At 34.2% G+C, this 144,179-nt stretch overlaps 4 protein-coding genes and 1 non-coding gene across 12 annotated transcripts; all 5 read left to right on the forward strand.

Annotated features, from left to right (window-relative positions):
* Positions 1-11,529: 11,529 nt before the first annotated feature.
* LOC143234851 (luc7-like protein 3) lies at positions 11,530-70,191 on the forward strand. Of its 6 annotated transcripts, none has more exons than XM_076472526.1 (12): positions 11,530-11,686; positions 20,916-21,022; positions 23,028-23,166; positions 37,802-37,882; positions 38,909-38,983; positions 39,793-39,915; positions 45,085-45,285; positions 49,390-49,697; positions 53,747-53,949; positions 55,819-64,672; positions 65,049-65,170; positions 69,813-70,191. In XM_076472526.1, exons 1-10 carry the CDS (start codon positions 11,564-11,566, stop codon positions 55,926-55,928), a joined length of 1,470 nt encoding a protein of 489 aa, XP_076328641.1. In that variant the 5' UTR covers positions 11,530-11,563; the 3' UTR covers positions 55,929-64,672; positions 65,049-65,170; positions 69,813-70,191. The 6 variants fall into 6 exon arrangements, with proteins under 6 accessions (XP_076328641.1, XP_076328642.1, XP_076328640.1 ...); XM_076472527.1 differs by having other exon boundaries at positions 55,819-55,955; positions 69,813-70,162; XM_076472525.1 differs by having other exon boundaries at positions 55,819-65,170; positions 69,813-70,190.
* Positions 70,192-73,224: 3,033 nt separating this feature from the next.
* Positions 73,225-73,331, forward strand: LOC143235869 (U6 spliceosomal RNA). The gene has a single exon (XR_013019407.1). It is a non-coding gene; the product is annotated as a U6 spliceosomal RNA (small nuclear RNA).
* On the forward strand, positions 73,226-85,651 carry LOC143234853 (cyclin-dependent kinase 2-associated protein 2-like). The gene is made up of 3 exons (XM_076472531.1): positions 73,226-73,351; positions 74,325-74,385; positions 82,432-85,651. The coding sequence occupies exons 2-3, from the start codon at positions 74,353-74,355 to the stop codon at positions 82,765-82,767; spliced, it is 369 nt and encodes a 122-aa protein (XP_076328646.1). The 5' UTR covers positions 73,226-73,351; positions 74,325-74,352; the 3' UTR covers positions 82,768-85,651.
* Positions 85,652-101,133: 15,482 nt separating this feature from the next.
* LOC143234881 (small ribosomal subunit protein uS5) lies at positions 101,134-123,222 on the forward strand. Of its 3 annotated transcripts, none has more exons than XM_076472573.1 (6): positions 101,134-101,162; positions 116,521-116,752; positions 117,134-117,241; positions 120,182-120,355; positions 122,195-122,354; positions 122,935-123,222. In XM_076472573.1, exons 1-6 carry the CDS (start codon positions 101,149-101,151, stop codon positions 123,096-123,098), a joined length of 852 nt encoding a protein of 283 aa, XP_076328688.1. In that variant the 5' UTR covers positions 101,134-101,148; the 3' UTR covers positions 123,099-123,222. The 3 variants fall into 3 exon arrangements, with proteins under 3 accessions (XP_076328688.1, XP_076328689.1, XP_076328690.1); XM_076472574.1 differs by lacking the exon at positions 101,134-101,162 and adding an exon at positions 112,022-112,315; XM_076472575.1 differs by lacking the exon at positions 101,134-101,162 and adding an exon at positions 112,529-112,550.
* Positions 123,223-123,767: 545 nt separating this feature from the next.
* LOC143234880 (uncharacterized) lies at positions 123,768-141,274 on the forward strand. Its single transcript, XM_076472572.1, has 2 exons — positions 123,768-138,661; positions 141,012-141,274. The coding sequence occupies exons 1-2, from the start codon at positions 137,517-137,519 to the stop codon at positions 141,103-141,105; spliced, it is 1,239 nt and encodes a 412-aa protein (XP_076328687.1). The 5' UTR covers positions 123,768-137,516; the 3' UTR covers positions 141,106-141,274.
* Positions 141,275-144,179: the final 2,905 nt, after the last annotated feature.

Raw genomic sequence — 144,179 nt, forward strand, 5'->3', positions numbered from 1 at the left:
CCTGCTTGAAATTTTTCAGAAGAAAAATCTAAATTTTCCTTTGCTGTAGTTTTGAACATTGGCAGAGTGATTTGTTTTGTACTGCACAAAGAGAAATATGATTGTTGCCAAAGGCTCTCCTTTAGGTTTTCTCTGCCATTATTTGAGTGAAATATTCTTAAAAACATTGTCACAGTATTTTAATAGTGTGTTGAAATCATAACACTTTGTAAATTTGTAGACACCTATTCTAGGATGGCAGAATAATGAAATGCACTTGGAACTTCTTCCCTGATCCTCTGTGCTTCATGACTGTCTTGGTAGCATACCTCCTGATCTGAGGATGTCCATCACTACCCCATGATTAAATCATGTTTCTAATAAATGCATTTTGTTCCAGCTACTGTTGAAAGAGATCTGATTAGTAAGCATCACACACCAATGTAACCTCCAGCTCCTCTCCAATGTTCTTGGTTGGCTTTCACCAGAATTGGGGTTGTGTTACATACTGTCATTTGTCTTTTCTTCACACTGAGTTCGATCTTCAATGGAAGAGCATGAACAGCCATTTTTGGTGCACTACATATCAATGACTCTTCTTTTCTGAACCATTACTTGTAATGAGATAAAAGTCATGGACCATTTCAGCATCAGAAAAAGTCCAATGTCCAGAAGAAAATTTCTCCTAGACTAGAAACTCTCTCGACCATTGCTGACTCTTTTTATAAATTGTAAGTCCTTCTTATCCACTCTATGGTATATCTAGCTAAGGCTGAATTAACTTGAGAATAGTGGGGTAGGCCCTCTTAACAAAAGGAGATTCATCAACTTACTGATTACAATTATTTAGGCACAATGAAATGTAAACTTTTTTATTATTAGTTACAGTTAACTAGTTCGAGAAGCACAGCTGTCATCATCAGGGCTACATTAAATAATAATAAAAAATTCCTATGGTTAATTTCGGTCTCGAAATATTTTTTCACTGATTTTTTTTCGCTTGGATAGTTAATATTTATTACTAAGCTAGAATAGTATTATCTTTTCGTGTTTTTCTTACGAAATATCTCCAGTGATTCAGCAGGTAGTCTGAAGGGCTATGAACACGATATACATGGTAAGCACAGTATAGATAGCTCAATGCGCAGCATTTTTAGTAAGTAATTGTAAGTTTGTTATAGAATTCTATAATTTGGCCTTTGTACTTATCATAACGTTGTGTAGTGACCATACGCATGATTGATACATTAGTAACGAGGTAAACAAAAGTAAGCCTAACTTATATCTTGAGTCTTCGAAATGTTATCTGGAGTGTTTTGTGAGACGTATTCAAAGTTCATGGCTGCTAAAACGTATAATGTACGAGTAACTTTGCAAAAAATTAAACAACTAATAACATTGTTCAATGATATTTCAACTATACTTCTTCTCTTGTACAACACTGACGATGAAATTTGTTAGCGATTTTATCTTCTTTGTATTTTTAACCGACTATTATGTGCTCTATAAATCAAAGATAATTTATTTCTGAAAACTATTATACCAAATTGATATTATCTATTAATAATGCTTGTTTTTGTATGTTTGTTTTCGACTGCAAATATACTTTGTATATCTCCTAGGAAGCCAAACTACCCAATACCCCCCCCCAGTGGCTCAGCGGTATGTCTGCGGACTTACAACGCCAGAAAACGGGTTTCGATACCCGTGGTGGGCAGAGCACAGATAGCCCATTATGCAGCTTTGTGTTTAATTCAAAACAACACAAACAACAACTACCCAATAACCCCTTTTGTTTATAGGTTGGGATCTGGAAGGCAAATCAGTGAGCAAAGATATTTACTATATGGCTGCAAACTTAAGACCAAGTTTAATGAACTTAAATGAAATTCAATCCAATAATCCACATATGCAAACCACAGACGACCTCGATGAGAAATGGTATCACATATATACAAGTTTAATTATATTTTACTGCGATGTTCACAATAGAAATGCTTCCATTCTTAAGATGGTCATACATATTTTCTCGTGCAAGTATAGCCATTTCACGTTTCCAGATGAATTATAATAATTGTGAGTAGACCGCAAGATAAGGAATAAAATTCCGTAACTACTGAATACGTGAAATGACAGATCTCGATATTTCCACAACCGGATAACATTACTAAAACTAATGGAGATGAGATTCCAATGAAAGTTATATACATTTGTGTTATTAAACGTAATATCAAAAAATTAAAATCACCCACAACTTATAAGATATACAAGGCCGGATTAAGGGATTTATTGGCCCTAAGCTTTTCAACTTACAGAGGCCCCCTCGAGACGGAACCTCTACGTGCAATATATTTATAGTCATAGCTTCAGTGCCTCTAATTAGTGTGAGGCTTTGGGCTTCAGCCCGGTAAGCCAATACCTTTGTCCGGGGTTGAGGATATATATTATCATCAGGCCAGTGAAAAGTAACACCACTTGTCTTTGTCTCATTGACAATTTCAGGATGTTACCCAACATAAAAAAAAAAATATTTTCTTAATGAGAACAACAGCAAACAAACAAACGATGAATAGTAAATTTGCTAAAAAAACAATAAAAAAGCATGCACATCATCAGTAATTTTGTTTGAGCATGGAAATCACCTGAGACTGGTGTCTTAGTATGTATTCATCATTGTATGTTTAATTAAAAACTAATTCAATAACAAGAACAAATAGACTCAACAGATACTTTGATGTGGCTTTGCTATAAAAAAAAATGCACGCACACGCAAGAATAAATGACAGTGTTGATAAACAGACTAGTTATATAACAGTACTAACAAATATATCCTTACCATACTGAAAATTCGACACGAAATATAACAGTAAAAGGAAAAAACAAAATAAAAACCATTAATCAAATCACAACTTTTATTATTTTTATTAAGCAGCTTCATCCAACTAATAAATAACACTTCACCAACGTTTTATCCAGGTATAATTCAGTAAATGTTTTGAATATACGATTAAAATTACGTTCTTCGTCAACTTTAACCAGTACAATAAACCATTATTCTTCCTCTATGCCTATCTTTGTCATATCAAATATGCTTGCCCTTTTAGACATGGGGACGTTATAAATTGCGGTCAATTTCACTATTCGTTGGTAAAAGAGTAGCCGAAGAGTTGGCTGTAGGTGGTGATGCTTTCCCTCTAGTCTTATACTGCTAAATTAGGGTTGGTTAGCGCAGATAGCCCTCGTGTAGCTTTTCGCGAAATTCAAAACAAACAATCAAATCTATGTACATAATCAAGAACATTTCCCAAAAGATTTATGTTATCAGAAGTACTTTTACCTTTGACAGAAAGCGTTTCATCTATTGTTGTAATATTTGACACACATTTCTGCAAGCCTAATAAGAAAACTTTCGATAGGATCTTATAATCCCCATTTTGGCTTTCAATTCTGATTTGGAATCGAATTATAAAACGGGTTCGTTAATATCACCACTAATTACATAGTACTGCTATGGTTTTATTGTCTTAAAATATTTACATCTACAGTAATTCCTGTACGCTGAATACTAAAATGATATCCATTTTCTTCACGTACAAAGTATTCACAAAACGTCATATATACTCTACATTAGGTGACATTTTCATTAAATTAAGGTCACATTTCGTTATGCTTAAAATGTTTACAACCATTGGTTGCGTTTTGAAACGTTGTTCTCTGCTTTATTTTAGTAATAGTGTTAATACCCATACCAGCCGTCCTGAGATACACTTTTACTTTAAGTGGGTTTTTCGTCGTCACGAAATACTAATTTGATCTAAGTAAGAGCTGTTGGTTTTTCTTCCAGATTTGTATATAACTCCTTACGTAGTAGAAAAAAAGGAACATTACTTTTCAAATCTGTATAGCTTAATTATGAAAAATTCATTATTAAAACCAATACAACTTTTATAAAGTTTAAATTCACAGGCCTGTGTTATTTAACTACAATATTTCATGAATTATTCGCTGTTCATATGCTCAGTCTCACCAATATATACAATTCGACACAAGTCACAGATTACGCAATATATAAATGATCTGATATTCAGGTGAAAGGTCGTTTAATACAACATTTACTCTGATGCCCAACAATCCGAGTACGGTTATAATCATGAGCACAAGTTGCACAAAGATAACGGCCACATGAAGAGCATCCAGGATTAGTGTTATCATCAGCAAATAAGCCAGCATGTATAAATACATTATGAAGGCATGGATTATGTAGGCAACACCTAGGAAGAACACCCTCAGTCACAGGGTCGCTCTGCAAAACAAAAGTTGTCAAAGATGATTTCATTAATTTGTTGAGAAATTCTAGTATGACAAGGTGCTATAAGTGGGATGTAGGAGCATCAACAAAGTTTCTGGTTGGAAGATGAATTCAGCTTTGTCACAGGCGTTAATAATTATAGAGGAAAATAACACTGTTTAAAAAGAAGAAACACGTAGTTTATTACATTTGTCTTTGGAATTACTGCTCAGACAACTGAGACAAAGAAACTGCTACTACTGCCCAGATAACTGAGACAAAGAAACTGGAAAGAAGGCACACAACATACATATATATAATACTGGTGTTTTTTAGATCAAATATTTGTAGAAGCGTTTTAGGTCCGAACTTTCAACAACATTACTATTTAAATATCTTTTAAATATCTCAAGGAATTTTGTGTTAGTCTAAATTATTTTGCATTATAGCCGAGTTTTTCAGTCAATAATCAAGTCCAAGTGATTTATTAATATTCACATCTTCAATGATAGCAGACCATTCATCATTTGTGAGAGACTCTAATTATCAACAGCAGATAAGTGACATAGATTATTAAAAATAACCACATGACAAGTTATGAATTTCAAGGTATTTGTAAAACAGAAAATAATTGGTAATGCAGAATAGAGTTTTGTTACTGTCGTGACGTAGAACATTATCAATATGAAGTTCTGAAAAAGTTTCTAGTCACTCTTCTCCTGTTGTTATTTCAAAAATATCTCATAGATTATTCAGTGTTATGAAACTTTTGAATACGAAAACGAATCTTTGCATTTTCTAAATGTTTGAGTAAAAACTGTTAATTTCTTCTTACAGAGCTGCTTTCTTTATCAGCTGAGAAGGAAATTTATGTGACATCTCTGTATGACGATGTTTTCTGTGCAGCACTGAATGTTTGATGACAGCCATTAACATAATGGGTAACAGTTTATACTATACATAAAAGAAAAAAAATATGTACCACTATGCAGAATTTCAAAGTCAGTATGACAATTGGAAGTAGGTACAATAAAAATAGGGAATTCATAATGTTGTTTAAACAGTTTCTTGTTATCAAGCGCCACAACTTCTTGGCCATCTTTATTTTTACTTCTAGTTCCTGAGCTTAGAATTTTTTAATTCTTTTTTCTGACTGATAATTGGTTGTACCACATTGGATTAATGACAACACGCACAACCTGAAGAGAACCTTGTGACTTTCTATAATTCTGAGAATTAAAAATTTCAATAGATCAAGTTTCTCTTCATATTTAGCTGTAACAGAAATAGCCATATCTTGAGGTAATGGATCATCAAAATCCCAAATTGTAGGGCAATTGAACGACGAATAACTATGATTCTAACACTGATCGGTAGAATATCCAAATGATTTATCTACATGAAAAGACTCACCACTAAATATCTCCTGATACGACCCATTTCTTTACAACAGAAATATAATGGGGTTCATTTTCTAAGAACAACTGGTATATGGATTTCTCTAACCTCTGTTACATAAGAATTAGCAGCGATATGCAGATAGTCATGCAGTTCAAGAACAAAGGAACAAGTGTTTGTGAGAGCATTCTCAAAATCCTCATATGAACTAGCATCATAACTTAAAGATTTAATTATATCATAATTATCAAGACTTTTAAAAATTTAAGAAATAGCACTTGACAGACAACTAATGAATTTTTCCATTGACAATAAGTGCTTTGACATTGAATACTACAGATACAATTATTAACAGTTAATTGTCGACCTCAGTAACTTGAACTTAGTAATTAACTTAAAATAGTAATATTGAAGAGTTCCTATAGATACAAAGTTAGAAAGATTTACAGAATATTGAAGTATCTGGCGAAAATCTTGCCAAAAATACGAATGACTACTAGATCACATCATAGAAGCAGTAAGTCTATACACTTATTAAATTAGAAACCTTGTTTCAATACTCATGTTGGACACAGCACAGATAGCCCATTATGTGGTTAGCGTTAATAAATACCTAACTGTAAATCTGTAATAGACGTCTATGATTTCTTTTTTCTAATGTGATATGGTGTTTATACTCGTACTGTATACGTTGAGGATATTGTTTGTACTGACAGTTAGTTAAAGGGCACAGATTTTAATCTCAGATCTGAAATCTCTTTAAACTTATGCGTTTTTCAATGAAACATTTAATATTAATTATTATGATTTATAGTAGGTTTTTAATATAAACTATGCTTTATAAAAGTCATTTACATGATTTAGGACTAGTTTTTATAAAGCTATAAAGAGAAAGTTCATCATTCTTCTGTGTACTGAACTGGACTGAGCACCGACTCTTTCACGTGAAGTCCGTGGAAGTTTTTAATTGGTCAGAGTTAATACTTGCCACATACTATGACTTATTCAAAATACTTTGAAGTATTAGAAGTCCTTAAAAAGGGGATATAGAGAATATGTTCATAGCAATTCATTACTAATTGGCTCGGGCGCTCGACTTGTAATATGAGGGTTGCGGGTTCTAATCCCTTTCGCACCTAATATGCTCACCCTTACAGCCATGGGGGTATTATAACGCGACAGACAATCCCACTATTTGTTGGTAAAATAGTAGCCCAAGAGTTGGCGGTAGGTGGTAATGACTAGCTATCTTCCCTCTAGTTTTACACTGTTAAATTAGGGACGGCTAGCGCAGATAGCCCTCGAGTAACGTTACTCGAAATTAAGAAAAACGAGCATTACCAATGCTCATTATTTGCAAGAAAACACTTACACAAGACGTGCGAGTAATTAACATGCCGTTATGGGAACAAAAGGGTGACGTCATAGTAACTAATATGCAAATAATATGGTAATTGACTATTAATGATTTGTAAATTATATATTTATATCATATGGACTACAAATTAATGTTTAACTAATACTTTATTAATTGCACGTGGAATAATTAAAGTACATATGAAATTAATTAGATAATTAATATACAAATTGAAAGTAACTATAATCTAATTAACTTTTATTAAATAAAGTTAATTTGTTTGTTTGTTTTTGAAATTCGCACAAAGCTACTCGAGGGCTATCTGTGCTAGCCGTCCCTAATTTAGAAGTGTAGAGGGAAGGCAGCTAGTCATCACCACCCACCGCCAACTCTTGGGCTAATCTTTTACCGCAACATTATAACGCCCCCACGGCTGGGAGGGCGAGGATGTTTGGCGCGACTCGGGCGCGAACCCGCGATCCTCAGATTACGAAGCGCAAGCCTTAACGCGCTAGGCCATGCCAGGCCCAATAAAGTTAATAGATTAGATAATTAATATATTTCTAATAATCAAATTTAATATCAATTATTAATTTTCAAGTCATTGACGTTAGCAGATGCTTTTCCAAGAAATGGGAGTTTCTTTTGCTGATAAATATAGTTTATCATACTATATATATAGACTTATTCAGCATGTGGATCCATTTATAATTAATTTGTTATTGTCTTAACAGGCTATTATACTATCTGTATTTCAAGATTGTTTATTTGTTTGTTTTGAATTTTGCGCAAAGCTACACGAGGGCTATCTGCGCCAGCCGTCCCTAATTTAGCAGTGTAAGGCTAGAGGAAAGGCAGCTAGTCATCACCACCCACCGCCAACTCTTGGGCTACTCTTTTATCAACGAATAGTGCGATTGATTGTCACATTATAATGCTCCACGGCTGAAAGGGCGAGCATGTTTGGTGTGACGGGGATTCAAACCCGCGACCCACGGATTACGAGTCGAGTGCCTTAACCGCCTGGCCCTCTTCAAGATAGAGCTAGTAAATTAAACTTACGAAAACTTATCAATAGGATTGTTTGGGAAGAAAAGATGAATTTATTGAAGAGATTTCATATTTTTCTCTGTAAATCTTCTACATATGATGAGGTCAAAATGTGTTAGAAAAACGTAAAATTTTTTTACGTATTATGTGCATATATGTCATTATCCTGAACAAAAAGAAGACGAAAAGATCTTGTATGTGTATATTTATATTTCTTTACAACATCAATCTAGCTATTTAGACTACAATTGATAGGAAGTCCAGGGAAAAAACATTCACATGAAAATTTATGAACAATATCATATATATTCTTCTCAGTTAAATTTCTCCAGCGGTTTGAATTTTGATCCATATCGACACTGACAGTAACCATAACATATGCAATATTGTTCACGCACAGACAAAACGTCCATACAGTACTTTGTTACAGGTGGATAGTGTTATTATTACATTTAACATATTCTATCATATGATTACATATTATCACTTCAAGATTTAATTTACAGTGCACACTTTTGCATATTAAGGCATTTTATATGTAAAACACTTATTACAAATTCTGTACTTTTCATTGCTACAATCAATGTATTGTATAATATCTATTTGCCTTGATAAAAACACACTTATCTAAGCCTCTAAATAATATATAATAATTTAATTGTGAAACATATGTGTCAATAATTATGTTTAACCGTTACTCTTAGTCTAGAAAATAATATCCCTACCTTTCACAAATCTTTATCAACATTTTGTTTCTTGCTTATTTGTGACTTTATGAATAATGCTGACTAATACAGATTACATATGTATTCACTTCTCAGTTTGTGTTGTTGCTAAAATACAGTGCCTTGAAAAAGTATTCACGCCGCTACAAAATTCCAAACTTTGTTGCTGTCTGAGTTTGCAATCAAGAAGCTTTGAAATGGGACTCGTGTTTAGAATCTTCGCAATCCATTCCGAACTAAGAAAGCTAAAAAATGCTAATATTATGCAAGAAAGCTAGATTTTAGAGGAAAATTAGAAAGTCTCAATTGCTGTAACAATCCTAAATCAGTGCTGGTACAAAATATTAGTATGAAATGTCACAAATTAGTGTAATGGTCTTTGTCTGTATGTAATCAAAGTGGTTCAATTTGACATTAGAGTAAATGGATCTGTTCAAACCACAATTCACACAGTGATACGATAAAAACAATCGTGAAGACCAAGGACCTTTCAAAGAAGTCAGGAATAAAGTGGTAGAGAATCAAAGAAGAGGAGAAAGTTTAAAAAATTCGAAGTAGCTGATTATCCCTTTGAGTACAGTGAAGTCCATCATTAAGAAATGGAATGTGTTTCATACAGATCAGACCACCATTTCAAACAAAGTAGATGAGCAAGCAAGGAACTAGTTAGGGATGCCACTGTGAAGCTGACGGTAACATTTAAAGATTTGCAAAGTTTCATTTGCCTTCTCTGTAGTCTTACACTGGTAAATTAGAAACGGATACCGCAGATAGCCCTTGAGTAGCTTTGCGCGAAATTAAAAACAAACAAACAATATATCAAGTGAGTGTTGAAGATCAAATAATATATTAGATTTGAAAATCTTTTCAAAGAAAGGAAGGAAATGTAGGGATGGCTTATATCAATCCTTAAAAACAATGCAAACTAGATAGTAGGGATTATATTTATATTATCCCTACATCGTAGCACAAGTACACAGTTCAGTAGAATGTTAAATTCAAAAAAATTGCAAAAAAATAAACTTAATTGTGATCGAATAGTTATATATTTTGCTATATTTTAATTCTTACCTGTGTTATTATGTAAATGTTGTTGATTTGAATTAAGCACAAAGCTACACAATGGGCTATCTGTGCTCTGTCCACCACGGGTATCAAAAGCCGGTTTTTAGCGTTGTAAGTCCGCAGACATACCGCTGAGCCACTGGGGGGCTATTATGCAAATATCATTCCAGATATTTTTGCACTGTTTCTGAAGAACTGATATTGGTCATCCCTGGCTCAGCATGGCTAGGTGACTAGAGCTCTCAACTCGTAATCTGAGGGTCGCGGGTTTAAATCGTTATCCCTCCAGTTATATACGCCCTTACAGCCATGGGGGCATTATAACGTAGCGGTAAACTCCATTATTCGTTGGCAAGAGTTGGTAATGGGTGGTTATGGCTAGTTGCCTCTTTTCTTTCAGTTCTAAATTAGAGAAGGCTAGCTTTACTCGAAATTCAATAACAAACAAAATTGCACTTGCTTCCTTTTTAAAGCAGTGTTTCAGTAGATATAGAAAGGTTGTATTTGTAACCAAGTTCTAAATACAATGAGGTTCCAACTGTAATGTTTATTTATTATTGGCTGGTAATATTTGTTTCCCCTGTACTTACGTATTTTAAATGAAACACAAAATTTCTCTAGAAAGCTAACTTCATGGGGGTAATGATAACATCGTTTACATTAGAATAATATTTTTGTAATTATTACTAGCTGTTAATAATACTTATAAAAAATGGATACCTTTTTCAAACTATGCCATCTGAGAAAACGGTTGAAACCATTATTTTTGTTTCTGAGTTATCAAGTACTGAAATAAGCCGAAGAAAGAAGAGGATGGAATTTAAACCGTTTCCTATGATATTCACAGATATTTCCAGAACTTGTGACTCAGCTATTACTTAGATACTGGTGTAAAGGGAAATACTATATAGTATTATAAAGTTCTGATGACCTATTGAGGAGATATTTAAAACACCATCTTGATTAACACTTTGTTTTTGAATTTCGCGCTAGCCTTTACTAATTTAGGAGTGTAAGACTGGAGGGAAGGCAGTTAGTAATCACCACCTACCGCCAATTCTAATGCTACCTTTTTACCAATGAATGGGGGATTAACCCTCATATTATAATACCACCATGACTGAAAAGACGAGTGTGTTTGGTGTGACGGTTTTCGAACCCGCGTCCTTCAAATTACGAGACGAGCATCCTAACCACCGGGCTATGCCAGGCCTTTGATGAATATTCCAAGTCATTACTACAAAGGCAGTACTGCCTGACGATCATTTTTTACCTTTAAAAGTGTAGATAACTATAATGTAATAATTGAAGTCCAGATTAAAACACAAATACAAATATAGCTGGTCAGATTATTTTTTACATTTTTCATATAACTCTAATAACTCTTAAATCTAAACATCATTAAGTTGATGAAATGCCTGTAAAATTGAAATAATTTATTTTTATTACATGAAAGTACTGACGTTAGTTTATCACTAATAATACTGCGTTCAAAAGCTATACTGTTGGAGAGTAATTACATTAAACTTCATCATTCCGTCTATGTAAATTAGCGCATGACATAAATATTTATAATTTCTATCACTGTTGTTATTATAGACATTTAAATTTTATGGGAAAAAAATTGTTCCAATTTCTTTAAACGCGTTCCTCGTGCGGCCTAGTGGTGTTTTTGGATTTGTGGAACAATCTAATTCCAAAATGGCGTTGGCTTCAGCTAAAGCTTTGTTAGATGAATTAATGGGGAGAGACCGCAATTTACCTCCTACAGAATCTAAAAGAGATTCGCAATGGAATAAAGATGCAAGTTGGAATAATCCAGAGGTAATTATTTTGTTATATCATAGGCTTATTATTAATTATTGATAATATTTATCACGCCATGGTCTCTTGCTCAATTTTGGTCATTCTTCAAATGTCAAACTATTTCGTGGCACAACCCTTTGCCTAGAAAACTAAATTTAGGAAAAAAAACACTATCGTGGCTACAAACTATAAATTAAAAAAATTGCGAGAAATTGTAATGTCAATATGAATGCTTTACTAAACTCTTAATTTTCAAGATGGATTGGAATAGAGTACATAATCAAAATTCACATTGCAAGTAAGCAGAAACGTTTGGAAGGAGACAGGCATTTTGCTCTTTTGGTGCAAGTTGTATGTTAGTTTTACGAAAACTTTTTCTTGGAGCGTGATTTTAAGACTTGTTACTAGACTTATTCTTGCAGCCATAACTTAGTTTCCACATATTTCAATAATAATAAGGAAAATTCTGATTTCCAGAAGTATTTGCATGTATTGATTTTCAAAAATGTTAGTTTCATTTATTTTTATCACGTAAAATGTAATAAAATATTGCCATTCATGAGATTGGCATGATGTCACTCTAATGATTTTGCTTTGTAACATGATTACTATCTTGACAAAAGAGTAAACAGTGGAGCAACTTGCTTAGTTACGGCTTCCAGATTCACGTCATAGATTTCCTTGAGAAAATTTAAGCAAAATCTTCATTTTGATTTATTCAGCCATACAAAACAGCTTTAGGATTTTGCATGGCTGAATAAATAAAAATAAAGTTTTTGCTTGAATTTTTTTTCAAGAAAATCTATGATATGAACTGGAAAAAGTTCTTTTTTTCTGGGTGAGTTGATATGGGATGACCCATAGGTCAACTTTCCTCTCATTTCCTGTGTTCCTTGGTTGTTAGTTGTTTATCAAATAGAAGGAAACTTCAAGCCTTTTTCACTTGTTGGTTGGTTTGGTGTTTTATGGTGCAAAACTACTAGGCTATCTATGTCAAACATCCAGTAAAAAGTTAAAATTAAAGTAAAATTATTAAAATTCATAAAAGGAAAGTAAGGTTAAAGAAGGCCAAGTTTAATTTTTGAATTAAAAACAACATTAAATCCAGTTTTTACATCTAGTCTACAGCAGTAAGAGAAAACTACAGTAATACAACTTTTGAAGAACTTTCTGTAGTCTAACTGTAATTATTATAACTCTGTAGGAAGACGAACAGGTAAATTCAATAACCACCGTTAGTCGCCTGAAGTTGGCCTTTCAAGTCCTGTTTTTGAGTTATTTGACATTACGGCCATTTTTTAATTTCAAATTGAACTAGATGGTCTTTGATTCTTAAAAGGGAATCACATTCAAAAAGGTCAATTCTATAAATTAAAAACTTAAATAGCATTAAAATGATTAATGGATTTAAAAAACTAAAAGCATTGAGAATTGTAACGACGGCGAGAAAGTAAAATGTGGCTTATTGTGACCTGAGTGTTACAAACAATGCATTGGTGTATCAGTTCCAGATAAACGATGGGGGAAAGAACTGTGACCAACATGTAGTCTAGTCAGAAGAACTATCTCTTTCAAATTCTAACGGAAGCAATAAGGAAAAAGTCCAGTAGAGGGTTTTATTTGGAAAAGCTTGTTTTCATGTTAATCACTCCATGTTGACTGCCAACTGGCATGCAGCTGAGTATTGAATATAGGACCGTAGTCCATGTATGGAACAGGTACAGTGGTGTTAATGCCAAAGGAGACAGATTTAGCTGTGGTGTCGACAAGCCCATTCCCACAAATATCAACATGGCCTAGTATCCAGAAAGACTGGATAGGAGTAGGTTTTGAAGAGAAATGGGCTAGTTGGTTTTGAATATCAGTGAGAACTAATGTGAAGTGATTCTAGGGCTAGTTGAGGATTAAGGGAGTCTGTATAAATAGTGCAGTTTAAGTACTGCTTAGCTTTTATGTGATCCAGGGCAAGATAAATGGCATACAGTTCAGCAGTGAACACAGAAACTGTAGAGGGGATTCTGTGAGCAACCACCAAACCACAAGAAATGATGGCAGAGCCTGCAGAGTCACCTGATTTCAAATCTTCTGTATAAACAGGAATGGAAGGACAGTTAAAAAGATGTTTAACAAATGATGGTATTTCCAATCGTGAGTGTCTGCTTTTCTCAGATGACTTAGAGAAAGGTTACATTTGGGGATGGTAATAAACCATGGTGGGATAGGCTGGCTAGTGGATACAGCAGTGTTTTATAAGGACAGATCCAATTCATCCAATTGCATCTGGATACAAAGGCCAAAAGAAACAATGGCAGATTGTCTGTCTTATATAAAGCATGGCGCACTTTGGAAGGAAAACTCATCTACAGGTGGGATGCTTTGGTAAGGAACGAAGTTCCGAAGCATACAGTAAAGACAGTTGCAAATGGTGGAGGTGCAAAGGAGGTTCATGAGACTATGTTCTGAACTGGGGAAGTGCAGAAAGACTCAATGCAGAGCGGAGGTCCCTGATGATGAATGGGGTCCAGTATCTTTATGGCTGAGGTGCTTTCAGAGCCATAGACCAGTGATCCATAGTCAAATTTTGATTGAATAAAAGCATGACATATCGTTAGCATAGAACATTTATCTGCTCCTCAAGTGGTGGAAGAGAGGACATGGAGGATGTTCAGTGCTCTTGTACATTTGACTTGTAGCTGCTTGATGTGTGGTATAAAGGTCAGCTTAAGTCAAAGATAAGCCCCACGAACTTAGTGACCACTGGCAACACAACTTCACAGATACGGAGTTCAGGATCAGGGTGAATACCCCGTTGGCAGCAAAAGTGCATGAAAACGGTTTTAGAGAAGAAGTTAAAACCATTTGTTGTGGTCTACTTCAGTAAACAATTGAGGGCAGTCTGTAGCTGCCACTCAGTATATCTCATGTTTGACTACTGATGTGAGATATGAAAGTCATCGATATAGAGTTCGTTTGCAACAGTGAGAGGAAGTTGTTCAGTGATGGCACTAATCTTCATACCAAAAAGTGTGATAATCGAAACACAGCCCTGAGGGATTTCAAGTTCCTGTAGAAAAGAACGGGAAAGTGTTGAACCCACAAAAACTTGGAATTGCTTGTTTATTAAAAAAAATTTAATAAAAATGGCCACATAACCCATATAAATAGAGGTCTTGCAAAATGCCATACCTCCATGTTGTATCATAAACCTTTTCAATGTCAAAGAATATTAATACGAGATGTTGTCATTTGGGAAAGGCTTCTTGGATATTTGAAGTCAAATCAAGTGGTCCATGATGGAGTGAGCGAGAGGATGTTGTTTGATTCAAGAAACCAAACAAGATGAGCATTAACCATCCTCTCTAAGGTCTTTACAGAGCTGCTCATCAAAGTAATTGGACGGTAGTTTGAAGGAATCTTGGGATTTTCCCCAGGCTTAGAGAAAGGTAGGAGAATAAATAGCCTGGCACCAGACATCAGGAAAACATTCTCCTGACAGATATGGTTAAAAACAATTAGAAGAATAGCAAGAGAAGCAGGAAATAGATGGTGCAGCATTTCATAGCGTACATCATCAGGTCCAACCAATGTACTGCCAGACTGATGAAGGGCCAGTTTGAGTTCCACCAGTGTAAAGGGATGGTTATTGTCAAAGATACAGTCAACTCAAAAGGAAAGAGGTGATCACTCTGCCCGAGTCTTGATGGCTAAGAAGGTGGAGGAAGAAGAAAAAGTTCTAGATACCTGGCAAAAGCTTTTACCTGGAGTATTGGCAATGATCCAGGTATCAGTTACTTTCTGGCCATCAGAGAGCAAGATTGAAAGGGGTACAGAGTTATATTGCCCACTGACATTTGAATGTCATATGACTTTCGAACTGGTGGTAAAAGATATGCTGATTGTGAACTTAATCCTTAGTCCTTCCAGCTTTGACATTTTACCCACTGACATTTGAATGTCATATGACTTTCAAACTGGTGGTAAAAGATATGCTGATTGTGAACTTAATCCTTAGTCCTTGCAGCTTTGACATTTTACCCACTGAGCACGTGCAAGGGCCTGCTGGAAAGCGATGTTGTGTGGGATACCTATAAAAAGTATCCCGGGACCATTTTTGAGCCTTCTGTGCCACGTGGCAGGCAGAATTCCACCATGGATGAGGATATTGTGGAAAATCTGTTGAGGTTTTATGAATACACTGATCAGCTGCTTGTATAATACAGTCGGTTACTACTACCATACAGTCGTCTATTGATGACTTACAGACAATGGTAGGTTCAAGTTCTGCAAAAGCAGTGAAAGAGGGTTAGTTGCTTGATCTAGCTTCCACTGAGGCAAGTGGGTTAGGTGGTATCGACCATGGCCAGTCTCTCTCAAATTATAGGAAAATGATCACTGCCTTGGGGGTTATTGTTAACCTTCCATGAAAAGTGGGAGAATAGTGAAGAGGAGCAAATTGAGAGATCAATAGCAGTGAAGGACTAGGTGCATGAAAATAAGTATAAGAACCACTATTGAAAAGAGAGAGGTTGTGATCAGAGATCATACGCTCTACAGAGCGACCCCTCTTATCAACATCAGTACTTCCCGAGAGGGGATAATGTCCATTAAAGTCCCCTAGGATTGAAAAGGTAGATAGCAACTTTTCAATGGGAGCGTTAAGGTCTGATTGATCATAGGTCTCTCCAGGCAACAGGTGGAGAGAACAAACAATGATGGTATGACCCAAGGAAACATGGATGGTTACCATCTCCAAAGGTGTGTTGAGTCGCAAAGAGAGGGTGGGCACATGCTGATCAACCAACATTGTCACCATGCGCTCATTCATCACACAGTCTATCATTCCTGTACAAAGAAAACTGCCAAAAGGTGACTGTATCAGCAGGTTTCAGAAATGTTTTCTGTAAGGAAAGGCACACAGGATGGTAGGAAGCAATCAGCCAGCGCTTTGTCATCCAGATTAGAACGTAAACCTCAACAGTTCTATTGTATCAAGGTGGCCGTTTTTTTTTATGTGTAGGCAAATTTGGTGGAGAGCTCTTCTGTTTGGCATTTTTTTCCTTTACTGTCTTTATTAGAGAGAGGTCTATTGACCTCCATGAATCCTGCCCTAGGTTAATTGGGCAGATTTTTGCTGTTGGAAGAGGATTTAAGCAACTGAGGATGTGAAGAAATGATTGTTTTGCATCATGGGGTGGGGGAAGATGTACCTGAGGAAATGCCCATACCTGGAACCAAAGGAAATGGATCTTGGGGCTTGCTGGAAGGTATGTTAGGGAGAGAGATGGGTGTTGACATTGATTCATCAGTTTTTTTAACCATGGAGGTCAAAAGATTTTTCATTTGGTCTGAGGACAATTCTTTTGGAGGCACAGAGAGATCCGTCTGCATTCCCACTGTAGTAGTGGAATGAAGTGCAGCAGCATATGTCAGAGATGAAGTGGTGTAGAGCATCTTTTGAGCTTCAGGGTAAGTAATGTTTTGAATTGTTTTCAAATGCTGCACCTCTTTTTGTTCCAACCATTTAGGGCTAAGAACAAAAGGAGAAAACCATTGCAATTAATGCAATGATGGTCCATTTCACACTCTTAAGCATCATGGTCCTTGCCATTGCAATGAGCACACATCAAGGAACCACGACATGACATCTTTGAGTGACTGCACCGTTAATACTGGTAACTTCGGAGAGGGCTTGGAATGTGTGGCTGTACTTTGCAATTAAGATAACCTGCCTTGATGGTGGTATGTGGACATGGTGATGTGAATGTTAGAATGAGGACACTGGTCAGCATTGTAATTCCATCTTTACAGGTGGAGATATGCCTCACTGCAGAAACTCCTTGGGTGGAGAAACCAGTGAGAATTTCTGATTCAGGGATGTTCTTCAAATCCCTCTCAACAATAACTCCTCGTGATGAATTCAAAGTAGCATGAGGTGTAACCTCAATAGGTGTATCCCCAATTGCCTTTGAATGCAAGAGGAGTTTATTGTGTTGAGATGTGGATGTTTCCACCAATATGTCACCAGATTACAGCTTCTTTACTGACTTTGGAGAGCCAGCAAGACCCTCTAGTCCAGGGATTCCCAACCTTTTTGCACTTGCGACATGAAAATGTAATTGATGAAATAAAATTAATGTTATCCCAAGCTACTTCTAACAAGGCTACGCGACTCCCCTGCCAAGGCTTTGCAACCCCCCAGAGGGGTCGCAACCCACCGGTTGGGAACCCCTGCTCTAGTCCCTTATGAAGGAAAAAAGGGAGACATTTGCCCTAAAGGTTTGTCTGAAAGTAATGCAGTATATAAGAAAATGAGGTACAACAGGTGGTACAGATGTTGAAGATTGCTGCTCAGAATCTTCGAAATGTGGTCGCTTACCTATGGACTGTTTTTGCACTATTTTATTTAAGTTTTTATTTGGAGGATCCATAATGAAAAAAACTCAATATTTCTGTACTCACTGACCCCACCCACCATGGAGCCCTATGAGAGGACACACTACAATGTCAAACAAGGACACTGCAGCAATGCCAGTGTTTTGTGAGCACTATACCCAAACATCAGCATCGGATAAAATGTCCACAACACCTGTTGAGAGTATCTAACACTGGTAATTGGTTGACCCTAGCCCAAGTGGACCAGTTGATTGACGCTAGGGGGCTACCCCAATGCTGCCCATCTACAGGAATTGAAGGCCAAAGTGATGTGTTAGGGTTGGACCCCTCAGTCACCAGGATCCTTTTCTCCCCTACATGGGTCACCAAACATGGCAAACATGTGAGTGGATGTTTAGATCTCAGAGGAGGTAAACTGAAAGAACAGAACCTTCCCTTGAAGGTCTCCTCACCAAGTAGAGGGAACCACTCCAAAGGGTTTTAACTTGTTATTGGTGCAATTGGGTACACAACTACTGCACCATATATGCAGATATGTAAGAACAAAAGATCACACAAATGGTCTGTGTATGTGGATATTGCATTGTGGGAAGGCAAAGTTCCTGGATGCCTGACTTTGAGAATTCTATGAATTTTTTGAGTTACAAAATATTGTCCTCAGTGCTTTGAACTACACATTTTTCATGATCTAATTGGTTGTGAACAACACTTGGAGAAATCCTGCCCTAATACGACTCTTACTATTAGTAGAAGGTAGTGTCTATGAAATTTACCATGACATGTTTGTTACGTTTGCAAGTTATATCACACGTCAAGGTTGAAGTTAAAATGAATTTTAAACACATGCCCTTTTATGCCAATGACATTTTTTTATAAAATCTGTATTAAAATATTAAGCCTTTTATTTTATAATTGCTTAGTTTATCTCAAAAATGTTTTTGTATTTTTATTACTATTTACCTTATAAATGCAACATAAAATACTAAGTATTGTTCAACATTGCTCTTTTATTATCTTTAAACCAAATGCAACAGTAGGAAAGAATTGGTAATGTGTACTTGTTTAAGATTGCAATCGATTGATTAAGAACTATTCATAATACTTTTACCCCATTTGCTACCATGTTTCATACTAGTGGGTTACAACTGACTTTCAGTTATGGACCATGTGACATACCAGTGGGTCACAGACAGTTATGTTTGAAACACAAATTTATCTTGTGGTGTATAAGTTTAAGACTCTTTGGCACTTCTTGAATGTTTAATTTTTTTAAATTTAAATTTTGCAGCAACAAACATGTTAATGATAGGTTTCATAATGTGAAATGTACTGTTAAGGAGGTATGAATGATTTGTTTTCTATTGGAATTTGTGTTACTAATGGTTTATAAATTGCACAAATATACTGATACTGAATGCTGTATATCCAGGCTTTATTATTTTGAACAGTCTTGTAATCACCACATAATCACAAAGCTATACATACATGTACAGTGAATTGTGGTATCTTCATGAAATTTCACAAGCTTTTAATAAATGTTAAGTCTGTCATACACACAAAATATCAAATTTTTAAGTATATTTTACCAGCAATTTGTTTTTGATTTTTGAACCTTTACTGATTCTAGTCTGAATGCAAAGTGATTTTCATGTTAAGAATAAAAATGGTGATTTTATCTTAGTTATCATAAAACCTCTTAAATGACTATAAAAATTTTAAGGTAAAAGCATATTCTGTCTGTTATTTTCACTGCCTTAACACTAAATGTAGCTTAATCATCAATGTATAGTGATGATAAGTTGTGAAATTTTTAAATAAAATGAATATATATTTTTCCATTTTTGAATTAATTATTTGTCATCATATCGTAAATTTCTTTTATTCCATTTTAATTTTTAATGTTACTGCCTTTTTAACATGTCTTTTTATGCCTGAAAAAGGGACACATTATGTTAGCAGTTTTCCATATATTTCCACACTTGTGCATATAGTTGTGGTTTATAGTTCTCATAATTACCTAATATTAATGCATTTTCTTAAGTTTTTGTCAATTGAAAAATGAATTTATCCTTTCCAATATGCATTTCAAAATAAAAATAGTACATGTATATCTCTAAAGTAAAATATCCAAAAACTATATATGTAAAAACAGCTGGTATGGGTTGAGATAATTTTTTTTGTAGAGGGGTGAACAATGTTTTGACCTTCTTCAGTCATCGCCAGGTTCACAACAAAAGGAGGAGGTAACTGACCAATAGCTGACCACATGTTGGAAGGGGGTTGTGTAATTGGGTGTAGGAATGTACAGGGCATGCTTAGATATTTGATTATATTTATTAATATAAGTATAAAGGTGCTCCATTGTATTGGTTTATTTTGGGCTTGAGTTGCTGTATAAGTAAGGCTTTCTTAATTTTGCATTTTTTTATGTTTATTTATTTAGTATTTGGGTGTTTTCTGTGGTTATGTTGTGTTTGTTTGATTTGCAGTGTTTGAAAACGTGTGAAGGTGACACAGAACACAAAAAGTCACCTTCAGTCAAGAGTGGTCATTACCTTTATGCTTACCTTCCTTATATGACTTCTCCCAAAAGTTCCATTCCTCATCCAACCACTGTGTCTTGTATTCCTGGTGTATTTATATTGATCGGAACAGCCATGGTTCCCACTACTCCAACTTTTACTTGTATAATTTCTACTACCTATCAGTGTTACCGTCCTTCATTTTTACTGCAGTTTTACTGTAGCTAGAACTTTAATTCTTACTTATGAACAAATAATTGTCTGTTCATTGTAATTGTGTGTATACATTTGTTTTTTTAACAGTTAACTCCCTCTTTTTTTGTGTGGTGTAGGTGTGCAAGTATTTTCTTGTGAAGTTTTGCCCTAATGAGCTGTTTGTTAATACCAAAGCAGATCTAGGAATTTGTAGCAAAATTCATGATGAGAGGATAAGGAAAGAGTAAGTTTTGGTTTTATTTGATTTAAATGTGTGTGTTTGTTGTATATTTGGTACAATATTTATCTTTGATACCACAAAATTTACAATACAGTAGCTACATTAATTAAAATATAGTTATTTTGCTGATAAAATTCCTTCAGGACTGAAAAAAAGAATTGTCAGTTGCAAGGACTGAAATATTTTTTTGGCTTGTACTCGTATAGTATGCATATTTTCTTTTTAACAATAAGAAGTGATTTAAAAATGGAGATTTTGTAACCTGCTGTATAAGTGCTTTGTCATTTTGACCAGTCTTTCAACAACTATATAACCATAAAAATATACATTATAATTTTTAACATATCAAATTTATCTTCATGAAAGTTTGCATGCTTTCAGTAAAGATTACACAACTTTTGTACAAAACAAAATCATTTCTTTAATTAAGTATTTTTAGTAAAGAGTAGTTTGTCAATTTATGTAGTCCATCTGATTCAGTCTGACTATTCTGAGTGAAAGGTGATTTTTATGTTGAGATTGAAAATACTTTTTTCATCCTTATGTTTTTCAGACTTATCAGCACAATCATTAGAATGTTTTAAATGAATGTTAGAAGTTTTGGTTTTTTAATAGGACTTTGTTTTATCTGTTTTCTTTACTCTAACACTGTGGGCTTCTTAACTTTGAACCAGAACAGAAAGATACCAAATAAGTCTTAATTCCATGTATTTTTTATTTGTAGAGTTGACTGTTGATCATAACAAATAATTAAAACTATTTATATTGAACAGCCTCAGGCTCATAACGGTATAAATTTGTTTTATTGCTCTGTAAACCGTGTCCAGCTACTACACTTGCATAACAAACTAGAAATCACTTGACAAATGCATAGCTGAAGTTACAGTATAATATTTCATAGCACACAAGATTCTCACATATATACATATATATTGGGCACAATTTCTTCATTCGTGATGACTGTTACTTTATTATGAACAGTTAAAAGGATGTATTTTTAGATATGTTTTTGGAAAGCTTACTAAATTACAATAGTTTTGGGACTTTTTGTTCTAGTGATTGATATATATACACATTTGAAAGCTACATGAATTTTATTTGAACAACTAACTTAGTGAGAAAAAGTGACATCTAGCACAGTTAGACCAGTGAGTATTAGAGAGAGAGAGAGAGAGAGAGAGATAAAAAGGGGATTAACTTCAGAAGTTGTAGCAATTATATGAATGTAATATAAATAATTTAAGATGAAGATGGCCTCAATAGCTTTTCCATAACTCCAATGAACTTGTTCTGTTTTTGATACATGTCAAATTAACTCTTAGTTCAATATTATGTATTCATTCTGCTTGTACACAGCTTAGGAGTATGGGAGCTCAACTCGCATAATGCAGTAGTTAGTACTATTTGCCCTGGTTCATTATTATGTATTCATTCTGCTTGCATGCAGATTAATATGGAAGTGGGGTTTAATAGCCTTTAGTAAATAATTAATTACAGTGGTGCCTATTTGTTTTTACTTTGTTTAGACTAAATAGCAGTTTATCTGTAACTTAATATATTGCTTACTTAATGGACTGCAACTCCTTGAAACAAGAGGATGATGTTTTGGCTTCTATATTGAGGCCTTCAAGTTACTGTAGATACTTTTATGTGTGCTGTGAAGGTAAGTGCAGCTGTGTAGGTTGAGAGGATTTGGTGACTGACAACAGGCAATCATTATAATACAGTATTTGCTGTAACCTTGTAGGCAGTAATCAATTTTTAAATATTCAATAAATGCATGTGGGCACGAGCGCACCCACACACGTTTCATATACGCTAATTGGTTTTAAATGTAACAGATATACTATGAAATGCAAATATATGTTTGGAAGCTGTGAAAATTAACATTTTTCTTTTTATTATCATTCATTGGATATTAATGCAGTAATGAATTTTTGGTTGTAATTACAATACTGGTATTGTGGACCAGTTTATAAAACACTTTTAATGTATAATTTTTCATTAGATACGAGCAGAGTGATCGTTTCCAAAAGATGGGATATGAAGATGATTTTATCAAATTTTGCCAAGGAATGCTTTCTGATGTGGAACGAAGGATCCAGCGAGCAAGAAAACGGTTAGCTTTGGGACACCAGGAAAGTGGGGTGAGCCACATCAATAAGTCTTTTTGTACTGAGAAAATTTATTTTAACCCTTAAACAGTGGGAATGTTGTAGCTCACCAAATACATAAAAAAAATTGTGAAAAAAAAATCATAAACATATTCGTTAGCATTTCTATTATGAATTTTAAACAAAATATGAAAGAAAATGAAAAAAAAAAGGGGTCGGTGGGCACAATAATATTTTTTCTTTTATTATAGATCCTTCAAATAAAAATTTAAATAAAATATTGGAATAACAATCCCTAGGTAAATGACCATGTCTTAAAGATTCTGAGCAGCAATCTTCAATATCTGTAACACCTGTAACTGATTTTCTTTCAGACAAACCTTTAGGGCAAATATCTCCCTTTTTTATTCAGAAGGGACTAGAGGGACTTGCTGACTCTCCTAAGTCAGTCAAAAAGTGGCAATACACACTCTTGGAGGCCGTAACTGTCCGTATTTTCTTGAGTTGTACCATTATTGTTTGTTCTCTACCTGTCTTCTGAAGAGATCTATGATCAATCAGACCTTGAAGCTTTTGTTGAACACTTGCTATCTCCCTTTTTAATCCTTTGGGACTGTAATGGACATAATCCCCTCTGTGGAGGTGCTGATATTGATTTGAGGGGTCACTCCGTGGAGCATATGCTCTCAGATCACAACTTTTTTCTCTTCAGTAGTGGTTTTCACACTTATTTTCGTGCACCTAGTCAGTCTTTTACTGCTGTTGATTTCTCAGTTTGCTCCCCTTCACTATTTTCCCACTTTTCATTGAGGGTTGACAATAGCCCACGAGGCAGTGGTCATTTTTCCTATAATTTTGAGAGAGACAGACCATGGTAGATGCTACCTAACCTGCATGCCTTGGTAGAAACTGGATCAAGCCAACTGGCATCTTTCACTGTTCTCGTGGAACTTGATCCTGCCCTTGATAAACAACTGCGTGGCAGCAATATTTGACAGTATTATGTAGGCAGCTGCTCAGTGTATTCCTAAAACCTCAAGTTTTTCCACAATATCCTTGTTTGTGGTGGAATCCTGCCTGCCAGATGTCACAGAAATCTAAAAAAATTGGCCTGTGATACCTATCATGTGTATTCCACACTCTCAGATTGCATTGCTTTCCAGCAGGCAAGACATCGAAGCCAAAAGGAATCTTGGATTAAGTTCACAACCAGCATTTCTTCTAACACCAGTTCCAAATTCATGTGGAACAATATTTGAAAGGTAGGTGGGCAGTATAATTCTGTCCCCCTTTCAATCTTGCTCTCTGATGCCTAGGAAATAGCTGATGCCTAGAACATTGCTGATACTTTCAGTGAAAGCTTCTGCCAGGTATCTAGCACTTCTGCTTCATTCTTCATCTTCTTAGCTATCAAGACTGGCAGAGCAGTCACCTATTTCCTTTCAGACTGATCGTCTCTTTGACTATAATCACCCCTTTACACTAGTGTACCTCAAACTGGCCCTTCATCGGTCTGGCAGTACATCAGTCGGACTTGATGATATACACTACGAGATGTTGTGCCAACTATCTCATGCTCTTCTTGCTATTCTTTTGGTTGTTTTTAACCAGATCTGGCAGGAGAATATTTTTGCTAATGCATGGTGCCAGGCTGTTGTTCTACCTTCTCTAAAGCTGGGAGGGATTCTGAGATTTCTTCAAATGACCTTCCAATTGCTTTGACGAGCTGTGTCTGTAAGACCTTAGAGAGAATGGTTAATGTTCATCTTGTTTGGTTCTTTGAATGAAGCAACCTCTTCTCGCCCACCCAGTGTGGGTTCTGACAACAGCACTCCATCATGAACCACCTGATTTGACATGAAACGTCAATCAGAGAAGCCTTTCTCAAATGACAACATCTTGTATCAATATTCTTTGACATTGAGAAGGCTTATGATACTATGTGAAGGTATGGCATTTTGCGAGGTCACTTATATGGGTTTGTGGCTATTTGCCCATTTTTTATAAAAAAATTTTTAATGGACAGGAGATTCCAAGTTTGTGTGGGTTTAACACTTTCCCGTTCTTTTCTACAGGAACTTGCAGTCCCTCAGGGCTGTGTTTTGAGTGTCACACTTTTCAGTATAAAGAGTAATGCCATCATTGAACAACTCCCTCTCACAGTCAACGACTTTTACATCTCATGTCAGTCGTCAAATGTGAGGTATATTGAGCAGCAGCTACAGACTGCCCTCAATTGTTTACTGAAGTGGACCACAGCGAACGGCTTTTAACTTTTCTCTCTCTGGAATCATTTGCATGCACTTTTGCAGCCAATGGGGTGTTTACCCCAATCCTTAACTCTGTGTCGGTAAATTTGTGCTTTCTGTGGTCCTTGAAAGAAAATTCTTGTGGGTTATCTTTGACCATAAGCTGACCTTTATACCACATATCAGGCAGCTAGGGGACAAACATACAAGAGCACTGAACATTCTCCTTCATATCTCTTCCATGTGGGGAGCAGATTGATGTTCTTTGCTAAAGACACATTGTCCTCTTATTCAATCAAAACTAGACTATGGCTCTGCCAGGACCTTGGCCTTAAAGATGCTGGACGCTGTTCATCATCAGGGACTTTGGCTCTGCACCGGGGCTTTCTGCACTTTCTCAATCCAGAGCTTGTACGTAGTCTCATGAGCATCTTCTACATCTCCGCTGTTTGTGACTGTATTTACTGTATGCTTTGAAACTTCAATTTTTCTACAGCATCCAACCTGGGAATGTGTTTTCCTTCCCAAGCAGGCCATGCTTTATTTAGAATGGACGATCTGCCATTGTTTCTTTTGGCCTTTGCTTCCAGGTGCAATTGGATGAATTGGGTCTGTCCTTGAAAAATATTGCTGTATCCACTGGTCAGCCTATCCCACCATGGCTTTTTACAGTCCCCAAATGTGACCTATCTTTAAGCCATCTGAGAAAAGCAGACACTTCTGATTGGAAAGACTGTTATTTGCTGAACATCTTTTGAACCATCCTTCCATTCCTTTTTATACGGATGATTCAAAATCAGGTGTCTCTGTGGGCTCTGCCATGATTTGTTGTGGTTCAGTGGTTGCTCATTGAATCCCCTCTTCAGCTTCTGTGTTCACTGCTGAACTGTTCACCATTTCTCTTGTCCTGGATCATGTAGAAGCTAAGCAGTACTCAAATTGCACTATTTCTATTGGCCGTGGAATCACTTCATGTTCTTGCTGATATACAAAACCGATGGGCCCATTTCTCTTTAATATTTTTTTCCTTCCAGTTTTTCTAGATACCAGGCCACGTTGGTATTTGCAGGAAAGAGCTTGCCAACACTGCAGCTAAGTCTGTCTGCTCTGGTGCTATCACTGCTGTGCTTGTTCCATACATGAACTGTGGTCCTGTATTCAAGACTAAGCTTCGTGTCAGTTGGCAAGCAACTTGATTTGAGCAACATGAAAACAAGCTTTTCCAGATAAATCCCTCTATTGGACTTTGGCGATCTTCTTTCCATAAGGATTGGAAAGGGTAAGTTGTCCTAACTAGACTCTGCCTTGATCACAGTTCTTTAACTCATTGTTTTCTTTTATCTGGGACTGATGCACCAATGTTTGGTTTGTGTGATACTCGGGTCTCACAAGCCCACATTTTACTCTCAAGCTGTGGTTACGACTCTGAATGATAGTGCTATTGGAGTTTTAAATGCTATTTAAGTTTTAGTTCATAAACTAGACTGTTTTTAACATGATTCCTTTTTACGAATTTAAGTAAAATTCATTCAGTATGAAATTAGAAAGTAACCGTGATGTCAAATAACTCGAAACTAAAACTGTCAAATAACTCGAAACTAGGACTGGAAAGACCAACCTCAGGTGACTAATTCTATGTTTGAACTTACCTGTTAGCCATCCAGGTGAGTTATTATAATTAAAATTATGCTACAGAAATCTTTTAAAACTTGTGTTAATTTACTTTCTCTCTTACTGCTGTAAACTAGATTTAAAAATTGGATTTAATAGTATTTAAGTTTTTATTCAAAAAGTTTATTTTTTTGTTTTATCTTGATTCCTTTTGATGAATTTTAATAATTTTACTTTACTTTTAATTTTTATACTGGTTGTTTGACCCAGAAAGCCTAGTTGCTTTGCTTCATAAAATGCCAAACAACCAATCAACATTCTCTATACCAGGTAGTCACCTTCTTTCACTTTTGTTGTATGCATACATATGCAATATTGTCCATGATTTCTAGCTCCTGAGGATGGAATGCTTTCCAAAATGTGCATAGAAAATGCTTCTTTTCCAATAAGACTATCAGGAAGAGTAAAGCTCTCTTCTTGGGAAAGGTCTTGTCACCCTTTGATACCTTGATTTTTTGATAATTTACCTTGATAATTGGTAAATTACATTATAACTAAACTGTCTCAGTGATGGCTTCTTGCCACTTTTTACTAGATACGTGTTATAAGAATTCAAAATTAAAATATCAGTGAGGTGAAAAAAGATCTTCACACATTTATGAATGCAATCAATTTGTCCAATTTCCATGTCACTTTTGTCAACTAGCCTCATGTTGATATTATAATCTAAAACTGTATTGGGTTTGGTTATTGGGTTGTTTTGTAATAATCTTTTCTACTGTATTTAATTTCACTTTTATGTTCTGTTCCAAACAAAGTAACATGATGTTTGTCTTTCCATTGAAGTGCTAAAATATTCCTTGCTTCTCAGTTTCAACATCTCCCTTATTCAGAGATGCAAATTTGAGCATGTTCTTCAGATTAGTTGTAACTGTTCCTCTAAAACCAGTCTTATTTTCAAAGAGAAAGTTGCATAATTTCAAACTTGTAGAATAATATGTGACCTTTTTCCAAGGTAGTTTTTCATCAGTTGCTTGACAACTGATCCTTTTAATAATATACAGAAACATATTTGAGAACAAGGTGTTAAGTCATAAAAAATGTATGTACATGTTAATCCTTTTGCATTGGGTTGGTCAAAGTGCTCAATGCCACAAACTTTTACAGACTTATATTTAAAAGTTAAACAAATTTACTGTCAATTTATATAAATAAACCTGGCATTAAAACATAATTAATAAATAGTTTTAATATAGTGTATATTTTAAGAGTTTTTACTTTTATCAGGAAATATTTAAAAAATTGTTAATCAGTATTTTAACATTTACTTTTGTGGTTTCTTTTTCTCTAATATATTTACTCTCCTCTGAGAAGTAGGGAACTTTGTGTAAGTTACTCAGGCAAAGCAAAATTTTTATAGTTTTAATATTTATGGAGGCAAACTAGAAAATCAAACCAACTTGCTGTGCTCTCTTGTCAAATTCTGTTAAATTGCCAATAGCTTACTCTGACATTTAATATTATATTGTACCCAATAGAAAGCCAAAATTTCAATCTTTTAAAAGACTTATTATCTTGTTTTCTGTACAGAGAATTATCCACTTTGCTTCCAGCTCAAACTATATTCCTACTGGAAATACATTATTGAGCTTAGCTGAATTTTTAATGGCCCTTATTGTTTTTAAAACAAACAACAAAAATTATGATATTTGTAGAACATTGCTTGCTATTATTCTGTGGCCATAGATGCACTATCTAACAAAATAAAAAATTTAGTGTTGTAGTGCCATTGATATTAAAAAAAAATTTGGGTCAAATTTTGTCATCACCATAAGAAATGAAAACCTGGATAAGTACTATGCTTCTTGTTTTTCATTTGTATTCTTTATTTATTACAAAAATTACTAAAATGGAAAATTAGAATCATATCAGATAAGACTGGAATAGGTAATATAAGAAAATTAAAAAATAATAAATAAATTTTCATGAGATATGCTTGCCAGTAGATTACAGCTTTATGCAGTCCAATAGGGTAAAGTTAGCTGCATGTTCATCAAGTGACTTGTGTGGTAGGATTATTTATCACAAACTGTTCAAAATGCAATAAAACAATAACATTTAAATAGAAAGATGTACCATTAAAGGCTTTAAACCATTTGGAATAAATGTAATTTCCTGTTGCAAGTAGAAGTCATTCTAGAAAGAAAATAATGGGTCATTTAGATTGTTTTCTTTCTTTTTAGTGGTTATGAGGTCGGTCAAGTTGGCTAAAGGCATATAGTTAGGGTAGAGAAAATAACAGATAAAATATAAAATTTTTTATTTAAGAAGTGACAATTTATATTCACAAAATTTTAGAGATTATGCAAATGAAATTTGAAATTTTCAGATTAAGAAAAGTGTTTTTAATCATAAGTAACTTTGCACTCAAAACAGTCCAGTACCTTGACTGCACCCCTCGGTGTGGATTCCTGTACACGGTGAGGAGACCTTCCAGGGAAGGTTCTGTTCTTTCAGTTTACCTCCTCTGAGATTGAAACATCCACCCATGTGTTTGCCGTGCTTGACAACCCTTGAAAGGGAGGAGAGGATTCTAGTGGTTGAGGGGTCCAACACTAACACACCACCTTGGCTTTGAATTCTTGTGAAACGGACCCTTATTGCATCAATTGCAATGGCTCTCACCCGTCCAACTTTTGTTCTTGCCTTAAATAGTTGGAAGAAAAAGAGGTACAGCATTTGAAAATGATTCATAACGTTACTTATCCTGAGGCTCAAATTTTTGTCATGTCAGACATATACTGTTGTCGTTCATTCCACAACTAAAGTGGGAGTGCAGACAGATTTCTCTGTGCCTCAAAAAAAAAAAAATTCTGACAACAAATGAAAAGACTTTTGACCTTTATGGTTAAAAAAAGTTGATGAATCATTTTCAACACTCATCTTTGTCCCTTACTTACATTCCAACAAATCCCAAGACCCACTTTCTTTGGTTTTGAGTACAGGCATGCCCTCGGATGCATCTTCTTCTCCCACCCCAAGATGCAAAACGATCATTCGTTCATGTCCCGAGTCACTGCAATTCTCTTCCAACAGCAAAGATCTGCCCAATTGACCCAGGGCAGGATCCATGGAGGTCAGTAAACCTCCCTTGAATAAGGACAGTAAGGAAAAAAGACGTGGTCGTAAACAGAAGGGTTCTCCAGCCACTTCGCCTACCCATCATTAAAAATGGCCACCTTGATACAATGGAACTGTTGAGGATTACGTTCTAATCTGGATGATATCAAAACACTGATCGCTTCCTACCATCCTGTATGTCTTTCCTTACAAGAAACATTTCTGAAACCTGCTGATACAATCACCATTCGGTAGTTTTCTCTGTACAGAAATGACAGGCTGTGTGATGGACAAGTACATGGAGGGGTGGCACTATTTCTTGATCAGCATGTGCCCATCCTGTCTTTGTCACTCAACACACCCTTAGAGGCCGTAGCCATCCGTGTTTCCTTGGGTCATATCATCACTGTTTGTTCTCTCTACCTGTCCCCTGGAGAGACATATGATCAATCAGACCTTGATGCTCTCGTTGAACAGTTGCCATCTCCCTTTTCATCCTGGGGGACTTTAATGGACATCATCCCCTCTGTGGTAGTGCTGGTATTGATAGGAGGGGTCATTCTGTAGAGTGTATGCTCTCTGATCACAACATTTCTCTTTTCAGTACTGGTTCTTCTACTTATTTCCATGCACCTAGTCAGTCCTTTAGTGCTATTGACCTCTCAATTGGCTCCTCTTCATTATTCTCCCATTTTTCATAGAGGGTTGACAGTAATCCATGAGGCAGTGATCATGTTCCTATAATTTTGAGAGAGATTGGCCGTAGTCAATGCCACCCAACCTGTGTGCCTCGGTGGAAGCTGGATCAGGCAAACTGGCCCTCTTTCACTGTTTTCGTGGAACTTGATCCTGCCCTTGATAAACAACTGCGTGGCAGCAATATTTGACAGTATTATGTAGGCAGCTGCTCAGTGCATTCCTAAAACCTCAAGTTTTTCCACAATATCCTTGTTTGTGGTGGAATCCTGCCTGCCAGATGTCACAGAAATCTAAAAAAATTGGCCTGTGATACCTATCATGTGTATTCCACACTCTCAGATTGCATTGCTTTCCAGCAGGCAAGACATCGAAGCCAAAAGGAATCTTGGATTAAGTTCACAACCAGCATTTCTTACAGCCATTGTCTGTATGCCATCAATAGACAACTGTGTGGCAGCAGTAACAGGACTGTATTCACAAGCCACTGCTCAATGTATTCCTAAAACCTCGTCATGTTTGCCACTACTTTCTCATCCGTGGTGGAATCCTGCCTGCCACAATTCAAGGAAAGAAGGCTCAAAAACTGGCCTGGGATACACTCCGTAGATATCCCACAGCCTCGAACCACATTGCTTTCCAGCAGGACCGTGCACATGCTAGGTGGGTAAGACCTCAAAGCCAGAAGGAATCTTGGATTAAGTTCACAACTAGCATATCTTCTACCACCAGTTCCAAGGTCATATGGGACAGAATTTGGAAGGTCAGTGGGCACTATAATTCTATCTCCATCTTGCTCTCTGATAGCCAAGAGGTAGCTGATGTCCAGAGCATCGCCGATACTCTAGGTGAAAGCTTTTGCTGGGTATCTAGCACTTCTGCTTGTTCCTCCACCTTCTTGGCTATCAAGACTCGGGCAGAGTGTTCACTTCTTTCCTTTTGAACTGACTGTCTTTTTGACTATAATGTTTCCTTTACATGGTGTAATTCAAACTGGCCCTTCAACAGGCTGTTAGTACATCAGTTGGACCTGATGATGTAAACTATGAAATACTGCACCATCTGTCTACTGCTTCTTTTGCTATTCTTTTGATTGTTTTTAACTGGATCTGGTAGGAGAATGTTTTCCTGATGCCTGGCACCAGGCTATTGTCCTACCTTTTTCCAAGCCTGGGAAGGATCCCAAGATTCCTTCAAACTACCATCCAGTTGTTTCAACGAGCTGTCTGTGTAAGACCTAAGAGAGGATGGTTAATGCTCGTCTCATTTGGCTCCTCAATCAAACAACCTCCTCTTGCCCACCCAATGTGTGTTCTGATGACAACGCTCCATGGACTACCTGATTCGACTTGAAATGTCAATCAGAGAAGCCTTTCTCAAACGACATCTTACATCAATATTCTTTGATATTGAGGAGGCTTATGATACAACATGGAGGTATCACATTTTGGGAGACCTCCATATATATGGTTTATGTGGCCATTTGCCCAATTTTATAAAAAAAAAAAAATTTAATGGACAGGAGATTCCAAGTTCGTGTGGGTTCGACACTTTCCCGTTCTTTTCTGCAGGAACTTGGAGTCCCTCAGGGCTGTGTTCTGAGTGTAACACTTTTCAGTATAAAAATTAATGCCTCCACTGAACAACTACCTCTCGGTGTCACAAACAGGCTCTATGCAGATGACTTTCATATCTCACATCAGTAGTCAAACATGAGGTATATTGAGCAGCAGCTACAGACTGCCCTCAATCGTTTACTGAAATGGACCACAACAAATGGTTTTAACTTCTCTTTCTCTAAAACCGTTTTCATGCACTTTTGCTGCCAATGTGATATTAACCCTCATTCTGAACTCCATATCAGTGAAATTGTGCTGTGCTGCCTGTGGTCCCTGAGATAAAATTCTTGAGGCTTATCTTTGACTGTAAGCTGACCTTTATACTACACATCATGCAGCTATAGGTCAAATGTACAAGAGCACTGAACATCATTCATGTCTTCTTTTCCACCAGTTGGGGAGTGGATTGATGTTATGTGCTAAAGATATATTGTGCTCGTATTCGATCGAAACTCAACTATGGATCACTGGTCTATGGATCTGTCAGAACCTCAGCCTTAAAGATGCTAGACCCCATTCATCATCAAGGACATCAGCTCTGCACTGGGGCCTTCTGCACTTCCACAGTTCAGAGCTTATACATAGTCTCATGAACCTTCTTTGTACCTCTGCCATTTGGAACTGTCTCTACTATATGCTTCAAAACTTCATTCTTTACCAAAGCATCCCACCTGGGGTTATGTTTTCCTTCCTCGATGGGCCATACTTTTTCACAATAGACTACCTGCCATTGCTCCTTTTGGCCTTCATATCCAGGCACAGTTGGATAAATTGGGTCTGCCCTTGGATAACATTGCTGTGTCCACTGGTCAACCCATCCCACCATGGCTTCTTACAGTGCCTAAATGTGACCTGTTTTTAAGTTATCTGAGAAAAGCAGACACTCCTTGTTAGAAATACTGTCTGATATTTGCTGAACATCTTTCAACCATTCTTTTATTCCTATTTATACAGATAGTTTGAAATCAGGTGACTGTGTGCTCTGCCATGGTTTGTTGTGGTTCGGTGGTTGTGTACAGAATCCCCTCTGTAGCTTCTGTGTTCATTGCTAAACTGTCCACCATTTCTCTTGCCCTGGATCACATAGAAGCTCAGCAGTGCTCAAACTGTACTATTTATACTGACTTGCTTAGTTCTCTACTGGTCCTGGAATCACTTCACCTTAGTTCACATCCTGTTTTCCCTGATATTTAAAATTGACTGGCCCAATTAACATCTAGTTATATCCAGTTTTTCTGGATACTGGGCCACATTGGTATTTGTGGTAATGAGCTCACTGACACTGCAGCTAAATCTTTCCACTCTGGCACTAACACTGCTGTGCCTGTTCCATACATGGACTGTAGTCCTGTATTCAAGGCCTGGATCCATGCCAGCTAGCAGTCATCTTGGAGTGAGCAACATGAAAACAAGCTTTTCCAAATAAAACCCTATATTGGACTTTGGCTGTATTGCTCCCATAAGGATTGGAAACAAGAAGCTGTTCTAACTAGACTTCGCTTTGGTCACTGTTTTTTAACTCGTTTTCTTTTATCTGGAACTGATGCACCAGTCTGTAGTATGTGTAACACTCAAGTCACAATAAGCCACATTTTACTTCCTTGCTGTTGTTATGGCTCTCAATCTGCTGCACCATTTTAAACATGTTCTGTCCCTAGGTTTGTCCATAACGTTAGATGTGGTGATGGTGACACTTTCCACCTTGGAAATGTTTTTAGTTTTTTAAAGGCCATTAATCTTTCTACTGCCATTTAAGTTTTTTAATTTATACATTAGACCTTTTTTTAATGTGATTCCCTTTTAAGAATCACAGTCCATCTAGTTAGATTTGAAAATAGAAAATGGCTGTAACATTAAATAACTTAACCAGGACTGGAAAGGCCAACTTCAGGTGACTAACACTGCTGTTTGAACTACCTGTTTGTCATCCTTATTAAAATTTTGCCACAAGTCTTTTATAAATTTTATTACTTTTTGAAACTGACCATAACGTCAAATAACTTGGAACCAGGACTGGAAAGGCCAACTTCAGGTGACTGATGGTGGTTTTTCTACTTGTGTTAGTCTTTCTGGTAAGGTATGATAATTACAGTTATGCTACAGAAAGTCCTTTACAACTTGTATTACTGTAGTTTTTCTCTTAACATTGTAGGTTAGGTGTAAACATTGATTATATGCTATTAATGTTTTTTTAACTTTTGTTTTGTTTTACCAGAACTTTTTAAATGAATTTTACTGAATTTAATTTTAATTTTTTACAGATGTTTGGTGCAGATAGCTTAGATGCTTTGTGCCATAAAACACGAAATCAACCAACAAACCTTGACTGCATATATTTAAAAACAAGGTTTTAATAAAAATAAAATAATTAAAATTTCAGTTGTTTTTAGGAAAGACATGCATTGTTTTTTGGAAGTTTCAAATTTTGTGAAGTTACATTAAGTACTTTCAGAGTTGTAGTCTGTGTACCTTTATGTTTATGAGATGGTGTAAAAAAAAAAAAAAACTGTGTAAGGGTTAATTGGGTAGTTGATTGCAGGGTTCACACAAGTAATGAAGATTTCAGTCTTTGGTTTTTGTGTAGGTGTTCTGGAAAATGCCTTGAAAGTGTAGTTCCATAGCCTCTTCATCCCCTGTTTTTATTTACAATAAATCACACCATTATGTATTTGTAAGGTTCGTGAAAATGGATATTTAGGAAATGTGGTTTCTGAAATGGGAAATAAACACAAGAAAATCAGTATTGTCAATGTGCACAAAAATACAAAAGTGGTCTCAGTTACAATATGAATGTGAATTATACTATGTAAAAACTTTTTTTTATTTTTTCATGTTCCTGGGCAGAAAGCGTTATTTCCCAATTGCTTGTGTGTAAAGTAAATGGAAAAGATCTACTTTTCTCCTCAAACTTTGCTTTTGTGACCTGAGTAATGAAAATTTGAAATTTATCCATTTTTCAGAATATTCCAGGTAAATTCAGTGCCAAATAGCTGATAGAGAATTTTTTCGAACTTACAAGAATTTTCTAGAGCTTTCCATAGTAATATATATCAGGGCTCACCACTTCAATTTCGTTCTGTCTGCCTAAGTGAACACATAGACCTATCTGATTTTATCAGAGATGGCATCAAGAAGCTGCAAGCATTCTCCAATGCATTCTGTTATGTATGTGGCCAATTTATCAAGACAAGACCATATCATTTTACTTGCGAGCACTGTAAAAGAAACTCTAGGAGGTAAGATGGACAATTTTTGCTTGCTTGAATTTTAAGATTGTATATTATACAAATTATAGACCTTGTAAAACTTAAATATCTTTTTTTTTTTAATTTCCAGTAGTATAGAAAAAATATCACAAATATTTTGCATGAACCTCTTACACATTATTTGTGGATGAAATAAATTTATTCTTCATAATAATTTTATTTTCCTCTTTTGCAGGATGGTACAGAAGGCAAAAGAGAGCCAAGAAGTTTGCTATTACAAGAATTTTGTGTGAACCTCCTGACTACTCAAGCAATTGCTACTTCTGCATGGTGGACCCTTCCAAAATGTTGGGCTGGCAAGAATGCATGTGCTATCATTTATCTTGACCTTCCATCACTCGAGTGCCACACTGACTGCAGCTCCCTGTACCCACTCTGCCAGACAGAAAGCAGCAAATCAGAAGACGAGATAGACATTGAACATCAAGATTACAGTTTGAGGTGCAGCTGGTGAGAGAAATCCATACTACCCCCACCAAAGAGACTTCACTGACTTGATCAGAAATCTTGGTCTGACAAAGTTGAATGCTGAGCTTTTGACACCTAGGCTTAAGGAGTGGCATTTGTTAGATGAAAGAGTGCAAGTTGCAAGTCAGATGAAGCATCACTGACATTTTGCAAGCTTTTTCATTTGTCAAGATTGGCTCTGCTTCTGCCACAGTGTATCTGCTCTGTGTGAGGCAATTGGAATTGCCTGTAACCTGAACGAGTGGCTCCTCTTCATTGATAGCTCATCAGAAGCCTCAAAGCTGTGCTGCTCCATAATGGGAATAAGTATCCACTGTATTCTATGGCTCATCCAAAGAGGAATACAACAATGGGGCTTCTTGGGCAATCACAAGGCCGAAAATTATGTGGAACTGGTTGAGGCTCTAATGAAGACCAACGACAAAATGGACTGCAGGATGTCCCTGGAAGTCCATATTCTTGACACTCATCTTGATAAATTCAAGGAGAATATGTGAGCATACTTAGAGGAGCAAGGCAGGCACTTTTACCAAGATATACTGGACTTTGAATGCTGCTACCAAGGAGCATATAATGAAAACATGATGGGAGACTGTATTTGAGGGCTGATACATGAAAGTGATTTACAGTTCCAAATCTCGAAAAACTACTCACTTCTAAACATTTTTGTATGACTTTAGTATAAATACATGTAAATCTTGATTCATATATTGTTTTATTCAGACCTTATGTAAATGAAAATGTGCAAATTTGCCCATTTTTACATAGAAAATAGGTTAATTTCTAAATTTTATTATCCAAGTCATAAAAGCAAAGTTTGAAGGGAATAATGGCCATTTTCTGTGCTTTTACAATGGAAGCAATTAAGAAATAATGCATACTATCCAGGAACAAAAGTTGTGTTTTATCCTTTGTTGCCTTGATGGCATGTTGTGATACACGTTCAGGAGCTTGTCAGGTACATGTTGACTTGTTGGGTTGAAATAATAGGTTCAACAAGTATTAATTGACTGTTTACATGTTAAAAGAGTTTTTATCTGTGACCAAAGCAGTCTTTAGGGGCATATAGAAATTCTTTTAATGAATTGTTTTATTTGCTTGAAGAAGCTTTTTTTTTTTTGCAATTCATGTTTTACTATTATTGCTCAAATTTTCTGTATTTGTTACTGCATTTCTAAAAAAAACTTAGACATTAAATATTTAATTTTAATGGGGTTTGCAGTATTAAAATCAGTAAATTAGGTTGGTCATTGAAAATTACAGATTGGTAATAGAAAAGATCTAGAAATGTTTTTTGCCCTATTAACCTATGCAAGTTACAACATTATTCTTTATTTAGTAAGACCATGACTTTTTATATCAAAGTAGATAGAATGAGTAATATCAGTATTACTGGAAGTACAACCTTGTTTATTTTTTTGAAAAGAGATTGAAGATTTTACATAACTTAAAAAATGGAATATATGTAGCAGACAAATGTTTACTGGTCATGTGAGGATGACAGTTAAGTTACAAGATCTTAGATACACTCAGTTGTCTGACTTAATGTGTAATACTAATTATATGCTTTGCAAATGTACATTCTTGAGAAAATCAACATTTAATTTGTTTCATTTGGAAATTATTTTTTTGATTTCAGGTAGCATCTATGCCACTTTCAAAAAATAGTGAAGAAAAAATTGTGGTGTTAACTGACCGAATCAATGAATTGCTCATTCAGGTATTTACCCTTATAGCCTGGATATAAATATTATGTCCGTGTTTCTCATAGTATTGTTTGTTTGTTTTTTCTGAAATATGTTACAGAATACTTTGAGTTGAACATAGATGACCTACTAGTTGTAATCCAAAAGTAAGTAACATGTAAACCTGTAGTTTGAGGTTGTTTTTTTTTTTATCATTTGTTTTTGTATAATAATAATGTCATGACTGCAAACTTATTTTTCTAGACAGGTAAAATGCCATTTATAAAGGGATATTGTAATTTAATGTGCTTGCTTAGTACCAGCAGTTTCCTCTCTCCCAAAAGCTGTCTTATTTCTGGTCTGTCCTTTAAGCATTGCTAAAAAATTTCTTAATGCACCAGTCTTTATATCTCATCCATTTTGTGTCATTTCAGAATATGCTGACCATTTGACCACTCTCCACAAGTCATACTATACCATCTGTACTGGCACAACTAGTTTACTGTTATAGAATAGTCCTTGCTTTCTTGATTGGCATTCTATCAAGCAGATGCACTTTAACTTGCTTTTCATGTGAATACAAAATTTTGATGGTGCTTGATCATGAATTTATGCCAGTCAGTGCTTACCTTCTGGTTGCTGTGGTTTGCCCCTTTATATTCTAAATGCCTCATATTCTCCCATTTGCCAAAAGATGGCATGACCGACAGAGGATGTATGAGAGGATGTGGTGTGAGCTTGTTTATGTTTGTTCTGACCTGAAGCTACAGATATATATACTAGAGCGGGCATCCCCTATCTCCCTCTGTGTTGATGGGTGATGCCAGCAACCCTTGCCTGGCAGCCACCTTAGTGTGTACATTCTCCTCATATTTTGAGCTCGCATTAGCTGCCCATGTAGTTTTGTGGTCATAATTACTATTAATTTCGAAACTTATGTTTTTATTGTGTTCTTTGTGGATATGACTGGTAATGTTAGTACAGTGCCTAATTTAAGTTAAAGATCCCCTTAACAGAACACTGTTCTACAGTGGTTTCCCATAATAACCCATTTTCTTTAGCCTATGACAGAAAGAAGACAAGCCCAGGGAAGTGTAAAGATTGATTGTACTGGTTTCTATTCCTTGCTGTATAAGGTACAGTATGCCTTTGGTGTATAGGATGCAGGGAGGCTTTTGAGACCCCCTTTTTGGAAAAAGTGTCTTATACACCAAAAAATATGGTACTTCCTTAAAATTTAGAAGCCATAGTTTCATAGTTATTGATGGTGACATTTTTGTTTCTATTAATGTTTTTGCATTTTAATATTCCTTGTTGCGTTTTTGTTAGGAAACAACAGGAATATTCTTTTTTGATAAAATGTCAAGGATATTTAGGTGTAGTAATTATGATATTTCAAGTTTACAGTGACATGCTATTCTGATGACACTTTTTTATTCAATGTTATTGTTAAATTGATTGTATTTGGACAACACACACAAATACAATAATATAAAGTGGCCTGTACCAAACAATATTCTTGTCTAAATAATGTTTTCCTCTAAGTCAGAAGTAAGTTTAGAGTTACAGTGTTAAAACTGAAGTTTTTATTTTCAGCAGTGTATAGAATGTATATAGCTCATTGTGTAACTTTGTGCTAAAGAACAAAATAACATGCTACACTACTGACAAATAATGGTGACAGTTTTGAACACTAGTGTATTGATCATTAATGAACCTTTTATCAGTCTTGTTTTGTAATTTATAGTGGTAAACTGAATGCTTGATTTAGTAAAATAAGTAAAAAAATATTTTCCTGAGTGTCAAAGAAATTAAAATTGATTGGTTGTGTAAGGTAACTTTCTAATGCATGGTAACAATATCTTCAGGTGAAAGGAAGAAATTTTCTTTGTTTTTATGAGCCAGTTTATGAACTGTTCTCATATTTTATATTAATTCTCTCTAGGTTGAAGAACTGGGTTGTGAAGGTAAAGTGGAAGAAGCTCAAGGAATAATGAAACTGGTAGACCAACTGAAAGAAGAGAGAGAAACTCTGAGAAAAGGTTCTGAACCTAGTCACTGGTTACAGGTGAGTTTCTCTTCAATAAAGTTGAAAGACAATCAGATGAAATCTTTGCTAATGTAATTATGTCTTATTGGATTGTATGAGTGGATCTTGTGAAGTTTTTTTTAACATATATGTGTTTAAATGTAACTTTTGTTACAGGGTAAGGTAGACATGCAAATTTTTGCATCGTTTCTGTTAAAATTTGGTACTGAATTGGAATTACTTAACATGGGTTATGGAGTTAGAGATGTGTGCACTTAAGCACATGCACATACTAAATATTTAAAAAGTAAAACCTTCTGTATGTAATTAAAAGTACCTTCATTAGATAGACTTTGCAAACAAGGCATATTTACTTATCTTTTGAATATATTTAGCTGATGAGTTTATCAACTCTCACAATAGTCAATACTTCATTATACTACTTGTCCAGTAAAGAATATATACATTTTGTAATATCTGATTTGTTCTAACTTGTCTGCCTTGAATTTGAATTGAAATATGCTTCCTATGTAATGCTTGTGTTTGATACTAAGCTCATTATGATACCATTTGTACGTCAACAAAGCCATAGCTTTTAAACAGAAGCCTTTTATCCTGTTAACCTAACTACTAATGGCTAGGCTAAAAAATTTCTGCTTAGCCAACACAAGTCCTGCATTATTTTGTTCTAACAAAACTAATGGATGAAATTCTTTGAAACTTTATAAGAACTTTCATAAATGCCTGTTACTTCAACAAATTTAACTTTTTTGCATCATGATCTTTAATATATGATTACAATATTTATATTTGTTCCAAATTTCAACTTGTACTTATGTTTCAGTACACATTATTTTAAAATCTCTCAACTCTTTATTGTCCATAAAATGCAAATTTTGTCTATTTTTGATTTTTAACAATAACTTTAGGTTTCTAGTGATATATGTATGTACACTGCTGGCCAAAATATTAAGGCAAATGAACATAAAGAAAAAATATGCATTTTGCATTGTTAGATTCAACCACTTATTTGAGCAGAGCTTTGAAAGATGAAAATAAGAAAAGGGAAAATACAAAAAAAAACTTTTTTTATCATTTAATAGGGAAAATGTGAACAGTATGACATGAGCCTAAATACTAGCTAATCAAAAGTTTTTGAGACCATACTGGAACAAAACGTTAATCAGTAAACACGTAACGAAATTTAGTCATTTGTGTTCAAGCATTAGCTTTGTCAACATCTCCTGTGTTACATTGGGTAAAAACATGGGAAAGGCTAAAAAGCTGACAGAATTGTCGAGCTGCAAAAGCAAGGTCTCTGTCAACGTGCCATCGCTAGTGAGATTGGGCGTAGTAAACCTGCTGTTGCAAATTTCTTAAAATAACCTGAGGGATACGAAACGAGAATTTCAAGTGGTCAGCCAAAGAAAATTGTGCTGGCGTTGAGGAGGAGGTTTCGACGGGTTGTCCAGCAAGACACCAGCCTATTGTCAAACCAGATTAAAGCCCTTACGGACGCAAAATGCAGCTGAAGAACAATAAGACGGCATCTACGAGAGAAAGACTTTAAAAGCCGTAAACGTCTTCAAAGGCCACGCGTCCTTCCACACCACGAAACAGCTCGGTTAAACTTTGCCGAGAAGCACCAAACATAGGACGAATAAAAGTAGAAAAAGGTTTTGTTTTCTGTTGAGAAAAAGTTAAAACTTGGATGGTCCAGATGGCTTCCAACGTTACTGGCACGATAAGGATATCCCACTGGAGACATTTTCCACACGACACAGTGGAGGAGGTTCCATCCTGATCTGGAGTGCTTTCTCCTTCCATGGAACAATGGAGCTTCAGGTTATACAGTGGCATCAAACAGCAGCTGACTGCATTGGCATGTTGAAGAGATCATCTCTTCAAAGGGCATCCTTATTGACTGAAGGCCCTCGCTTGTGTGGAAATGACTGGATCTTTCAGCAGGACAGCGCTGGAATCCACAATGCCTGCAGGACAAAGGACTTTTTCATGGCAAATAACGTGATTCTTTTGGACCATCCAGCATGTTTGCCCAAACTGAACCTTATTGAAAATGTTGGTGGGTGGATAGCAAGGGAAGTCTGTAGAAATGGACATCAATTCCAAACAGTGCATGATCTTTGTGAAGCCATCTTCACCACTTGGAATAACATTCCAGCCAGCCTTCTGCAAACGCTTATATCGACCATGCCAAAGCGAATGTTTGCAGTTATTTGCAGTGACAACCGTCCAACTCACTACTGAGACATCTTGGGCATTTCCTACTTCCTACCCTGTTTAAGACTTCTTTTTGGTATGGTCTTAAACTTTTGACCAGCTAGTATTTAGGCTCATGTCATACTGTTCATATTTTCCCTATTAAATGATAAAAAAGTTTTTTATTTTCATCTTTCAAAACTGTACTCAAATAAGTGATTGAGTCTAACAGTGCAAAATGCATATTTTTTCTTTGTGTTTATTGGCCTTAAGATTTTGGCCAGCAGTGTATGTATATAAGACCAAATATAATATTTTTAAGTAAACCTAAACAATAAACAAATATTTTTCTATTTTAAATTAGGATTTCATGTTTATGTGTTCATAAAAAAAAATGTTTTATAACTGTACTTTTATTTTGAATTTATGCTTCATTGCATTCATAATTATATTTATTGTGCTTTAAAAAAATGAGGTTAGTATCATGAACTTCATACATTTGTTGTAAACTATCACTTGTTAATGGGCACTCTTCTTTAGTCCAGCACGTGCATTTGAACGTTACTGTAAATATGTTAGCAAAAAAGATTTTTGGTACTTGAATATCATTTCTCTGAAGTTTCAGACAAGTTTATTTAAACACGCATCTTTTTCTGTTGTTTCACTACATAGATAAAACTTTAATTCCCACTACTAGTGGACCCCCACTAGTATAGTGGTAAGTCTACGGATTTTCTTCGGTAGGCTCAGCAGATACCCTGATGTTGCTTTGCTATAAGAAAAACACATGCCATTACTAGTGACTGTATATAATAGCTTACCATGCAAGTGGTTTGAATAACCTTACCTGACCCTAGTTACATGATGTATCCTGTTGCCAAAGGATACAGACCCCATAAACTACAAAGAAAATCATTTTACAGCACTTAAAATATTAGTCCTTATCACATTTCTCTTATTATAGGCAAGATTTATATTAGAAACTTAAGCTCTTCCATGTATTGGCATCTCAACTTTGAGAATTTCACAGCTTTCCTTGTATTATTGAGATTAATGTGTTTAGGAAAAAACCAACGTATGGGTTTTATTGTTGTCATTTGCACATTGTGTTTTTAAACTTTTTGCAAAACATCAGAATAAGCTTTTTATGCATCAGTTACACTGTTTAAATTATAAAGCAACAACAACAGAAGTGAGTTATAATGTACAGATAGTAAGCAGGAAGAAGACAAATATAAAATTCTTATGTAGTACTAGTAGTATTTACAAACTACACAAAGCAATCATCCTAGATATTGAATGATATTTTTTTAAAAAACTAAATATAAAAATATACTAAATTATTGAAATTAAAACTGCTAATATGAAAATCACAAACTCTTTCACAAGAAACCATGAACATGCCTCTTTGTAGATCTTAACCCTAACATTTGTGGACGAACTTCTTTCTTTAAAATATATCAATTGTGAGTTAATTTTTCAATATAATGAATAATATAAATAGATATATAATATAGCACTATTTAATAAAAAGTCTCATACATCCCGGCCCAGCATGGCCAAACGTGTCAAGACGTTAAGCTCATAATATGAGGGTCATGGGTTCGAATCCCGGTCACACCAAATATGCTCGCCCTTTCAGTTGTGGGGGCGTTATAATGTGACAGTCAATCCCAATATTCGTTGGTAAAAGAGTAGTCCAAGAGTTGGCGGTGGGTGGTGATGACTAGCTGTCTTCCCTCTAGTCTTACACTGCTAAATTAGGGATGGCTAGTGCAGATAGCCCTCAAGTAGCTTTGTGCAAAATTCAAAAAACAAACAAACAAACCCATACATCCCAAGAGCAAAAGTTCTAAGGCTTGTAAAAAAAAAAGACTTTTGACTAGTGCTAAATACAATCTCTACACAAAATAGCAGTTACCATAACAAAGCACCACCCACATTTATGTTGTAAAATCCAAAGAACAAGGTTTTGTCACATTCTTTATAATCCTATGATTATATGAAATGTGAAATACAGGAATTGGAATAGCATGGTAATGAAACTGACACTTTTGACTAGGATTGGCTAAATGTTTTACAAGTGAAATTTTAACACATCCAGATTCTGTTTTATAAAGAAAAAGACAAGAAAAAGATAGATACCAATCATAGATGGTAAAGCAAGTGCTGAAGTACAAGGAAAAAATTTTATCTTGAAGAGGGCAGCTATATTTGTTAAATTTATCTTAAAACTTCATTAACTAATGCAATTTAGTATAAATAATTGTATCTCATGCTACTATTTACAAAAATAAAATGTAATAAAAGATAAGTCCTCTACAATTTTTTCGATTCACAAATGTGATTTTTGCTCTCTTGATAAGATAAAATGGCCCCAGTTGGTAAGAAATTGACTTACCTATTCAACCCACAGATTTACTGACATGTTTTTATACTGTTTACTATATTATACTATATTGGTTAAGTTTCTTTCTTTGCTTGCTACATTATTTGTTATAAAGAACCAACTAAAAAAAGTAGGTAAAATTGCTTAATTTCTATATAGGGAACACAACAATACATATTGAAGCATATGGTGCTGATGTTATCTTTTGCTTATTACCCTTTTTTCTTTTTTGTAGATAAAAAAAACTTTGATTAATGTTACATAAGAAATACTTAAAGTAAAGGTTAATATTTGTTTAAAAGAGCCAAGCCTTTCATATTATGTTTTCAGTTTATATATCAAGCAGTTTTTCTTCTTTCTTGAATCCAACTCTAAGTTACTTTTCCTTGGAAGGAATGAGTCATAATAAATTATAAGTAACTTTTTATATCATAGTTCTCAACTTAGAATATTTGAAAATATTGGGATTAAAGTGCTTAAAATTAAGTATTAGAACAGAATGCTGCTAAATAGGTTTATAAGATAGAATTTCTCTGAAACTTATTAAGTGTTAATTATTTTATTTTGTTGATTTTTTTTTTATTTGTCATGATTTTCAGCAAACTGCTGAAATAGCTGCTGCTCAAGAGAAACAGATGGAAGTATGTGAAGTTTGTGGAGCTTTCCTGATTGTTGGTGATGCTCAGCAGCGAGTAGATGATCATTTAATGGGGAAACAACATGTTGGATATGCCAGACTGAAATCTGCTGTAGAGGAAATATTGGTGAGCATGACATCGTGGAATAACAAGTTGAATCAAGTTTGTTTTACAATTTTTTATATTCTCAAAAATTTATAAATGTAAGATTTCACTAATAAAAAAAAAATGCAGATAAAAAATGATGAAATTACAATGCACTGGTAAAAAGAGGATGTTTTGGTTTTGATTCAAATTTGTGTTAAAGTAATAATAATAAGTTTGTTCTTTAGAATTACTCTTGAAATTGTTTTGAGATATTTAAGTTTATTAAAATTAATTTATTTTCTATCAATAGAATCATTAAGTATAATAATAAATTTCAACTTATAAATTAACTAGTAATCAATCAATTGTATAAGCTTTGTAATATTCATTTTATAAATTATGTATGATGTCAGTTCTGATGTTATGAATGATAATTTTAACTGGTATAAAATTTTATATTTTGTTTTTCAACTAAGGTAAAAGAACTTGTAGAATAAGTTTGATCTATTAATAATCTATTAACTGGACAAAAGAAAGAAATAAGATAGATGCCGATCGTGAAAAATTTTCTTCACAAAATGAGAATTTCAATAAAGGAAAGCTGATATGGAAGCCTAATCTATTCTTTGGTTCACTCCTCCCACTGCAACTTTTTAGTTTTGCCAAATTCATGGCTATCCCCTTCTGTATAAAAGAATGAAGCAAATGTATTGTGACTTAATTTAGTGGTGGAGTGTAAACAACTTGTTTGGTTTAGATGCATTGTACTCTACTCACCACTAATAACTTAAAATATGTTAGACTATTACTTTTGAGTAAAGGATTAATTATACATTTAAACTAAAAAAAAAGAGAGAGAGAGAGAGTTTTTTGTTGGGGTTTTTTTCACAGTAGAGACAAATTTCAGTGTCCACAAATTCACTTCAGTTAACCAAATTACCATGGAAAGAACCTTTATAAAGTAATCTCCATTGAATGTATGTATTGTTATTATGTATCAAGCACTTCTCACTTTTGAATAGGAAGATTTAGTTTCGTTTTCATTACCATTTTATTTTTCTGAGAGAGTTAACTTGTGTTGATTTGACAATATTACACTTGTTGGAGAAACTCGGGTAAATCCAAAATATAACAATCATAGATATCATTAGTAATTATATTGCAGATACCAACTGTGGATATTTAAATTGTAAATTTAATTTCTCATACCTCAAACTTTCCATTTAGTAAACCAACTGTAACAGATAAAATATCCTGCCATTAATATGCAGTATTATTTGCTGTGTCCTTTAAATGTTTCTAATTAAGATCTAGAAAAGGATGGATAAGGTATATCATATATATTGTAAAATAATATTGAATTTAAAAATACAGATTGTGAACTAACACCGAAGAACAAGTTATGTTCCATTTTGGGTTTGAACTCTTCCAGTGCACTAAAGCACCTAAATAAAACTCAAGATAATATTTCTGAAGAAATATTCATTGTATGCATTAAAAATATATTGTGTAACTTGTTACTAGTAAATATTATTTGAAAACGTCTTTCATTAAGAGAAGTTATTAGGTGTCAAGTCTGAAGAACTAATCACTGAATGTAATGAAAATAAGTATAATTACAAAGATAAATAGCAAGAAATTTAAGTTGTTAATTCAACAAAACCTGAGAGGTAATTATTATGATTGTTGTATAAACATTTCTAGACATTAAATACATTTCAGTACTTATTACATTAAATTTGCTTTACCTTACCATAGCATCTGTATCAGCAGTTTCGATTGAAAGGAGTTGTTGATGTTCAGAAAATAGCAAAACAGTCATAAAACTGAGATTACCTTTTGATGATGACAAAACAGAAAAAGGCCTTATAACAACAATAAAAATCTATCTAGTGGTTAGGTCACCTTGGTATAGTATTGATTTTAAAGTCTGAGCCAAACATGATAAATGATGTTTTTAATATAAAATTTCAACAGCATTTGGTATGAATTGTGGAAATTCAAGCACACTCTGCACAGTTTGTAAATATACATATCCAATATATAAAGTCACATCAATTATATTTTTTTTTTTTTATTAGGACAAAAATGAAGAGCATTGAATGTTGTAAAACAAAAAAACAAAACAAAACCCAAAAACAAACAACCTTTAACCAGCTATAGCAGAACTAACTATTACATTCCTTTTTAATATACTCAACCAGTCTTTTAATACTGTTGGGTGACTTTTAGTCAAATCACATTTTATTTTTTAGAATTAGTTCAATAACTACTCTTGCACATTTTTCAAGAATTATGCAATTGAAATAATTTTATTAAAAGCATCATTTAAAGTTACTAACTTGTGACCAAGAAGTGTGAAATCATCCATCTGCAAATCCACTAGTACCTTGTTTATTATTTATTAGCAGAGAATTACAAATGTTATTTGTTATCTAGTTGTATTTCTGTTTATAAAATTCCTGAGCTCAATTTAGTAAATTCTCAATGAATTAATCATTCCTAAGTTTTATTATAAAAACTGATGCTACGTTATTTTGCTATGTTAATTACATTTTAAATTTCATTAAAAAATGTTAGAAAGTCAAAAAAGGTCTATGTTAAAATATCATTGAAGCTAACTTCAAAATATTACCCAATTACTGATTGCAGACTGAGATAAACATTGAGTGATATTATATTCAAGAATACAGTCTAGTTAACAAATTATTATATCTATATGGTTCTAGGTATGTTGTAGTGGTTAGTTTATGAAATGGTCCCTCGTGTAGTTTTATCTTGGTATATGATGAGAATAACCAATTAACAGCTTAGAATGCCTCCAGAGTGGTTTCCTCTGTCTGTTTAATCATTGAAAAAGTTACTGGGTTCTTTTGATTCAAGTTCTTAAGGAGGTAGGTTGTGTCTTTAGTCTGCTTGAAGTTTCACATTTATTAAAATCTAAATAACTTACTTACTAAGCTTTATAAATTATAGTGAAATCCTGTGGTATCAGTGTAGTTCTTTATGGTTTTTTGGTTATTCAACTACATATAAATATAAAACCAAAAGAAAAAAAAAATTATTTTTGTTTTTGATATTCTGCACATGCAAAATTATATGACTTAACAACATATATGTCCAGTAACATCTGAATACAAACATCATAGTGAGAAAAGATAACTTTTTGCTTTACTTCTTTATTTATTCTGTATTTTAAGAAAAATAAGTTTAATAATTTATTTCTAAATGGTAATAATCTTTGTACGTATATATAATGCACAATAATTGAAATGTGACTGTATGTTACAAAATACTAGTCCATTAAAACACAGCCAGGATAGGGAAGACTGAAGGTGTTATATTAATGGATATGTAACATGAATGCATGTGTACCACATCAGTGCAAGTTATGTAATGTTATCACTGGAAGGTTAATATAATAAAAAGAATAAATATATAATTATTTTCTCTACAAGTGGGTTTTCTCGACATCACAGAATAAATATATTTGTAAATATATAAAATTATGAGACTTAAGCCACTTAGATTAAATATTTTGTATATTCCTGTTTTAATATGTAGTCGTTCTAACACTAAAAAGCACAATTTGTTTTTATTTCCTTTTTTTATGATGGTTACAATGTTGGTCAGTTGGAAAACCTCACTTAGTTAAAGCACAATAAATAACGTAAAATATGAAGTTCTTACTGAAAACAAACAACTGAAATGTAGTTAGGAGGCTCTGGAGATTATGCAAATAATCAAAAGTTTTCTGAAGAATCTTTTGTTTTTCAATTGTAATATGAAATCACTTTATACTCAGATTAGTAATAAAACAAAATGTATTTTCACAAACAAGTTTTTATTAAAAATATTTTGTTAAAATAACCTGATTTTTTGTATACAAACTATTTGTAATCTTTACTAAAAGAAGATACACATGTTGTATCAAAGGTTATAATGTAAATTGTTAATTTGTGCATATGTGTATACGAACTCGTGTATATTATACTAAGCCCATTGCAGAAGAGTTAATACACTTGAATACATTGAATTGTTACTAAGAGCCAAACAGTTAACGTGTTCTTATTCAATTGTCATTGTGTTATATTTATCATGTTAGCTTTAAAGTATGCCTTATTTTCACTGTTAAACTCATTGCAATTCAAGCAATTTTTTTGTAATGTTTTATTTTAGCAACAACGAGTAAAAGAACGAGAAGATCGAGAAAATCAAATAGAAAAAGAACGACTAGAGCGACGTAGAAGACAAGAGGAAGAAGAAAGAAAGCGGGAGAAGGAAAGAGAAGAAAGAAGGAGAACACTTGAAGAAGAAGAAGAAGAAAGAAGATGGAAAGAAAAAGAACGTGAACGATATAGGCATCGTTCACGAAGCCTAGACCGGGGAAGAAGAAGGAGTTGTGAAAGACGAAGTAGGAGTCGAGATCATAGGCATTCACGAAGTAGTAAGGAAAAGTCAAAACATGAGAGGGCTAATAAAGAAAGGTTTGTGATGTATTCATGTTATTAATATTTCATTATGTTAATAAGATTAAAGTTTAGACTTTAAAGTCTAAAGAAAATTAAAGAAAGGTAGACTTGCAAGATTAACAAAAAGTCAGTATCAGGCAACAATTCTGAGATATTTCTTTGAATTGCATACAAAAAATTTAATTTTTTGTGTTAATTTCAGGTTAATTGGGTTAACACAGTGTGACCATTCTAAGGGAATTTCGTGTCATTTGTTTGTGGTTCTGTTTCAGTATTTTGAATTTTTACAGTATTATTTCTGGAATGAAAAAGTGGAATTTGCCATTACAAAAGTTTAAAAAGGGCAGGATTTTTGTGTTATTTATCATAGTGCCAAATTCACAGTTTTCAGTGTTTGAACTAATTTATAACAGAAAAACATTTTCACACCATAGCTCATAATATATAAAAATGCCTAATCTATAAAAGTTGCTGAATGGTTTAAATACAGATTTCTCTTTCATATGTCAAGCTGTCTATGTGACAATAAGGAGGCAAAATGGTATAATATTCTGAATGTTTTGTTAAAGACATCTTTGGACTATTTAAGCTTTGTTTTATTTTTGGGGTGAGTCACTTTTAATGCTCATAGTCTGTTATTTTATTTTATATTCATTTTTTTAGGTTTTATTTTAGGAATACCACTAATAATTGTTTTATATCTTTTGCATAAAGAAGGCCAGTAGGTGGATCCGACTTGTTTATAATCACATAAAATGTTAAAAACCAACTTTTTACTTTATCAGCATAGATCACATACCACTCCTATTGCAACATTCTCAGCATAAGTTTTATCAGCCTCTTAAAAGTGGCAGGTATTTTAACACAGACTACATGGCATCGTATTGAACTTTTATAGACCATCATGAATGCTATAAGCATATTTATTTTAATGTCATCATTTACTTGACAGTACCCGGAATTCGGGTTTTAAGTACTGAAGTATTAGATGCTTTGCAGTGCATCCAGACATTTGTCTGCTTGTGGGAATATAATGACATGAATATGGCTTACTGTTTTTCTATTTGAAAAATATTAAAAACTTGGCATGCCCTTCTCTTTCCTGACAGTCACCACTGGTAATAACTGTGCATTTTCTGAAGGCTATGCAATTCAAAAATGTGTTTTTTACTTTTAGAAGTATGGTGTTTTATACTTTTTTATATATATTTGATAGCCCTATTTAGTTGTAATATTTATAACCATGAGGTAATTTTCATTATGTTTACCAAATGAAGTTATTTAAATTTACTGCTTGGCCTCATCAAGTATGGTAGGCAAAGGCAAAATATTCTGAATCCTGAAGTCTTTATTCAGTATTATTTGTATGTTTTTGTTATTCACACAACACATAAATGTTTTTCAAAATTAAAACCAGTATTAACTTTGTTGTTAATGATAGTTAGTTAAATGTCTCTTTTATTTACAGTAGATTAATTTTGGATAACTATCTTTTTTAAAAATAAACAATTTATTAATATTACCTAAAATTTAATTCTTAATGCTATAAGGAAATGTTTAAAAAAATACCAATCTACCCAAGTGTAAGAATTGCAACATTTGTCCTCTAGGCCTTCACCCTTTAATTTATTTGCCATTCATCCAAGAAGTATGGAATTTAATGCAAGTTGCTCCTTATAACAATTATTGCTCAGGCAAAACACCATTTTATAGCCTTTAATTTTATTTGTTTATGAAGCTATAAACTAGAAATTCAAACCTCCTTGATCTGCTCTCTTGTCATGTTCTGCATTTCACATATTTCTAATACAGTAGAACCTCCACATTAAGGGTGCCCTTCTGACTGCATCCAAATGGCCTTTGTAACAAGTATGTAAAACGGGATTACACATTGACTGTACCAACTTTCTTAATTATGAGGTTCCACATTTTGTTTGGTGTATGCAGGACATGGATATTTGAGCTGCACACTTTCATGACATGGAGCACTGTCAACAGGAGGTTTTAAAGGGTTGATTAGCTGTGCCCTTTAATTTGTATTGTTGGTCCTAAAGTTGCAAAGCACTATACTTCAGAGTTGAACTGTTAAACATTTCACATTTATTTTCTGTGTTTATTTTATTGTCAGCAATTGAAGTAGAAATCTGCTGAAAATAAAGCAACATATCACTGCTTGTGTCATTAGGCTGTTAACTGGACACAGTAACATGATATTCTTGAGAGCAGCAAAGCTATTTGCATAGAAATAAGCAGACTTGATCCTGCCCTGAAAACATAATGGAGCATGTATCAGTTTATGTATCCTACAGTGGTTACAATGAGAATTCCCCATTTTATTAGATGTTTATTACAGTATATGGTTTAGAGCCAATCTAGTAAGCATCATTAATATTTGAATATTGGTCATCTTTCTAGTGGAATGTTTGTAATTTAGTGGTATACCATACAAACATACAAAGATAACTGCCCACTTTTCTGAGTGCCCATATAGAGAACGAGACTAAAGACACTGCCCTTAATACTGAAAATTGAGGTGCTTGTTTTTGAAAAATTTATTTTGGTTACAAATGTAGAAAAAAGAAAGACTGAAAAGGTCTGCCCTGTATGGTTCAGTACCCATTGATTGAGGTTCTACTGTAGTTCTTTTTGACATTTAGTGCTATATGATTTATAACTAATAGACAGTCAACTGTTAATTAAACAAATGATATATTATATTACCTTTTTCGTTTCCAGTTAAAGTTTTTATTTCCATGGAAAACGTGAATGAGTTTAGCTGAATTTTTAACAATTCTTATTGCAGAATTTTATAACCAGAAAAATTATGATAGTTATAAAATGTTGTCTGTAGTTTACATTTCTTTACTCAGTGTAATTAAGTGCATTATTTAATTAAATAAAAACTTATTGCCATCGTACCATTAGTAATAAAAGGTAAGGTTAAATTTCATTAACAGTCCACAACAAGAAAATAAGACTGTAACAGGTAAGTACAATTTTACTAGTTTTTTATGTGTATATTTCTTTCATCATTATAAAGGAACTTTAAAATATTACAGTCAGATAATTGTTACATTAATTAAAATTAGGTAAGGTATAGAAAAGTAATAATAAAAAATCTTTCACAAGTTGTGTTCATGAGTAGGTCTTGTGTTATGTAATTTCTTAGCTACATTAAAGTGACTGGTGGGTGTAACAAGAGGGGCCTGATTTCCTATTTGATAGCTCTGTAACCAAACTAAATTGAAGGCTATAAAAACTGTCTGAGGAATGATGATTTTATAGAGAATAATGTACATTGATTTTTTTACTTATTGGAAGGGTGGTGGATAAAATATAGTAGATGAGATGCCTGGAAAAAAATCATTGTAGGGGAAATTAGGGATGTTTTTTAAATATTGCCTTATAAAATTAAGAACTTGTATACTATTAACATGTGAATTATTAGCTGAGATTTTATGCTATACTAATTGGTGTAACATAAGCAAAAATTAGATTAATATACTTTTTAATGTAACTCACTAAAACCTTGTGATGTGCAGTAAAGGATTCTGGTTGCAATATGGTTAAAGGGTAATAAAAGATTAAAATTAAGTACATAGAGATGTGTACTGTTTCAAGCTTTTAACTACTTAGGACAAACAACTGTAGGTTTTTGATACACTTTGAAGTCATTCCTCAAAGAAAGAAGGTAATTTAGTCTTATTTCATATTTTATTTTATGGTGGCTATAAGGTAGGTCAATTTGACTGACCTGTAAAACTACTTCACTAAAAATTCCACCTTTGTCAACAAAATACTTGTAATGCTTACTGAAATTTTGTGAAGATGCACAAAACATATTAGAAGTTCTTGTATAAAAACTAAACATCAGAGTGAATTAATGAGGAAATCGATTAAGCAATTAGGAAATTTGACTAATTGCTGAACTATAATTGTAATATGGTAAAATGAGAAATTTAGTATTATATCTAGTTATATTGCAGTTTTTGTAATATCACAGTTTATTGTAAATTACTCAGAAATTCATCATTGACTGGAGCAAACTGTTATTTCTGTTTCAGGTCAAAACAACGTTCAAGGAGCAGGTCTCGAGAATCTAGACACTCACGTCGATCTCACAGTCGCTCTCGAGAGAAGAAGAATGATAGCAAACACCAAGATAAAGAAAGCAAAGATAAGAGAAAAGAAAGATCTAAAGACTCAGATTATCATAGAAATAGCAAAGATGGGTGTGAAAGGAGCAGAAGTGGAGGTGACGATACAGGTATACATAAAGTAGATTTAAGAATTAGATCTTGAAATTGTGAAGAATTTGAGATTGAATAAGAAATAATAAAAGCAGTTTTTCTGTTGTGCTTATTTAATGAATATAAAAATGAATGCAGAACATTAAAATGATGAACTTGAATTATTTATCCATTGTAGTAGAAACTGTATGTTAAATCCAATAAGAGGGATGATTTTTCCTAAATAATTGAAGGGATACTCATGTCATATAATGAAAAATGTCAAGTATCTGAAAATATGATTGACTGTAAATAGCTCACAAAGAGAACTTACCAGATATTTGAAAACTTTTCATTGGATACTTAATAAGCATCATAATAATTTGTCTTTAAAATGTAGTAAATTCCAAATCTCTATAAAAGATGTTTTGTGTGAAGGTACTAATAATAATAACTTGCATCAGATATTGAGAAGGATGATTTTTTAAGTTGAAACTTGTGTAAAAATTAGGGTAGACACCTGAGAAAAACAATTTTTGTTGAATGAAATGGATAATTTGTTGGAAACTTGGAAGATGATTTAATTTGTATAATTGAGAAATGGAATTGATCATGAAACTAGGTGGTGTGTGACTTTGGTTTGTATGCTGTTGAGATTGTCTGATTTCTTGTTGAGGCTGTTGTAGTACAGGAGCTTCAGGAAAGTCAAAGTTACAGGTAAATACATCAATTGTAAGTTAAACTATCCAACAATGTAAAGATGCTGATGATAATATTGGTAAGTCAAAGTTACAGATAAATAAATACATGAACTGCAAGTCAAACTACCAAACAGTGTAAAGTTTGATGCTACTGATTATAATGTGAAGAAGAAAAACACATCATTACAGCCTTTATGTATTGTGGTTACCTGAAATATATGGTAAGAAGAAAGTAAAGAAAATAAACTCCAAGAATAAGCTAGTAGAGAATTTACATAAACACAGTCGTATTATGTTTATCAAAGGTCTTTGGAAATATAAAGGATTCAAATGCAATGTGGAAACAAAAAAGTAACTAAAGAGTAAAACAGGTATACAGGAGTATGTCCAATGGTCCATCTTGTTAAAGAAAAGGACCATACCATAAATAAGATAAACCACCAATGAGAAAACAAAAGATAAAATAAATCTTGCCCATTCATGTAACTAATAGTACAGTCAGTAAACGTACTACAGAATCAAGCAAAATTTTGGTATCTATTTTTGAATAAAGCATTCATATAAGCTGAGTCCTAATGTGGGAGACACCCGAGTGGATAAAACATAAGCCCCACTATCAAAAATGCAACCACAGTTACAACAGAAGACTTCATTAGCAATTCTAAGAATTTGAGTGAAAGTAAAGAAGATTATATAGCACAATGTTATCCACTCTATAACTGGTGCTCATCAGGCTAGATGGGGCATGACAAGCACAGTTGTGGTTTACACCTATTTGTGCTATCAAATTGTAACTTCGTATTCATAAAACGTTACTTAATATCTAAAACTATTCTAGTAATATTCAGTATGATTTATAAAAGTGCAACAAAATTTCTATTATTTCTTTCAGTGTTTTAGAAATATAATTATAATAATAAATTGTATATATTTTTGTTTATATTAACTTTATTTTCTTACACTGAATTAGTACTTATTAATAATACCCCATATGATATTGGACACAACATACACTTAATTTAAGGGAGAGTTGGGGTTGGCACAGTTTTTGGAAGTTTGTTTTGGAGAGCTGATATGTTAAGAAATAAATAAAGCAGTGATAAATGTGAGAGAATTGAAGTAAATTACAGAATTTGTTCAATCAGTATAAAATAGAAACAAGAATATGAAATAGTTCTGATTTAGATTTTTTTTTTTCATCATTAGGTAAGAATGGAGATACTGATATGCGGGTACAAGACACTGACATGCGAGTTCCAGATACTGACCTTAGATTTGTGGCTGACACTGATCTTCGACATCTGAAAGATCAGTGACAAGTAGTGAGTGTTACTTGTACAAAGGTAAGTGAAGCTGTGTTTCACTTTTAGTGTACATGAAGGCAGCTTTTCTTTAGTTTTCTTACAGGTTTCTAGGACTTAGGCAGGTAGGTGCCTTCAAACCTCTTATTTGTAGGTGTTATTTTTATGATGAGAACAAGAGCTCACTGTATAGATATAGAACATAAGCAAAGGTAGACAGTGTTATGCTGAAACTACCAATAGTGTTTCTCTCTCCTGTTTAATTTGCTAAAAAAGTTCTTGTAGCTGTGTTGTACACATTTCTGTGAAGACTGGGACTTTTCATCAGTTGTCAAAATATGAAAAAAAAGGAGAAAAGCCATGAGCTATAGGCCAGGTATGAGGTTGATGTTATACTTTTTTTTTTTTTCTATTATTTGTAGTTTTGTATCTAATTTAGGTTTGATGCTCGTATGTTTTTATTGTTTTCTCTTTTCACTCAGAATTTTCTTATGCAATAATTTAAGACATTTTTATTGTTGTATTATAATAGATGATAATTCTTTTTTTGATGAACTGTTTGAATGCCAGAAACAGTTTCTGGGAATTGGCTAAAGGAGATACAGAACTTCACACCAGTTAAGTTATTCAAGATACTTCCTCAAATTAAAGAATCCATTAAGTTTTGTCCTTGAGTTACTTGTGCATATGTTTATATTTTAAGCTTAATAATAAAATATTAATGTAGCACATGAAATGAAAATTAATATAACTCTTCATAAAAACTAGTTAAAACCAAAAACCATACCTTTCATCAGTGTATACTGCCTACTTCATTATCAGGCTGATAGTATGCATGTTGAACTTTTATTTAACTGATACAAAAAATTGATGCAATTACCATGCAGATGATATTGTTATTTATAGTAGTGATTTTGGACCATACGTAAATCTTTCCAGATGAGGTACTATCCAAAAGGGGTATTTCATAAACACTATCAAACACATAACTTCCTGAGAGGCAGCATGCTACTTTTAGGACTTAGAATTATCAAAATTAATTTTCATTTACATTATTTATTAGTTTATCTTATTAGAGTAAGGTTGCAGACAGTTAAGCAAGCAAAAAACCACAAAGAAGGTAATTTGTATCATTTGTAATTGTTCTGTTTAATAATATGATTCAGATTCAGATTTTTATAAAACAGTTGTTAAATAATGTACATTAAATGAAAAATACCATGCAAAAACTAATTTTAGACTTTGTTTTTCTTTAGCATTTTATGTCTGTGCTTTACTTCCTTTACAAGTTGTTTTCTTTTTGATGTTTTTCATGGCATCTTTCTGGAGATGTTTTGCCCATACTTTAACATGTATCTGTGAGTTCTACTGTAGACTTTTATATTTTTGTTTTGATATAGCAGCTTTCAAGTTACTTCACAAAACCTCAGTGGAATTCAGATCTGAGAACTGATGTGGTCAATCTATAACTTTTTTTTTTCAGAAATTCCTTTCTGGAATTTGTAGAATGCTTATTGTTGTTATCTTGCCGTTATACAAATTTTCTGTATAACTTATAGTACTGGACAACAAATGAAAATCCAAAGCTTCTTGATTTTTGCAATACAAAATTAATCAGTGTATGAGGAAAAAAAACAAGTCCATATCCTTACACAACATTCACCAGGTCTAAAACTGGGCAGGATGACCTTTCTTTAAGTTCCTTTTCTCTCTCTTCCTCAAAATAGAATGTTGTTTTCTTGGTGAAAAAGTTTTGTTTTAGATTTATCTGACATTAAAATTTAATTGGAGAAACCATAAGACTTATTCAAATATTTAATGAAAAATTCCAATTGGTTTCTTCTGTATATTGTTTTCAACAAAGTTTTGCATCTTGGCTTTTGTCCATAGTCACATGCAACAGTATCATTGAATGGTTTATTTCTGAATTTTCTTGACCATCTTGTCTTGTTTATTGTTTCAAACCTTTTGCGATGCGTAATCCTACTTAAGCAATTCTTCCATATTTTGCTGAGATATTTTTTGGTTTCCCACACTAGGAGTTAGTTGCGGTAGTTGTAGTTCTCATTTGTTTATCAGTAGTAATGTACATGGTACTTTTCAGTAAAACTGGACTTTTTGCTATTCTTTTTGGTACATTGCTTTTTTTGTTTAGTTGTTTAACTGTTATTTTGAGATAGCTGTTATATTTTCTGGTTTGAACCATTTTCTTTTTCTTTTTGGATTTGATTTCCAGTTTTCGGGCTCTTCATTATTATGCACGTTTAGTTTTACATTTGTCATCAGGTGTTGCATTTTGGGTTATGATAGTTGTCAATAATCATAAGAAACTTGACTCCTCACATGTGCCAAAGTATGAAATTAATTTGTGCATGTCATTTATTATTTTGTACATATTGTATAATATATAATTTAGTATAATGCTAAATCCTTATTTTTTAAATAAAGCAAATAAAAATGATAGTCATTTTCTTAGTGTTTTATTTTTCCACTCACATAATTTTGTCTACAACTGTATTTTACATCTAATTAGGTTATGGATAACATTTCATACAAATACATCAAAAGTTTGTTTTTATGGTTTTTAGAAGATGTTGCATTTGATTGGCTATCTTCTATAGCATTTATGAAAAAATTGTCAAGATTTGTCAATTTTGAAAATTAATTACTAATTTGGGTATATGAAATTTAGTGGAACCCAGTGTTGTGTGGGAATGTATTTCAATCTTCTTGTTATGTCCCCATAACCAAACAGTTATTGTTGTACTTTCTAAATTTAACCTGTTCAGTGCCGTAGGCGAGATAACTTGTCCAAGCCGATCAGTAACACAGTGCCACGGACAAGTTAATTCATTCTCAATAATACCTAACTTTAATGCTAGATATCAACACCATACATGCATTTGACCTACTTACAAATTGTTTCACTTTTGATTCAAAATGGCGTCACGAAAAAAGTTATAAAATGAAGAAGCATTAGAGTTGTATTGTAGCAGCTGAAATACTTGGCAGTCAACAGGTTAAAGTTTAATGTAGTCTATTCTTACAATTGATACTTCTTCTGTAGCATAGCTCAAAGTATGAAAAACTAAAATAGCCTAAACAAATAATTAAAACAAGATTGATATTCATTTCAGCCAGTACAAATGAAACTAGCAATTTTCATATATAATTAATTGTCACTACAATAAACATATTTTGAGAGAAAAATCAAATATTGCAAGTTCATTTGTTTATTCTGTGTCTTCAAGGCCTGTTTACATGTACATATTTGTCATCCCCTCCCCCTCAAGAAGTTGCTTTAACTTTGATCCTTTAAGGTCCTGGTTGAATTGTATAATAATTTGTTTGAGCAGCCATATCATGACACTGGAAAATTCTTCTACCAGAGAGAAATTGTAGCTCAACTTAAAGAAATAATAAGATATGTTTTAAAGAGATTCTTATATTTCATATAAACTTTGGTTAAGCACTTAAAGCGTTTTTACATTCACGTATGTTATTTTTAGATTCATTAATTTAAGTTAAATGAGTCCTTTTTATCTTAGTTTATTAAATGGCTTTCAGCAGAGAGTATACTGAAGTTGTATAATAAAACTTCACAGGTTAATGTGTAACAAGAACTGTTTTAAGGATTGACTGTTAGATGCTCTTCAGCATTTGAAATAGTTAATGCAAAATTTTAGTATTAAAGTATTTATAGATTTGTTCTTAAACATATTTCACACATAATAAAGTGCCAGTATCCTACTTTGTTAGTCCATCCCAAGCACTAGACGTTATAACTGCTATCAATACATTACAAGCAATCTAGACATGCAACCCAAGAGTGAGAACGTTCATAATATGCTTTCATATTATGACTGTTAATTTATTTAGTGTATCTTCTTGAAATATAGCAAACTTTTAGTTAACCTTTAAAAGTCTATTTCACATTAAAAAAAACAACTCATTTTTGATAAAATATTTCTGGTAAAGATTTGTATGTAAATTTCAAAAGCCTTTATTGAGTCATACGAGTGATAGCTGATTTTTATGCTGAGACTTCATAGCAGTTTTCACATTTCAGTTGCATAACATTTAGAATGTTCTAAATGAATACCAAACATTTTTAGTAAATCTTTATGCTTTGTCTACTATAGTTTATCTGACTCCCCAAGCTATAACTATAAGAAAAAATTTCATTAGATTATTGGTGTAGGAATATGGTGTTTGCTCATGGAAAAACTATAACACCTTGTTATTCTAGAGGTGCTAATATCAAGTAGCTATAATGAACATAATGTTAAAGAGGATTTCTTGCTAATGGTTATAAACATGTTCATCAGTCATGAAATTGATTTGCAAAATAATCTTAAATCAGAGAGGGGATGGGGCTACTGTGGTGGGTTTGACAAATTTATTGATATCTTGGCAGATAAAGAAAGTAGAAGGTGCAAATTTTAGATTCCTGCTTGTACTTAGTTAATTTAAGTTAACTGATTTTCTTACTAAGCTGTAAACATTACTTGCCTGACTTGATTGATATGAATTTGGAGATAGCATCTTTGAATCTTTATGCAAATATTTTAAGAGCTGTTACCAGAACAAGCTGACTTGTTACATAATTTAGCAAATTATGAATTCCTCTTTCAGGTGGTTATAAGTAATGTACTAGCAAACTTCTGAGGGTATTATTTTAAAGACAGTATGTGGTAAGGGGCATGACATGGGTTTGACTTTCTTGATTACATCTCAGTAAGTCAAGAATGATATTTTTGCAATTTCTTTAAGCTTGTACTAAAATGTAGAAGCTCAAATAGAAGCGGAAGAGATATTTGAATTGGGTAATTTAGAGTAAACATGCCATTTGAAAGAAGTGAATATCAATAATTTATTTAAGTATATTTTTTGAACTTAAAAAATTGAAACCTTGCTATTCCTGTCAGACACTGTAAACATATTTGAATACATAGTGCTGTACATGAAGATATAATCTACAAATCTACCCTTTACAACACATAGACATACTAGTGTTTTGATTAAGATAAAAGACTAGACAGTGGCTCTTCTAGAACAAATAAAGCAATAAACAAATAAACCAATCAGTCACTGTACTTTGTTTTTTTTATGATGGATAAGTTTAAAATTCTTATTCATGTGAGATTGTAAAAGCTTCTTCGCTCACAAACAAGTATTATTCACTCACAAGAATCTTGTCTACATTTGATGATATGCTCTCCAAAGTTATAACTGTTAAATAACTAAAGCAGTACATTTATTAGTGTCTAGAATTTGATGTTGGTGAAAATGTATCTTAACTTCTGTTTTACCAAATTTAATGTAAACAAATCAGAATACATTGTTTGCAGACACCCAGTATTAGTTTTATTCTTAAAATCTTTTCCCTAATGGTTAAAATTGTTTTTAAATTTTATAAAATTAAGCAGTAAACTGGAATAGGTTATTAGGAACAATTTCTTTACATTGATTTATGTTTTTATACCTATCAAAAACAGCTAATTGAATAAATTTTGTCTTTAAAACATTCTTTGCTTTCAGAATCTGTAAAATTTTAAATGTATGTGTTTCACGTGGCATATCTTTCTTGTCATTTGAAGGGGAAAGTTATGTTGAAATAATGGATTTGATAAGTGATTCCCAAATTTTTTTGCTTTGAACTGGAAGTAAAAAAAATTATATTTTATTTTGCCTTGCTCTTTAACCACAAGAAAAGATATGTATAGATTAGATATATTTTGAGAAACTCATTTAAAATCATAAGTCTTCTAATTATGTGTTGATAGGATTATACACCTAATAGCAAGCGTGAAGTAAGATAATTCTTATGTGATTAGTAAACAGCTGAACTCCTTATGCTTCTGTTATTCTTTCTGATTAAATGTAATTTTCAAAAACTATGGAAATATATATGATAAAGGAATTATCATTCAAGATTAGAAGTTTGATTTATACAGTAATTGTTTTCTTGTTATTTGAATACACATGAAAATTTATTTCAGTCTTATTTCATGTAACAATCACATGTGGTTGGTTGGTCATCAGAGGCCTTTAAAGTAATGCCTGTTTCATATTAGTGTTTTAATTTTGAACTATCTATACATTATACCCACATAAGAAAAAAAGAATTTTAAATGGTTGTTCTTCCAGTTTGGTGAAACATTTCTTATGTGTTTTAGGGTTCCCATGCTTCCTGGAATTTATGGGAATAAATATCTTTCCTGGAATCTCCTGGAAAAGTTAAAAATTCTGGGAGATCCTGGAAACTTGAAATAGTCTGTATTATGTTTACAACATGATAAGTCTGTGTGCAGCAAACATCACTAAAAGCCTGAAACATCCCATACAGCATTGTGACACTTATTTGTAATTAATTTTCTGTGTTTTCTCACTTAACCTGAGCACCCAACAGCAGGCCTAATAATATGTCTTAATTTTTTAAGATGAAGACATTTTACATTTCTTGGTGTGTCATCTTTCATGTATGTTGTGTCAGTTCAAGAGCAGTTTGTGCTGTGTTGTCAATTGTACCACAAATATTTCTTCTCAGTAGACAGGACAGTGTTTCAGTGTATTGTAACAGTAGACTAGAAGTATTCAACTTGTAATTTTCAAACACATTTTTTGCCAGAGTTTACATTAATCATGATTAATTTAAAATTTGTTATTTAACTACCTATGTAATATGTAATTTTACACAATTTTTATCTTTTGATAGCTCAGTAAAGTAACAATAACTACAGTAATGACTTACTGATATTTTGTTTTCCTAAAATGAAAGGTATTTCAAAACTCACAAACTTTATTTATATTGCTTTTATGTGATAACATGAAATAACTAATAAGGAAAAAAGTACTAAAATGTATCTTAATTAATGGCTGTTTCAGATGCTTCAATATTCTCTATCAGTATTTCTACTGCTAAAAAGCTGTTGCTTCTGCTTTTAGTTAGATTGCTGAAAAAGTGAAAGATGTTTTTTATTGATATCAGTTTTTCTGAAAAATCAAAGACAAATGATAAATAAGACACATGTAATACTTAATTGTTTATTGGCATTATATAGTGAAGTGGAAGCTTTTTAGACCTAAAAGTGGTGATTAAAAGTCATGTAACTGCAATTTTTAAAACAGTTGTACAGATTCTATGTTTTAATTCTGAGCATATGATACCAAGTCTATTGTTTTATCTACTGCAAGTTTAAAGTGTTTTCTTCAGTTTGTTATCAGAATTATCTGAAATTGACATACAGCATCCAGAAACCAATAAGGAATGCTGTTTCTGTATATATTTATGAATCGGGTATTTTTCAGCAATTTGTGATGCTGAGGTGATAACGTAATTTCAAGATAACATAATTTCAGAAACTTGTGTTTTTGTAAAATAAAATGAGTGAAATGAGAAATATGATGTATTTACTATTTTATATGGGAAAAAAAGCTAAACTTTGAGGCTTATAAATAGAAATGCACAGTAATGCAGAATATCTAGTCTCCTTCCAGTGAAATATTCTAATTTTATAGTGAAGCTAGAGATCAAGTAATTTTTGCTGAATTTTTCAGATCATTATAAAGGATATTTTCTTCAGAAAATTTTGCTTGTATATAGTGTTTTTTACAGTTTGATTCTGTACTATCTAGTGTTATTATCATGCCATTTTATTAGAAAAATTTTAAAGTATTCATTAATTTTTCCAGTAATTTTCATTTTGAAGCATGGCAACCCTGATGTTCGTGGCAATGAATTAGTTTTCTGGTGTAATATTAAGTTTTTTAAAATACATTATATTACCATACATAAAAGTTGATACACTCTGTCTTATTCTGTTTCTAAATGTGCACTAGTGAAGAGGTGGGAAACTGTAGTTTAATAGGGTGGTTTCACTATATTTATTCTATAGGCACAAAATAAATCTTGGTAATATAGTTTTAGGAAAAGTAAAGAATTCTGAGTATGTTTTGGATTTTTAAAAAATTATCTGCATCAAACAGAAACAAAGAAAGAAAAAGAATGTGAATTTTGTAGTAGCTAGAATACTTAGTAAAGAAAATACTTGTGTAGCTATGGGTGTTAACAATAAATATTTAAGGTAAAAACTATAACTTCCTAGTGGTCTAGATTCTCAAACTGGAAGTAACTGCAGTAGCTAAACTGTGGCCAAATAATGTTTTTGTTAACTCAGTTATCCAGTACAGTTGCCTCGTATGTAGCAGTTGTGTTGAGGTCGTTGGTGGCGACCATGACGTGAAGAAACATGCATCTGACCTTGAATTTCTTCTTAGGACTCCACATCTCATCAGGTGACCCTAACTTAAGTCTTTAATTACTGGCCATAACTGATTGCTATATGCTTTTATAGGGAAGAAGAAGAAACCTATTAACTGAGATAAGTCAAGTCATGGTACACTACCAACAACTGGGTTTCAGAAGCTTCAACTTTCTATATTTCAATTTGTAACAGTTTTAATATCATATAAAACTCAAAGAACTGTCATAATATTCACAAGTACCATTTCGTATGTGTAATAAAATATAAACATATAGATATTAAAAAATCTACAAATCACTTTTTTTATGTTATTCACATTGTGTAAAATACAGAACTATGTATTATATGATTTTGCTGTTTTTAGCTACAGTTCTTGTCAAGCAGGTTGTGGTACACAAAACTAGTAATTTTCTTTGAAGCCATCCTGTCATAGAAAGTAATAGGAATCTGTCGAAGCAAAGGAGCAGTACCAGCCTGACCATTTTTCAAGAGGTGGGGTTGATTGCTATATTTTTTACATCATGGGAATGTGGTGTTCAGCTTACAGCAGTTTCTCTATAGCCAACTCAACAATCTGCTGTCTGTAGTCAAAATTTGAATTTCACTTTGCCCTTTGGTTAACACTGTGCATGTTCTAGACTTCAGAAACTTGTTGGCTTTAAGATGTGTGATTCAGTAGTATGTGAAAGCACTTGAAATTATCCCATTCAGCTTTGCCCAAATATAGTTGTTCTAACCTATGAAGAGACAGCAAGTGTATTGTATTTGGACAAAGTGAAAATAAATGTATGATAATATAATAAATTAAATTGCATTCTTTTGTAATATGTGTAGAGTATTTTTAACACATGTATTTGTTATTCTGCAGTGAGACTTAGGTTGGCCATTCCTGATTATGATGAGAACTTTAGAAGTCTGGATTTTATGAAGCTAGGGATTCTCTTCTGCCATTATTGAACAAGACAGTTGTTGTAAATAGCAAAATTTAAGGTATGGATTGTATACACCACTGTATTTCATTCAAACTTTCTATATTTAAAACATGTTCTTTTTGTGTCATATTAATTTTTTTTATTATTTGTCAGAGAGGGGAAAAAAATATTCACAACTCAGTCCAGTTTTCCTTGTTGTATTGTTTCTGATTTTGTAATGGAACATTCATAGCTAAATTTTTGTCAACATTTAGGGAATTTGTGAATCCAATAGTCATTAAAAACTTTTCAACCTGATTACCATGTGAGGTGTTTATCATTTTTTGTTTACATGCTGTGACATTTATATTAATCTTCTGTACCTTATAAATATCAAAAAATACTAGCTCAAAAGTTTTTCACATCAATATCATTTATTGGAGTCAGTGTTTATCCCACAAACTAATATATAATTGCATCACAGAGAGGTAATAATGATTTAAATTTTCAAACAACTACATCTGAAAATGTGTAACTGTTACTCTTATATGAAAATCTATTATCTATAAACCAACACATTTTAAAGTTATATTTTTACTTGTCTGATTAATTACAAACTACTATCTCTATCACAGAAAACATATTTTTTTCTTAGTTGTCATATTTTTGAAGAACTGTAAACATGTAAAATTATAAAAGATGTGCACTGCATATGAAACTGGCACTTAGTGGAGATCTTGGAGTAGAATTCAATCTTATGACAAACACAAGCAATTGTCAAGTAACCAGAAATGTTAGACCTGGTGAGATAATAGTACAAAGACAGACTTGAAAAGTACAGTACATGGGCAATCACCTGATGGCTTGTAAATTTTTAAAACAAAATCCTTATATTTTTTTGTAACCATCAGTTGGTTCAAAGGTTAAAATGCCAGAACACTGATCTTGCAGCATAACTAGAAGAAGTAGCAGGAATATATTGTCTGGCATAATCTTTCATAATGAATTCCTGTACTGTAAAATGAATGGTGGAAAGATCTGTTCTCTGTTTTAGTACTTCAGTTGCACATCACTTTTGCATGCTTGTCTTATATTAATGTTGCTAATTTATGAAACTGTGATTTCATGAAGCCATTCATGCTATAATAACCATTATCTGAGAGTATCCTAGTTGTGCTATCTATACTTTTGACTTGTATGCAGTCTTTTTGAGATTTGCAGTGACTTTTGTAATGTCAGTGACTGATATAACTATGATTATCTGTTAAAAACAGCTTTCAAAGGAAAATATTTTCTACAGAAGTGAGCGAGGCAGCATTTGGTCATTCTTGAAAATTTGAAAAGTACTTGTATTTCTACAAATACCAAATCCTTGTTTTATTGTTATGTTCACCAAATGCCTTGATTTCAGAAATGAAGCATTTTATGTTACTTTTAAACAAGTAGGTTGGCAGTTTCAAAACCATCTGTTGTGATGCAATGATGAACCACAAGAGTTATCAAGTTTATTTTAAAAATATTTATAAAATTATTTTCAAAAATGTTTTTGATTCAAATCAAAATAAGAACAATACTGGACTTTATTTAAAAAATTATATCCATAACCCTTCTTCCTGTAGATTAGCAAGAGTTTCAGAAAATTGCCTGACTGCTTTGTTTTATGAATTTAGAAACCTCTACAGTGTGTGTCTACATATATAGATGTGTGTGTGTGTGTGTGTAGACACACAAACAAACATACATAGTGTTACCTTAATGTGCACTCTTTATATTTTTTCATATTTTTACCACTATCTACATTTGTTGCAAATAATGTTACTTTTGGATGGACAGTCATGCAACTGTTTCACTGATGTGTTCTGTGTCAGTGTTTGGTGTTCCAGGTACATCTCTCATTTTCTTTGAACCTATCTTAACCTTTCAGGTAACACGTATTCCTCAAGCGTAGTTGTTTTACTGTTGTGTAAAAATGTCAGTATGTACAGATTTAAATATGTATTGTGAAGAAATGGCAACCAAGGATTAAATAAGGAAATCTAGTTGGCATGTGGTATTATTAAAACAAACATTTGGGACACCTCATTTTCACCTAAGTGATGACACGGGTGACCACTGAGAAGTTGGAAATTATACAAATTACCAGCACAATCTTGAACCACCTCTATACTCGCACATTATTTACAAGTTGTGGTTATTTGCAAATAATGCATCTAAGAACAGTGGATAATAACGTACAAAACCAGAGTGTTCTACAACGATCATAATTTTTGTGCCTCTCTAACTATGTAATAAGAGTCTTTAAAATTTCAGCTAAGCTAGTTCATGTGATTCCACTGAGAACAAATTTGAAAGTGAACTAGACAATTCTCTGCAGGCAACAATATAATACATTATTTGATAAATTAAAAGAGAACTACTGGCATTTTGTAATAGAGAGAATGTGATGAATAGCTGTGGCAAGTGAATCTGATTTTCTAGTTTATGATTTCATAAACAAGCAAGGTTGAGAGCTATAAAAAAATTATGATTTACCTTATTATCTTTATCATAATAAGTAGTTTACATTAAATTCTGTATCTTTCAGAGGAGTGGTAAATAGATTAGAGAAAAGGGGAAACCTACAGAATAAATCTTACAATTCTCATACTAGGGAAGATTGAGATTTTAAAAATTCCCTTATAAATTAAAATTTAAAACGTACAAAATATTGAAATTTGATTTATTAACAACGTTTTCATGCCTAATTTTATATACAATAATAATAAAGTAGTTTAATTATTTTGGATGTAACTCTCCAAAAAAGTCATGATGTGCATTTTTACTTACCTGTAGCAAGAGGGTTAAGAAACAGTTCGAGTAATATATGATACGAATAAGACAATAATAAAGTACATTGTTAATTGATTTGTGAGTTATTGATTTCATAACTGAGTTTGTTGGTAAGTTTACATATTACTTAAGTTTTGTGAATATTTAGTTTGTGAAACCATGAAAGTTGTAAAACCTGTTACCAAAGAAATAAAATATTTTTATTATCAAGTGTACTTCACTTTGCTTTATCGTTTGGTGAATGCTCCCAAAGTGTGCCCATTGATGTAAATTGTTACAATGATAGTGTCAGGAGTGGGATTATTTTAATAAAAATTATAATGCCACCTAATCTTCAAGCAAAATGAAATTGAAAGCTTGCTTAAATGGCAAAAAAAGTGGAAAGATGATCCAAAAGAAATAGGAAGTTAAGGTTCAAAAACTGAAAAGGTGAATTATTTAATGATTTCAGAAGTCTGACTGAATTGCAAAACGTTAGTTGGACAGAGATTTTAAGTATAACACTTGCGTTCTTTCAGTCTGAGTTTGGGAAATCTGTTTATAATAACTGGTCAATAAACAAACGTGTGCAAAGAATTAAAACAAAGCTCAGATAAACAAATGTTGTTGTTTTTTCTAAACACATCTATCTATATTACAATTTCAAACTTCGTTAGAACTTTCCAGAATTCCACATTAAACATGCCGATATTGATCGTACAGGTGTTTCTGGCAGTTTCAGAGTTGATCTCCAACTGAAATTAAGACATGAAAATTTCAAGTACAAAGCTTTTCTGTGTGAACTGCAAATGACAGTCACAGTTGTTTCAGAACATAAGTGATAAATGAAACATCAGTTTGATAAAGATGTTGAACATAATGTTTTTCTTTTTATGGCCAAGATTGGCAAACATTTTAATGACAAGTGGACAATAAACGATGTTTCTGAAAATAAAGACAAAACTAGTCTTTGCCTAGATATTTATGAAAATTGAAAGTCCCATTAGAACTTTCCAGAATGTTGAGTGTAACGAATCTATTGTGATAAATTTACTTCAGTTTAATGTATGCAACTGTATTGTTAAATGTGTGTCACAAGTCCCACCTCTTTTCTAAATTTGTAGATTTTGAAGTGAAATAATCAACAATGTGCCAGGTATGTAGTGCTGCTGATTAACAATATTGTTGCCACATGAACTTTCGAGAATGTCCCCTAAAACGTTTATAAGAGACAGTAGAATGTTTTTGGTCAGATACAGTCAGTATACCATAAGCTTTGGAAGCTATTACTGTGAGTAACACTTGTTAACCATAAAAGTACACATAGTTGACAAGGAACGTTTGTCGATTTCGAACATTACAAACTTTAATTTCTGTTAATTATCTTCGGATATTTCTACAACAGGGGCCAAGCCCCCCAATATTGTTACCTACATATATTCATAAAATATGGAGAACACAATTGTCGTTGTTGCTTAACAATTAACATCAAAGTGTCAGATCTGTAGAACTCGACGTCTTCATTAAGACAGAAGTATGTGTCATGCGTCCCATAGCAACGTACTGAATGCACTGAAACTCGTGCGCTGTAATGCCATTCTATCTTGAGCTTTGACGAAGATTAGACAACCACATTGATTTCAAGTTACAACAGATAAATTTCATTTATTCTTTATTGAAAAGTAAAACATAGCATGCATGTATAAGTGTATTGTGTATAGATCACAAGTATGAAGCATTTAGCCTGTGTTGTGTCCTCTGTGAGATCATTTTGCATTGTGTATCAGCCATCCAAAATTGTACTGATGATTGTGGCATACACTTAAAATTGTGACTTACAATCCAATTAATGTTATGATTAGATAATAACCTTACGTGTTAACTGAACAAATAATATTTCTAAACAATTCTAGAATGAATTTTGAAGTTTTCATTGGATCTCCACAAACTTGTATGCATCGCTGTGACCCTGCCTGTCACTTCAGCTGCCTGTGAGAGAAGTTTCATATGTCTGAAGCCTCTCAAGACATACTTGCGCAACAGCAGTGGTAACAACCGCACCAGCAACCTTGCTGTCATATCAGTAAACTCCAGGAGGGCAAAACAACTCGATATTGATACTGTTATGGACACATTTGCTGCCAATCACCAGAATAGGCGCATTGTTTTGAAGTAATATTGACTTTCAACACAACATGATGAAAGATAGTTAGCCTAATAGTGACATTACTTTTCCTCAGAGTGTATTAACTTCACATGAGATAATTCGTTTCTGCTATGCAAATTATGTCTTTATGTTATATTTCTTTTGATTTGTAGCTTTACTCTCAATGGTATATTAAATGTTCAATCTAAGCTTATCTTGATTTTTTTTATTATTAGGTATTACCTTAGGTGGAATTTAGATGAGCTTCCTCTTTTACATATATGCATATTTTCATAAACAGATTATTTCTAATTTGTAATAATGAATTATTAATCATAGTATGAGTTTCCAATAAAAACTGCATTGAAAACGCAGTTCAAAATAGCCCACCTTTCTGAAATGTACCTTGGTATTTACATTATTATAATTTACCATCTATACTTCATATTGATAGCATTTTGGTAAGGCCCCTCCACAGTTTACCTTAGCGTCCCCAACGAAAATATCCTGGCGCCGCCACTGAATATTTTCATATTCGTCGGTGCCACTTTGTCATGACACCTTAGTAATTTAATTTTATAGTAGCATACAACAACGTTGATCAAGGAATACATGCGCACCTATGCATGCATGTGTGTGTGTGTATTCCAAAAGTGATAGCGCTTTCAAGATTTTTGAGTTGCTTCTCAACCAACAAGTTCGTTTGGAATTTCGCGCAAAGTTACGTCAGGGTTATCTGCACTCGACGTCCCTAATTTAGCAGTGTGAAGCAGCTACCATTCACCGCCAATTCTTGGGCTACTCTTTTACCAATGAATAGTAGGATTGAAAGGACAAGCATGTTTGGTGTGACGGGGATTCGAACCTGCGATCCTCGAATTAAGAGTCAAGCACCCTAACCATCTGGCCATGCCGGACCTCAGCCAACAAGAAAACCTATTAAAAGAATCAATGTATTTAACTACAAGTCCACATCGTTATAAAACTTGATAATGCTAAATATTAAATACTAATATAAAGACTACCACTACACACACAAACACACATGTAGATATATATATAATTAAATGTATATTCATAAAAAGGAAAAAAATTGCAACCACAACATGAACATCTAACATCGGAACACAAACCATAAGATGATCATCATTAAATGTGTCCTGGTTTTTAGGGACACTGGCAGAAGTAAGGCCAAAATTGTATTGGGAATATCAAGTTTATCTAGTTTAACCTTAACTTCGCCGGCTTCATACAATTAAGAAGCAACTACAATCACCCAGGATCTTTCCACTGTCTTTTCTGCCTTGATATATTCTGACACAAAACGTGCAGTTCTAGTAACATCCATACAGGTAAATGAAACAAGACTTTCAGTAGTTTTCTGAACCACGTATTTATTCTAAAGCTTCAGGAAACTCATAAAATAAAAAGAAGAAACATATTTATGTTTATAAAAGCCATTTAAAAACACAAAGCATGCATAAATATCACATGGTTATTTTTAGACATTTCTTGTGTATAATGTTGGTAGAGGTATATTTTCAGATCTTATATCTGCTGTCTCTGGTAACATTATATTAAAGTTAAGAAATCCCTGGAGATTAACGTATTTCTATATTCACTTGGAGAACCAATTACATGCTAACGTAGCACTTTGCTCTGCGCGAAATTCAAAAACAAACAAACACTATGACTATAAGAAGGATGCTTTTATTATTTCTGTGTATATGACATTATGCTTTCTCTGTCTAGAATGGACTTGGCATGGCTCAGTCGTTAAAACGCTTCCCTTGTAACTTGCGGGATTGAAATCTGTAATTAAAGATACTCGCCTTTTCAACTGTGGGAGTGTTATAATATGGTAGTCAGTGCTAAGGAAAGTTGTAGGGCATGGTGATGCCTAGCTGTGTTCCAACTAATCCATTACTTCAAACCTAGGTATGGCTAGTGAAAATAAACCTCGTGTAGCTTTGCTGGATATTCAACAATCGAGAATAGAATACATTCTGAATTACTTCAGCATAGGTGTCCCGAATCCTTGAAAACTCACAAGAGAAAACTATGGTCGATATCATACCCATACGCTGAAAATTCTCGCGTCTATTTGCTTAGGCTTCGAATCTTTTAAGCACCTAGCGACGCCTCTAAACTTTAGACTACAAAAATTACTGAATTTTCTTCTGCTTTCTTGAAGCACTGTCCAGCATTTAGTGTACTCATCGAATTGGCCTGGCATGGCCAAGTGGGTTAAGGCGTTTGACTCGTAATCTTAGGGTCGCAGGTTCGAATCCCGGTCGCACCAAACATGCTCGCCTTTTCAGCCGTGGGGGCGTTATAATTTGACGGTCAATCCCACTAATTTGACTTGTTGTTTTAAGATAAATAAAGATTGACTTTATTTTATTTAACATTGTAACCAGTGTATTTTTTAAACCTAGTCGAGTGACATTATAAACTTTATGTAATATTCTAATAGTTCCTAATGGAAAGGTAAATCGATATGCGACAGTACAATGTACTCGAGGATAAAACAAAATGATTTCCCATTCAAGCGTTTTGTTTTCAGAAGTTTGATTACCAAATGTACACTCTTGTATCACTTTAAAACTGACTTATTTCTGTTTCAAGTACTACCAACTTGATGGTTTGTTTGTTTGTTTGTTTTTGAAATTTCGCACAAAGCTACTCGAGGGCTATCTGCACTAGCCGTCCCTAATTTAGCAGTGTAAGACTAGAGGGAAGGCAGCTAGTCATCACCACCCACCGCCAACTCTTTGGCTACTCTTTTACCAACGAATAGTGGGATTGACTGTCACATTATAACGCCCCCACGGCTGAAAGGGCGAGCATGTTTGGCGCAACCGGGATTCGAACCCGCGATCCTCAGATTACTAGTCGCACGCCTTAACACGCTTGGCCAGGCCGGGCCCCAAACTTGATGGCTTTAGCATTACAAGGACGAAAGACTATTTGGTTTATTTGCACAAAAAGATAAAATTTATAAGGGAACAATACGATATCGAGAATCAAATACAGACTAACGTTTCGTATGATAGTATTAAATTAGTGATTTTAATAATTGTCAGTGGACCTACAATTGATTTGAGACGGAAATGTTTTATTATTAATTACAAGCACAATATATTTTATTATAAACACGTGTTCATAAAAGATCAATCGTACTTGCTTCGGCAGTACATATACTAAAACTGGGACGTTACAAAGAAGATTAGCATGGCCCATACACAAGGGTGGCACGCAAAATCGTGAAGCGTATGTTTTCAGTGTGCCTTCGTGGCGGGAATGGTAAGTAATTCTAAACGTTAAAAACTTATAAGCGAAATAAAGCACGAAAAACTATGTAATAAAATGACGTTACGAGTTCCAAAGAGACCTTTCGTCAAATAATGGGGCTCGTGAGGTGTGCTGGGATAGGACTGGAGACAAGTGCTGTAGTTGCTATTTATATCATCAACTTGCTGTTAACATTTGTTAGTACTGCCGTAGAGTGGATTGTTGAAATTTATTTTTTAGTGATAAAGTAATATCGTCCTGATTTTAAGTTATCATTGTTACTATTAATTTTGACCGAGAGAAGGTAAAGTTTTAAATTCGAACACTGTGTTGCATATTACCATCACTAGAATTAGTATTACAGAATGTATTAATATAGTTGATTTTTGTTATTCCTAAAAATTCATGTGAACCCTAACTTAGCCTTTTACTTTTACACTGTGTTGTGTTTTAATACTTATTAATAATAATAGTAATAGTTGTAGTAACGATAGCTCATTATAAAACTAAAAGTTATAGTTTATACTGAACATTTGTTTTCCAAGAAATTTAATGCAAGTTTTTACGACTAAAAATAGAGTGATTCAGGTTTTTTATAGTTTACTTGTAATGGGTTATATTTTTCCTTTACCAGGAATTAGTTATAAAGTTATAAACTGTTATTGAAGTTTGTGATCATTTTTGGTGATACAAATAATCACGGAAGAATTCTGTGTAATATTCAGTAGCCTAAAATTAAAACGTGTAAAAACTTAACTAATTCACCGTATAGTTTAGTCAACGAGTTTAAGTGGGGTAGCAGAATTTCAATTTAGTTTTCATTTATGATTTATTGCATAATGAAAGTAAGAAAAAAATAAGTAAAGAAATTGTAGAATTCCGTACATAAATGTAAATGAAATCTGAATGAGATTAAGTTTAAAATGAAAATGTTTACTAGTAAACTGTTATGAATTATATCACTATCACATTGTATTTTTTGAAGGGCAATTTGGAAGGTTGATAAGGTAAAGATGAACAGTATGCCAGTGATGAAGTCAAAAGATGTGAATATTTATAAAGTATTTGTGTAAATATATTGGTTTAAAATTTAATGCAACAGAGTAAAACATTACACTTTATAGCTTATTTATTTAATAAATACTCTTGATTAAATGCTTTTCATAAACTAAAACTATTTGGAGAGACTTGTATGAATGTAAGCCTTTTATATTTTCATACAGTGAGTTGTGATAACTAGTATGAACTTTAGTGATTAACTCTAGTAACTTGTGAACTAATTATAATATCTTTGCATGATAAGATTTAATAGCTTTTGTAAATAATCAGTTATATCCTTTTACTAGCTGTATCTGTTGTTTTATATATTAGAACTAAATAAATTTGTGATGTGGCAGTTTTAAAGAATTAGTTATACATTAAGCCAAGTAAAAAAAAAAACAGTTATAGTTTGGAGTTTTAGAAAGGAGGGGAGGTCCTTTAAAATGACTTTTTTGACAAAGTTTGCACCCCATTTCAATGTAATTATTACTTGTTTTTAAATATTTCATGTCAAACAGAAGCATTTGTTTCAATTTTTCATCAGAATGTTACAGAATTTATGAAAAATAAGGAGAACAGATGCCTCTGTGTTCACCCAATTTTTTATTCAGTCTTCTTTGTGTGATTGAAAAATGATGGTTAAAAAAGGAAAAAAACTGGGAAAGATGACTGCAAAGAAAGGAAGCAGGCAGAGATACTAAACAATTTTTTTTTTTTTTTTTTTTAACTGACTTTATATTGTATCTGTGGTACTTATGAGGAAATGCATTCCTATATGATATGTAGTAATAGCTTTTAAATTTACAGTGTCTTTCTGTAGTTAATTGTGTTAGCTTTTCAACTGGCAATAGTATGCTTCTATGTTTAACTGTGTTAGATCTTTAACTGGCGGTAATGTCCTTTGTGTATGGTTGCCTTTCGTAACATTATCACATACACAGCTGAAGAAGGCTTATATAAATTCTGATTGATTAGCTGTGGTAGCTTCCTTACTTACTAGAAAATTTCTTTATATGGTAAATTAAGTTACTGCACTACTTAAATATTTACTGTTTGAGGGTTGCAACTTCTCTGTACTGCAGAAAATTACACACAACATCAAAGTGTATAACTTTTAATTCTGCTAAGTTGCCCATGTATTTTGAATCTACTGGCTTTCTTCCAAGTGCAAGTCTTCTAGAGAAGACACTGATGTAAAAAAAAATAGTATTTTAGAAACAGTTGTATCTACTATTGTCGTGCAATCATATACATTCTTCTTCATTGGTCAGTTTTTTTCCCATCCTTTTATTGTAGATGCCTTTATACACCCCTAGATGTGGATTCCTGTACGTAGTGAAGGGACCTCCCAGGGAAGGTTCTGTTCCCAGTTTACCTCCTCTGGGATCTAAACATCCACCCATGTGTTTGCCGTGCGTGGCGACCCGTGAAGGGGAGGAGAGGATCCTGGTGGTTGAGGGGTCCAACTCTATCATACTACTTTGGTCTTGAATTCCTGTAGACGGGCAGCCTTTGGGTGGCCCCCCTTGGGTCAGTTGGCTGGTCCACTTGGGCTAGAGTCAACCAAGTACCAGTGTTGGAAGTTCTCAACGGGTGTTGTGGACATTGTGCCTGATGCTGGTGTTTGGGTATAGTGTTCACGAAATCCTGACGTTGCTTCATTGTCCTTGCATGACATTGTAGTGCGTCCCCTCGTAGGGCTCCATGGTGGGTGGGGTCAATGGGTACCAAAAATTTTCTTTTTTCCCATGGATCCTCTTTCAAAAAATTTAAATAAAATAGTGAAAAAACAGTCAATAGGTAAACGACCACGTCTTGAAGACTCTGAGCAGCAATCTTCAACATCTGTAACACCTGTACCCCATTTTCTTATATTACATTCTCTTTCAGAAATACCTTTAGGGCAGTTCTCCCCCTTTTTTATTTAGAAGGGACTAGAGGGTCTTGCTGGCTCTCCAAAGTCAGTACAGAAGCTTCGATCTGGAGACATATTAGTTGAAACATCCACATCCCACCACAGTGAACTCCTCTTGAATTCAACAGCAGTTGAGGTTACCCCTCATGCTACCTTGAATTCATCACGAGGAGTTATTGTTGAAAGGGATTTGAAGAATGTCCCTGAGTCAGAGATTTTCGCTGGTCTCTCCACTCAAGGAGTTTCTGCAGTGAGGCGCATCTCCACTCGCAAAGATGGAGTTACACTGCCAACAGATACCCTCGTTTTGACATTTACATCACCACGTGCACCTGCTACCATCAAGACAGGTTATCTAAATTGCAAGGTACAGCCGTACATTCCAAACCCTCTCTGATGTTTCCAATGTCAGAGGTTCGACCACTCAAAGACATCATGTCGTGGTTCCCTGACATGTGCTCGTTGTGGTGGCAAGGACCACGATGCCTATGAATGTGACATGGAGCCACATTGCGTCAACTACAATGGTTCTCACCCTTCCTACTTTCGTTCTTGCCCAAAATGGTTGGAGGAAAAAGAGGTGCAGCATTTGAAAACGATTCATAACATTAGTTATCCTGAGGCTCGAAATTGCTGCCTGCCACTCCATCTCGGACATATGCTACTGCACTTCGTTCCACAACTACAGTGAGAGTACAGACAGATCTCTCTGTGCCTCCAAGAGAATCGTTTTCAAAACAAATGAAAAGCCTTTTGACTTCCATGGTTAAAAAGGTTGATGAATCGACTTCCACACCCATATCTGTTCCTCCCATACATTCCAACAAACCTCAAGATCCACATCCTTCAGTTTCAAATACAGGCATTTCTTCTGATACATCTTTTTCTCCCACCCCAAGAGGCAAAACAATCATTCGTTCGCATTCTCAGTCACTGGAATCCCCTTCCAATAACAAAGACCTGCCTAATTGACCCAGGGCAGGATCCATGGAGGTTGATAGACCTCCTCCGACTAAGGACAGTAAGGAAAAAAGACGTGGTCATAAACAGAAGGGTTCTCCAGCCACTTCGCCTACTATTAAAAATGGCCACCTTGATACAATGGAACTGTGTAGGTTTACGTTCTAATCTGGATGATATCAAAACACTGATTGCTTCCTACCATACTGTATGTCTTTCCTTACAAGAAACATTTCCAAAACCTTCTGATACAGTCACCATTTGGCAGTTTTCTCTGTACAGAAATGACAGTCTGTGTGATGGATGAGTACATGGAGGGGTGGCACTATTGGTTGATCAGCATGTGCCCACGCTGTCTTTGTCACTCAACACACCTTTGGAGGCCATAGCCATCCGTGTTTCCTTGGGTCATACCATCACTGTTTGTTCTTTCTACCTGTCCCCTGGAGAGACGTATGATCATTCAGACCTTGATGCTCTCATTGAACAGTTGCCGTCTCCCTTTCTACTCCTGGGGGACTTACCCTCTGGGGAAATGCTGTTATTGATGGGAGGGGTTGCTCTGTAGAGCGTATGCTCTCTGATCACAATTTTTCTCTTTTCAGTACTGGTTCTTCCACTTATTTTCATGCACTCAGTCAGTCCTTTACCATTATTGATCTCTCAGTTTGCTCCCCTTCATCATTCTCCCATTTTTCATGGAGGGTTGATAATTATCCACTTGGCAGTGATCATTTTCTTATACTTTTGAGAGAGAATGGCCGTGGTTGATGCCACCCTACCCGCGTGCCCCGGTGGAAGCTGGATCAGGCAGACTGGTCTACTTTCACTCCTGTCCCAGAGAACTTGATCCTGACATTGTGAATCAGTCATCAATAGACGACTGTGTGGCAGCAGTAACAGGCTGTATTATACAAGCTGCTGCTCAGTGTATTCCTAAAACCTCAACATGTTTTCCACGATATCCTCGTCCGTGGTGGAATCCTGCTTGCCACTTAGCACGGAAGGCTCAAAAACGGGCCTGGGATACTTTTTTGTAGATATCCCACACTTTCGAACCGCGTCGCTTTCCAAATGGCCCGTGCACATGCTAGGTGGGTAAGATGTCAAAGCCAGAAGGAATCTTGGATTAAGTTCACAACTAGCATATCTTCTACCACCAGTTCCAAGGTCATATGGGACAGGATTTAAAAGGTCAGTGGGCTCTACAATTCTGTCCCCCTCTCGATCTTACTCTCTGATGGTCAGGAGGTGGCTGATGTTTGGAGCATCACTGATACTCTAGGTGAAAGCTTTTGCCGGGTATCTAGCACTTCTGCATGTTCCTTTACCTTCTTGGCCATCAAGACTCGGGCAGAGCGTTCACCTCTTTCCTTTCTAACTGATTGTCTCTTTGACTATAGTTGTCCCTTTACACTGGTGGAACTGAAAATGTCCCTTCATCGATCTGGCAGTACATCTGTTGGACCTGATGATTTACACTATGACATGCTGCACCATCTATCTCCTGCTTCTCTTCTAATTGTCTTTAACTGGATCTGGCAGGAGTATGTTTTTTCTGATGCCTGGTGCCAGGCTATTATTTTACCTTTCTCTTAGCCAGGGAAAGATCCCAAGATTCCTTCAAACTACCGTCCAATTGCTTTGATGAACTGTCTCTGTAAGACCTTAGAAAAGATGGTTAATGCTCATTTTGTTTGGTTCATCGAATCAAACAACCTCCTCTCTCCCACCCAGTATGGGTTCCGATGACAGCACTCCACCTCAGACCACCTAATTCGACTTGAAACATCAATCAGAGAAGCCTTTCTCAAACGCCAACATCTTGTATCAATATTCTTTGACATTGAGAAGTATTATGACACAACATGGAGGTATAGCATTTTGTGAGACCTCCATACATATGGGTTACGTGGCCATTTACCCATGTTTATTAAAAAATTTTTAATGGACAGGAGATTCCAAGTTCCTGTGGGTTCGACACTTTCCAGTTCTTTTGTACAGGAACTTGGAGTCCCTCAAGGCTGTGTTTTGAGTGTCACACTTTTCAGTATAAAGATAAATGCCATCACTGAACAACTCCCTCTCACTATTGCGAATGCGCTGTATGTCAACGACTTTCACATCTCATGTCAGTCGTCGAACATTTGATATATTGAGCAGCAACTACAAACTGCCCTCAATCGTGTACAGAAGTGGACTATGGCGAACAGCTTTAATTTCTCTCTCTCTAAAACCGTTTGCATGCACTTTTGCTACCAACGGGGTATTCACCCTGATCCTGAACTTCATATTGGTGAAGTTTCACTGCCAGTGGTCCCTGAGACCAAGTTCTTGGGGCTTATCTTTGACCGTAAGCTGACCTTTATACCACACTTAAAGCAGCTACGGGTCAAATGCAGAAGAGCACTGAACATCCTCCGTGTCCTACCTACTACCAGTTGGGGAGCAGGTAGATGTTCTGCGTTAAAGGTATATCATGCTCTTATTCGATCAAAACTTGACTATGGATCAATGGTCAATGGCTCTGCCAGAACCTCGGCCTTAAAGATGCTAGACCCCATTCATCACCAAGGACTTCGACTCTGCACTGGGGCTTTCCGCACCTCTCCAATTCAAAGCTTATACGTTGAATCTCATGAACCTTCTCTGCACCTTCGCCGTTTGCAACTATCTTTACAATATTCTTCGAAACTTCTTTCCTTACCAAAGCATCCCACCTGGGGATGTGTTTTCCTTCCTCAGTGGGCCATACTTTTTCAGAACAGACGATCTGCCATTGCTCCGTTTGGTCTTCGCATCCAGGCGCAATTGGATGACTTAGGTCTGTCCTTGGATAACATTGCAGATTCTACGGGTCAGCCCATCCCACCATGGCTAATTACAGCCCCCAAATGTGACCTTTCTTATAGTCATCTGAAAAAGGCAGATACTCCAGATTGGAAGTACTGGCTTTTATTTAATGAACATCTTTCAAACAATCGTTCCGTTCCAATTTATACAGATGGTTCGAAATCAGGTAATTCAGTGGGCTCTGCCATGGTTTGCTGCGGTTCGGTGGTTGCACATAGAATCCCCTCTACAGCTTCTGTGTTCACTGCTGACCTCTATGCCATATCTCTTGCCCTGGATCATATTGAAGCTGAGCAGTACTCCAATTGCACTATTTATACTGACTCGCTTAATTCTCTACTGGCCCTGGAATAGCTACACGTTGGCTCACACCCTGTTCTCGCTGATATTCAAAACCAACTGGCCCATTTCTCATTAACTGCTACTTCTGTCCAGTTTTTCTGGATACCAGGTCATGTTGGTATTCGCGGGAACGAGCATGCAGACACTGCAGCTAAATCTATCTGCTCAGGCACTATCAACACTGTGCCTATTTTGTACATGGACTATGGTCCTGTATTCAAGGCTCGGCTCCATTCCAGCTGGCAGTCCACTTTGAGTGAGCATCGTGACAACAAGCTTTTTCAAATAAAATCCTATATTGGGCTTTGGCTATCTAGCTTCTTTAAGGTTTGGAAGGAGGAAGTTATTCTAACTAGACTACACATTTGTCACAGTTTTTTAACTCATCGTTTTCTTTTATCTGGAACTGATGCACCAGTGTGTAGTTTGTGTAACACTCAAATCACTATTAGCCACATTTTACTTTCTTGCCATCGTTACGATTCTCAACAATGGCACTATTTTAAACATGTTTTTTCCCAGGGTTTATCTGTAACATTGGACAGTGTTATTGGTCATGGTGACACTGTCCACCTTGATGACGTTTTTAGTTTTTTAATGGCCATTAATCTTTTTAATCTCATTTAAGTGTTGGATATTTATTCATTACACCTTTTTAATTGTGGTTCCCTTTTCACAGTTTCATTCTCTCTAGTTCAATTTGACATTGAAAAATGGCCAGAACATTAAATAACTCGACACCAGGACTGGAAAGGCCAACTTCAGGTGACTAACGCTGCTGTTTGAACTATCCATTTGAACTACCCATTTGTAGTACTGGCGAGTTGTTATTCCAATTTTGATGCATGTCTTTTAAACTTTTATTACCTTACCCTTTGGTACTGGCCATAACCCAGATCCAGGACAGGAAAGACCAACTTCATGTGACTGACAGTGGTTTTGGTACTTGCCTGTTAGTCTTCCTGGCAGGTTATGATCATTACCATTCTGCTACAGAAGTTCTTTACAACTTTATAGATTGTATGCCAACATCGGTTTTATGCAATTTTCTGTTTTTAATTGCTGTTTTGTTTTTACCTTCGTTTACTTTTACAAATTTTATTACATTTACTTTACTTTTACCTTTTTTACTGGACATTGGGCTACTCATTATTACAATTTTGCTATATGTCTTTTACAACTTCTATTATTTTACATTTTGATAATGGCTGCTATGACATATAATCCGGAACCAGGACTGGAAAGGCCAACTTCAGGTGACTGACGGTGGTTCTTGTACTTACCTGTTAGTCTTCCTGGCGGGTTATAATCATTACCATTTTGCTAGAGTAAGTACTTTACAACTTCTTTTACTCTGCTTTCTCTCTTACCATTGTAAACTAGGTGTGAACATTGGTTTTATGCTTTTTCTGTTTTTCAATGATGTTTTCTTTTACCTTCATTTCCTCTTCTGTATTTTACTACATTTAATTTATTTTTACCTTTTTATCGGACGTTTGGCGCAGATAGCCTAGCTGCTTTGTGCCATAAAACACTAAATCAATCAATCAGTCAAGCCTTTATATATGTGAAATTTTGTTACACACTGAGTAGGTCTTATTTGTAGTTTTTAAGACTTGTAATTGCACTCCATTGGTATGTATATATAAAATTTTTGTTTAATACTTAAGGTAAATAATAATAAGAAAAATGTTCTGTAGTAGTTTTTCTTTATTCTAATATCCTGTGCTTTTTTAACTATGTGTATCAATACATATTTGACATTATCAGATGTATGGCAATACAACTTTTATCACAAAAGTAAAAAATGTTTAAAGATAAATTAGAAGAACATTTTGATCTACACAGATGTGTACTAGACAAGTTTCCACTGACAAATGTAATTATTGAATTCATAAAATTGTTTTGAATAGTCCAGACATTCATTATTTTACACAGTAATATTAATCATAATTCATGTAGCTCCTGTTATTGTTTTTAGGTATATTTGGAAAAAATGGATGAAGATTCAGTATCTAATGATTTTCCATCCCAGAGTAATCCAGCCACTACTTTGAATAATCCCATTACTCCAAGAAATGGTGTGGATGTTACTGTTGTAACATCTGTTTCAGGACTTTGTGCACCTTCTGTGACAAGGCAGTCTCCTTCAAAATATACTCAGCTACTTGCAGTGATTGAGGAAATGGGAAAAGATATTCGACCTACATATGCAGGAAGTAAGAGTTCTGCTGAACGCTTAAAACGTGGTATTGTTCATGCTCGTATTTTACTACGAGAATGCCTAATGGAAACGGAAAGAAATGCTAGAAGTTAAAATGTTTTTCATCATGTTTTGGAAAGTTATTTTTGTTGTTTTTTACACTGTACATGGTCAGTTCTTCTCTTTTTGGTAGAAGAACTTTGAGAGTGGTTGGATGTTGATTATGTTTGTCACTTTGCCAGTATATAGGATACAAGTAGATTTATATAATGAAGTTAATTTGGATAAATTTATCATGTGGGAATTCAAGAAAAGTTGCATCTTTTATAGCAGTATTGTTTAATTCATTGTAGCTTGGTTGAGAAATGCTCTTTTTCTTAAAAACACACATACAGTTTTTATTTTTTAAATGATTAGAAGATTTTCATTTTTGCTGTGATGTCTGTCAGTTGTGAACTCTTGTATTGGAGGAAAGACTTTTTTCTAATACAATACTTACACCTCCTTTCACAAGATTAGCTCTTCTGGTTCAGTGCTGTTTTGTGTATTCAAAAATTTTCTTTACACCTGCTTCAAGCTTTGCACTCCCCATTTGTTGAAATTACTATATTCAGTCATGTCTGTCATGTAAATTATCATGCATCGTCTCTTAAACAATAGTAGCATGATATGTGATATGCTTGACTCCATCTACATTCCTCTACTAAATTTTAATATCTTGTTTGTTTGGCAGCATTTCAGTTAGGACGTGATCTTTTGTGTCTTTATTGTTGCTTGTTGTTCACCTTTGTTTTCCCTCTTAAGGGATTAACTTTCTCTTAATTTGATTAATTCAACTTGATTCTTCTATTAACTTTTATCAGTTCATTCAAGTTGCCTTATTTCTACACTCATATTTGATGTTAATTTTCTGTGTTTTGAATTCTGAAGTTAACACTACCATTTCAGAGGTGACAAGCCTCAGGTGTGGGCTAACCAATGAAGGATTTACTTGCCTTTTTGCATCAGGAGATTGAACATTACATGGTCCAACCTTTATTCCTAGCCCTCATGACTCTTACTAACTTTTCTGAGGTTTTGTTGGTTGACAAAGAATTAATTTTTTCCATCCCCAGAATTTGCTATTTATTACTGTTCCAAATCTATGTCTGATAAGCCAAATTCAGTCTTAATGAATTTGTCTCACATTTGTGATATTGACTCCCACTTTCTTGCCCAAGACTTCACACACTCACTATTGAGATGTGTTGTTCCAGAAGTTCAATTGATGGTTAATTACCTCATAATTACTTCATAAACATGCCCATTTCAAACCTTACCAGGTTACCTGTCTTCCTATACAAATGTTCTCTTTGTGGCACATGGAATTGTTTTGTTTCTATGCTTTACTGTCTGTTGTTCACTTATGGGGATGTTATTGGTTTTGGATGGTACTGGCCTGATCTCCAAAACATATGCAGAAATAAGTGCAGGTCTTAATCCCTGATTCTTGCATTTGAGGTGAAGATCAAAGGATCTTCATCCTACCCTTACATGGATGTCAGTACTGAGTATGCTTTCTGTGTACTATCCACTCTACACCTCACCATTTCTGCCCTTGTGTATTACACATAGGCAAAGAGTATACCTGGCTTAGAAGTGGTGTCAGGGATATTCTTCAGACACATTTTTGGTACTTTTGTTGTTCTCTCACAATGGTCTCTCCTCCTTCTTAATGTGGGATTCTAGCTAATTCTAGCTAATCTTGTGAGATGATAAATACTCTATTGTAAGTTATAATTTTCCAATACTTAATATGTGTTTCTGATAGATGCTTAACATCCTCTCACACTTTCCACCTCTCCTCCCCACTTTCTTCAGTGCTCACACCATCTGCTAAACTTCAATGTGAAGGTTCAGTAGTGGAGTGTAGAAGGAATCGCATGTCATGCTACTGTTGGTTAAGAGATTATGCATGATGATTTACATGCTGGAATATAGTAATTCCAATAAGGGGGGAGTATGAGGCATGGGGTATACATAAAGAAAAACTTTTTTATATGGAAGGTAGCAATGAATGAGAATAGCTAATATTGTGGAAAGGTAAGTGTGTATTGGAAGTATATTTTCAGCATAGGAGTTTGACACTAGATATAGCAGATATAGTGTGGTTAAAATATTGTTATACATTCTTTACTTGTACTCATACTATCTTAGAATAAGTTATATGGTGGATGTAACTTGATGTTATTGTAGTCCTTTTACATATAAACATTTCTAAATATATTTCTATTTCATTATGTTTAATCAAATTGAACTTCATTACATTATTTTCAAAACAGGGTTTTTACTACTTAGAAAAGATGTTTTTGCACATTAGGAGTTGTACAGATTGAAGGAAGCTTATATTGAAGACTAAATCTAGTTTATGCTTGTGTATGAAATGTTTCCTGTTAACCTAATATTAAGATTATTGATAAATGACATCCTAAAAACATGATATAAATGTGCATCTAGCTCCAGAAACTTAATTTTGTTGTTTCAAATATGAAATTGTTCTATAAAAAAAAACAACAAATATTGATTATAATATCTAAAAGCTCCTAGTGATTTGGCAGTAAGTTTAAGGGCTTATATTGCTAAAAATGTGGGGTTTGGTCCCCATGGTGGATATATCAGAAATGAATGTGCAGTTTTATTTTTAATAACAAACTATCGTAAGGTTTTATGTTGTTAACACCTTTTTTTCAAGACACAAAAATAATAGTTAATGACTAATTATGTTTGTGATATTATATTATCTCAAGTTTTAGTCTTGGTACAAGAAAATCATCACTGAAGCAAGAGTTACAGGAGATGTGTTGAAAATGCAATGTAAATTTAAAAAGATTTAAAATCATAAGTGATTGTAAACACTGAATACTTTTAAATAATTTAGAATTTTACATTTTATGATAGAAATAATTGTGGCTGTATTAGTATGATATTTTATGTGGAATAAATGATTTTTAGAGTAAAATTGTATTGTTATTTTGCTAACTATAAATATTTTTCATTGAGCTGCTTCATTTGTGATATATAATTGTTAACTTTGTATTAATATTTTTGAGTCTTATATGAGAAACCCAGTAAGGAAATTTGCTTTTTCTAGGGAATTAACAATTTAATGTTTATAAAACATGTGAAATTTTACTTTGTTTTTCAAATTTTAACTTCTTAAAAAATTGTCAGAGTTATGTTACTTGTTCGGTGTGAAATTAAATGCAATTATAAAAAAATAAAAACAAATTTTTTTGGGGATAGGGGAGATAGGTAAATCAACATATCATCCAGTGACAATATTTTATAGTTGACAAATTATTTATAATTTGAAGTTTGTCATTTTTCATTAACCAGTTCTTTAGTAATAAAAAGAAGTTAAAAGTACAAAGTCCAAAGTCTATAAAATGATGTTAAGAACATGGGGGTATACAATTTACGTGGTTCAAGACAATCCAGTACAAAATGCTACCACATTAAACAAATTAATTTTTTCTTCCATATTTTCTATTACACTAGTCTATTGCACTAATGATAAAATGACCATTTATGTGGAGTTATTCATTCATTGTGATTCCAATATTTATGTGCATTTTGTGGCTTAAAACATTTTTAATCATTGATAAATGTTTGTCAGCTACTTTAAAAATTACTGACAAAAATAAGAGAAATGTTATAAAATCAGCAAAATTATCGGTTATTTGCAGTAACATTAGCACTTTTGTGCTGAACTGTCTTGCAAAGTTACTAATAAATTAACCCCTTTTTAAAATGTTTAGACCTAGAATAAAAAAGCATGCTCAAAAATAGCATAGACAGGTAGACACAGTTTATTAAAAATTATGTTGAAATATGCAGCGAGATATTGAAATTGTTCTAATCATAAAATTAAAACTTTCTTTTTTTTTGGTTAAATACATTTTTTGCTACTTTGTTCATTAGAGGTGCTTTAGTTTTCACATTGTGTAAGGAGTGACTCTTCAGTTGTTCATTTTGACATGTACAGTAGAACTCGCTGTGGTGGCATTCCTCATCCTCCATAGAAATAAACATGATCTTTTCACTTTCTAGTTTATCCAAGGTGCTGGGCATAGTAATATCATTTTATTGAAGCAACATTGAGAATTATCTGATCTCTCCAAAAATATCCTCAAGTGAAAACATGTTGCCTTGTCTTCATAATTCTTTTTATCCATGAAAAAGTTTCTATGTCCACAGTTATGCATACTTGATTATTCAGAAGTTTGTAATGAGCTATCTGATTATATCCATCATGTTTCACTGTGTCTGTTGTGCTTAAAGAAGTGATCCTCCATTATTCCTGCTACTACATTTATTTAACTAAACTTTTTTTCATATATAAGACACAGGTGAATGATGGGATGCCAATAAATTGTAGTTGCATGATGATTTAAAGCTGTTCTTCAGGTCAAACAAGTTCCAACTTATAACCTATGTAGTGTATTTCAACAAGCTATGGTGCATTTAGTATCAGTGGTGTGCCCAAACCATGTGTACAGACAGATTGACATTGTTTCGTTACTACAAAGTCTAACATTCTGGTTATGAGGTTTCCAAAATAACCTTAAATTTGACATTTCTATGTTGGCAACCTGCAAGTATACAGCATGAAAATTTGTTTTTTTATCTGGACATATGCAATTTGTTTTTCTGTATCAGTTCTGTCTATCCTCTGTCAGTCACAAAGAGGCATTGGCACCATGTAGTCATACTTTATTGTACAGAGTACCAGTAATTTCAGAGATGGATATCCTGACATGCATAGTCATTGCAATAGGTTTTGCTTTATAAAATCTCTCTACTGCAAAATTTATGTTAGGAAGTCAATAAATGATATTTCATTGATACCTATGTAGAACAACTTACCAGTTTTTATTAAACTTTTAGAATCTACTTTCTTTAGACTTTTTTACGTATCTCCAGTAGTAGTAGTAGTCCTTTTTTTAACATTCATGATATTGTACTCTTTTTGTTGTGATATTGGTGACAAAAAATCTGTTGCTAAATAGCCCTGAAAGTGTCTTACTTGTCTGTTTATTGTATTTTAACCATTATATGATTATTTTAGGTTGTGGTGATAAGGATGGGATAAATAGTTTAAGGCAGAGTAAAATTAACAATTTTATGTCAGTGGAAGTTACAATATAGAGAATTTAGAAGTCATTAAAAGACTCTCATATAAACTCCATTAGGGGTCTGCCTAACACATTGGGATAACATGCATCTGACTGAAACCAATCAATTTTTAACAATGTAACACCCAAAGCTATTATGATTTTATAGAAATTTTTGAGTGATAGCATGCTGTCTGTGAAAACAAAGGACTTGCAACAGCTTTAGAAGTTGTGGCTGGCTATGAGTAATATTGGTTAATTTAATACTTGTGACAAGTTTGTTCAATTCCAATGGAAAAGTAAACAAATATTAATAATTTCCAAATAATTGTTTAGTGTCATCAAGAAGTTGCTATTCTGCCACTATTTCCTCCAGTACTGACTTATTCTTCCATTGGGTTGTTTAGCTAGTCTTTGAGAGCCATTCATCTCAAAGGCTTTCAGTACTTTGATGCACACCATTTTAACATAACATAAAACTGGTTGAGCCATCATTTTGAGTAGCTTCACCTTAATATACTTGCTAACTGATTGATCATTTCAGAAGGATGTGAGGGATTTGATTGCTGCTCTGCCTATGCCTAATCTAGCATGAATCTCTTTGTCACAGTTGATTGTGCCCAAGTCCTTGAAGGTGGTGACTTACTCAAGAAGGGTATTTTAACAATAGAAGTTAGTTCTTTTACATCCCTTTGTAACGGTCTTGACCATTATCTTGATGTTTATTTTCAGTTGGTATTTTATGAAGATTACTTCTACCTTATTTAGAAAATGTTGGATTGTTTATAATGATGTTTCAGTCAGGGTAACAACGTCAGCATTTTGCAGGTTGTTGATCTGCCTTCCACTGATATTGAATCCTGTCCAAATTAGCTCACCTACTGTTTTTTGCATACTATCTTTCAGGCTGTTGCACCAGTTTTTTAACATTTCGATGCTATTTCTTCTGACTCTCATCTTCTTGAAGACATCCCACAGCCTCAGAATGTCGCACAAAGTCAAATGATTTCCAGTAATTGATGAAGGCATGGTAAAAGGATTGGTTAAGCTCTCTTGTCTTTTTCGTTATCATGTACAAGCTGAAAACCTGATTTTGTGTGGTAGTCCTTTCCTGAAACTTTTCTCCTCTTTTGTCAATTCCCATTTTTTATTAGTGTGTTTATTCTCAACAGAATCCACATCATGACTTTGCTTCCAAAGCTTATTAAGGATATTATTCTATAAACAACACGTGACATTGTTCTTTCGTTTTGGGGGTGAGGATGAAGACTGATGAAACACAGTTGGCTAATTTTTCCATGTGGAGGATCTTTTTGCAAAATGTAGCTTGAATTTGATTATGGATTCTGTTCCATTTTTAATTATCTCCAGTTGAAGATCACTTATTCCAGTTACTTTTCTGTGTGAAAATCTTTGTATAGCTTTCCTTACTTCATTCTCTAGTATGGTCACGTCTACTTTTTTGGGATTCTTGTGGGCATTGGGCTGGTCATCATTCACATACAACTAACTCTGCACAAAACTCTTTTCATCTTCTGACAATGTTTGTCATATTTAATAGGTATCTTTTGTTTTTATCTTTAATGTTGTGCTGTATGGAATGGATTCCTCAACATACTCTTTTGACAATGTTGAATGTTCTTGGGTTGTTGCTCATTAGTCCAACCTCATCTTCTACACATTGCTATTCCATCATGTTACCTTTTCCTGCCTTATTAGTCTTATCCTGCCTACTTCATTATACTGTTACTCCTTTTCCTCAGATGGTGATTTTGTAGGCTTTAATGTTTTCAGTTGCAGTACTTCTGAGATTTTGACCTTTTATCTCTTTCATCATATTCCTGTAATCTATCAATTTCTCCTATTCTGGGAAATTCAATGCTTTACATCTATTTTCTGTCAACTTTGTGATCCTTTCCTTCATTTTGGTGACTCCAGACCTCTCAGAGTCAGGTGAGGAGCATCCTTGATTTTATTTTTATTTTTTAACTTAAGTTTGATCTTGAGGTTTCTGATGCTCCATCACCACCATCTTCTACTGAAAAATGAAATCAATTCGATTTCTATTATTCAAATACAGAGAGTGCCATTTATATTTTGGTATTTGTGGTGCTGGAATGTCATGTTTGTGATTCCAACGTCATTTTTTATTATAAAAATCTAATAGCCTCTCTCTTCTGATGTTTTATTCACACAGTTCAAATCTTCCAAATACCTTATTGTATTTACCACTTTCTCCTACTTTTGCATTGAAGTCGCAAGCAATGGTAATTATGCTTGGGCAGTTGTCGAGGAGTTGCTGGATGCTGTTGTAGAAGTTCAACTTTTTAATTTGGTGCTGTTGATCTTAGGACATACACTTGAATAAATGTCATGTAGCACAGCTCAGCTGCAATTTTTGTTGGCATTACCATGTCCAACAATGCCTGACACTCAAGTATAAAATTGACTGTTTGCCTGTTGAAAATGATTCTGATCCCTCTGAGAGTAATTTCCTCCTAAGAAAGCTTAAAATTAACCTGTGGAGATTTAGAAAAGTCGGATCTATTTTATCTCCTTTCCATAATGCATAGTGCACTGATCTTGTGTTGCCACTCACTGTAATTTGTTTTCTTAGGTTAATCTTAACCCAGTCACTACTGTGAGCATTGGCGAAGGACTTTTCAAAGTCTGGGTTTGGGCTTTCAACATCTTCATCTGCGAGTGTCTAAAAGATAAGATTTTCCTTTCCTCCAGTAACTTAGACAATCAGGCTCCTGGAGGTAACAACTCAGTCATCATACTAAAATGCTGATGTCATTAATTGTTCATGGTACACACTAGGTATAAAAATACTACAGAACCCAACTCAGTCTTAACCTTTAGATAAAACCCAAAAGGTGGCGGGGGCTGGCGTTGTGGCACCCCAATCTCTCCTGATGGTCCTGTTCTCTGGCCTTATAAATGAGATGTTTACACCTCCAGGTGTCTCATCTTACGTTGTTTGACCATCACCTGGTTCTTCCACAGATTTTTATTGCTCATTTATAGCTAAACTTTGTATCTGGAGATTCCTGCCGTCCATTACCTGGTAAGATGAACCTGGCAGGATGATAAGTTTTTTCTTCAGGTATGGAGTGTCAGAAGGACTGTTTACATTGAGTGTTGTGGAGATAAATGATCAAACCAGACTGCATGAGACTTGATACAAACGTTTTAGTTTCTGCGTGGTAAAACAAACAAAAAACTTCCCGCTACAAATGATGCAAACAAAGGAAGACTGACAAAGATTTGTGGCTGATTAATAAACAAATCTTTTAAAATGGCGTAATTTGTCGTAAAGGGGTGCATAGTTTGGTATTTTGACAAAAATATTTTTATTAAAAATAACTTCATTTCTAGTAGTTATTATTTATTTTCTATAAATAAAAAATCTCGTGTTTGTGTGTATTTTTATAATGCAGAAAACAACATATTCTATATTTTAAAAAGTTTATGTAATATTAATAGATAGTTTTTAAGTGATAGAGGATGGGCAGAGCTTTCCAAACATATGCATTAGCAAATACAAGAAATAAACAATGGTGGGTTGTTAAAAGTGGTATGTCGCTAGCTCAAAAAATCAATTTCAAAGCAGTAACACAAAAATTCTTAAGTATGATTCAAGCCTTTGTTGTATTAATTGGTAAACATTTATGTTTTGAAAATTTGTTATTGGGTTATTGTTCCATTACTTTTTCATATATTAAAATATCCAAAATATTATGTCACTGCAATTATGTGTTCTCATTTACGGCTGTTTATTTTCCGGACAATAATTACAACTTTTTGAGTAATTAAAAAGATTAAAGTCTATGATCAATCCATGAAGTATACAATTTGATTTGACCATACCCCAAACACGGGGTATCAAGGAATACTTTGGATATGTCCGTTTGGAGCTTGAAAAAAATTAATTTTTCAAGCACTATCAGATAAACTTACTTTTTGAGAAGTAGCAAAATATAGATATAGTAATGTAAATATATGGATGTGTTACGCAAAGAATTCTTCTACAATAGATATCTGTGACTTGGCAAAAAAATTCGATGATAACCGAACAGTACGAACTCTGCTTGTTTTAAAATAACACATTTAAAACAAGTTAAACGTATATACAAAGAATGGTTACACTATGGAAGTCATAGTTGTTTCTTAACCACGATACAGTTCTCATCTTTTTAAAAGTCCACTTAGGCTAATTTAATTTATTTAGTATTCAGCTGAGAAGCTGAACTATTTTTTTTTATTGCCAAAGTATCAGTGTATAATTTATTCACGCTATCGCGAGAGTTACCGCAGTTGTATGTGTGCTAAATTTCCACCCCTCGGTGTGGATTCCTGTATGTGGTGAGGGAACCTTCCAGGGAAGGTTCTGTTCTTTCAGTTTACCTCCTCTGGGATCTAAATATTCATCGTGAGTGCTGTGCGTGGTGACCCGTGAAAGGGAGAAGAGGATCCTGGTAGTTGAGAAGCCCAACCCTAACACATTGCTTTGTCCTTGAAATCCTATAGATGGGCGGCCTTGGTGTGGCCCCCTTGAGTCAATCGGCTGCTCCATGATGGGTGGGGTCAGTGGGCACCGAAATATTCCTTTTTTATGAATCCTCCAAATAAAAACTCAAATCAAATAGTAAAAAAAGACCATAGATAAACGACCACGTCTTGAAGATTCTGAACAACAATCTTCAACATCTGCAACACCTGTACCTCGTTTTCTTATGCTACATTCTTTTTCAGACAAACTATTAGGGCAAATGTCTCTATTTTTCATTCAGAAGGGACAAGAGGGACTTGGTGGCTCCCCAAAATTAGTAAAGAAGCTTTGATTTCGTGATACATTCGTGGAAGCATCCACACCCCAACACACTGAACTTCTGTAGGTATCTCACACCACATCACTTTCCAGCAGGCTCGTGCACATGCACATGCACGGTGGGTAAGACGTCAAATCCAGAAGGAATCTTGGATCAAGTTCACAACTAGCATATCTTCTACCACCAGTACCAAAGTCATATGGGACAAAATTCGAAAGGTCAGTGGGCAATATAACTCTGTACCCCTTTCAACCTTGCTCTCTGATGGCCAGAAAGTAATTGATACCTGGTTCATTGCCAATACTCCAGGTAAAAGCTTTTGCCAGGTATCTAGCACATTTGCTTCTTCCTCCACCTTCTTAGCCATCAAGACTCGGGCAGAGTGATCACCTCTTTCCTTTTGAGTTGACTGTATCTTTGACAATAACCATCCCTTTACACTGGTGGAACTCAAACTAGCCCTTCATCAGTCTGGCAGTACATTGGTTGGACCTGATGATGTACGCTATGAAATGCTGCACCATCTATTTCCTGCTTCTCTTGCTATTCTTCTAATTGTTTTTAACCACATCTGTCAGGAGAATGTTTTCCTGATGTCTGGTGCCATGCTATTTATTGTCCTACCTTTCTCTAAGCCTGGGGAAAATCCCAAGATTCCTTCAAACTACCGTCCAATTGCTTTGATGAGCTGTCTCTGTAATACCTTAGAGAGGATGGTTAGTGCTCGTCATGTTTGGTTTCTTGAATCAAACAACCTCCTCTTGTGCCCCCCAGTGTGGGTTACGACGACAGTGCTTCACGTCGACCATCTGATTTGAATTGAAACATCAGTCAGAATAGCCTTTCTCAAACAACATCTTGTATCAGTATTCTTTGACATTGAGAAGGCTTATGATACCATAATCAGGTGGGTTAAGACGTTCGACTCGTAATCTGAGGGTCGCGGGTTCGAATCCCGATCGCACCAAACAAGCTCGACCTTTCAGCCATGAGGGCGTTATAATGTTACGGTCAGTCTCACTATTCGTTGGTAAAAGAGTAGCCCAAGAGTTGGCAGTGAGTGGTGATGACTAGCTGCCTTCCCTCTAGTCTTACTCTGCTAAATTAGGGACGGCTAGCAAAGATAGCCCTCGAGTAGCTTTGTGCAAAATTAAAAACAAGCTTATGATGCAACATGGAGGTATGGCATTTTGTAAGACCTCGATATACATGGATTACGTGGCCATTTGCCCATATTTATTTAAAATTTGTTAAAGGACTGGAGATTCCCAGTTCGAGTGGGTTCGACACTTTCCCGTTCTTTTCTACTGGAACTTGGAGTTGTGTTTTGAGTGTCACACTTTTCAGTATAAAGATTAATGCCATCACTGAACAACTCCCTCTTACTGTTGCAAACGGGCTCTATGTCAACTACTTTCACTTTCCATGTCAGTCATCGAACATGAAGGATATTTAACAGCAGCTATGGCCTGCTCTCAATTGTTTACTGAAGTGGGCCACAGCAAACAGCTTTAACTTCTCTCTTTCTAAAACCATTTACATGTACTTTTTCCACCAACAAGGTATTCACCCTCATCCTAAACTCCGTATTGGTGAAGTTGTGTTGCCTGTGGTCTCTGAGATGAAGTTCTTGGGGCTTATCTTTGACTGTAAGCTGACCTTTATACCACACATCAAGCAGCTATGGGTCAAATTACAAGAGCAATGAACATCCTCCGTGTCCTCTCTTCCACCAGTTTGGGAATGGATCGATGTTCTATGCTAAAGATATATCGTGCTCTTATTCGATCGAAACTCAACTATGGATCAATAGTGTATGGCTCTGCCAGGACCTCGGCCTTAAAATGCTGGACCCCATTCATCATCAAGGACTTCAGCTCTGCACTGGAGCTTTCTGCACTTCCCCAGTTCAGAGCTTACACATGAACCTTCAACTGTCTTTACTATGTGCTTCGAAACGTCATTCCTTACCAGAGCATCCCACCTGGGGTTGTGTTTTCCTTCCTCGGTGGGCCATACTTTTTCAGACCAGATGGTGTGCCATTGCTCCTTTTAACCTTTGTATCCAGGCACAGTTGGATGAATTGGGTCTGTTCTTGGATAACATAGCTGTATCCACTGGTCAGCTGGTCCCACCATGGTTTTTTACAGTTCCCAAATGTGGCCTATATTTAAGCCATCTGAGAAAAGCAGACACTTCCGATTGGAAAGACTGTCTGTTATTTGTTGAACCATCCTTCCATTCATATTTATACAGATGGTTCAAAATCAGTTGATTAGGTGGGCTCTGCCATGGTTTTTTGTGGTTTGGTGGTTGCACACAGAACCATCATTATACAGCTTCTGTGTTCACTGCTAAACTTGCTCTGGATCACATAGAAGCTAAGCAGTACTCAAACTGCACTATTTATACTGACTCTCTTAGTTCTCTACTGGCCCTGGAATCACTTCACGTTAGTTCATATCCTCTTTTTCCTGATGTTCAAAACCGAGTGGCTCAATTATCCTTAACATCTACTTCTATCCAGTTTTTCTGGATACCAGGTCACGTTGGTATTCGCGGGGACGAACTCACCGACACCGCAGCTAAGTTTATCTGCTCTGGCACTATCACTGCTGTGCCTATTCCTTACATGGACTATGGTCCTGTATTCAAAATTCAGCTTCGTGCCAGCTTTTCCAAATAAAACCGTATATTGGACTTTGGCCGTCTTGCTTTCGTAAGGATTGGAAAGAGGAAGTTGTTCTAATTAGACTACACATTGGTCAGTTTTTAACTCAACGTTTTCTTTTATCTGGAACTGATGCACCAATGTGTAGTCTGTGTAACATTCAGGTCACAATAAGCCACATTTTACTTTCTTGCTGTTGTTATGACTCTCAATCTACTGCACCATTTTAAACATGTTTGTCCATAACGTTAGACGTGGTGATGGTGACACTTTCCACCTTGGAAATGTTTTTAGTTTTTTAAAGGCCATTAATCTTTTTACTGCCATTTAAGTTTTTAATTTATACATTAGACCTTTTTAAATGTGATTCCCTTTTAAGAATCACAGTCTATATAGTTTGATTTGAAATTAAAAAATGGCCGTAACGTCAAATAACTCGAAACCAGGCCTGGAAAGGACAACTTGATGTGACTAACGCTGTTCTTTGAACTACCAGTTCGTCATCCTGGTGAGTTATTATTAAAATTTTGCAACAAGTCTTTTATAAGTTTTATTACTTTACTTTTAGAAAATGGTCATAACGTCAAATAACTCGGATCCAGGACTGGAAAGGCCAACTTCAGGTAACTAACGGTGTTTTCCGTACTTAGCTGTTAGTCTTCATGGCGAGTTACACTACTGGTCAACATCTTAAGATGAATAAACATAAAGAAAAAATATGCATTTTGCGTTGTTATACTCAATTTGAAGATGACAATAAGAAAATGGAAAATAAAATACATAAACTCTTTTAGCATTTAATAGGAAAGATGTGAACACTATGAAATTAGCCTAAATACTAGCTGCTCAAAAGTGTAAGACTATTGATACTAAGCGTTAATCGGTAAACACGTAACGAAATTTAGTCATTTGTGTTCAAGTATTAGCGTTTTCAACATCTTTCACTGACATCTCCTGTGTTACATCGGGTAAAAACATGGGAAAGGCTAAAAAGCTGACAGAATTGTCGAGCTGCAAAAGCAAGGTCTCTGTCAACGTGCCATCGCTAGTGAGATTGGGCGTAGTAAAACTGCTGTTGCAAATTTCTTAAAATAACCTGAGGGATACGAAACGAGAATTTCAAGTGGTCAGCCAAAGAAAATTGTGCTGGCGTTGAGGAGGAGGTTTCGACGGGTTGTCCAGCAAGACACCAGCCTATTGTCAAACCAGATTAAAGCCCTTACGGACGCAAAATGCAGCTGAAGAACAATAAGACGGCATCTACGAGAGAAAGACTTTAAAAGCCGTAAACATCTTCAAAGGCCACGCGTCCTTCCACACCACGAAACAGCTCGGTTAAACTTTGCCGAGAAGCACCAAACATAGGACGAATAAAAGTAGAAAAAGGTTTTGTTTTCTGTTGAGAGAAAGTTAAACTTGGATGGTCCAGATGGCTTCCAACGTTACTGGCACGATAAGGATATCCCACTGGAGACATTTTCCACACGACACAGTGGAGGAGGTTCCATCCTGATCTGGGGTGCTTTCTCCTCCCAAGGAACAATGGAGCTTCAGGTTATACAGTGGCGTCAAACAGCAGCTGACTGCATTGGCATGTTGAAGAGACCATCTTTATTGACTGAAGGCCCTCGCTTGTGTGGAAATGACTGGATATTTCAGTAGGACAACGCTGCAATCCACAGTGCCCGCAGGACAAACTATTTTTTCATGGCGAATAACGTGATTCTTTTGGACCATCCAGCGTGTTTGCTCGAATTGAACCCCATTGAAAATGTTTGTGGGTGGATGGCAAGGGAAATCTATAGAAATAAACGTCAATTCCAAACAGTGCATGATCTTCGTGAAACCCTCTTCACCACTTGGAATAACATTCCAGCCAGCCTTCTGCAAACGCTTATATCGACCATGCCAAAGCTAATTTTTGCAGTTATTCGCAATGACGGCCGTGCAACTTACTACTGAGACCTCTTGTTGGGAATTTCTTACCCTGTTTAGGACTTCTTTTAGGTATAGTTTTAAACTTTTGACCAGCTAGTATTAAGGCTAATTTCATAGTGTTCACATTTTCCCTATTAAATGCTAAAAAAGGTTTTTATTTTTATTTTCCCTTTTTTTTCATCTTTTGAAGCTCTGCTCAAATAAGTGGTTGAATCTAACAACGCAAAATGCATATTTTTTCTTTATATTCATTGGCCTTAAGATTTTGGCCAGCAATGTATGATAATTACAGTTATGCTACAGAAAGTCCTCTACAACTTGTATTATTGTAGTTTTTCTCTTAACGTTGTAGACTAGGTGTAAACATTGGTTTTATGCTATTTTTTTTAACTTCGTTTTGTTTTACCTTAATTTCCTTTTATGAATTTTACTAAATTTAATTTTAACTTTTTAACGGATGTTTCGCACAGATAGTCTAGCTGTTTTGTGCCATAAAACACCAAATCAATCAACCAACTAAATTTCCAATAATTATTATCGTCTGCTTTTTCGTCCACATAGGGTGGTTCAATTACTTTACAACCCTCTTTGACAAGACAAACTATTCACCTTATCTCTTTGAAAATGCTAATTTAATTCTAATATATCAACTGTTAGGTCATTCACTCTTACGACAATTAACTTTACTTTTTCTACTTTATCGTTTGAACATATTTCATCATTTACTCTTTATTCATTTTTTTTCTGTTCCCGCTTGCCTGGTCGCGGCTATTTATGCGTCTATTACTTAAAGCTTCTAGAAATTTCGATAGCCTCGAAATCAGTGAATAACTAACGCAATGTACGATAGGCTGATAGCTTCGATGTCAATGAGCTAAAAACAACAAATAAATAAATTACTAACATCTACGCTTAACAGATTTATGTCTGACAAGCAGGTGATCTCCTTTACGTATATATCTAGTGCAGATACTCAAATTATATCATTCTGTTATATCGTTATGTACATCATCCAAGACATTTGTTGGTATCTATAATTGAATGTGTAAGAGTAAATTATATTCTTCAATAAAAATAACTGAACATGAAATTAAGTAACTCTATTACGCGTTTTCCTTTGTTTCAGAGGGGAGTATATACAGTTCTTAATGTTTTTTCTACCGTACTTAGTTTCCACTATATGCAAAGGATTTAGGTAGGGCGAATTGGAAATGTATTATTCACAAAAAAATTCATTTTCCTGCAAAAGAAATCCTTGAAAGTGGGATTACATAACAGATGTGTATATTTTAAATGTGTAACTAACATTCAAGTTGTTTAAGTGGTGGTAGTTTCAGATTTAAATGGCCGATACATTACAAAACTAAATCTGTAAGCAATAATTAGAGGGTTATTTATAAAAACAGATACCGAGAAGATGTAAAGGAATTCATAGGTTTGTTTGTCTGGAATTTCGCACAAAGCTACTCGAGGGATATCTGTGCTAGCCGTCCCTAATTTAGCAGTGTAAGACTAGAGGGAAGGCAGCTAATCATCACCACCCACCGCCAACTCTTGGGCTACTCTTTTACCAACGAATAGTGGGATTGGCCGTCATATTATAACGCTCCCATGTTTAGCGCGACGCGGGCGCGAACCCGCGACCCTCGGATTACGAGTCGCACGCCTTACGCGCTTGGCCATGCCAGGCCGCAGGAATTCATAGAATGAGTAAAAATGGATCACCATTTCAATCCAACTCTCTCTCTCTCTCTCTCTCTTTTTTTTTTTTTTTTTTTATATATATATATATATATATACATGCTTTACATTTATTAGTATCCTACCACATATTCCCTGATGTCAGTTTATAATCTGTGGAGGTAATCTAATAAAAAATAACTATTCTTATTAGCCTGCTATAGCTGGAATTACTTTGTTAGTGGAAAGGAGATAACGTACATTTCTACACCTGTCTTTGCTAATATACAGATGTGGTATACATTTTGTTGATGGGTTTCATATTTGTATTTTAATAATGGATAATATATAATGTCGGAAGCAGAAATATTATCACAGAAAAAGGGAAAACCTTCTGATAATTTGTTTGCTTTTTGCCTTTTTATTGTAGATACAGTATAATATGTTAAAGAAGAACACACGTGAAAAACAGTAGTAATCTTTGTCAAGGTGGAAAAATATGATAGAATGTAGCGAAGTGCTCGATTTTTGGTACGATATTTTTGTGTAGTTATATTTTTAAAAACTCTATAAATCATATTTATGGAAAACGCCTTTCTTTGCAACTTTTTTTTTCAGTTGAAAAATGGACACTTAAGAAATCCTAGCTCTAAATACTATTATATGCCAGTATATATTATTTGTGTGTGTGTGTGTGTTGAATTTCGCGCAAAACTACACGGGGACTATCTGCGCTAGCCGTCCATAATTTAGCAGTGTAAGACAGCTAGTCATCACCACTCACTGCCAGCTCTTGGGCTACTCTATTACCAACAAATAGTTGGATTGACCGTAACATTATAACGCCCCTTCGGTTTAAAGGGTGAGCATGTTTGGTGTGAAGGGGATTCGAACTCGCGACCCTCGGAGTACGAGTCGAGTGGTTAACCTGGCAATCCTAAGCCTTTTGCGTAATGTAGAATAGATTTTAATAAGATAATGACTTTTTTTTTTACATTTGTAATATTTGTCTAGGAGGATTTTGTTTGAAAGTGTAATTTATTCTAAGTCTTCAGTGCCTAGAGAATTTATTGTTCTATTAAATGACAGTATTTAGGTGAATGATCTTTTGATAGTAAATCTAACGCCATTTACGTCATTTCACTTACGAAAGCAGAATTTAAGATGTGGTGTAACTATTATCAAGGTCTATAACACAGAAAATTATGTTTTTTATATATCATTTTGCAAATGTTTTTTTACTTATCGATCAATAACTATACGTGAATATAAGTGTTTCTACGAAGTACTTACTGGAGGGAATGAATATCTTTGCATTCAACAAATTTGAATTTATATTTTTTCTTTGTAGGTTTTGCTGACATTCACATTCTTTTGCACATAACAGTGTTAAGTTTGAGTATTAGAATTCTGAATAAAAGCAAATTCATTAAATATATTTTTACATTATTTTCATTTCGTCAAAATATGACATAATGTCTAGGAGTGAACACTTTTTCAAGTGTAATGGTTTGTGTGCCAGCTGAAGAGAGAAAAAAATAGCTTTATTTATGGTCTCTCGCCAGTATATCTCGAGGCTCATCTATTCAGCTAAGATTCAAATTGTGCTATATATAATCTATCTTTAAATGAAACGGATATCTTACACAAAGATAGCAACGTTTCAGCACAGTCTTAGTAGAATTTCATGTCTGGCGATAACCAAGCTTATCTAAAATGTTCCTTCTTAGAAATTAACTTATTACATTATATACAACTTTTCCTCTTCTGACTGGGGGCAACTTTTATATCAACAAGGGATGAAGATATTCCAACCAGGGTTCACTGCGAGAACAGAATAGTGACTCAATTTTAGCACAGTTTATACTAGAGATTTCTCATAAAGGAAAAACACATGCAATGATCTTAGTCATCTGGAAAGCCTCATGAATGACTCAGGTGAAAGAAACTTAGTAATTCTGTGAACTGATGATCTAGACTAAAAATAGACGTGCAACACTGAAAAATTGTTTGAGATCTAAGAGGTTAGGAAATACATGAGATGCTTGCCAACAAACATGGAGGCATATGTTCTACAAGATAATGTTTTATCATCTAATTTTATATCTCTGTTTGCCATGCATACTATTCAGACACCAAAGTAATTGCTGATGTTATGTGTATTACTCATTGAACTGATGTATGTTCATAAGGCTTCTGTAAAGGTATAGGGTCAGGATGACTTTTCTAAGGTGCGTTGACACTTTTTATCATTTGGCTAATGCTGATGTCTGCATGTTAACTATATTTTCTGTGTTAGATGTGGTTGAAGAGTTGGTAACCCTAAAGGAACAGTCATATAATTTTCCTTAAATGACCAGTTAAAGAAATTCGTCAGAAGTTTTCCTCTTCAGACCTTTATGCTAGGACTGCCAATGAACTGGATTAGCTTATTCTGAACCGAACATAGTTTTCATCTGTTATCTTCCTTGACCTTTAGTGAACGTTAAGGTGATGTTTTTTTAAATTAGGATGAGTAGAATGTTGGCGCTAGTTGTTTTGGTGAATTTGGATAAATGATATCTTGGTTTTAAGGTACTAGAACAATATCCTAATTCAATGAGCAAAGTGCAAGTTATTATCAATCCTTTGTTGTTTTTAATCTCATATTTTATATTTTTAGTCGCGGATAAGAGGTTCATAGAACGGCTCTGAATTTTTTTTTTTCCAAGTACAAACTTTTAACTCATAGCTCCGTCATCTCTTGACTATTTTGAGAACTAATTACAGTTTTCGACTAAAGACGCCAAACGCTTTCGATTGATTATTTGAGCACACCAAATGTTTCCTAGATTAATTTACTCTAATCCTATTTAAAATAATTTCAATTTGACAGTAGGCTGGTAGAGATCCTGAAGAGTAATAAAATTGAATCGAGAATTAAATCTGATACTGCTGGCGCACGAAAATGTAGCTAATAAAACGAGAAACAAAAATACCTTAGATAAATTTAGTCTAAACACGTTTTACTACCAGTGAGAGATACTCATTAAATCAGGTTGAAAATTTTTATTTCTTGCCAATATTCATTATAAAGAAGTGACCAACAAAAATTAAATGTGTAAAATTTCTTGTTTATAATTCTGAGTAACACAGGACATTCAAATTATGTAGTAAGATTTTTTATACCATGCTGTGACCTTTCCATGTTTTCCACTAGTTTGCTAGGGCTGGCCAGCTGAGCCTTGGCTTACAAGATGTTTCTCAGTATATTCGAATAACTTTTTATATGTAGCCGATTATAAAAGGGACTACTACAAGGTGTAATTGACACTACCGCCCTAAAAGATTAAAGAACCTCTCAATAAAGTACCAATTTTATGTTTTTACTGTGTATATTGTAAAGCTACAGTACAATGCAATATGATATTATTGAATTTTCACTAGAAGCATTCGGATGCTTTCAGAGATCCAAACTAATCTAAAATGGTGTTACTGCTTTTATTCAAGTGGTTGCTCAATTACTAGCATGTAAATGTATAAGTTGTATATATTTTTCTTTAGACAAAATAATAAAACTCTATAACCGAACGCTTTCGAAAAGTGGATTTTTCTTTTTTGGAGCAAACTTGGACTATACTTGTCACAGTCATTAAATCTTTATTTTTTTTTTTTTTGAGTCCTTGGGATCATTTTCATGTTTTACTCAAATATGAGACCAACATGTAGGAAAGGTCAGGGTAAATAGTTGTTAGGATAATGACCATCTTTCTCGTGTGATTTAACCTTTAAGTTATCAACTTGTTTATATCATATTCACTACCAGTGAGAGATACTCGTTAAATCGTGCTGAATATTTTCATTTCTTGCCCTTATTCATTATAAAGAAATAACCAACAAAAATAAATTGTGTGAAATTTCTCGTTTATGTGTAAAATACAGATAAAACCCCGGAAGTAATTAGTGGAATTAATTGAAATATTGACAGTTTTGTTTGTTTTGGAATTTCGCACAAAGCTACTCGAGGGCTATCTGTGCTAGCCGTCCCTAATGTAGCAGTGTAAGACTAGAGGGAAGGCAGCTAGTCATCACCACCCACCGCCAACTCTTGGGCTACTCTTTTACCAACGAATAGTGGGATTGACCGTAACATTATAATGCCCCCACGGCTGGGAGGGCGAGCATGTTTAGCGCGACTCGGGCGCGAACCCGCGACCCTTAGATTACGAAGCGCACGCCTTAACGCGCTTATATTATTTATTACGGTTCATATTAATTATATGAGCGATTTGCGTGGCCCGATCTGGCATAGCTAAGTGGTTAGTACACTTGGCTCTCAATCTGAAGGTCGCGAATTTGAATCCCCACGACCAAACATTATCGATCTTTCAGCTGTGGGGGTGTCATAATGTGACTATTTGTTGGTAAAAGAATGCCCAAGAGTTGGTAGTTGGGGTGTCGATTCGTTGCCTCTCTACTCTATCACTGATAAATTAGGGACGTCTAGCACAGTTAGCTCTCGTTTAGCTTTGAGCAAAATTCAAAACAAACCATTGGCCACTCTTCAACTACTTCTTTATATAGTCTGAACTTCTTTGTTGGTTGATTTATCTCCAAATATTTACGCAAAGCTTCTCTAGGGTTATTTGCACTAGTAGTTCCTAATTATTGAACTAATAGACTGGAGTAAAAGCAGCTAGCCTGTAACACCCATTCTTGAAATATTCTTGTTTCATAGAATATTGGATTTGACCATCACAGCCAAAATGCACTTATGGCCCTAAAAGGATTTTCTTTTTAGTAACTGGGAATGTATAATGGGCTTACATATTCATAGTCTAGAAACTTACCACTGGATCAATAGTCTAAGCTCATATCCTTTATTTAGGCCTGTTTCAAACAAAACTTTACTTCTGCTAGTTTAAACTTAATCCTAAGATAGGAGCACTATTAGATTTATTCATAACGGTAAAAAATTCATTGCACTTTATATTATACAAAATACTGTTCAGACATTACAAAGCTGCATTATAACTACATAAGTAAAGACAAAATATTTTATTTGTAAGCCTTGACTTTTTAGCTAATTATCTGGGAACTGACATTAGTGTCATATCTATAAAAATATAATCCATGTAACTACTTCTCAGGGTGCAGATGGATCTTCACCAAAATTGGTGTTGAAGTTCATTAGGCTTTTGTGGGGGTACATACAAATTTGCAGTTTTGTATATTGTGGGTTTTATGAGCAATTTTACGTTTTTTACCACTACTTCGCACCCTTCTGATGGATCTTCACCAAATTTTACATAAAAGTTTGTTGGGTCCATGCAAAGATACAGAAGACTTGTGGTTCTATTTTGTATTTTGAACTTTATGTGGGCGTTATTTTTACAATAATAGAAGCAACTTTTCATGTTTCAGGATAACCTTTCTTTAATCATGAATCCACATAAACTTTGTCTTTGGTCAGGGAAGAGAATAAGTTTATTTAACCTTAGTTACCTATTATTCTGCATCATGTACATTTTTTATGTGAAAAAGACTGCGGCAAAGTAGAATATGCTATATAAAGGTGGGTAGAGAGTGAGCTTTCTTCCAATGGTGGGTCAAGTGATATCTTAAGGCTTTACCTACTTCTATTTTTTAATGGGTTTATTTGTTTGGAAGTAAACACAAAGCTACACAATGGGTTATATGTGCTCTGCCCCCCACAGGGTTTCTAGCGGTGTGAGTCCGCAAACATACTAATGTGCTAGTAGAGGGGGCCTTTTGATGGAAATGGGAATGAGGGAAAAAGGTAGGGCATGTGAACAGAAGAATAGAATTATAGAACTCTGTATATAATCGAAGTTTTCCCAGTCTGAAACAGTTCCTCACACAAATTATAGGTCTTTATGAGATCCCTGGAAGCTCCAGTAAAAACAGTCTTTTGGCAACATATTCGTTATTTGTTATTATTTTTGAAGTACTAAATAAAGATACTTTTAAACTTTCTAATCTTTTTCTTTATTCTAAACTCAGTGAAAAGAAAGAGATTTACCCCGCGAAACGTATTTTGTCAAACCTCTTGTGACTTGCGGCTACTCCTGTTAAATTTGACGAGTAAAATGGTTCAACTGGAAATACCACAGTGAGCAGTGAGGTATTGTAAGAAGTTGTTGTTATTCAAAGTAACGTATTCACACCACTTAAACGTTTTTGAGCATATTCATAGTATGTAGTCTCTAAATAAATACAGTGACAATAGTTTTACATAACGTAATACTAATATACACAAATTAAAATGGTATATTAGGTGTACACTGGCAAAGCATGATTTATTAATCGTAGTTTACGATTATGACACTAAGAATGCAGTACAGAATGATACTGTGTACCTGTTACCACATAGTTAAGATAATAGTTTTCGTTTTTCAGAATTTTTAGTTTGGAAATAGAGATTCATTGACGTAACACTGAAACAGGTGAACACTAAAAAAACAATTAAAATTATTTTTGGTTCCTGAAAAAAATAACTGAATAAGATCAAGCATATTATTTACTTAATATTATTTTCATTGATAATATTGAGATACTAATTACTATATTGAATACACTTACATCTCTTCTAATCTGTCGTTATTCATTACACTTTTATTATAAAAACTTTTGTATTTGTATTATTAGGTTAGTATTTATTGACTACTGCCTTAAACCGCCTAAATAAGCTGAATATCGTGAGATATTATCAGGTTTATGGCCAAAAATACTGTCAACAGCAAGGTTGGTTTCAACACCTGTTGAAACAATGTACTTTAATTTTCATAAGTAAATGTGTAAGAAAAGTATATTTAATTAGCTTTTGTTTGTTTGTTTTGGAATTTCGCACAAAGCTACTCGAGGGCTATCTGTGCTAGCCGTCCCTAATTTAGCAGTGTAAGACTAGAGGGAAGGCAGCTAGTCATCACCACCCACCGCCAACTCTTGGGCTACTCTTTTACCAACGAAAAGTGGGATTGACAGTCACATTATAACGCCCTCACGGCTGGGAGAGCGAGCATGTTTGGCGCGACTCGGGCGCGAACCCGCGACCCTCAGATTACGAAGCGCACGCCTTAACGCGCTAGGCCATGCCATTTAATTAGCTCTACTGATGGTCAAGTTAATTTTTAGTTTCGCTTATGTATAAAGTTTAATCATTGTTTTGGGACCATAGAATGTGTAAATTCATTAAGTGGCAATTAGACAACTTTCTTATAGGAAAGAGAGTAGATGATGCCAGAAGTAGAAAGCAGAAGTAGATAACCACGCTCTAGATTTCGACTCGCAGTGAATACAGGTGGTGAATGTGAGGTGCTGTTCAAATGTGACAGTTCTGAATAAAACTGTCCACTTTATCAGTATTTAATGAGAAATAGCGGTAACTTTAATTGCAGGTGAACATTGTTCAATTCACTGCGGAGTATAGCGTTTACTAGAAAGGAAGAATAAGAATAATTTTGTTTTACTGTGATGGAACTTGTATTTATGTTGAAATTAACTAATTTTGGAATTTTATTTGGTTTAAGCTGAAGGTTTAGCTTAACTTACGGTGGGGAGCACGGCAAACTGATATGAGCTTTGTTGACACTTACCTTTGTTTTGTTTTTGTTATTGTATTGTGATTGTGTTTTTGTAAATAAGTAAACAAATAATTATATACTTGTATTTTTATTTGTGTCAAGTCTTTCTTCTAGACGGTCTCAATTGTAGATAGGGAGATTAGTTCATTTCACAATCCATGTGCTCAGTGGGCCGTTTTACTGGGAATACCACACTTCACATAGCAGATAACAATCGTGACTGACCTCTCTCTACTAGCTGTATATTATTTTCAATAAAAATAAAAATTAATTTTTGAGAAATCTTACTTTACATACTCGTATTTAATTTTCTGGTATTCTTACACTTTCTGGATTTTAGTCCTTTGATTTCGAATCTAATGTTTAACTTTAATACAAGAAATTTAAATGATGTCACTTCAACTTTTTATTTTGTGGTAGTAGTTTTAATACAATAACAAATAATGAGACTAAGTTTACAAATTGGATCTACTTTATAAAAACGCAAACAATAATCTAATACATTAGCTAAATCACGCACAACATATAATAAACATTGAAAATAAACCATATTGCACAGGTTACGTAGCTCTACCTAACAAATGCTGAATTGATGCCAAGTTAAACATAATCTGTTGTGCAAACGTTTTCACATGAGACTACAATTCAAATTGCAGATGTAGAGACATTGAGCAGCATTTTATTTCTAGTGACAAATTAAAACATAGCAATATTGAAAACTTTAGGTTTATTTAGATATATTTTTCGTCCTAGAGCATCTTCTAAGTCCCATTACATTTTTTGTCCCGTGCATTTGGGCTGTATTTCAGGCATTTACTTTATTTAAAATTACCTACCATTTATCAATTAAGTTTATTTAACGGATTGCCATATTTTGTAAATTAATCTTTATTAAGATCACTCATTCGTTCAGAATGAAATAAAACATAGTATATATATTCTTTTAATGTTGTGTGACTAAGAAAAATGTATACTTTCTACATTTGTACTGAATTATTTCCATGTTTTTTTCTTAAAAATAAAAGAAAAAGGTATCTGCCATACACAAAAATTTTGTTAACTACTGCTTTGGGTCAGACGTTGTCCAGTGGTCAACATGGTGGATTGTGGACAAATCATTTATATTCCATTATCCTCCTCACCACTAAAAAAAAACAACAACAAACAAAAAAAAAACGTTTGAGTGGTTGCAATATAACGAACTGCTGTAATGTATACTAACCACACAACATGCTTTTCCCTTTAGTTTATAAAGGTGAATATTTTGTTCCCACCAAAATTTGAAAACACTACAAACTTATACACATTTCGTGTATGTGTTGAATATATAGAGTGCAGATAACTTTTGAGATGTGATCACCTAATTCCTGTGTTAACACATTGTCATGAGGCATTCCTGTTTAGTAATCGTGAAATTTCGACTTTTCCATGGAAGGTCCCACTGGAGAATTACTCACATTTGTGTTAGTAACTTGGTTAGCTAAAAACTTATAAATGCATCTTCCTTCTTTATTCTGTATTACTGTTTCTGCATTGTTTTAATCAGTGTATGATGCTCAAAGTCTGGACATTCGACAAACAAACGTACTTCTACCAGCTGGGGAAATAATTTATTGGTATTTCCATGCTGCAGACCAGGGTGATATGTACAGTGAAGTTATGCACTTCTGGCTGGGTATTTGAAGCTCATTAGGCATTGTAGTGATGCATGGTTCACTTGAGTCAATGTTTTTCAACTTCTGGTTCATGAACAAGCTCCAATCAGTCATAACCAGTCCATGAGAGTTTACAACAAACAAACAAGCAAAACTGGTATAATATTCCTAGGTAAATCGTGGTGTTTTTTATAATTGCATTTTAGTGGTCCATGAAAGTTTAACGAGCTAGCCTCTGGTATTGAAAAGGTTAAGAATTGTTGACTTAAATAACGAACTCCCGACCGTACAGTTCTTTGCTATACATTACTGGTTTTTTAAAACTATTTGTCTACATTTTACACACGCTATTATCAGCGGCGTATTTAGATCTTAATGGGGGCCTATTGATAATTTTATTCTACATAAAATTACTTGGGATATAGGATCAATACAAATTATTATCCCACGGGTCCACACAACCTTAATCCGCCACTGGCCATTACATGTTTTATACTGTTCCGATTCCATAATCTCGGGTGTCAGTGTACATGATAAATGGAAACTTCTAACAAAGATAAGTAAACAAACTTCCAAGGTTGAAACATGTATTTACATTCCTGTATTAACCCAAATATATATCATCATAAATCATCCTCAGTCGATGCAAGTATTCGTGTATTTACCTTCACAAAATGCCTACAATCCTCGTTAGTATGATGTGAAACCTAAAAAGTTGCAAAAGTTTAATTTGTTTTCTGGCTGAGGCAAATCCTTGACCACTGTAATCTATATAGAATTTGTGCATATTTCTAGTTTTTATTTCTAGGCATAATTCTTGATGTGCTGAAACTAGAATGCCAGTTTCGTTTTTTTTTCAGTTGCACCCTTAAATATGCGACCATAGACCACTATGGTATCCTCAAAAGACATCTCTCTCATTGCAGCTCATCAAACTCGCCACATCAAAAACAATACGAAAAACAATAGTATACACTTTGCCTGATTTATAATCTATGTCAATTTCCTGTGATGTGTTATAGTAAAACATCCTGATTGTACTCCAAAAAGACTGATATATACCAGCTAGATAATCAACTATGATCTTGTAAAGCAGTAGAATACAGAGTTGCACCGACTTGTGTGCAAGATCATGACTTCCCTCAGAAGTTTTTATTGGCAAATGTCTACCAATATAAGCCATAAACATTAATATGACTTCTCATAAAGCAAGGACTGTCATGTTTTTTGTTTATTTCTTAAAACATCCAGTAATCATGAACCATTTAATTCAAATGTAAATTTCTTTAGAATTTTTATCCAACTACCTCAGCTGCTTTAGTTTTATATTAACGAGTTTTGTACAGTCTATTTCACAGAAATTCTACTACAACTCGACTTAATGGTTTCGACAATTATCATACAACATAATCCGACATTTTACTGTATAATATCACTCGTTAGTTCAGAAAGTAATGACCCAAATGCCCTTTTAGTTGTTAGTCAATGAATCAGAACTATAAAATAATAAAGTGGCTATCACATAATGCACTGCAATAAATGTTATCATGAAACACCACTTTATAGCTTAGAGAACAAGGAATGCACTTTCCTTTGGCCATTAATTTTTCAAATAAATGACTGTCTTAAATGGTTCTGATTATTTGTCTGAAAGTTACATGCATCCAACGGTCCTATCTAACAACAAAATATAGATATTCCCACAATTAGTGAACAGGCATATCACATTTGAAGCAGGCATTCAATCTTTCATACCTATGGGACTTTTGTGAATACAACTCCAGTTGTAATAAAGTCACGGCATCTGAGCCAGAGAAACCTGTTGACCCATTGGGAACTTTGGTTGCCATGTCATACTACTGTGTAGCTGATGGAGTAGTGAAGTAAAGCATTCTCAGTACTTTGAGTGTCCTTACAGGTTTTTGTAAGTTGTTTTATAGTAGCGTCTGTGGCTGTATTTGCCTCTGCTGCTGCAATCTTCCTTTGATCCAGCATTTGGCTTGATGTGACAACTGAAACTATTTCTGTGAGAGAAGAAACGTCTCTTAATCCCATATAATACCATTCGGATTTACTTAGTAACCCATCAGTAAACTTTTGATTAGCGCCTTGTTGTGATATCCAGGAGAACGTAGGAAATCATTCTAATGTAATTTCCTTAACTTGTTCATATATGTAGCTAATGTATCTCTTAAGATCCACACTTTGAGTTTTGAACTAATTCCTGTAGATTCCTTGGTTCTCCACAGGTTTAAAAATGTTGAGCAACTCATTAATAGCTCTGTTTAATCATTGAGTTATGCTTCGTCCAACTGCTATATGGTACCGAGAACTGGGCCGTTTAAACTCAACATGAGGTATTGCAATGCCTATCTCTGAGTTCATACATTACAAGCAATGACTTACTTGAAATGTTCAATAAGATGATCCAGATTCTTCTTTTCTCTTTCCCTGAACATTAACAGGTTTACATATTTTATCTCAGACTCCAAGTACAAGATTCTATGCCAATATCCATTCAGTATATGTGTTCTTTGGAGTTAGTGAAGTAGTTTTATAGCAAACTAACAAATGCAACAACCTATGATGGCTGAACATGCAGATGTATGCGTCATCTTATCATACAATGATGAAGTATGATATCATTACATCCCATCGTGTCCTCAGTCATCAGATTCTATTCAAGAGTGTCGTCAATGTGCCTTGCTAACTTGAATGCCCCTTGCTAATTCTAACTGTCATTGAATCATAACAAGATGCCATCTGAGTTTCATCCAGGATGCATATCCCACTTCAACTCTTGAGAACTAGCTAGCACTTTGCAACACCTGAGCTTGTTTACAAGGACCATGAAGTCTCGTAAAATCTACCCAAATAAATTTTGGTACATTCAGACCACTTGCTGTCACCGTGACTTTTTCTACTCCTTTCTGCTTCTGCATACAGGGTGAGGCCATTTGATGTTGTGCTAAGTCTACCTAGAATTTCCCAGGGTGGCATCATTCAATTTCTTGATTCAAAGTGTGGGTGATGTGTACTAGCATTATTCTCATCATGGCTAACGAAAGCTCTAGATTCAGGAGACTGCCTGTCCTTGGTCTTACCATATTCCCAGACTGAATCCTCGCTACCATTGTAGGTTCCACTTCTCCATCATAAGATTTTTTGTTGTCTCAGAAAGTGCTCTTTCCTGGTAACAGGATTAACAAACTTTACTGTACTAGAGAGCTAACAAAAAAAAGCACTTTCAAAATACACTTGACAATATAATCCTGATAGCAGCACCAAAATGTTCTTTTTGAACAAGTCTGTGGTACTTAGGTACGTACTGTTGTCCAGCAGAAAAGCCAAACGTTTACAAAAAAAAAGAAACAACTGAAATCTAGTATTCGTACTCAGTTCACCTTAAAATAGAGAAGTTCACCCTCCTAAAGTTCTTACGTTATTAGTTTTGTTGAATTGTTTCTAACTTTTCAGTGCTTTACTACTTCAGACTTCATACTAAATGTTCATAGTTGGCAACATCACCTACTAGTAAGACACCTCTTCCGAAGAATGATTTGATCAAATCAAGCAAATAGTAATTATTAATAACATATGGGTTAAAATATATAGATGATATAGTGTCGAATTTATTTGTAATCAAACAAAAACCAAACGCAATGCGTATCCAAACCCAGTTTCTAGCATTGTAAGTCTGCAGACATACCACTTTTTAAGTAATCCTTTCTTTAATTCTGATGTATTGAGACATAAATAAAATTTGTGATAAATTACACATTAATCCTTTAATTAATCCAAATGATACGTAGATTTCTGGCAATTTGCTAATTTAACCCTACCAGCTAAAAAACGCTTAATATCAGGCGTAAGAAAACGTACTTTCACTGAGAAGTTCCTGTTAATATTTGAAATATACCATTATTATATAGTAGCTGCCCATTTTGTTTAAAAGTACAAAACAAAAACAAATCAGATGACTTGGAAAAGAAACAAGAAACAATAACACAGGAAATAAATTCTAGTGCTGGTGAAAAACGAAGGTTGACGTTCGCGCGGTTGTGGTTACATTAAATTTATCTATGGCATAATGGGATTACGAGGTTACAAAACTGAGAGCCTCGTTTTCAAATAGGAGCATTTTATGTAAGACTATGTGACTAATTTTTCAGAATAGAATAGCTGATTTCTTCGTTATTTAAGTCATTTTTAACTTTTCAGTTTGAAATTTTATTCAGTGTAGTTTTAAATGTTGTTACTACATCATTGGTATTATTTCTGTACATGTATTTATAAAATGTATTACGATTTATTTATTTGCCTTTGAACGCGAAATGCGTCAATATGATTAAACATTGAAAAGTAGGACCAATTGGAAATGGTAGGCTACCTTGTGGAATATAAAACGACCTAACAAGGTTTTAAACAAACAAAAAGTGGAATTTCGAGTTATATGAATTTCATCTTGCTGCTGAACGCTCACGTTGTTATAGTTAATAAGTTTAATGAGCTTGTTGATTCTATATTGTGAAGTAAAATAAAAGTAATTTTTATTGGTATTTACTAGCTGGCGTAATGTAGTATTGAAGTTTCATATCGTTTTTAAAAATGTATCAGTTTTGTTACTCTGCTACCTTGATTGAGCTTTAATGTTAAAGTCTTACATTAGATGTACTAGTTGTCATGTTTCTCGCGAAGCCCCATATTTCAAAGGAATATTTTGTAAGGAATCATCTAACTTGTACAAAACTTACTCTTACTAGCCACACAAAAATAAACTTGGTAAATCACTCATTATAATCAACTGAAAATTATTGTGATTTAATGTTTAGTGAGTTCAGAAAATATGTCCACTTTTGTAATTATTAGTTACATATAATTGCACAAACATAGATAAATTCTTTTTTTATTTTAATAATGCAGTATCCAGTAGTTTTGCAAGTCTTAGAAGTATGCAATAACCCCCTACCTCGAGGTTGTTGTTACTCTGTTGTACTTTACCAGGTAGTAATTTTCCATCAGTAGTCAATTAGAAATGTGACATATTGCCATTTGGATTGCTCTTACTCCTCTTTTGTACTTTACTAAGTGGTAAATAGCTACCATTAGTTAGTTAAAAATGTTATGCATTACATCCTTGTGGGATTGTTGTTACTCCCTGTTATTTTACCAGATGATTACTAACTGCCACTAATCATTTACAGATGTAGTGGCAGATGAATTTGATGTAAAAATTACAGAGTTTAACAACTACATTATTCTTAATATTCCTTTTGTTAAAACAACCAGACACAGAATTAATTATTGCAAGGGAACAATATTTGTGGCTTTAAAGGTAAGTACTACAAATGTAACTACTTAACCCATGTTAAGGCATTTAGGATAATTAGGGAGAATCTTTGTAAAAGTTTAAAATGAATAAAAACTGACTAATCTACTTACAAGTATAAAATGAATAAAAACTGACTAATCTACTTACAAGTAATTTTTGTGATTTCTAGAAATATAATTCAGTGCCACACTTAGTGCAGTCTGTGAAAAGCAAGGAATATTATACTTATGCATTTAAATAAATTGTTTTCTTTCTCTGAATGATTATTATTTTTTATTTCTTTGAATAGGCACTAGATTGTAGTTGTATTCTTTCAAAGCGCTATTTCATGTGGTTATGAATAAATATTAGAGTTTGAGAGGGTAATTTTTTGTTGTTGTTTCACATTGCCACAAATTTCGAATCCCAACTGAAATTTTACAACTGACTGACTACTTTGGTTAAGAAGATATTTTTATTTTAAAACTATTTATAACATCTATTTTTTCTGAATTTAACTGGTAACAGAGTAATTTTTCTAAGTGTTTATTGTTTTAAATATATAGTAAGTGATTTGTGGTGTACAGTGACAGATAACTTGAGATCTATAAATAACATAAAAAGAAGTGGATAAGTTTATATATCTTATACATTTTAAGAAATTTTCAGAAACAAGTTTGCAAACTTATTTACTTTATATTTAGAAAAAGAAGTTTAACATTGGCATTTGAAAAATTTTATCAATAGTTCATTCTTGATAATTATGCTTCTAATAAGTTTTCTGTTAAAGTGTTTTTCTTTTTTTGTGATTGAAGTTTTGATGTAGCAGTTGTTATTATAGTTTAACTTTTTACTTCATAACTTAGTCTTTGTGATTATTTTTATACTGTGGTTAAAGTTTTGTAGTAGCTGTTCAGTGTACTGGCTGTTATTTATAGTTGGAAGTTTCATACATGAAATAACAGGTCTTATTATTTTTCGTGATTATTGTTATGGAATGTTTCTCTAATTATTTCTGTAGCAAAATTTTCCCATTATATGTAATTTTCCATGATTATACATATAATAAAAAATTAAAATCAAAAGGTCAATTCTTTAATATTTTGTTTATAAATAAAAACATACCTCATACCTTTTATAAAAGGTATTTGAGATTGAGGGAGAGTCATTTTTAAAGAGCATTAAAAATGCCCTTTTTTATATGTAAATTACATATCTGTAGTTAATGCTATCACTGAACTATCTGTAATGTATTCAGAGATCTTTCTTTAGTAAAAAAATCCTTAAGTGCAAAATAATAGTTTTCATAGTTATCTAAAATTTTGACAAAGTATATGATAATCGTTTTAATATTTATTATTCTAAAACAGACTGTTGGTGAAATATCTAACAACCAAAAAACTATTTTTTAAAATTTTAATCCACATTGTAATTCAGTGAGTGTGAACCAAAGATCTTTTTGTAATATATACTGAAAAAATAAAATATTCATGAGCCATGACATTTGAAACATGTTCAGTCTTGGGCACCTTACTGTACAAAAGACATTCAATTGTTGTAAATAGGGTTCAGAGAAGGTTTACTAGAATGGTGCCTGAGATGGAGGGGTTGCTCTATGAGGAAAGGATGAAATCTCTCTGGTTATTTTCTCTTATATATAGAAGAATTGGGGGGTGGGGATCTGATTGAATTGTTTAAAATTGTAAAGTGTTAAAGTGTTGATGCACTATCTTTTTTCCTATTTAAAACAGAACAGTAGGACTAGGGGATACAAGTATCAATTAAGAAAAAGCTTGATAACTATATGATTGATAAAGGCTGACTTTAAGATTTTTTATTTGTAAATTATTTTAGTTTAGAGGATTGGACAGCTGTGATGGACCAACATGTTCCATGTTTTTCCAAAACATTACAAGTTAACAGATTTTTAATAGCATCATCTTGTTTGTTAGAAAAAATTAGTCATGTTAAAAAACCTAAAAGTATATATCAATTTTAATATTTAGTTTATTTAACTCTTAACTATTAGGGTGAAATTTTATAGGCGTAATAAACAGAAAACCCAATGTGTTTTAATATACAGTGTTTAAAAAGTGTTATTGTATTTAAATGTTTTATATTGAATTATGAAAGTAAAGAAAAATTTTGTTATTACACATACTGACAACAATTATTAACAACACAAGTGCTTGGGGTCACCACATTTATTAAGGATTAACTCTAACAAATCACTTTTACAGCTCTTTTTGAATAAATGTTTCATGGGCCTGGCATGGCCTAGCGCGTTAAGGCGTGTGCTTCGTAATCTTAGGGTCGCGGGTTCGCGCCCGAGTCGTGCCAAACATGCTTGCCCTTTCAGCCGTGGGGGCATTATAATGTGACGGTCAATCCCACTATTCGTTGGTAAAAGAGTAGCCGAAGAGTTGGCGGTGGGTAGTGATGACTAGCTGCCTTCCCTCTAGTCTTACACTGCTAAATTAGGGACGGCTAGCACAGATAGCCCTTGAGTAGCTTTGTGCGAAATTCCAAAACAAACAAACAATAAATGTTTCAACAGTATTAAACCTCAAATTAAACAGTAGTTTGCAAAGCAAAAGTACAATTATTTACTTATGTACATACAGTTAAATTTCTGTAAAGGATTTTTAATGACTAAGCAATGTAATTGAAAAGTGCACTAACAGTAGCTCAGTGTTTTATTAGGTTTTGGTGTTTCTATATCAAGCTGTGAGAATATATCGACAGAAGCTGCTAAACATCTACAGGCTTAAAATTACTAATCTCAAGTCAATTTTAGCTCTTCAGAATTCAACTTCAATCTCTTTCCGAACTGTAAGCTTTTATCAGTTGGCAGTCTATTTAACTGCATGCTTGCTTTGAAATACTGGTTCACCACAATTGTTTTTTCATTTAGTGAATGAAACGTAAAGTAATATCATATTGTATACTTATGAGCTACATTCCACATTATACAATCTGAGCTATGTTTAAAATGGAATTTATGATTAAATTGTGTCAGTTAGAATTTTAAACTTTATAGGATGGCGGACAGTGCTCCAGCCAGTGGCAGAGGAGGATTTCGTGGTGGTTTTGGAGCTGGTGGCCGAGGTAGAGGTAGAGGTCGAGGACGTGGCCGAGGGCGTGGTAGGGGTCGTGGACGTGGAAAGGAAGGAGACAAGGAATGGATTCCTGTTACTAAACTGGGAAGATTAGTTAAGGATGGAAAAGTAAAGTCACTTGAAGAAATTTATCTGTTTTCCTTGCCTATTAAAGTAAGTGATTAAGTAAAAACATTTTTGTATTGTTCAGTTGTGTATTTAATGTTCAAAATGTATAACATTTTGTTATTTGTATTGTGATGGGTTTGAAATTGTTAGCTTTGAGGTTTGTAATGCAACTTATACTATATTTTGCTTAGGAAGTATTATAAAAACCTAGCTAACAATCTAATAATTGTCTTAATGATATTTGTTAGATCATATATTTTATTAAGGTTATATCTATAAAGTATGAAATTGAAGTTTGTTCTCTGATGGTAAGTTTTGACAAAAACAAATCAACTGTAATGATACTTTTTAAGTTCTGTGTTTAATAAGGTTTGTGTGATTTAGGAATGTTTATTGAAAAAAATCTTCACACATTTCTGTCCATAGGAAAGTGAAATTATTGACTTTTTCTTGGGTTCTGCTCTGAAAGATGAGGTTTTGAAGATTATGCCAGTTCAGAAACAGACTCGTGCTGGTCAGCGTACAAGATTTAAGGTATTTATGAAGATATAATTCAGAATGTTGCTTTTTTTTTGTTAAAAAAGTAAATTTTTGTTAAACTTTGCTATTTTATGATTTTAGGCATAGGTTCAGGTAAGATACATTTTGCAGCATAACAAACTACTAAATGAATTGTTGTATGCTATGTTTTCAATTTCATAAATGTTTTTGAACATGAATGATGTATTAGGCCTACAAGTGTCACCTTTATTTTACTCAAACATTGAAGTTTTGTTTTAAATATACATAATTTTAGCCATTTCTAAAGTGAAATATTCCTAACACCTTTTTACATGCATTTTTGCCATTGGCTACATTATACCATAAATGAGATGCTTGAAACAGTACATAGAGAAATAGATATTTCCTGGAAAACTGAATGACCTTGATGACGTCAATAAACTTCCTTTGTACATCTTGCTCATTCAATTACACCAGCATTTCTAATTTGGCCCTGAAGAAGAAAAGTCCACTTTTCAAAAGTGCTTGGGTTATAGGGTTTTTATTCATTTCTGTCAACTTGTGTGTTTTTCTAATATTGTGAAAACCTACAGTTGATTTAGTTTATGTTCAAAATTTATTTGTGGATTTAGACTTTTTGTCAAAGTGAACATAGTCTCTAGAAAATTTTATTGAAAAAGTAAATTAACTCATTATAGTTATTTTCACAGAATAATTTGAAAAAAAACCCACCTAGTGATATAACACTACAACAATTTGTGATAAAAGGAAAGCAAATGAAACAGTAAAAACTACCAACCTAAATGACAACAGAGTATATTCAAATATGTGACATTTAGAAATTACAAAGAAGAACTGTTGTGGTCAATTGAAAGATGCTTAGGCAAAAAATATTAATTTGTAGCCAGTTGTTTAGTGTAACAAAAATAGTGTAGAAAATTCATAATAGCAAATACTCCATATTGCCCAAAGAGAGAGGTACTGGACAGAGTGGGATTCCTTATGTTTACAAAAGGGTTTGTTATATCTGAAAGGGAAAGATACCAGTAGACAGAAACATTGACAGTTGGTACTTTCTAAGTCTCTATGTTTAGAAGTATTACATTACCTTCATAACTTTCCAATAACTGGACACTTAGGTGCTAAAAAGAGAGTGGAGTAAGTAAAAGAGTGCTTCTTTTGAGTATGTGCTGGGGATCTGTAAAGAATTGGTGCAAAAATGGACAGCTACAGCACTGTTTGGTTGGATTACCATTTGAGAATGGTTGTTGTCAGTATGTTTGATTCTTTCCTACAGAGTGACAGTGATAATAAGTACATTGTGGTTGTGATGGAATATTTTATAAAATATCCAGAATGTATTTTGAACTACATTTTGACAGTGTGAGGCATTTCATAGTTGGTGTGATTCCATTGAAAACTAATCACAGTTGAGAAGGGTATATAAAAACTTTTTCTTATGTAAAAATTTTATACATTTGTATCATAAAGATGTGTTCAGATTGGAGATTTAGAACTTCCAAAGCGTCTCTGTCTGGAAAAATGACACAGGTCACAAGTAAATAAGTCAGTTTCATGGCAGATTTGTTCAGTGTGACATACTTAAAGCATATGGGATAAATTGCTAGGCACAATGCTTATATCTTTTTGTGTGATTAGACTGTTGAAATGACTATTGGAAAACTACAATTCTCATGCACTGTATAGGTTATGGAAAGTTTTCATGGAGGACTAGCTTTCTTTGGACACAATAGCCTTGCAATAGAACCTTTTCAATGGAAATTATGCTACAGAGCTATCTTCAAGATGCATGTTTATCAGATAAAGCATGACAGAAGGTGACAACATAGATAGTAAAATTGGTGTTACTTTAGAAACATGTTTACATAGCACACCCAGTTTTTGTACTTTAGGTTTCATTAAAAATTTTATTTGTAGATTATCCATTTAAATAAATATTTTGGGTGGAGTAATTGACACTTTTATTGTTATCAAAGGCAATACTGAGTCAATTACAAGAATGTTATTGACCACATCAAGGAATTTGGAATAGCATTTAATAGAGAGATGAGAACCCAAGGCCTTTCTCATGCATTAGACAGTTATACCCTTATGAAAGTACCAAATCATTAGATTTAGCTTAATGAATAAATATTAGGAACAATTTGTTATTGTAATACACAAACGTGTTTTATATTCTTACTTACTTTAGTGATATAGAGATTTAACAAATTGCTGTTATTTAGTTTCTGTGCTGTAATTACAGCAACATATGGTCCAGAAAGTTATTAATATGTTTGTTCTGATTGCTTCATATCTTTGTTTTCTGTAGGAGGTAATGCCTCTTTTTAAGAGGATTAACACTAATATCCTTTGTTAGTTGATTATAAGATTGACTGTATTTAACAGTTGGCTAATGTTGTGAAGGAAAAAAAAAAGGTCACAAGATGACATGTCAACTGAACAAAGAAAGCAAGTTTACTCACTGAATTCTGGCTCACTTTCTTGAATCAGATCTACCATAAGATTATAGAGAAAAGACCTACTTTTAAAATCATAATGCTTAGTTCAACAGAAGTTTATCCCAAGAAAGTGAGAGCTATGGGACTAAGCACAACTTTATAGAATTAATTGCCTTTTCGTGTGCAAGTATATGTGCTGCGTATTCTTTTTGCCTGTTTTATAATAAATAATAAAGAGTGTTTTAATTTTTTCAAGCTTGTCCAGTTTTATAGTTTTAAACACTAGGAAGACTCATTTCATTAATGTGCAGAGGACGGGTTCAGTGACAAAAAATTCACTTTACAAGAATTGCAAGGCAGGATTCTTTTATACTGAGAGTAGAGGTGCTAGAGGACGCTATGGGTACTGCATGTTGCCTTTCTTACATATAGGGTAACAAGAAGTTGTGGAAATTTTTTTATGGTAGAGGAAAAGTTGTTTGTAGTGATTAGCAATAATTCATTTTTTCAGGCTTTTGTGGCTATTGGTGATTATAATGGACATATTGGACTTGGTGTAAAATGTTCCAAAGAAGTAGCCACAGCTATTCGAGGAGCCATTATTTTGGCCAAGCTTTCTGTCATTCCTGTTCGTCGAGGTTATTGGGGGAACAAAATTGGTAAACCTCATACTGTACCATGTAAGGTATGTATGTGTATTGTAAAAGCTAGTGTTGGATATTATGAGGACAAATGGACTGAGATTTAAATTCCTGGTTATTTCACTTAAGTCATTGTAAGATTGTATTTATCCTCACAATGGAAATCCTATTTAATGAGGAAAGTACTAATACATAACATAATGTTAAAAGCTTGTAAGTAACTTAGAATGAAACAAATGAACACACGCATAGCCTATAAGCTTTTCCTAGTCACCATTAGCAGTTGGAGTTTTCACACTGTGAACACATTAAAGGTCCAAGTCATCCATCTGAAAATAATTTATAAGTAACACAGATTGTAGTGTGAGAAGTTAAATTAATGTATACATCACATAAAGCTATATTCTGCATTTGTTTTCAGTGTATCCATTTTTTTGGAAATATTGTTGATATATAGAGTGTACCAAAGTTACTCATCTAATAATAAATATAATAAAACAGAAAGTTAATGTAGCAATGCCAGAATTGTTGTATTTAGCAAATTCACAAACTACCTAACAGCATCCCTTCACCTAGTTCACAAACTTGTCATCATGAAATCACTTATGCTGACACAGAAAGTAATTACAAACAAGTTGAAAATTTTTCAAGCAACTCAGAGAAGTAAAAACAGTATAAAAACTGTATGAAGCCATAAATACCTTAGACATGAGAGATAAACATTTGTTGCTGTATTATAAAAAAAAACCTCAACTTACGTAAGTGATTCTGAAAAGAAATTGGGAATTTGTTACCAACCATGAGGCAATAAAGACTTTTACATACAGTACAGAGAATGTAAAAATAATGTGACATGAGATTGCTATTTTAATACTGATAAAAATGTAAGGTATTTTTCTAATGAGACGTTAAAATCCATTGCAGTTCATTTGGATTAATCCTGCCATCCATATACTATAGAAATATTGTTTTCATGTAATACATTATAGGAATTTCTCATAATGTTTTGACAGTAGGCCAGCAATGCTCAAAATGTTAGATTTCATTTGAGAGAATGAAGTAAAAAAGGTAATTTTGTGAAATGAAAACACAATTATGGTTTTGGTGGTGGGGGGGATGCATGTTTGATGACAAAGTAAAATTTAATCTGCCAAGCAGACTTGTTTTTTTTGTTATTCTAGCCAGTCCACAAACCTCTTAGCTGTTTAGAATCAACTATAAGACCTGAATTTTAGACCCTTATATATCTTGTGTGAGATGTTCAACTTTAGTTGATTTAGTTGTGATTAATCATTATTTGTGTTTTAGATATCTAAAAATAAAAATAAAAAACCATTAAAGTGATTTTTTTCATGTGAATGTGTTTATATCTTTTTATAAGCTTTATTTTAAGTTTTAGTTTAGGTGTTTACTAGAAAGTGCAGTATATTATGATCTGAAAAATTCATGTAGTGACAAGAAGGCGATTATAGAATGAATATAAGTAAAATGAAAAAGTGAGTCATTAACAGAGCAATTATAGAGTTATTGAGTATTCAGCGAGTAATTTTGTTTAGATTTAGTAGTGAGAGTTATTGCATCTATTGAGTTACTTAAACAATTAGTGAAGAAATTCTACAAAAAAGTTTGTGTGTTAGGCATAACATTAGTCTTAGCATAGCTGTTCAAATCATTTTTGTGAGATTAGGCCTATAAATTGTCATAGAAAGAATATAGCCTGTAGAAACATTGTTGAACTAAATTATTCATTATCATCATACAGACTTGACTTGGTGTTATTTTTACCACACAATCCAAAAGAAAACACCCAGTGATAGAACGCTTTACAGCAGCATATAAATACAATATGCACATATCTTACTTCAAAGTAATTATTTCAACAGGTTACAGGAAAGTGTGGTAGTGTTTTGGTACGACTTATACCTGCTCCTCGAGGCACTGGTATTGTGTCTGCTCCAGTTCCCAAGAAACTGTTAACAATGGCAGGAATTGAAGATTGCTATACTTCAGCTAGAGGGTCAACTGCCACACTTGGTAATTTTGGTGAGTCTTTTCCCTGTGATACATTGCAGAAAGTGTAGTAATAGTTGAAGTATTTATATTTACAAAAATGTATAACAAATCTTTCACGCAATTATTCATTTGCTCACATGTATTTGAGACTTCCATGTATTTGTTTTAATTTAATATGTCAAATTATAAACATTTTTGTATTCCATCACAGTGTAATGCACAGGCATTACTTATGGTGTCTTTGTGTGTTTGTTCATTACATACCACATTACAGACATTTTTGTTTTTTACTTTGTTTACTGCATAACAATGTGTTATATTTAGTACCTTTTTATTGCTTAATGATTACATGTTATGTTACAGATTCTTTTTTGTTAGTTGCTTGTATTGCATTACATTTGTTCTTGCATTCTTATATTCCATAAAATCAACTTTCTGTTTGTGTTTGTAATATGATGCCAGACAATCAATTATTCAAAACTGCAGACCTTTCATGTTTTTGTTGATATTAACTTGTTTCTTAATTGAGTTTCACTTTAATACCTTACATTAGTTGTAATTTAGTGCTGTGTGAGTAGACATAAACAGTGTTAATATAAACACTTTTTAGCCAAAGCCACGTACCTAGCTATTCAGCAGACCTATAGTTATCTAACACCTGACCTATGGAAAGAGAATGTCCTGACTAAATCACCATACCAAGAGTTTACTGACTACTTGATGGCCTCACAGAAACAAGTGTGGACTGTAAGTCAGGAGCAACCACCCTACTGAGTTATTAAGTTATTAATATTTTGTTTCCTTTTATGAATAATGTAATCCAAACACCATGGTATTCCATACACGTAATAACCAATTAAAAACTGCTACTACTAATAATAAAGAAGTACAAGAGGAATTATGTTTTTTTTCTTAATATTGAAACTTGTGTCATTGTTGTCTGTGCATTTTTTTTTAAAAAGAAGGCTGAATGACTTGTTAACCAAAGGTTCAATATCTTCTGTTACTCATAATTTAAATATGTTATTTAAAGTACAGCAAATACTTGAAGTAGTAATATATTATTAACATAGAAAACTTTTAATCATTATTTGCATTTTTCTATATTTATAAACTGTGATTTGAGACTTTTTAATTAAAGCTATTATGTTCTCTAAGTAGCACTTTGATAAGTAAAGTGAACTGGTAATTGAGAAGCTTAATGATAGGGAAACAGTTTAATGGTTTAACGTTTAACATTCATTGGCAAAAAAAAAGAATGGGGAAGACTAAGTTGTATGTTTTTATGATTGGCACACATAGTATGTCACACTAATTTTGATCATCCTCATTTTACTAATTCTATTTACATACTAAATTTGTTTTTTTGTTATTTAAAACCTTTAGTGCAAAAATAACAAAATCTTTGGCTGTTGTAATAAATAAAGCAGACAGGACAAAGTACAGAAAATGTGGTTCCACTCTGTTAAGTAAATGTTGTGTCACTTTTTTTTTGACTATTATTAATAGGAAATTACAAAGGAAAAAATGAATGGAGACAGTATGAAAAATACATTGAAACAAAAAAGGTTTTTCTTTTGTTAGCACTGCAGGTAGGCATTGTTTAAATGCTTGTATTACTTCCACTGTTGTAAACCACATTAGTATTCTAGGTGCAGTTATCTTCCTGTGTTTCCCACAAACTTGATCATATGCAAAATTAAATTAAGAAAACTATCATGGTGACTAATAGGTAAATGTTAACTTTCTGTACACAACTTAAAAAATGATCTTTGTGTCATCAATTTTCCTTTGGCTATCAACTGAGATTACCATTAAGTGCTTGTATTTTAACTAACCAAATAACATCATAGTTGATTTTACTTGCTTGCTCTATACTTTTATAATAAACTTATCATTTATGCTTGAGTGAGAGAGTAATTTTCCTAAGAGAATGCTTACTAGGTTTTTAATAACTGATAAAATACGAGATAACTTTCATTATGTGAGGTCATTAGACTACTAATAATAAAGGTGTAGGTGACATGGCCAAATTTAGTATATTTATTTTCAATAGGCTGGACTGTTGCCATACCCCTCAGTGTGGATTCCTGTACGTAGTGAGGGGACCTTCTGAGAAGGTTCTGTTCTTACAGTTTACCTCCTCTGGGATCTAAACATCCACCTGTGTGTTTGCTGTGTGTGGTAACTCGTGAAGGGAAGGAGAGAATCCTGGTGGTTGAGGGATCCAACTCCAACACACCACTTTGGCCTTGAATTCCTGTAAATGGGCAGTCTTGGGGTGGTCTCCCCAGGATCATTCGGCTAGTTTATTTGGACCAGGGTCAACTGAGTACCAGCATAGGACATCCACAGCGGGTGTTGTGGACATTGTGTCTGACACTGGTGTTCGGATACAGTGCTCACAAAACCCTGGCGTTGCTGTAGTGCCCTTAAGACACTGTAGTGCGTCCCCTTGTATGGCTCCATGGTGGGTGGGGTCAGTGGGCACCGAAAAATTTTCTATTTGTTATGGATACTCCTAAAACAAAAAAAACTAACACAACTTGAAACCATTGAGAAAAACCCAACTACTGAAAAATGACCATGCATTGATGAATCTGTACAGCCTAACTCACCACTTGAATTTGTCCTGCGATTCCTAATTTTGCAATGCTAAAGTGACTAAACTCTTGGGCAGATGTCCCCATTTTTTATTTAGGGCTTGCTGGCTCCCCTAAATCAGTAAAAAAGCTATGTTCGGGAGACATCTTAGTGGAAACATATTCATCACAGCATTTCAAACTCCTTCTGACATCAAAGGCCTTGGGAGACATACCCATTAAAGTTACTCCTCATTCCACTTTGAATACTTCCAGAGGAGTCATAGTTGAAAGAGATTTAAGGACTGACACTGAATCAGAGATCCTCGCAGGTCTCACTAGCCAAGGTATCACAGCAGTATATCGAATCTTCACTCGAAAAGATGGAATTTTGGAACCAACAAATGTTCTAATACTAACATTTACAGTACCACATCCTCCCACCACAATAAAAGCAGGATATCAAAATTGTAAGGTGCGATCTTGTATTCCAAATTCTGTACGATGTTTCCATTGTCAACGATTTGGTCATTCTAAACTATCTTGCCATGGTTCCTTGACCTGTGCCTGTTGTGATGGTAAAGACCATAATGCCACCGAATGCCAACTTGAACTACATTGTATAAACGGTACTGGTATGCATCTATTCTTATTTTACCTTTTGCCCTAAATGGGTAGAAGAAAAAGAAGTACAAGGTCTCAAGACCATTAACAATCTCACTTACACAGAGGCTCGAAAATTATTATTACCTATTCTGTTCAGAACTTATGCTGCTGTAACCCATTCTGCTACTACAGTAGGAGTCCAAACAGACCTTACCCTATCCCCTACACAATCTTTACCAGCAAATTTTAATGAAACTCTTCCCAAAATCAATACAGTTCACAAATCAGTGTCTCCTTCCATCTCTGTCCTGACCACACCTTCCAGTCATTGCCGAATTTCACCTTCTTCAAGTCAAGATGTTTCCATGGGGTCTCCCTCTCTTGATACCCCAAAAATTAAACAACTCATCCACGCCTTCAATCATTAGTACGTGTACCGATAAATTCAGACCCAACCATTCGAGCGAGAGCAGGATCCATAGAGGGCAATAGACCCACATCCAATAAAGAAAAAAAATGCAGTCATAAGCAGAAGGACTCTTTACCTTCTTTTCCTCTGAAATAATTACACATGGCCACACTAATCCAATGGAACTGTTTAGGTTTCCAATTAAATGTGACTGACATCAAAGATCTGATTGACTTTTATCATCCCTAATGTCTTTTTTTTTTTTTTTTACAGGAAACATTTCTACAGCTTACAAATACAGTTACTATCCGACACTATTCATTATACCCGGAAGGACAGGCTATGTGTAGGATGGGGACATGGGGGAGTTGCATTGCTGGTTGATCAGCATGTGCCCACCTTTTCCCTGTCATTGACTACACCTTTCGAGGTTGTAGCCATCTGTGTCTCCTTCAGTTGTACCATCACTATTTGCTCTCTATAACTTACACCTGAAATGCAGTATAATCAATCAGACCTCGATACCCTCACAGAGCAACTGCTCATTTAAATCTTGGAAGATTTCAATGGGCATAATCCCCTCTGGGGGTGGTTTCCATATTGATATGAGATGGTGCACCATAGAGCATATGCCCCTGAACCACAACCTGGCTCTATTCAATATTGGCTCTTACACATATTTTCATGCACCTAGTCATTCATTTACAGCTATAGATCTTTCTGTCTGTTCCCCTTCGCTACTCACTCACTTTTCCTGGGAGGTTGACATCAATCCATGAGGTAGTGATCATTTTCCCATCATCTTACAAGAGATTGGCTGTGATCAGTACCACCCAACCCTTGTACCTTGGTGGAAGTTGGTCCAAGCCAACTGGCCTTCTTTCACTACTCTTTTGGAACTTGATCCTGCCATCTTATGTAAATCATCCATAGATGACTGTATAGCAGCAGTAACCAACACTATTATACAAGCTGCTACTCCTAAAACTTCGACATGTTCCCCACGTTAGACGTCAAAGCCAGAAAGAATCTTGGATTAAATACACCTCCAGCATTTTTTCAACCACCAGCACAAAAGTTATATGGGATAAGATCCAAAGGGTGAATGAAAGACATACTTCCGCCCTCCTTTCTATCTTAATATCTGATGGCCACGAAGTTGCAGATGCACAGAGCATTGCCAGTACTCTTGTGGAATTCTTTTCTCATGTATCTAGCTCTTTGAACTTATCCCCTTCCTTTTTAGCCATAAAAACACAGATGGAGCATTTGCCTCTTTCCTGTTCAACTGACCATTCCTGTGACTACAATTGCCCTCTTACACTGATGGAACTCAAACTTGCAATTCATCAGTCTGGCAATACATCGGTCGGACCTGATAATATACATTAGGAGATGTTATGCCACCTTTCCCAGAACTCTCTTACTATTCTCCTAGCTGTCTTTAATCAGATATGGCAGGAAAATGTCTATTCAGATGCTAGGCAACAAGCTATCATACTCCCTATTCTGAGACCTGGGAAGGATCCAACAATTCCTTCGAATTACTGTCCAATTGCTTTGACAAGTTGTCTTAGAGAGGATAATCAATGCCTGCCTTGTTTGGTTTCTTGGATCAAACAACCTCATTTTACCTACTCATTGTGGTTCCGAAGACAATGCTCTAAAATAGACCACTTAATTTGCCTTGAAACATCAATCATAGAAGCCTTTTTAAGGCGACAACATCTTGTTAGTGTTTTTTTTATTTAGAAAAAGCTTATGACACAACATGGAGATATGGCATCTTACGATGCCTTCACTTGTATGGATTGCGGGGCAACTTACCATTTTCATCATGCAATTCTTAATGATGTGCCAATTCCAAGTTCATGTGGGCTAAATACTTTCTCATTTTTTTCCCTCAGGAACATGGAACCCCTCAGGGCTGTATACTGAGTGTCACACTTCTCATTACATAGAGATTAATGCCATCAGTGAACAGCTACTCTCTACACTTGCAAACGGTCTTTTTGTTGATGACTTTCACATCTCATGTCAGTCATCAAACATGAGGTTTATTGAACGGCAGCTACAAACTGCAATCAATCAGATACTGAAGTGGACCACGGTTTTCAAATGGTTTTAAACTTTCACTCTCTAAAACCGTTTGTATACAGTTCTGCAGCAAATGGGTAATCCACCCAGATCCAGAACTCCGTCTTGATGATGTTGTACTTCCTGTCATCCCTGAGGCAAAGTTCTTAGGTCTTATATTTGATTGTAAATTAAATTTTATATCGCATATCAAATGTCCAAAAGCATTGAACATTTTCCATGTCCTCTCTTCTATTTCTTGGTGAGCAGATCGATACTCCATGCTCAAAATTTATTGTGCCCTCGTCCGATCCAAACTTAACTATGGGTCTGTGGTTCTTCCAGAACCTCAGCATTGAAAATGTTGGATCCTGTCTATCACCAGGGGCTTCGGCTTTGCATTGGAGCTTTTCGTACTTCTCCCATGCAAAGTCTGTATGTGGAATCTCATGAACCCCCTCTATGTATTTGCCGTTTGCAGCTGTCTCTAATGTATGCTTCCAAACTTTGATCCTTACCACGGCATCCTACCTGGAGTTGTGTTTTCCAACCACAGTGGACCACACTTTTTAATAACAGAAAACCTGCCATTGTTGCTTTTTGTCTCCGTATCCAGGCACAATTAGAAGAATTGAATTTTTCCTTGAATAACATTGCAGTTTCTTCAAATCAGCCTATTCCACCATGGCAAATTACTGTCCCAAATTATAACCTATCTTTGAGTCATCTGAGAAAAGCAGATACACCCAATAGTTGGAAATATAGCTCTTTTTTTTTGCTGAACATCTTTCATATGATCCATCCATTTGTATATATACAGATGGTTCTAAATCGGGTGACTCAGTGGGCTCTGCCATGGTTTGTGACAGTTCGATTGTGGCATACAGACTCCTCCCTACAGTGTCTTTTTTCACTGCCAAATTGTATCCCATCTCTCTTGCCCTAAATCATATTGAACTAATGCAATATACAAATTGTACAATACATACAGACTCATTCAGCTGTCTATTGGTTCTGGAATCATTCCATGATAGTCACCATCCTCTTCTCATCAATATTGAAAACAAACTGGCCCATCTTTCTTTCTCATTTGTCTCTGTCCAATTCTTTTGGATACCAGGTCATGTTGATATTTGTGGGAATGAGCTGGCCAACAGAGCAGCAAAGTCTGTTTGTTCTGGATCTATTATCCCAGTACCCATTCCATACATGGACTATGGTCCAGTTATTAAATCCAGACTTTACACCAAATGGCAGGCAACCTGGAATGAACAACAAAACAAGCTTTTTCAAATCAAACCTTCTCTAGGTCTTTGACCCTCTTGCTTCTGTAAGAATCGAAGAGAGGAGGTTGTTTTGGCAAGGCTACACATTGGTCACAGTTTTTTAACACACCACTTCCTTTTATCTGGTACTGCTGCACCAATGTGTGGTCTATGTGACACTCAGATCACTATCATCCACATTTTATTGTCATGCCATCGTTACAACCTAGAACGAAGACACCATTTTAAAGATATTTGTAAGGCAGGGGCGCCATGTTATGGGTGTTACTGTCCATCTCATTCATGTTTTTACATTTTTAAGAGCCATTGGTATTTTACACTTAATTTTAGGTTTTTTATTGGACTATATAGTGTTTTAGCATGGCTTTTTTTACACATTTTAGTGTTTTAACATGATTTCTTTTACACATTTCAATTTTTCTTTTGACTTGAACTCAGGACTGGAAAGGCCAACTTTAGGTGACTGACAGCAAGGGTGTACTTCTTGCTTCAGTCTTCCTGGCAGTTCCTAATTTTACATATTTTACTTTTTACCTTAATTGCCCTATACCTATACTGTACCACATCTTGTCTGGCACAGATAACCTTGTAGCTTTGTTCCAATAAACATTAAATACCTACCTACCTGTTGCCATACCCTGAACTATGAAATTTACTGTATGTAGGTCATTTAGTCCTTGAATGGCTTGTATATCTTTGTTCAGGTATGTTTGTGTAATGTTTTGTAAATTTTTATACATTTATCAGGTCATCCCTTAAGTAACCTGATTTTAGGTTCAGAAAAAGAGAAAGGATTTCAAATGCTCTTAATGTTATTTAATCAATAACGTATGTTCCATTACACTATGTAATACAAATTTTGTTCTTGGATAGTATGTGTTATTTCTTAATTGCTTATGTTGTAAAAGTACAGAAAATGGCCATTATTCCTTTCAGATTTTGCTTTTGTGACCTGGATAATGAAATTTAGAAATTAACCTATTTTCTATGTAAAAATGGGCAAATTTGTACATTTTCATTTTCATAAGGTCTGAATAAAACAACATATGAATCGATATTTTACATGTATTTATACTAAAGTTATACAAAAATGTTTAGAAGTGAGTAGTTTTTTTGAGATTTGCAACTGTAATGCAAATCACTTTCATGTATCAGCCCCCAAATATAGTCTCAGCATTGACTTTGTTAGACCAAGATCTCTGATTGAGTCATTGAGGTCTCTTTGGTTGGGATAGTATGAGTTTTTCCCACCAGCTGCACCTCTGAAGTCATAATCTGGATCTTCAACATCTATCTTCTCTTCTGATTTGCTGCTCTCTCTCTGGCAGAGTGGGTACAGGGAGCTCAGGGCAGTGTGGCACTGGGGCAGTGGATGATGGAAGGTCCAGATACATGATAGCAGATGCATTCTTGCCATTGTGATGCATTCTGATGTTTGGAAGGCTCCACCATGCAGAAGCAGCAATTGCTTGAGTGGTCAGTGGGTTCATGCCAAATTCTTGGAATAGCAAACTTCGTGGCTCTCTTTTCCCCTCTGTACCATCCTGCAAAAGAGCAAAATAAAATTATTATGAAGAATACATTTGTTTCATCCACAACTAATGTGTAAGAGGTTCATGCAAAATATTTTATATGTGATATATTTCTATACTATTGGAAATTAAAAAAATAAATTAAAAGATATTTAAATTTTAAAAGGTGTAAAATTTGTATAATATAAAATCTTACTATTCAAGCAAGCAAAAATTGTCCGTCTTACCTTCTAAAGGTTTTTTGCAGTGCTCACAAGTAAAATGAGTGCCCAGAGTTTGTCTTGATCCCTGACAGGCATGCTGAAATATGCCTTGTAGGCTTCACGTATTTTAGCAGATGCTGTCACAAAGTACTTTTTCGTTCTTGTCTCGATAAATTGGCCACATTCGTAGCAGAATGCATCTGGAGAATGCTTGCAGCTTCTTGATGCCACGTCTGATAAAATCAGATAGGTCTATGTGTTCACTTAGGCAGCTAGAACTAAACTGAAGTTGTGAGTGGTGAGCCCCTGTATATATATATATATATATATTACCATAGAAAGTTCTAGAAAATTCTCGTAAGTTCTACCACATTCTAGAAAGTTCTTGAAAATTCTCTATCAGCTATTCAGCACTGAATCTACCTGGAATGTTCTGGAATATGAGTAAATTTGAAAATTTCATTACCCAGGTCACAAAAGCAAAATTTGAAGAGGAAGGCAGGTGTTTTCTATTTACTTTAGGCATAAGCAATTGGAAATAACACTTTCTGCCCAGGAACAAGAAAAAGTAAACATTTTGGTACATAGTGTTATTATTTATTACTTCCTGCCAACAATTCACAAGCTTCTGAATGCCACTTCTATAAAATTCTTGGGGTTTGGAGGAAATGAATGTAGAGAGGGTGGTTTGATGTCTTCATGTGTTCCAAGCTCTTTTTCCATTAGATAGTTCTAAGAACTTTGGAATAGATGATAATCAGATGGGGCAAGGAGGATGTGGAAGTTTTTCCCAGTCTAACTCTTCAGTCTTTACAAATGTGGTCCTTGCTGTATGGGGCCTTGCATTATCCTGGTGTAACACAACACCCTTACAATTGTCAAAGCAGGTCTCTCTTCTTTCAGTGCAACATTCAAGTGCTCTAACTGTTGACAGTAGAAGTCTGATGTAATTGTTACATTGAATGGCAGGAACTCAAAGTGGGTCACACCAACAGTATCTCACCAAATGCTTAAGAAGACTTTCCTAGGTTGGAGGTCCATTTTGGGTTGTGCTTTAGCCAGCTTACCTGCACTGAGCCATTGTCTGTGGCACTTAACATTTTTATAAAATATCCATTTTTCATCTCTAGTCACTAACCTGTCCATAAAAGGTGAGTTATGTTTACGAGAGTACAGAGAAGTGCAAATGTCCACTCATGCTCTAAGGTTGGCTTTTGTCAAATCATGGGAGACCCATTTTCCAAGTTTGAGACCTTTCCAAACTGTTGCAGATGATGGTGAACTGTTGAATGGGTTGAATTAAACTTCTGTGCTAGCTCTTCAACTGTTACAACACAGTCTTCATCAAGTGCAGCCAGCAGCAAGTTATCATTAAACTCAACAGGACGACCTGAACATTGCATATCACTCAAGCTGTAGTCACCTGGCCTGAACTTTCGAAACCACCTTCAACATTTTATTTCATTGAGAGACTTTGCACCATAAACATCTTGAATGTTTCATGGAGTTTCTGTTGCACTGTTGCCTTTTTCAAGCTTATAAAGCATTATATGCCTAATGTGCTTCTCAGACACACCCATGTTCATAAGGGTTTATTTGATTAATGATCTGAAAAAGTGGAGTTGGGTTAGTTTCTTTTATTTGTCTGAGCATTTTTATACATGCCCTACTACATATTTTAGTCATTAAAGCTTTCTACAAAAACAGAAATGATGATGCACTTTCTGTATTAAATGTTCGGATTACTTATGGGATGACCTGATAATTAATCATATCTGTATTAATTGAATGCCCTAATATCATAAATGTAAAGTAGAGGTTACATACAGCAGATTTTGTTCTTAAGTCTCAGACTTGTATGTACACATATTGGTGTGGACTTCGGATAAGGTAGCATATTTAAATAAGTCATAGAGAAACCTGTACAACTGGCATAGTATATTCCATAATTGTATATAAACCTTTGGTTGAAGTATGTAGCCCATGGACTTGTAGGATATCTCATTAAGGTTTTGACCCTCTTATATAAGATGGGTGATTCCACAGTTTTTTTGCTGGTTTCTTTTCTTTTTGTGTATTTTGCCTATGTCGTTTGTTTCAATGCCAGAAACCAAGCAGTAACATACAGAATTAGAAGCTGACCAGTGATTTTGTAATATTGTAGACATTTGTGTGAACAAAGATTTTGTTTGCTCACTTCTACTTATTTGTTTTTCTTTTGTTGCTTATATTAAATTTATTTTCAAAAATATTGAACTAATGTTTTTGCATTAACTTTTAGCTTTTATGTCAAGCATCAGTGAACCTACGTATTACAGCTGTATCAAGTAGTGACATCTACTATTATTCTGAGAATTGCATGCCACATGCAAATATCATTCAAAATATTCTTTAATAGCTGCATGCATGTGTGTATGTATCTAATCAAAAATACCTTAGGTGTGAAAAAAAGATGTGACCATAAAAAGGATTCAACATGTGATTTAAAGGAATGAAACCAAAATTAGTAGCTACTGGTTTTCTGTAAAATTCTTATCAGCACTATAAGTGTAGCTACAATTTCACCACCAGTTTTTTACTTTGTTTTTTGAGTCACGCACAATCCTTTTCTTTAGACACACCTTTTTTCTCACCTAAATTTCTTTTTATTATAGGTGTCATGATTTTTTGTGAATATACATTAATGAACCACACCAAAGAAGAAAGTGATACTTAATAACTAACATTAGTCTTAGGATCACAAACCTATTATTCGGAACAGACCTTTACTTTATAGAACCAACCAAAACAAAATATATGGTGGTAGTTTTCCTCTCTGAAACAGTGTTAATAGCTTCATTTATAGTAACACCATGGAATTTAGATTAATAGTTTCTTGTCATCACTCACATGCACATGTATAGCTGTATCAAACATAATTATTTTTGCTAATTGCTTTAGCTAATAGTACATGATACTAAACAATCTTTAGTTAGGATAATTTAATAACATTTAGTAAATTTGTGCTGAAAGGTTGGCCACGAATAATCAGTAATAACCATCAACCCATATGATTCTTTTGAAAATTTGAGCTAGAAACTGTTAATAACACACACTGTGTTCTGCAGCAGGTTGTTTTGGCCACATGATAGACTACTATGTGTCTTGATTTATACACACACACATATCAAGAAGAGCAATCATGATAATCTTTTGTCTCAAATACCTGCTCTACATGCAACAGTAGTTTACACTGTTGAAAGGTGCCTTCTAATAATTACATGGTCATTATATTGATATAATGCATGTAGTCCTTGGCTTAAATCCTACTCACAGGATATGCTATAAATGGATTATCGTAGAAAACCTGCCACCCAAAGTGGGGTCATTCAAATCCCTGAAATAAGGCTCAAGGATAATGCTTAGGGCTTGTTTAATTTTTGACCATCCAATATCTGAAGAGTCTGCAAGAGATGGTGTTGAAATATGTATTAATTCAAAGCATTCATCTATGGAGTGTTAGTATCTGAACTGTTTGCTAGTTCATTTAAAAAAAAAATTACAAATGACCTATCATTTTATTATTCTATTAAACATCTAAAAAACATATTGTCCTAATTGCTAGCATGTAATTCACGAATTAATTTTTTAAAGCTGTGTTAAAAACAAGTGTTTGTTGCTTAAATTTATATCACCTATTTTATTTATGCTCTCCATACTTCCATTTTAAGGTCACACTTTATTTTACCTAACTGTTCATTTGTAGAGCATATTTTAAATTTTCAAATTATAAATAGTCAACGGTGTACTTTTTTGATTGTGCAAAAAATTTAAAACAGTGAAGCGAAACTTGCAAAGTGTCGAAGATTCTTTTAGCTTTCCACATATCTTGCTATTTGAATACATGGTGGCATGTTAACGTACCACGTGTTTCTAATTTATTATAGTATTTATTCTGAATTCGTTCGTTGTTTTCATTGTATGCAGGTTTCGCATAACATGTGGTGAAGAAAACCATTAAGCTGATCTTGTTTTAAGTTTCTTTGTTGTTTTCGAAGTAGCTAATACATCCTGTGGATACATTGCTCAATACGTCGTTGCGTAGGGATATCGATATCGGTGAACTTCAACGGTTACTACTCCACCTACACTATAATAGAATGATCAGTAACGCATATCACTTTAGGTAAATTTGAGGTTTCATGAAAACTTAAGGCACCGTTCTTTTGGTTATTTTGAATAGTATATTCTGGAACATCGTCACAGTCTGGTAGATGTGTCTCAGAACGGCTGGTATGGGTATTATTACTTTTAATGATAAGAAGAGAACAACGTTTCGACCTTCCTAAGCCATCTTCAGGTTAAGAAAGAGTTTGAATGTGACCGTTCAATTTTACCTGGATATACTACTAGTGTAGAAGAAGAAAATGAAACTTATATATTTTTTAAATTTTTATTAGTTTTGAAGAAAAGTGGAAGCTGTTGCATCGTTTCACTCGAATTTTAATTTTTAAAACACTTAATCAATTATTTGGTAAGTACAATTTTTGAAATCGCGCGCAAACTAAGTGCCCAGCACAGAACTACAGAATTACCTCTGCATAAATACAGTTCCCAACAAACAAGGCTTGCTTTCTGCCTTTTGTATCTCTTATACATTTAATACTGGGCAGTGGCCCAGTAGTTAGCTTGCCGCCTGTGAATATTAGGGTTCAGAGTTCGCGTTTCGTTACATCAAAATTACGTTTCACACTGGGGTTGTGAATGCATTTTATGACTCAAGATCGAATACTACTGTTCGATTAGAGTAGCCTAAAAGTTGGCAGTTGATGCTGTTCACTGGCTGCTTTACCTCCAACTTATTAGTTCAAATAAGGGACAACTAACACTGTGTTGTTTTGTGCAAATGTCCGACACAAACATATACATAGCTACGTCAAATAGAAATGTCTGTATCTTGAGTCGACTATTTCAAAATTTTACTGAAGGAACAGTAATTTTGAGTTTTACAGTCACGTGACTTAACATATTACGTGTCACTTTTCCTTCCTGATTATTAATTTCATACACCCATCGAATGTTTTGTATAGGGTTTTTAACAATTGATTTACGCGATGAACATGTGAGAGAAGAGAGCTATGGAAGCGACGGCCAGACGAGAGTTGGTGGTTGGTTGCTGTTGAGAAGCTGTAAAATTGGGGGTTTCGGACTTGCCCGAAAACGTCGCAGGGAATGTAAAATATATCTGCACAAAACTGCATAATTTTTGGACTATAAATGAAGCTTGTAACAATGAAAAAATAATGAATAGGTTTTGTTGCAGGTTTCTTTCTGAATGGTCCTGGTGTCGTAATATGATTTCTAATGATGTTAAGTACAAGGCATATTGCAGTTTAAGAGATCTTAGCCCTCGATCTGAACACATTCCAGTGATCTGAATGTATGAATAATTTTAATGTAGAGGGCTGTTATATACCTTTCCCTAAGTAGATCAGTTTTCAGTACTGTTTTGCGCAAAATAGTATTGAACAACCTACTGCTTCGCTCCATCCGCGGGGAGTCGAACCGCGGATTTTTGCGCTTTAAGTCTTTAAACGTATCGGAGTAGGTTTTAAAGGCACCACACTATCTACGAAATCCTAGCATCAAAATACATCTCCGATTCCTTCAATTTCGTCGTGACTTTTTATTTCCTGTAGTCGTTACGTGACTTGCATATTCAAAATAATTTTAGTATAATGTATTCTACCCTCGGATATATCTCTACATCACAGTAGATAATATTTAATTGATGGGAAGACTCAGAACGAACATTTTTATTTTTTACTTAGTTTACAGAACTGTAACTCTTCAAAATTTGTAGCTTATTTGAAAATTTCCGAATGAATCCGGTCAAAGTTGTAAAAACAAAATCAAGCTAATTACTACTATATTTAATGTATTTATTAATTATAGTATTCGTAACTTTTACACACCGCTACGAATGTTTTGTGATACATATAAAAAAAACACCAAAAACTAGCATGCACTTTACATCAAAAGATATGAACAGGTTATTTATCATCCGTTTTTTACTATTATGGTTATCTTCTATTAGCATTTTACCTTTGTTATAATATTTAATTAAAACAGAACTTATATTTAAAAAATATGTAGTTGTTTTTTTTTTAACGAATTACGAAAAACCTTAATTTATCTCGCTAAATGACGTCTAGCTCCTCCTAGTACCCTGATGTACGATTGGCCAGTTTAAACTTTACGTGCTATGGTGAAGGTCAGCGTAGACATACCAACGGAAACTACACTTTTGCAATGTCTGCTAGTGATAATTGAAACGTGTAATTCATGTATACTTACATAAGGTTAGTTATAAATCTGTGAACTACTAAAACGAGTGAAGTCTTTCGTGTACTTATTTGTTTTACGTTATTGGTGTTCTCTTTCGCTTTAGTTTGACTGTTAATAATATGTTAATTAGAATAATAAACATTTTACCATTGCAATCGCAAGTGTAGAAGAATGCCGCATTACCGCAACCGGCCACTGCAGGTGCATCGACATAGCAGCTCCTACCGACAAGATCGGTACGACCTGAGAAAAAAAGTGTTAATCAAAAACCTCATGCGAAATCAACATAGAGTTCAGTATAATTTAGATATTCAGAATGTCGAAGAAAAACAAGAGGGAAAGCTCTCAAACGAATCGGCACTTGGAACTTCACAGTCGTTGTATAAGTTTGGTAACATAACGCTCGACTTACGCTACGTTAGTATACACAGAGGGGATTACCCTTTTAACGAGCTCGAGACTTTTAAAGAAGACTGGCTTATTGGTGAAAGTACTGATGAACAAAATAATTTCATGAATAATGAAACAACATTAAACATGTCGAAAGAAGAAAGTAAAGATTGGACTAATGGAAAAGAAACAACAAACCACGTTTTTAAACGCAAACTGAGAAGTTCAGAGGATAACAAATTACGAGTACCCATGGTAAGTAAAGATCAAAGTGAATTTAAGCGAAAAAGACGGGGTGGTCGCAGTACACTACAGGTGAGAGCCTTGTCTAATAGCAATGATAGTTCGAAATCAACTGGTTCACCCCAAACTACAGTTGAAATATGGAATTCTGATGAACTTTCTGATTATCAAGAAATGATAGCTTATGAAAGTAATGACGCTAGAAACGATATTTCATTACCTCTAAAACCCGTAGAAAATATTTCAGTTTCAAAACATTTCAACCGATTTCGAAAAACACGAAAATGCGGTACTCCAATTAAAAAAGATAAGAAGCGTTGTAATGTTAAACAGAGATCTTCATTTAGAAAAGGTTTAAAACGTTTGCTGTTTTCAAAATGCTCACCTAAAGAAAACAGCTGCTTGGGTGAAAATTCGGACAAAAAAACATCTGTGACGCGATGGGTTCGAGGTTTTAAACGATTTCATTCGAAGACAAATAAGGGGACAGCGTGTAAGTGTAATCCAACAGAAACTGAATCTGGTGAGGGTCGAGAAAATACCGACACCAACAGGTTAGCAAAAGTGACACGTTCAGTATCTGTGTACGAACCCTCACAACAAAAACATCTTCGAAAGCTGCGGCGTAATGCTTTTAGTTTGAGACTAAAACTTAAGGATTCCTGGGAATCAATGGAAAAATGGTACTTTACTTAACATTTCTGTTTTATAGTGTTCAATATACAAAGTACTAGACATTATAGGTTTATACACGAAATAAGGCTATTTTAATTTGTATTTACTACGATTAGTTTTATTAAAATGACTTAAAAACATAATTGGCGATTTTATTGCGCTTACATGTAAAATGAATAATCGTACGGTTTTAAAAAATAAATCATAATGCCCATTAGTTGTAGTGTATTGATTATCGTATTACTATTAGCAACCAGTGATTTACAACATTATTAACTTTGTTTAGTAGAATCATATACTTTTACGGATCGGTTAACTATGTATTGGTAGCGTATTTTGTTAATGTTTTTTGAGGTCAGATACTTCCAATTTGCATATAACAATGATAATTCTGTGGAGTAATTTAGTTAAACAATTAAAATGTCATTTCCCATGTATACCATAAACTTTGATAAAGCATAACTTAGGCACTTGAACGGACCGTATAAAACGAAGCTGTCATTTGTGTGTGTGTGATAAATAGATTATTATTTTTTTTCGTAAAGAAACAGTTCTTCGTGTTGAACATACTATAAATTTAATCCAGCATTTTAAGAAGTTCGACTTTATTACTATTAACGCGTCAGTCAATCTCATCGTAAGATATTCACGTGATACTATATTACGAAATGAATCCTTTATTATCTCACATGAACCTCAATGTAAAACTAAAAACATAAATCACCTTTGTGCTTGTACTTTCAACAAATGCTGTATACGAGGTGAAACAGCGGAACCGATTTAAAAATTTAGGTTACGAAGAACATTGTCCCATACCAAGTAAATAAACTTATAGTAGTCCATTTAAGGTGTTAATGATACAAGCCATATTGCAGTATTCTACGATGAAATGAAATTATTTAATAATGTCAAATACCAAACTATTTGCATTAAAAAAATTATGAGAGTACACATAAAGTTTGCTTGTGTATATGTCTGATAGGGAAGAAATAAATTTAAAAGATGAAATGGATCTAAATTTTTAATAAATTGGTCTTTAAATCAAATCAGGTGTAATAGTATTTAAAAGAGTTTTATTTATTTATTTTATTAAATGATACAAAACGAGTTTATACAGTCATGTGAAAAAGTTAGGACACCCTATGAAAGCCTGTATATTTTTGTAATATTTTTGGATATATAGATATTTAATCTCAGTAATTTTAGCAATACTGAGAGATTATAGGAATATAACTAAACAATTAAAACTGAAGAAAAGACTTCAATATCATCTGTAAATGTAATTCTACAAAAATGCATATTCTAACATGTTACAAATAAGTACAAAATCGTTATCATAAATACGTTCAGTATCAAAAGAAACTACGTATGATTTGGGTATCGAATGTAAAACAAAATACTGATTGTTTCATGAATTACACTTTGCGTTACATATTGTACTTTATCTAGGATGAATCTCCGATTTATTATGTTACGCACGCTATGGAAATAACTGGAAATTTAAATTTTAATTTCGAAGTTAACCGATTATTAATATGTGTCAATTATATTTGCCATAAAGATTGATACACATTTTGTTTCTTAACGCAAATATAGTTGATGTAGATACAATTCATTTAACAGGGAGCTAGGTAGCTCTGTATTATTCTTTCTTCGCTGGTCACATGTTGAGTTTTTCCACCGATGAAGTTGTGTAATATATTTGTAAAAGCATCAATGTCCCATCTGAATCCATTTAAGTTAAATGGTTTGTAATATTCAAAATGTATAAAAGTTCCTAGTCAAATATTTGAAGATCCTGATTAATAAGCGTTAATCACAGTTATAGTTTCCGAGGTTTTTAATATACCAACTACAGCAAATCAATAAAATATACTGTCTCTTGACGCGTCCAGTTGGTTAAATTTATAGGCGTGTGGAGAGATTTTACAATTTTCAGCCTGCACAACAATATAACGATACACTAATCACGTGCACACACACACACATTGCTGATTCTCACACTTGAAAATCTACCACAGCTCTAGAGAATAGGCGGGAATTTCACAATGCAGATTTAACAGTGTAAGTTATCAACATTTCTGAATATAAATTTCGTTTATACAGACATCGATATTAAAACAGATATATAATACATGTAGTAAATCCGCCACACAGGTTACTTATCTCGTATAGGCCTTTGTATCCTATCAAGTTTCAACCTCTTTAGCGACGATTTACATATTGTTTGGATTTAATTAACAATTAATAATATAATTGAAAATAAATTTAAACAATGTATATTATTTTATTTTTAAGGAATTTTGGTATGTGAAAATAAAATAGGGTATGTTAATTTGTTTTGAATTTTCATGCAAGGATTGTCTGCGCTAGCAATGAAAGACTAAATGGAAAGTGGCTAGTCATCACGACCCACTGCCAACTCTTGAAAGAAAAAGCATGTTTGGTGTGATGGGGTTTACGTACTCGCAACCCACAGATTAGGAGTCGAGCGTCTTAGCTTATTAGAGTATAAGTATTGAAAATGGAATAATCTTTACATAGTTTCATGATAAAAAAAATTTTAAAATGTTTTCATTATATAAAAATATTCTTGATAAATAAAAAAGTGTTCTTCCGAATCCGATTGAACGTGAGTGTACAATGAGCACAACCTATCACTTCACCAACTACAACGAATTAACTCATAATCACATTTGTATTAAAATAATATTTATATATTAAAACTTGTTTACTCTCTTAAAAAATAAATTGAACAAAATTAATACTAATTAAATTAAAAGTTGTGTGAATATATTATGGTAAACAGTTGTCGCACATTTTAATTACAATGTGATGCAATGGTATGTTGCATTATTCAATACAGTTATGAGAATACACTTCGTAACGTGTAAAAAATAAAATTATCCACACATGGCTGAAAACTTCTCTTTTCAACGTCGCTTTATCGATAGAATATTGATTACCTAAAATAAATAATTAAAAACAACAGTTCACATTTACACAAGTTAAAACTTTATTGGTTTACACTTTAAAATGGCACTCTACATGTACAAGTTTTCATCTTCAGAAATTAGTTACAAGACATACTTTTATCTATCGCATTCCTTCATTATTATTTGCTTATTTCCTTGATTGACTTTATTTATTTTTATAGTATATCTCGCCATACATCAAGATATTGACTTTCTGTTTGTTTTTGAATTTCACACAAAGCTACTCAAGGGCTATCTGTGCTAGCCGTCCCTAATTTAGCAGTGTAAGACTAGAGGGAAGGCAGCTGGTCATCACCACCCACGGCTGAAAGGGAGAGCATGTTTGGAACGGCGGGGATGCGAACCTACGACCCTCAGATTACGAGTCGCACGCCTTAACGCGCTTGGCCATGCCGGGCCTATTGAATTTCTAGTCCTTCCCTTCTTTTCACTACCCGTCCTGGCCTAGCCAGGTGGGCTAAGGCGTTCGACTCGTAACTGGAAGATAGTGGGTTCGAATCCCGGTCGCACCAAACATGCTCCCCCTTTCAGCCGTGGGGGCGTTATAATGTGACGGTCAATCCCACTATTTGTTGGTAAAAGAGTAGCCCAAGAGTTGGCGGTGGGTGGTGATGACTAGCTGTCTTCTCTCTAGTCTTACACTGCAAAATTAGGGACGGCTGGCGCAGATAGCCCTCGAGTAGCTTTGCGCGAAATTCAAAACAATCTTTTCAGTACTTTTATATATATATTTCATTTTTTCTACTCTTTCTTTAATATTCGATGCTATAATATCAGGAGTCTGAGTTAAAATTATTATTTTTCCCTGTAATATTTATTGCATATTGGGTAGTTTTTACACGTTCGGCTATAACTGAGGTTTTTGTTTTATTATTTCTTATTCGTTTAGTCAGTATTAAATCAATATATCTTGTTGAGCATGAAGTTAACGTGAATTGCAATGTTAAATAATAATTATCCTTTAAATTGTATATGCTCGAGTAACGTAATTAAAACCGATTTGTGGAATGGACAATAGCATCATTTAATTCGAATACTGGCCCGGCATGGCCTAGCGCGTAAGGCGTGCGACTCGTAATTCGAGGGTCGCGGGTTCGCGCCCGCGTCGCGCTAAACATGCTCGCCCTCCCAGCCGTGGGGGTGTATAATGTGACGGTCAATCCCACTATTCGTTGGTAAAAGAGTAGCCCAAGAGTTGGCGGTGGGTGGTGATGACTAGCTGCCTTCCCTCTAGTCTTACACTGCTAAATTAGGGACGGCTAGCACAGATAGCCCTCGAGTAGCTTTGTGCGAAATTCCCAAACAAAAAAAAAAATTCGAATACTGACTGTTCTCTGTTTTAATAAATCAGACATATTTTAATTATTTTGGTCTGATGATGTTAATCACATGAGCACGACTTATCCAACAATGTCAATTATAATTTATACAAATCTGGACATAGTGACCAGTTTCAAATAACCAGTATTTGTTTGTACTCTCAACACAAAAATATCATAGTGTAGAAGATATTAACTAGAATTATTTTGCTTTAAGGATACTGTTGTAGCACTATATACAATTACTCTTCAACAATATGCTTCTTTGTATCTCAGAACGGCTGTTATGGGTATTAACACTGTTATTGATAAGGAGAAAACAATCTGAAAATGACCTAGAAAGGTCGAAACGTTATTCTCTCCTTATCAATAACAGTGTTAATACCCATAACAGCCGTTCTGATACATTTTTATTTCAAGTGGGTTTTTCGTCAACAAGAATATACCTTCTTTGGTTAATGGTTTCTTAGTGTCGAGCATCTTCCTTAAAATTGCGTTTTGTTCTCTTTTCTTCCAAAGTATCCTTGTGTTGGAATGACAGATCTTTTACCGTGTAATTACCTATAATTTATTTACAAATTTATTGGTAATTCTTGCTTTTAAAAACTATCGTTTATTTACTGAGCGCCCGCTAATTGAAGTTTCCAAGTTAAACATTCAAATATTAAAAATTTATTATTACAAGTTGGATAACTTGAAATTTACTTAGCTATTTTTATATTCTATGAATCATGTCAGAGATATTGTTACATATAATGTCTTACACAATCCATGGAAAGGTTTCAAAAAGTATCAGCCGATTAACTTCCCAATTTGTTTAGTAAATATTACATACAGATCTGCGCAGGTACTGTTTGTGAAGAGTTAATTTTATTTCTATCACCTAATTTTCTAACATTTACTTACTTACGCAAGTTCTGAAAATATTCCCTCTCAACTAAATTCCCTACACCTTTTTTATGTGTACATCAAGATCTTTTTTCGTCATCATCACCTAGCGGGTTAACCGCTTATGCTTTTTTTTTTTTTTTTTTTATCGAAGCAAAGAGGGTGATTTATTTCTACAATTCTTGGTTAAGAGCACCTTAAACATACACGAACTAGTATGATTCTCGCTATAGCAACAATATTTTGTGACAAATTGTTAAAATGTTTTAAGATCATGAGGGGAAGAGAAGGGTACATGATAATTGACATAACTTGCAAATACT

The sequence above is a fragment of the Tachypleus tridentatus genome, chromosome 12, assembly GCF_004210375.1.
Source record: "Tachypleus tridentatus isolate NWPU-2018 chromosome 12, ASM421037v1, whole genome shotgun sequence".
Lineage (NCBI taxonomy): Eukaryota > Metazoa > Arthropoda > Merostomata > Xiphosura > Limulidae > Tachypleus > Tachypleus tridentatus.

Coding starts and splice junctions, on each gene's coding strand:
- LOC143234851 (XM_076472526.1), top strand. CDS start 11,564: ATGGCGTTGGCTTCAGCTAAAGCTTTGTTAGATGAATTAATGGGGAGA. Junction 21,023..23,027: donor GATGAGAGGATAAGGAAAGA/GTAAGTTTTGGT, acceptor ATTTTTCATTAG/ATACGAGCAGAGTGATCGTT. Junction 53,950..55,818: donor AAGTGGAGGTGACGATACAG/GTATACATAAAG, acceptor TTTCATCATTAG/GTAAGAATGGAGATACTGAT.
- LOC143234853 (XM_076472531.1), top strand. CDS start 74,353: ATGAACAGTATGCCAGTGATGAAGTCAAAAGAT. Junction 74,386..82,431: donor CAGTGATGAAGTCAAAAGAT/GTGAATATTTAT, acceptor TATTGTTTTTAG/GTATATTTGGAAAAAATGGA.
- LOC143234881 (XM_076472573.1), top strand. Junction 120,356..122,194: donor CTCATACTGTACCATGTAAG/GTATGTATGTGT, acceptor TTATTTCAACAG/GTTACAGGAAAGTGTGGTAG. Junction 122,355..122,934: donor TGCCACACTTGGTAATTTTG/GTGAGTCTTTTC, acceptor AACACTTTTTAG/CCAAAGCCACGTACCTAGCT.
- LOC143234880 (XM_076472572.1), top strand. CDS start 137,517: ATGCCGCATTACCGCAACCGGCCACTGCAGGTGCATCGACATAGCAGC. Junction 138,662..141,011: donor TGGGAATCAATGGAAAAATG/GTACTTTACTTA, acceptor TTTTCATGCAAG/GATTGTCTGCGCTAGCAATG.